We start from the raw sequence: 140,689 nt of genomic DNA, 5'->3' as shown, positions 1-140,689 counted from the left end.
TTGACTTACACATAACATTCAAATTCAAAACAGACGTGTGGCTGGTACTGATCTCTGAGGCATAATGCCTGACACTTCTTTATTCTCAATCTTATATTTGATTACATTCCTAATCTTAAAGACATCACAAAAATCACATTCTGATACCAATAGCAATTTACATAGTAACCTGAAAATTCAGATGAGAAAGATAAAATTTGCATGTGTAGTCCCATCTTATTAAACCACATTCTGACAGAAGGGATTCTAGTCTTTCCTCAAATACAAATGATTTCCAGAAAGGATGTTGAGGAAGGTCTAGACTGAATTCTTATCACTCACTGAAAGGGAGTGAGTAGGAGAGCTGTGAATAGGGCTCAAGGAAGCAGAAAGTCTGGAGTTAAGGATACTTGAAAAGTCACTTTTAAAAATGAAAGAAGAAATACCAACTCACTTGGGACATGGCTTAGAATTAGTCCTCTGGCTTCTTCCTGTTGAGAAGCGGAGTCCTAAGAAGACAGAGTCAGAGAAGAAAAAGGAAACTAGGAGAACAGGTATATTCATAGTTTAATAGTATTCAAGATCTTTTAAATGAAAATCAACATTGTTTCAGATGTGCATCATTGTAAGTCATCTGTATGTCTACAATAAGCATATCACATAAGCCCAACTCTATCATTCAATGTAACTGATACCGTTTCCTCATTTACCCACTCCTCTTCCAATAATGACTAAATTTGTCTTAGTCTACACCTATTTTTGTTTTATTTAGCCTACTCATTGTTTCTTTATATATAACTCATGTGTGAATTCATAAGGTATTAAGCTGTCTTTGTCTAATTCACTGGAGCAAAGACAGAATTTCATCTTTGTTTTTTTTTTTAAGGTCATACCCAGTGGTGCTCAGGGCTCACTCCTGGCATTGTTCAGGGGACAACAAGAGGTACCAGGGATTGAACACAGGTTGGCCACATATGAGGCAAGTGCCCTACCCACTGTACTATTGCTCCAGCCCCATGATTTTATCATTTTTTAATAGCTGAATAATATTTGCATTATTATACATCTATATCTAATCACCTGTGCTGGGGACTTGGGTTATTCCCAGCTCTTGACTGTTATAAATAATGTCGTAATGAACATGGATGTACATGTATCTCTCTGAAGTTATGTTTTTCTTCCTATTCTTTGGGTAAATATCCAGAATTTGAACAATGATCACATAAACTTTTTAGTTTTTGAAGATTTTCATACTGATTCCTACAATGTCTGCTGCATCATGTTACCTTCTCACTAACAACCTGGGTTCTCTTCCACAAACATCCCCCACAAAACTAGTTTTTTTCCTTTTATTCATTTAATAAGAGACTTTCTATTTTGATTCTGTTTTTCAATTACCTCAGTATTTTCACCCTTTTTACTGCACCTGATCAACTGAGAAGACCTGTAGATGTCTAAATAATTTCACTCTTGGATATAGTATAGTACAGTGAGTAAGGTGCTTGCCTTGCATGAGGTCAATACAGGTTCAATTCCTGACCTCCCAAATGGTTTCCCAAGCCTGCCAGGAGTAATTCCAGAGTGCAAAATTAGGAGTAATCCTTGAGCATCACAAAGTGTGGTCCCAAAACAGAAATTAAAAAAAAATCTAAAGAATTTCATCCCTTCCCTTCCTTACAAAACAGATACAGAAAAATTAATTTACACTAAAGCAGTATCCAATTTGCACACTGCTATAGGATTCTCTGACCTGTCCTGTCTGGTTCACCCTTTATAGTTTAGGGTGAAAGTTCTAAATTTAATAAAGGTAGGACCAGAGAGAGGGAGTACAGTGGGTATGGTGTTTGCCCCAGCATATCACTGGGTCCCCCATTTGTCTGGAGTGACCCCTGAGCACAAAGTCTAGAATAACCCTTGAGCACAGCGAGGTTTAAGCCCCCACCCTAACAGTAGTATCCACCATTTACAGCCTTATGATGAGGCTGTAAAATCTGGATACAGTCTGTTCCCTTATAGGCCAATACTTGTAACAAATACTTCCCAAGACTTCAAACTGTCTCTTTGCCCAAGATCCAATAAACTAAATAGTCAAGCTGCCTACCTGACTCATTATCATACTACAGATTCAAGAAACATTCTGGGGGCCAAAGAAGTATTTCAAAGATCTGGAACTCCAGGTATTAATGTGGAAGCTCCCGATTCAACCTGCGGTGCCACAAAGTTCCTCAAGGACCACCAAAACCCATTCTGAATCCAAAGTGTAGGCTGCAACCAGGCCACATGAAGTCACAGTACATGAGTATTGGGTAATTAAGAAACAAGACCAGGGCTGGAGCAATAGCACAGCGGGTAGGGCGTTTGTCTTGCACATGGTCGACCCGGGTTCCATTCCCAGCATCCCATATGGTCCTGTGAGCACCGCCAGGGGTAATCCTGAATGCAGAGCCAGGAGTAACCCCCGTGCATCGCCAGGTGTGACCAAAAAAAAAAAAAAAAAAAAAAACCCAAGACCAAAGCATCCTCAAAGTCACAGCTTCAGTTGAATTCAGGAACTCTGGATGCAGAATCATCCTAACAGGATTGTGCTTTAATTTAAAAGGAAGGTCAATGGTGACTTGAGAAAGTGGCTGTACATTAATTTCCATAGAGCCCACAGGTCAATGATGACTACAGTAGTTGAAAGTATGGAAAGAACAAGCCAAAGAAAAAGATTACTATAAGTGGACTATAAAATCATGTAAATAATTTATTTAATTATAGGATACATTTTAATCTTAAAGGAGCAATCTCTCAGAGATTAAATTTTTTTTTAAATGAATTTATGGGCTGGAGAGAGAAAATAGTGGATATGGCGCTTGTCTTGCACATGGCCAATCTGGGTTTGATCCCTGGGACCAGGAGTGATTCCTGAGCAAAGACCCCAGGATAAGAGTTGAGCACAGCTGGGTATGGCTCAAAAATAAAGAAAAATGATTTAAGGCAAGAAAAATCCCAAATCCACTATTCCAATTGGTGATATTACCAAACCTGCAAAATGGACTCCTCCACATAACTCTAAAATACAGTAATTTTATTATTATCCCTAATGAGATATGCCCTTGTGAATAAAAAATTATCAGCAGGCAGGCAAAGACTCTGTATAATTATATCATCAAATGTTGATATTCTAAGTGTCTTCATAAAGTGATCAGGATTTTTTATCCTGTTCCATGATCCCAGCTTGGATTACACATTACATTTTATTCTCACATGCTCCTTTTTTTTTTCCTTTTTGGGTCACACCCTGTGATGCTCAGGGGTTACTCCTGGCTCATGTACTCGGGAATTACTCCTGGCAGTGCTCAGGGGACCATATGGGATGCTGGGAATCGAACCCGGGTCGGCCATATTGGCTGCGTGTAAGGCAAACGCCCTACCCACTGTGCTATCGCTCCAGCCCCTCTTTGAGGCTTTTTAAAAAATATCTTTTACTGTTTTAAAAATTTTTTTTCTGGGTCCTTAGTGACAGTGATACTAAAGCAGCTAAGATGGCTTGCCTTGCACAAGGCCAACCAACCCAAGTTTGATCCCCAATGCCTTATAACAATCTCCAGAGCCCCATCAAGAGTGATCCCTGAGTTAAGCCAGAAATAAACCCTGAGTAACTCCAGGTTCGCCATCCCCCCCGCCCCCAGTTCTTTTTTCTTTTTAAAAACATCTATGGGTCGGAGTGATAGATAGTACAGCAGGTAGGGCATTTGCCCTGCCTGCAGCCGACTGGGGTTTGATCCCTGGCATCCTATATGGTTCCCCCAAGCACCACTAGGAGTGATTCCTGAGTATAGAGCCAAGAGCATCACTGGGCATGACCCAAAAAAGCCAACAGAAAACCAAAACACTGTTATCTATGATTTGGGGGACATGACTTAAGCGGAGACCACATGCCTTGTATGTGCAAGGCCCTAGATCCCATCCCAGTCACTACATGTTCTGGCAATATACCCAACCAGAAGTAGACTCAGGACTTCAAAACACAGCCAGGTATGACTTCCCCATATATCTAGTACAGTTACGCATTACTTTTGCCAAGTCACAGAATCATTAAGCAACCAGTAGCAATAGATATCAAAGCACCTATAGTCTTTTTGCTACTGTCTGTTCTGTTTTCGTGGCAATACTTAGGGTTTACTCTGGCTCTGCATTCAGGGTTACTCCTGATAGCTCTCCGGAATCACTATATTTGATGCTGAGGATCAAACAAGGGTGGGAGGTAAGGTGCAAAACAAGCACCTTACCTCCTGTCCTGTGTCTCTGGCTCCTTAGATTATAGTCTTAAAAATTACCATTTTCCTCATTATCGTGAAAGAGGTAAATGTGCAACAGTCTAGAACAGTGTATAATTATAGACCATTGGACAAATTCAGTGCACTGCTTTGGATTTCTTTTTTCTTTTTTGGTGGGGGTGGGGGGGTCACATTGGGCGATGATCAGGGGTTACTCTGGGCTCCGCACTTAGAAATTACTCCTGGTGGTGCTCAGTGGACCATATGGGATGCCAGGTCAGCTACATGCAAAACAACCACTCTACCCACTGTACTATTATTCTGGCCCCTTTATTTTCAATTTAACTCAATTCAACTTAATTCACTACAACCTAAGTATTCCAGATACCTCAATGAAGAGTCCTCCTAGGGACATTGTTTGGCTGAAGACCTCATAAAGGATACAAATACATAAAAATAAAATAAATGCATGAATGACTCTTTTGTTTCTAACATTCTTTCAAATTTAACTCCAAATAAATTTCATCTATACAGTTTTACTAGCACAGCGGTAGGGCGACTGCCTTGCACGCAGCCAACATGGCCGACCCGAGTTCGATTCCTGCACCCCTCTCGGAGAGCCTGGCAAGACGAGAGTATCTCGCCCGCACGGCAGGGCCTGGCAAGCTCCCCATGATGTATTCGATATGCCAAACACAGTAACAACAAAAGTCTCCAATGGAGATGTTACTGGGCCCGCTCGAGCAAATCGATAAACAACAGGAGGACAGTGACAGTGACAGTTTTACTAGTCAGTACCCAGACTAAGAACTCTGGTGTTTTCCAATGGACTCCAGCACATCTCACTCCCAGAACCTTGTTGCCTTACCCATCAGCCTTATCCTACTGATTATCTCCAAGGAGATGTACATCAAGCATTTAAGATTTATGGAAACACTGGTTTCCACAGCTAAAAACTCCCAGGGCACCCTCGAGAGGCAGATTCAACCACACCCCACCGTTAAACGGATATTCTCAGTAGCCCAGTACTTCACTACTCTACCTCTACAACTATCTTTTCTTTTTTGCTTTTTTGGTCACACCCGGAGATGCTCAGGGGTTACTCCTATCTCTGCACTCAGGAATTACTCCTGGCAGTGCTCAGGGGCACCATATGGGATGCTGGGAATCAAACCCGGGTTGGCCATGTGCAAGGCAAGCACCCTACCCGCTGTACTATTGCTCCAGCCCCATCATAGGTCTTGAAGTCTCTAGACACCTCCTAATTCCTCAGAACTGAAATCCCAGTAGGTGCACACCAAATTAGGTGGGAAAGTGACATAGAAGGCAACTAAACTCAACAAACAAAAGCAGTAACAAAGAAAGCTCAACTAGCAACACAGTGCTTAATAATTCCTTAGACAAGGACAATTCATTAAAAAATTTTTTATACTTATTGATTTTAATATTGGAGCATTGTTACCTAATCAATTTCAATTCTAGACTTGTTGAAAGTCACAAAAATTGTGGCTTTCGTCTACATTATGATAAAATTTAAAAAATTTTAAAAGTTCTAAGTAAGCAGAATAAAATTAAAAATCAGAGCAAAAATGAAATTGAAAGCAGAAAAATAAAAAAATCGAAAGTCAAAGCTGGTGTGTTTTTATTTTTAGACCTCCCATGTGGTGTCAGACAATTCTGATTAAACGAGTCACTGTTCACCATAAGAGAAATGATGCTCCTCCCTCCCTGGTGTGCTAGGGGCCTCCAGACGACACCTGGCAGTGCTCAGGTCCTTCAGAGCTGCACAGGGCAATGCTTGGGGAAATGTGTAGTGCTAGGAACTGAAACCAGGCTGGTTGCCTGCCTAACCACTGTAATAGCTCCTAATCCTCCAAAGCTGCTTCTTTTGTTTACCTTTTTGTCTTTTTGAGTCACACCCAGTGATGCTCAGGTGTTACTCCTGGTTCTGCACACAGAATTACTCCTGCGAGTGCTCAGGAAACCAGGAATCAAACCGAATGAAGCCGGGGATCAAACCTGGGTCAGCCGTGTACAAGGCAAATGCCCTCCCCACTATACTACTGCTCCAGCCCAAGCTGCTTTTTAAAAGGTAAAATCGTTAACAACTCCCTTCCCAGACTAAGAAGAAAGGAAAATCACTAATATCACAAATGAAAAATGGGCCAAAGTAATATATAATAAACTTGAAAAGTTAAACCATTTTTATATTAGCAGTCAATAAATTTTAAATACCAAATTTCATCTTTTTAAATTCTATTCTTAATAGGAGAGTCCACTTTCTATTTCTGTAAATAACAAGGTTTTTACAGTTGTCGTTCATTTTTTGTTTGGTGGTGACACTGGGCAAAGTTCAGGGTTTAGTCCTGGCTCTGCACTAAGGAATTACTTTTGGTAGTGCTCGTGGGACCGTAGAGGATGCCAGGGATCAAATCCTAGTTGGCACTGTGCAAGGCACAGGCTGTGCAAATATTTTTACTGGAGCTCAGTCATTTGCATTCTTTATTTATTACAAATGGCTACTCTTGACTCTACAACAATACTGCTTGTCACTGAGTATGAACAACAAGCATAAAATACTATGTGACCCTTTACAGAAAGTTTTGACTTACAAGATTTATTGAAAACCAGGAACAGGATCAAATACTACTAGAATCAGAGCAGTAGACATAGTACAAGGTCAGTCTCATCATTTTATGTGGCCAGCCCCTGGCACATCACCACCAGTACAGCCCTGGAGGCACTGAGCATTGTGTGGTGTGGTACTGAAGGCTTAAGAGCATGACCAGCCCTGGCTAGGTGATCCCTAGCACTGTAGGGCCCAAGCAGCACTGCATCTGAAGCTGGAGAGACAGCACAAAGGTAAGGGAAGGCTTGCCTTGCATGCAGCTGGCCCAAGTGTGATCCCCAGAACTCCATACAGTTCTTTGAGCCCTGCTATGAGCCGTTCCTGAGCACAGAACCAGGACTAGGCACTGAGCACCTGGTGTGCACCCTCCCCCCAAAAATCAAACAAAAACAATAAAGTATACTCCATACTGATACTCCTATTCAATTACCCAACTATCCAATAAACATCGCTTGGGACCACTTCACTCCAAAATACTAGAACAGAAGGACCTATAAGCCATCTAGAATAGGCCAAATATGAAACAATGGTAATTTAAATATAAACAATAAACGAAACTACTGTAACATATTGGGTAAAAGCATGTAAAATTCATGGTTACTGATTATTATTTCATTATGAAATTGTTAAAGAGAATGAGTCCAACCTGCTTCCCTTTACCAATCTTTAATTAAGGATAACCAATCGATTTTAGTTTCACTCTGCATAAATATTCCAGTTATAAAATAAAGACAGAAGTAGAACATAACTAGCAATCCCTAATGAAATAATAACAGCAAGTATCGCAAAGACCTGGACTAAATAGAAAGAGACGGTTAATTCAAGTTTTTATAACCATCAACAATCATTTTGCGTAAAACAAAACAAAAATCAAAAGGAGGACTAGGGTGTGTTCACAAATCCTCAAAAAGTAAGAAAGCACTTCAGAGCCCAAAATGAGAAAAACAATTTACCTTCAATAACTCTCTGGTGTGGAGCAGCTGATCGTTCCGTGCGCTGTGGTTACCTGTGGCATAAGAAGGAACAGAAGGGTGTTGAGTCCTTTCCTTTTTTCCACCCAAACGGACTTGAGAAACAGCACATCTTACACACAACCTCCAACCCAAGCCCTAAAGCGGATACTAAGGAAACCCCAGGGACACGCACACCCCCAACCCCTCGGCGTTCAAGCGTACAAGAGGAAGACCAGAGAGACGGTCAGTGGGAGGAGGGGAACCTCCTCTTCTAAGAGGGAGAGACACGAATCAGACGCCCTCGGGGTTTTCCTCCTCTCGCCTTGGCTCCCCAGACTTGGGTTGTTTTGTTTCTGGTTCTGCATTCTGACGTCACGTCGCGTCACGTCAATGTGACATCAGAAGGCTGGAACTCACCGTCCAGGCTTCCCAACGTTCCACGGAGCAGGAACCCTGGCCCCTGTGACTAACAAGAAAGGGGGCAGGGGAGCAGCAGCCAGACACAAAACCCCCAACCACGAGCGTCAGGAAACCTGAGAATGGCCAAACGGGGCGGGGGGTGGGGGGGTGGGGGGGAATTTCTGGCACCGACCACGGCCACCCGCACAGCCCCGTCAGCCCCTGCCTCCCGTTATTCGCTCCCGACAGACACAGTTCCGCCGAGGAGCAGCACAAAGACAGTCCATGACACAGTTAAACAGGGGGCTACTCGCTCGGCTTCAAAAACTACCTGCACCTCATCAAACAACACAATCGGGCGAACGCCGGACACGGCCCGTCCTTCACGCACCCGCGCACGGACGCCGCCTGTCTAGGTCCCCGGCTCACCTTCAGCTTGTCCTGCGTCCGGCCAGCGGCCGTCCCGGCCGCCTGGAGACGAAGCCCACAGGCCGCGCTGCCCAACTCGATGCCAGCACCGAAGCTTTGACAACCCGCGGGGCTGATTCAACCCCAGAAAGCTCTGGAACACGTTGGCCGGGGTGCAAAAGATCCGAGAGAGCCGGCACCCCACGCCTCCGGCTCGCTCTGCAGCGGTCACTCACTCTCCGGACACGTCAGTCCGAGACGCGCGGTCGACTGGCAGCCGCAGCGAATCGCGGCTACAGTCCGCTGCCCTGGACGCGCACAGCCGCGCGCCCACGCGCGTTCCGGCGGATGCGCGAGTTCCGGCGATGGGTCTTCTGGGACTTGTAGGCGCCAGGAAGCGGGGCGGGAGGAGACTTGTAGGCGCCGTGGAGACTTCTGGGACTTGTAGGCGCCTGAGAGCTGTGTGGGCTGGCTGCAATCTCAGCGCCAGCTTGAAGACTTGTGCGGTGGATGCAAGCATAGAGCTGCAGAGTCAGGGAAGGGGAACTGTTAGCGGAGAAGTCAGAATCTTGGCTAAGAAGCCCAGAGAAGAATTCCCAAACCTTACCCACCGCCAAGCCTAACAGGGAGGAGATGGGAGGGTGAGGGACATTTTACTGCTGTTGTTATTGATTGCTTTAGGTTCTGTTTTGTAAGTTCAGGGTGCATCAAGACTCCTGTCTGAGACCATTTTCACAAGAGTATTCTTAGCAGCAACAAAAACGCGGTAAGTTTGAAGTACAGTTTTTGAATGTAATATGTAACGTGCCCAAATCACTGGAGCTGAATATAAACTGCTTAACCCCATGTGATCAACATCCCTGAAGTTCCCTATGAGTCGCTTGGAAATCCATCATACAGCAAAACAGATTACTTCTGCAGGGTTTTGAACTTTACATAAAAGGCATCAGACGTGCATACAATTTCTATAAATCATAGTTACATAAATGGGATCATAAATCTGTGAGATTAATTTGTAAAGTTTGTTTATCCCCATGGTGGATTTGGCTTCTTTTCAGATTGGGGGAAGTGTTCTGTGAACTTTCTTGCTATCTTTTGCTGTGTGCATCTTTGGATTCCTGTTTACACACCCAAGAGGGGAATTTCAAAGTCATAGATTATATAAATTTCAGCTTTAGTAGATATTGCATATAGTTATATAGTTTTCTTTCTTTTTTTTTTTTTTTTTTTGCTTTTTGGGTTACACCCAATGAAGGTCAGGGGTTACTCCTGGTTCCCTGTTCAGGAATTATTCCTGGCAGTGCTTGGGGGACCAATGGGATGCCAGGGATCGAACCTGGGTTAGCCGAGTGCAAGGCAAATGCCCTAACCATTATAATATCTTTCTGGCTCAGCATACAGTTTTCTGAAATGGTTTTCAATCCTGAAATCCCATGTGATAGTTGCTCTCCACCCAGATACACACTTGGTATTTTATATTCTTTCCTTTTAAATTTTTGGTGGTTTTAACTTGAATTGTCCTAAGATGTCCATTCATATGTTTTCTATAACAGGGTTAACACCCAGTGAGATTTACCATTTATTATGAACAAACAGAAAAAAGATCTAGGTCTCCTGCAAGAGAAACTTAGATCCCCTTCTAAAGGTCTATTTGGAGTGATATTGATTCAGTATCTTCAGTATTGCTTCTAGTTCAGATCTTATATATCCCTATTAAAAACAGAACTGAAATAGAAGCAAAGGTCCATCTTTCCATAAAGGGAATGGATCACTGGATACATACTCTAGTCACTGTCACTGTCACTGTCCTCCCTTTGTTCATCAATTTGCTCAAGCAGGTCCAGTAACATTGTGAGAAGGCTTGTTAATGTGTTTGACATATCAAATACCTCACGGGTAGCTTGCCAGGCTTTGCCATGTGGGCGAAATACTCTCTATAGCTTGCTGGGCTCTCCAAGTGGGGCGGAGGAATCAAAGGCGGAGGAATCCAACTCGGATTGGCCCGTGCAAGGCAAACGCCCTATCCGCTGTGCTATAGCTCCAGCTCTGCTCTAGTCAAAGTGACCAAAGTTGCCAGATCTTTTAAACCTTCTGGATATTGGGACAAAAGTTACTGTAGTGCTAGGAAGCGCCCATGGACAAGGTTGAAATTGGGAACAGACTGATAGTACAGTGGGAAGTGGGCTTGCCTTGCACAAGGCTGACCCAGGAGTGATTCCTGATACCACATAGGGTCCCTTGACCATTTCTAAGAGTGATCCCTGAGCACAGCCCTGAGAACAGCCAGGTGTGGCCCAAAGGAAACAAAAAAATTAACTGGCTTGGAAATCATTCTCAAATTAGACAGTCTTTTCATTATTCAACAGCAAGGGTAACATTTTAAATGCATGAGTAGGAATTAAGATCCATTTTATGTTCGGTTTTTGTCAAAATAAAACATAATTATGACTTAAAAGTTCTTCCATAATTTTACCTATTCCAATAGTTACAGCTCAGGTCATATTTCAGATATAACCCCTTTCTTTCTGTTTAAGTCATACTGGTCAACTGACTATTTTTCAAATATAGTAATTTTGTATCAACTCTTGGTTTTTGTGTCCACTATGCCTTTTGCCAGACATTCCCTCTCTCCAAATAATTTCATGGATTAGTTTAACCTGTTTGCTTAAATACTTGCTCTCGAATATATCTCTCTAATTACATAGTGAAAGAATGTGACTGTTCTCATTCCCCCAGAGTTCTTCTTGCCTGTCACTTCTGCTTTCTGTTTCAAACATATTCCCTGTATTCCTATATACTCTCTGTGGAGATTAATGCAACCTGGTGTCTCAACTACTATATTCCCATGGAGTGGCAATGAACTGAATATTTATTTCATTCCAAATATGTTTATTTGCTGAAATTTGAGTACCTTAGTTTTAGATTTATTTTATTTTGTTTTGTTTTTTTGGGGGGGACCACATTTGGCTGTGCTCAGGGCTTACTCACTGCTCAGCATTCACATCACTTCTGGTAAACTCAGGAAAATATCTGGGATGCTGGGGATCAAACCTGGTCCACACCTAAGCAAGGCAAACACCCTATGCACTATACTATATCTCCAGCTTCTGAAATTTGGATACCTTAGGTGATAATTACAGGAGACAGAAAACAGTCATGGAAACAGAGGTGTCATAAATGGGATTAGCACCTGTATGAAAAACGAGTGTCTTTATTACAATACTCAGTTAATTTTTTCTGAGCAATAGTAGTATTGCTCAGAAATAGTACTATTGCTCAGAAATAGGGATATGGTGCTTGTAGCAATAGTACTATTGCTCAGAAAAAAATTAACTCAGTATTATTATAAGTTTCCTGACATCACATATAGTCCCCCAGGCCCTTCCAGAAGTAATTCCTAATCATTGTGTCAGGAGCAAACCCTAAGTACAGATGGATGTGGACCAAAAACCGAAATAATAACAACAGGAGGGGCGGAGCAATAGTACAGCAGGTAAGGCGTTTGCCTTGCAAACGGCTGACCCGAGTTCAATCCCCGGCATCCCATATGGTCCTCTAAGCACCATCAGGAGTAATTCCTGAGTGCAAAGCCAGGAGGAACCCCTGAGCATTGCTGGGTGTGACCAAAAAAGCAAGATAATAATAACAACAACAACATTTGGGGCTGGACTGATAGTTTAGTGGGTAGGGCACTTGCCTTGCACATGTTTGACCCAACTTTGGTCCCTGGCATGATTCCTAAGCACAGAGCCAGAAGTAAGCCAAAAGCACCACTGAATATGACCCAAAACCAAAAAAAAATTAAAGAAAATTTTAAAGATATTATTGACACATCATGCAATTAATTTATTTCAAGGAACTTTCGTTATCCGCTGTTCACTGTCCTCCCATTGTTCATTAATTTGCTCGAGTCGGCCCAGTAATGTCTCCATTGTGAAACTTGTTGTTACTGTGTTTGGCATGTTGAATATGTCACGGGTAGCTTGCCGGGCTCTCAGAGAGGGGCGGAGGAACTGAACCTGGGTCAGTCAGGTCAGTTGCGCGCAAGACAAACGCCCTACCGTTGTGCTGTCTCTCCAGCCCAACTTTTGTTATATCTAATATAAAAATTTATTTCAATTATGATACATTACATTACTTTTGCTCTGCCAGTGATTACACCTTAAAATAACATTTGGTAGAAGCAAAACAACTAATTGAGGGCTCTGATAACAAAATAATTAGTAGGTGGGGTAAGGAGATAAATAATTATTAAAAATGATTGATATGGTTTTAAGTTTTAAAAAAACATACCACCTGGGTGTGATAGTAACAGCAGGTAGGGCATTTGCCTTATATGTGGCTTACCCAGGTTCGAACCCCAGCATCCTACGTGGTCCCCCATCATGCCAGCACTAATTTCTGAGTGCAGAGCCAGGAGTAACCCCTAAGCATTGCCAGGTGTGACCCTCCAAAAAAAACCCAAAAATACCACCTGGGGCCGGAGAGATTGTACAGTTAATCAACCCTAGTAACTCCCTGGCACTGTATATGGTCCCCCAAGCCTCACCAGGAGTGTTCCCTGAAAGCAGAGCCAAAAGTAAGATCTGAGCCTGTAGTGTCACCCTCAAGCACTATATCCCTATTTGCTCTCTCCACTTCACTGGGGACCAGGTATGCTGTATAATTTCCAGTTCCTCTAAATCTCTATTTCTTCAAAAATTTTGGATGATTATTGCTGAAGAGCATTTTTCAGTTATAAGAACACTTAGCAATTATTGCAATTGAGATAACTGGCTTAATTGTTTGTCTTGCACGTCCCCAACCTGGGTTCAATCACCTGCATTTTACATCACCCCCAGAGCACTGCCAGGAGTAATTCCTGAGTGCAGAGCCAGGAGCAACCCTTGAGCATTGTTGGATGTGATCTCCCCACCAAAAAAAATAAAGAAAAGAAAATTTCACGGGGCTCAGATTGAGTGATCCCAGGTCATTTCTTGTCTTTTAGCATTACCAATAGACTAAGACCGACACAGAACTCTCATTTCTTCTTTACACTGCTAATAGTTGTAAAACTTTCAAATAAAACATAAAAATGTATAGTTCACATACACGTGGTCCCTATTTAGAGATGGCTTTTATAGGGACCACATCTGACATAACTAATGTGGAGCTGGGGCCACTCCTGCCGATGCTTAGCCTGAGGGTGTGTGATCCTAATACTTCAGTGTTGTAGTTCTCAGGACAAATGTTTAGAGGTCACTGGTGTCATAACCTGCAGTACTGAGTGGCCACGAAAGCTACATACAGCTGGGGTTAGGTGTCATTATATAGGGGATTGAATTCAGGGCTTCATATATGCTACTCTTAGACTTTACCACTTGAGCAATCTCCATGGTCCCATATATTCTAAATATAATAATAATAATAATAATAATAGCTGGAGAGATAGAATAGCGCTTATCTTTTATGTAGCCAACCCGATTCAATCCCCAGCACCAATACAGCAGGAGGTGAGGTATAGAATTCCATGTCACTTTACATCTCCACCTATAGAACAGGTAACCAATCAGAAGGTAGAATGGGATGGCTGGGGGTGGGATTTGACTACAGATAAAAGGAGGCCCTGAGAGCCAGCTCACCCTTTTCTCCCTTTCAGAACATGTATCCCCTCTCTCCCCGACCATCAGGTCAGGTAGGGCTGTGTGAACCTGGACAGTACCTAATATAGGTGGGCATCTCAGGGTCAGAGGCAGAACCCAGACAGGGCTTGGACCTCGGACGGGATAAGGCACTGAGCTCAGGACTCTTACCCACGCACACACAGCTTTGGCCGAGAGAGTAGGAAACCTGAGACTAGACAACAGGATCTATAGGGGTACAGCTGGGAGGCCCATAAACAGTATGGATCATAAGAATCCTGCCCACGCACACGGAGCTCTGACCTGGAGACTAGGGAATCACACACAGGATAGAGAGCAGCTCAGGGACAGGACCCGGCCATCATTCACAGGAGGCGAACAGACTATGTGAGACCAAACAGGGAAGTCATTTGCAGGTTCGGACAACGGGGTACAGGACCAGGGGCTACATTCATAGGAGGCAAGTATATTGTGTGGGACAGGACAGGGAAGTCGTTCACAGGACCAGGCAACATCAGGGACAGGACCGGTCACGGTTCACGGGAGAAGGAGAGGCCTAGATGACTGGGGAGGAGGGGCCTGTACGTCTTCTTTGTACAATAAACTTGCTTTCAATCTTTGAATTTTGTATGCAGATCTTGAATATAATTCTCAAGAACCCACCAGCACAGGAAAAATACACATTCACTTTTAGTTGGCGCCTAATGTAGGGAAATCAAGTGGAGTTGTAAAGAAACCATCAGCAGGATGTAGAACCTGAGAAAGCGGGGCAGGAATAAGCAAGGACTTAAAGGTAATTGTTTTCCTTACCCTCTCAATAGCTAGAGGAAGGAGAGAGAACTTGCACTTTGTAGCTAGTTAATTTCAGTTTGCAACCAGGGAAAGGGATGGAACCAGCAACATAAATGCTCCTCCAGTCAGTGGAAGGTTAGGACCTCTAGAGAGCTTGGAAATGGGGGGGGGGGGGGGGGAAACATATCATAAGCATATGAAAAACTTGAGGAGGCCAAAGACAATAGAAGCACATTTTACTCATGCAAAACTTGAACTTGAGACCAGTGGGTAGGGCAGAGTGCAGATCCCTAGATGGAGAATTGAAGAAGCAGATGGTACTCAGTCCCTGTGTTCCAGGCATGTTCAACTTTCTCAAGCAGGGAAATTTCATAGATCAACCCAAACTTACCCTCCATTGGAAAAGCCTCTTAAGATCGAGTCAGAAAGATCAGGAAAAAGGTTTGCTCTATGGACATTTTTCGTAACTCTGCTGCTCAGTTTTGCTCTATCCCTGGATTGGAAGAAAATGTATCTGACTCATATAACAAAGGATTTTGTTAGTAGTCAAGCCATTAGCCTGGGGAAATAACATCTGTGAGGTTTTAAGTCTGAAGAAGGAAGTTTTAGAGATGTTTTGGTGCATTTTGTCCTGGGCAAGAAGTTTTGCTACTTTGTTTCTAGGCCTTTCAAAATTTCCCTACCTTCAGGCAAAGGATGCAGCCATTTGGATAATTGAAATTACTTGCAACATGAAAAATGTTTGGGAACTTACCTCTGTGTTTTCTAATGAAAATTAAGACTAGGATGCGTTTTCCTACAAAAGATAGTAACTTCAGGTTATGTCCTTGGAAAGAAATTGAAGGATGATGATGTAAGTGTGTGCAAAGGTTTGTTGGTCTTTGACAAAGATTTGGTTAATTGATTAATTCAGGTTTCATCTCTTCAAGGGATGTGCTCCAGTCTGTGAGAAAAATTAGAAATATGGGATCTATATTTGAACAAAAGGCACTGATATGATCCTGTTCTGACAAAAGTTAACTTTAAAGGTGGGTTGTCTTTCTAGTAGCTGGTTAGCAGTTTCTGGCCATGCCTTATCTGGGAATTCAGATGTTGACAAGGTGGCCCCTGGCCCCACTGAGGATATGGTTACCAAGGGTGAGGATATCGGCAGTTTACAGGGTTTTGGCAGAATGGCTTCTAATGGAGACCCCAGGTACAGGGGTCAGTTCACTGTTAGTCACATAGGTCTCCTGACTTGGCTGAACTCATTTCTCACTAAAGAACATAAGAGCGTGGAACTTCAGGTCTAAGCTAGATGGTAGCTGTAGGCCCACCACACCACAGACAGGTTTTTGTACTATGATGGCTGGTCAAGTTAAATAAAAAGATTATGCTTTTAGCTACGGGTTAGTGGTGACTTCCAGACCCAGGATAGTTTCTGAACCACGCTAGAGAAATGGCTTCTAGGAGTGGAAGGAACATGCAGCTTTCAGGTTTCTAAGCTGGAAGTTCGACTGGCCCCGCCCCAGGATGTAGCTCTTGAGCTCTCTCCCAGGTGGTGACTACTAGCATCAAGTCCAAACCAGGTCAAGAGAAGCAGAAGCAGGGACTTCCTGATGAGATTCATGCATCTACAAGTGTGAGGCCGAGAAAGAACTTCACATGTGCCGTGACAGGCTGCACTTAAGTAAAACAAGCAGGCCTAAGTTTCTGTTCTCCCCCCCCCCCCAACCAAAGAATTCCCTGAAACTGTCCTTGGCTGAAGCTGGAAATCCCCTAGACACCTCTAGCCAGTCCTATGATAAGTAGGTTATCTCTGGGTACAGTAGGTGGTCATGACCAATTATCTTACAGACATGTGACTGCTTCTGTGAGGCTGTACTGGAGCCATGACAGGCTTTAAGACCGAAACTCAGCAGGACTAAGTCTTGGTTTCCCCCATCAGAAAGTCCGGACTTCTCAGAAAGCAGATAAACCGCCCCATGGCAACAGCCTCTTAGAATAAGGGGCATGGGCAGTGACACCCAGCCAAGTAGAGAGAGTCTAGGGAGTGGAGTAACAGGACCAATAGGGACCAGAATTGGAAGCATACTGCTTGTTTCTAGGGGAAAAAATGCTGTTATGTAACCAAACCCTATATAAACTGTTCATAATTTGGAGTTGGGGTCCTTGTCAAGACTCCACTGCATTGGATGAGACTCGGACCCTAGCTCGAGCTAGCAATAAAGAGTGCCTTGTATTTGCATCCTCACATCTGTTCTAGTCAATGCGTGAGCAAAACTCCCTTCCAGGGACATAACACTTCATAAAAATTCATAGGGAAAACCTCCAACTGTAATCAACAACTGTGCCAACTTTTCTTGTGTAACCATGTGCTATATTGTTATGTCCCCGGAATGGAGTTTCACTCGCACATTTGACCAGACCAGACGAGAGGATGCAAATGTAAGTCTCCTTTATTGTTAGGGACCAACATTATGTTTCCAATTCATGATCCCTATCTGGTGCTGCGACTCCACTCCCTAGGCCCTCTTTACTTGGCTGGGTGCCACTGCCCATCCCCCCTACCCTGATAGGCTGTTGCCAGTGGTTGGTTTATCTGCCCAGGATGATACTGTTTTCTGAGAAGTCAGGACTTCCTGATAGGGGAAACTGGAACTTAGGCCTGCTGAGTTTCGATCTCAAAGTAGAGTCTGTCATGGCTCCACTTCAGCCTCAAGATATAATGTTTCCTGGAACTAGAGTCAGGGTCCTTGTCAAGACTTCACTGCATTGGATGAGGCTTGGACCCTAGCTCAAACTAGAATAAAGGCTCCTTTGCTTTTGCATTCTCACTTGTGGAACTGGTCTCTCTGTGAACAAGAAATTTCAAACCCGAGTATAACACAGGTTACTAGAAAGAGGGTGCTTCCCCAACTCTTTGGAAGTTTTCAGAGCATGGTGTAGTCTTGTAAATGTGTTTTGAGCACCCAAGTTCAGTTCTGTTTTGTGCGTGGTCACACCCAACAGGCCTTTTCTATCATGGACTCAGGTTTCCAGACACAGGGAAACTCAGGCTTTGAGTATTTGGGGCAAAGGGCACCTCCCAGTGGCTGCAAGGCCCACCAATTTAGCTTTGGCCCAGGAGGGCAACCCTTAAGTGTCTCAGGATCGCAACATTCAGGAGAGATGCGGCATCACAGGCTTTGGTTTCAGAGCACCCAGGTGGAAAGGTGAGAAGACAGGTCTTTTGTTCAAGCCACAGAGAACTCCATGACAGATTGAGAATAAATAAAAATTTAAACCAGGCTCAGTTTCGGGTTCCAGGAACAGACAGTTTCCATTTCTCCAAAATGAGATAGAGATCTACAGACCACCCAGAGGCAGCCTGAAAAGCCCATAAGCTTCACAGGTGGGCCCACCTGTCACTAGGCGCTGGCTCAGCAACTTGTACAACAGCACAAAATATGCACTTCTTATGTAACTTTATGCTGTATAATGTCTGGAAAATCTAGAGTCGGGGTCCTTGTCCTAAGGCCACTGCGTTGGTGGGGACTTGTGTTGTACCTGGGTTCTGGGTTTCCCTTTCGCAGAGAGACCAGTTCCACAAGTGAGAATGCAAAAAGCAAAGGAACCTTTATTTATAGTTCAAGCTAGGGTCCAAGCCTCATCCAATGCAGTGAAGTCTTGACAAGAACCCCAACTCTAGTTCTGTTGTGGGACAGAAGAAACTCCAACACAGGCTCCTGTCAGGTTGCAAAACTAGCTAGGCCTAAGTTTCTTTTTCCCGGGGACCAAGTTTCTACTTCTCAGCAGCAGAAGGAGGATGTTTACCCAGACAGGGCCTCAGTTCTCAGAAAAGCCCCCAAAATGCCCCTTCAGTTGTTAGATGGCCCTGTCCAATCAAAAGAAGCCCTGTGCCCTTTTAACTGTCACAATTTCCTTATCTAGAATATAAAAAAGCATTTCCAGGAGAAACCAAGGCATGTGCTGCTTATGTAACCAAGACCTATAGAAACTGCTGGCATTTGTGAGTCAGGGTTGCTATCAAGAGACACTTGTGGATGAGATAGTTGACCCCAATTAACTGGAATAAAATGCCTTTGCACTTACATTGCTGTCTCTCTTAATCTGTGTCTGTTCATGCCAAGACCCGAAAGCCCGGGTACAACATTATTATGTCCTGTGAAGGGAGTTTTGCTTGCATATTGATCACGATAGCACAGCGGGTAGGGCGTTCGCCTTACAAGCAGCCAACATGGCCGACCCGAGTTCGATTCCTCCGCCCCTCTCGGAGAGCCCGGCAAGCTACCGAGAGTATTCGATATGCCAGACACAGTAACAACAAAGTCTCCAATGGAGACGTTACTGGGCCCGCTCGAGCAAATCGACGATTGATCAGACCAAATGTGAGGATGCAAATGCAAGGCACTCTTTATTGCTAGCTTGAGCTAGTGTCCAAGTCTCGATGCAGAAGACTCTCAACGAGAACCTCTACCCAAATTTCAGGAAACATTATATAGCATATGGTTACATACACAAAGTTGGCACAGTTTTCCCAAGAATTACGGTGAAGAAGTCAGAAGTCTGTGAGCTAATTGGTCATGCCCACCAGCTGTGCCCAGAGATATTCTACTTATCGTAAGAATGGCTAAACACCTAGGGGATTTCCAGCTTCAGCCAGGGACAGTCTCAGGGAATTCTTTGGGGAGTGGGAAGGGGAAACAGAAACTTAGACCTATTGCCTGTTTCAGCCCTAAAGTGAAGCCTGTTACAGCCCCGACCTTACCTCACAGGTAAACTCTCTTTGTTCTGCAGAATGGCTAGCCTTCAACATTAGCTGGCTAGTGGAAAGTACTTTTGATCTGGGGACCATTCTGAAAAGTTAAAGATAAATTTTTCTTTCCAGGACTGTTGGAGTACAAGGAGCTTAGGTTTATCAGGTTGCAACCATTACAGTGCTCCCGAGTCACTCCCATTACTTTGTTTGTCTGTAACTACTTCTTTGTGCTCTCTTCCCCAACCAATTTGTAAGGTCTCATCCTTCTTAGACACAGAAGCTGTACTGTAAGTTAATATTGCCTTTCTTCTCTCCTTGTGTCTTTTGAGCAGTTTAATGCAATATCCTTTTTGTATAGATAAAAGGAAGACAATATTATGCTTTATAACTTAGGACTTAATTGGCTTTGAATATTATTCACTCCCGGGCATCTGCTTTCTCAATTTAAGCCTCAGTTGCCCTCACTTCCTAGCACCCCAAGGGCAGGGTCCCGACGTGGACTGGATGGAACCAGGGCAAGCTGGTAAATTATGTGCTACCCTGGCATCATGATGGGCCAGGCCAAGGTGCCACGATTCTTAACTATAGGTTAAGAGTTTGATCATAGGCAAATGCTGTCACGATCCAAAAGTAACAACGAGACTAGGACCCTGCTGCTAGGAATAGGAAAGATATCTGGCCTGAGCACTGCAGTCTGAGATTGAGATGGCCCTGGGAGAGCAATTCTATAAGCTTAAAGTATTTCTTACTGTGTCCGTACAAAATGATTTATATTATGTATGCTTATATGTTAGTCAGACAAGGAGAGGAGAAACACATCCAGGGAAATCTGTTCTAGGGTGGGTTGATCTGCTAAATGAGAATCTGTCCTAGAAGTTTTCCTGGGTGTCCTGACAAGCTTGGATGAGACTGAACTTTTCTCCCCTTCAAACTGCTTCAGTAAATGATTTCAGTATATTGAGGCAGTTTCCCTTATCTCACAGGAACCTAGCTGGTCTTAGGTAAGCAGATCTCAGGTGCTAAGCCAGGCCTGATCCTGGGGATGTAGATGCCTGGCTCCAGGCAGGCTGATCTTTGAGATGTAGACTTCAAGCTCTAGCAGACTGGTCTTTGATGTGCTAATCCAAGTGCTTGTAGCTTGTAAAAACGTGAGGCCAAGATTACTGGCCAGTGGATGGTGGATGTAAAGAAACAATGTATGGATTGCTGCCTCAATGTTCTTTCTGTAACTCCTTTTGATGGCATCATTATATTGCGCCCTTTAGAGGTACTATGATCTATATAAGGGAGATTTCAGGGCTCTCTGGGGGGCCACATGCGTTAGAGAACCTGGGAAGATGGGGTTGAGGACAGAAGCTGAGAGAACAAAGGTGCACGTGCTTGAGAGATCCTGGGGCCTCTATGACATATACTTCTTCCATGTAATAAACTGCTGCTAAGACCAACCACCTTAGCCCTCATTTCCTTCCTTCGCCTGACCATCGCCATTGACCTCCGTGGAGTGGGGAAACGGCCTGAGACTACCGAATGCGGGCAGCGGGAGAGATAGGCCGCTGCCGCCCTGTTGCCCGTCCTTTCTTGTGTGATTACACACAGGACTGGGAGGACATCCAGACCAGTCCCCTTACATCCTGGTCTGGCAAGAACTGGTTGAGACCCCTTTGCCTGGTTTAAAACAGGAGTGTTGCAAAACAGTGCAGAGATGGGGTTTGTCTTGATGGCTTCTATACCTTTTAGTTCAATAACGGGGTAGAGGGTTGGAGAGATAGTACAGCGGGTAGGGTGCTTCCTTGCACACGGCCAACTAGGGTCCAATTCTCAGTGTCCCATATGGTCCCCTGAGCACCATCAGGAGTAATTCCTGAGTGAAGAATTAACCCCTGAGCATTGCCAAGTGTGACCCAAAAAGCAAAAATTTAAAAATTAATAAATAATTGGGTAGGTGGTCATCAGAAATAAGTCTTCTTATGCTTTCATAAACATTGACCATTCAGATGTTTTCTTATGCTATTTAAAATTTTGTACCAATGGCCTCTTTTTGTGTCTAAAAGCATGTTTGAATTGTGAAATTGTTAAAGTATCTGGTGTTAAAAAAAAAACTTATGATTTGAGATAATTAAGAACTTTAATATTAAGCCAAAGAATATTTTCCTATGTTTTATAAAAATTGATGGTTTGAGGGTTTTCTTTTTTTATTTCATGTTAGTTCACAATATTTGATTACATCTAATACTTCCACCACCAATCCCACACCAATCTCACCACCATTACACCTTCCCACCACCAAATTTGGGATGTTCCCATCCCAAACCTCAATCCCTGTCCCAAAACACAAATGAAAGAATATATTTTGTATTGTCTGTTATTAAGAACTGCTGAACATGCTTACAAAAAAGTGTTCATATAGGAAACAGTGTGAAGAGTGTTCTCTTTTGGCAGGGACCATTAAGACATTCTATAGGATATCACTAACTTGTTGTTAAAGTTTGGGTGATGTAAGCTTTGTTTTATATATCTGAAATATATATATATATATAATATATATCTGAAAACAGCAAGGCACGGGGGCAGGGGACTCTGCGCTGTTCTCTTCTGGGAGCTGGGTTTTATAGTCGCTGGGTCTTGGCCGTTGATGGGATTACCCTGCGCCTGGCTGTCCTCGCTGGGGCCCCTTGGAGGGGGGCGGGTTGAGTTTCCCTCTCCGCCCCAAGCAGAGCCTCAGCAGCCGAAGACCTCCAGAACCAGCCACAGCCATGCTGAGACCACTCTCCACATGCATGAAGAAACCGGCAGAGGAACACAGGCATACGGGTCCCGGGGCTGAGATCTCCAAGCCTGCTGGGATTGGGGCTGAGCATCCTCCACCCAGATCCTCCATCTTCCAGTAGGCAGGGGTCACATCCACCAACTGCCCCCCCTTTGCCCACAGCTACTCCTAAATACTTGGCACAAGTAAATCAAGTCAACTGGAGTCAAATTTCCTTCCCTCTTTCTTGGTCTCCAAGACAAAATCACCAAAGACCTACCTCAGTCTCTCCTGCATCTTGCATATCTGCTGGAACTGGGCACTTACCACTCTTTCCCTGTGAAGGAGTTGATTTTTGGCTAGTTCACCACAACACTGGGCTCTTTCAGGAGGCAGGGCTAGCATTTTTTTTTTTGTTATCCTTACAAGGAATTACCTAACTGTACTGGGGACAGAGAGATAGTACAACAGGTAGGGCATTTGCCTTGCATACAGCACAGCCTATCTGTGTTTTTTTTCTTGACATACTATATGGAACCCCAAACCTGCCCAGTGATTCTTGAGTGCAGAGCCAGGAGTAAGCCCTGAGCATAACCAGGAATGACAAAAAAAAAGTATACAATAATAGGGCTCTGGGCACCATATTAGGGGGCCAACTAGTAAGACTGGTATGGGAGGTAAAGGTAGGAAACAAGGTTGGAATTAAGCCATGGTGAGAAAAATGTTGAGAAACACTGTTCTGAATGACACTATGCCTGTCATTTTTTTTAATGTAGGAGTAGCACTGTAGCACTGTCCTCCTGTTGTTCATGGATTTGCTCAAGCGGGCACCAGTAAAGTCTCCATTGTGAGACTTGGTGTTACTGTTTTTGGCATATCAAATATGCCACGGGGAATTTGCCAGGCTCAGCCATATGGGCAGGATACTCTCAGTAGCTTGCCGGTCTCTCCAAGAGGGATGGAGAAATCAAACCTGGGTCGGTTGCATGCAAGGCAATTGCCCTACCGCTACGGACTGAAGCAGGCATGAACTCACTGTCACTGTCACTGTCCTCCCGTTTTTCATCGGTTTGCTTGAGCGGGCCCAGTAACGTCTCCATTGTGACGTTACTGTGTTTGGCATGTCAAATACACCACGGGGAGCTTGCCAGGCTTTACCATGCAGGCGAGATACTCTCAGTAGCTTGTCGGGCTCTCCAAGAGAGGTGGAGGAATCAAACTTGGGTTGGCCATGTTGGCCACTTGTAAGGCAAACGCTCTACCTGCTGTGCTATCGCTCCAGCTCAAGCACGAACTCATTACTTTTTTAAAAAAAATTCTGAGTATATATGAAATAGACCATTACAGAGCTGTTCATAATTGGATTTCAGTCATAAATTATTCAGCACCCATCCCTCCAACAGTGTACATTTCCACCAAAGTCCCGGTTCCCTACCACAATCCTTTAACACTTCACCTCCCACCCACAGCCTCCCTCTATGGGAGACACTTTCCTTTTTATTCTCTCTCTCTCCCCTTTTCCTTTTGCACACTATGGTTTGCAATACAGGTACTATAAGGTAATTGTGTAGGGGGCATTCAGTATTTTTATAGGGATAGTAAGGCTGGAGTAGCTTTTTTTCATTATTTAATTTTTATTAGTGAAACACCATGAGGTACAGTTGTAGACTTACAAACTTTTTTGCTTGGGTTTTAATTATAAAATGATCAAATACCCATCCCTCCACCAGTGCACATTTTCCACCACCACGGCTCCCAGTATCCCTCCCACTTCCCATCTCCCCCATTCCACCTTGCCTCTGTGGCAGGGCATTCCCTTTTGTTCTCTCTCCCCTTCTGGGTGTTGTGGTTTGCAAAAGAGGCATTGAGTGGCAATCATGTTTGGTCTATAGTCTTACTTTCAGCATGTTTCTCCCATCCTGGGAGGATCCTTCCAACACCCTTTATTTGGTGCTCCCTTCTCTTATCTGAGCTTCCTTTTCTCCTAGCATGTGTGGCTGGCCTCCAAGCCATGGAGCAAATCTCCTGTTATGAATCTCGGCCACTCTTGGGTGTTAGTCTCCTATTTTGTTACTTTGTTCCCCAGATGAATGCAATCTTTCTATGTCTATCTCTCTCTTTCTGACTCATTTCACTTAACATGATACTTTCCATTTAGTACCACTTGTATGTAAATTTCATGACTTCATCTTAAAATTATGGAACGCTTCACGAACTTGCATGTCTTCCTTGCGCAGGGTACATGCTAATCTTCTCTGTATCGTTCCAATTTTAGTATATGTGCTGTCAAAGCAAGCACTGGAGTAGCTTTTTAACTGAGAAGCAGTTTTGGAGTATGGATGTGACTGCCAAAGATTCCAGATGAACAGGGAGGTGGGAGCAGGTAGCCCATCCCAACCCCGAGAAAGTCTGGAGATTTCAGTCACAAAACCACATACCACAGGTCCATCCTCAGACAGTGGAGTCAGGCCAGGGGCATGGCAAACTATGCCTATTTTACTATATATGTTTTATATGTGTATATTAATGGAACTGAGAGACTCATTGTTTAATGTTTGAGATCAAGGATACTGGTCAAAGGCAAGCCCAGCTTTATCTATAGTGTACAAGTCTTTTGCAAGCAAAAGAAATCCTGAGATATTATCTCTGAAATGAATGACAAATCAATCACACAGGAAAAAGGAAACCTTCAAAGTCACTCCTTATAATATCAAATTTTTCTATGTTTAATAAAAGAGTAACAAAGTATTTACAAAGAATATTAAAGCTGACTATAGAGTAGCATAATCTCACTCCAACTAATGTATATGATCTTAAATGGCTTGTTCTCACAGTTTGACAGTGATTGCTAACAATTCAGATAACTATCTTGTTTTTGGTCCATATCTACATTTTTATAGAGGGCAGTTATTTTCCAAAAACACAAACATTACAAAATAGAAAATCTACCAGAACAAAGGTACAGATTCACAAGACATTACATATTTAAAAGTAACATTACTTAACAGTAACAACAGAGTAAGACAGAGAAATTAACATAAGCAAATTAAAAAAAACATTCCAAGCTTTATATTGTATAAAAATATAATTTACCACAAAACAGGCAAAAATATAAAAAATATTCAATAAATGTTAGGAGAATGGGAGAGTGGGAAAGGGCAAATTTAGTCTAAATAATTTTGACACAAATCAGTTATTCTGTATAATTCAGGTAAACTGAAAACATAAAAAATTAACAGGGTTAGGACCCCAAGTGAATTTTTGATGCTCAAGGGCAAAAATTATATGAAAAGGTTTTCAATTGTTTTTGACGTCATACCTGGCAATGCTCAGGGATTACTCCTAGCTCTACACTCAGGAATCATTCTAGTAGTGCTTCAGGGACAGTTAGTTTGAACCTGAATAAGCCACATAAAATAAACATCTTTTTTAAAGCATCTAACTCTTTTTCTTTTCAAGATTTAACTATTGAGTCACTGTGAGATAGATCTTTACCAAGCTGTTCATAATTTGGTTTCGGTCATACAGTGTTCCAACACCCATCCCTCCAGTCAGTGTATATTTCCCAGTACCAGTGTCCCCAGTTTCCCTTCCATTACCTCCCTTCTCTATGGCAGGCATTTTTCTTCTCCTTCATTTTCTCTTTCTTTCAGGGCATTGTGGTTTTCAGTACAGATAGTGAAAGGTTATCCGGTATATCCCTTTACCTACTTTTAACACTCAGTACTTGTCCAGCATGATCATTTCCAGCTATCATTGTCATCCTGCTCCCTTTTCTATGATGAATCCTACTTGATCATGGTGTGTGATCTTTTTGATGAGTTGTCACTGGACTCTATTTGCTAGTATTTTGTTGAGAATCTTTGTATCTGTATTCATCGGGGATATTGTCCTATAGTTTTGTTTTTTCATGGTGTCTCTGTCTGACTTTGATATGGGATGTGCGTGTCATAGAAACTGTTTGGAGGTGTTTCTATTTCTTCATTTTCCTGGAAATGCTTGAAAAGGGTTGGCAATAGGTTCTTCTTAAAGGTTTGGAAGAATTCACTAGTAAATCCTTCTGGATCTGGGCTTCTGCTTTTGGGAAGACTTCTGATTACCATTTCACTTTTCTTGTGATAGGTCTATTGAAGTATTCCAAATATTCTTGGCTCAGCCTTGGGAGGTTATAGGAATACAGAAATTTATTCATTTCTTCTAAGTTGTCTTGTTTCATAGTGTACAGCTTCTCAAAGTAATCTCTGATGATCTTTTGAATTTCTGTGTTTTCTGTTGTGATGTCCCACTTTTCATTTCTGATTCGGTTTATTAGGGTTTTTTTCTCTGAGTCTTGCTAGTGGTTTATTGATCTTGTTTATTTTTTCAGAGAAACAGCTCTTGGTTTCATTGATCTTTGGGATTTTTTTTTAATTCTAGCTTGTTGATTTCTCCTCTAAGTTTTATTATTTATTTCCTCTTGCCTGGTTTGGGTCCTTTTGTTAGTCATTTTCTACGATCTTAAGCTGTGAAGTCAAGCTATTTATGTGAAACCCTTTCTTCCTTCCTGATAAAATGCTTACAGAACTTTCCTTTTAATACTGCTTTACCTGTGGCCCACAAGTTCTAGTAGCTTGTGTATTCATTCTCATTTGTTTCCAGGAATCTTGATTTTTTTTCTTTGATTTCCTTTCTAACCCACTGGTTATTCAGCAATTATCTGTTTAATTTCCACATGTTTGATTTGATTCTCTATTTCTGCAATTAACTTATATTTTCAGCACATCATGGTCTGAAAATATAGCTGATACAATGCTTATCTTCCTGATTTTATTGAGGTATGTTTTGTGGCCCAGCATATGGTCTCTCTTGGAAAATGTTCCATGTGTACTGGAGAATAAAGTGTATCCAGAACTTGGGGGATGAAAAGTCCTATATCTACTAGCCCTCTCCCATTTCTTCCTTCAGGGCCAGAACTTCCTTGCTGAGTCTTAATCTTGTTGATCTATCAAGAGGTGATAAGGCGATGCTGAAATCTCCAACTATTATTGTGTTGCTATCAATGTCCTTCTTGAAGTTTTACTAGCAATTGTTTTCAATATTCTGCTGACCCCATTGGTTTGCATCCTTTGACTTTGAGTGTGTTTGCTCTGACTATTCAGATATGTTTCTTTCTTATAGGTATCAGAATGTTTGATTCAGTTTTTTAATCCATTTTGCCAGTGCCTCTTTATTGGCATGTTTAGATTATCAACATTGAAAGACATTATTGTCCATATGGGATTTAGTGCCATCTTTCTCTAAAAGTTTGCTTTGTGTGGTTTGTCTTGTCTTAGAGTAGCCCCCTCAGTCCTTTTTTTAAGGTTGGTTTTGAGTCTATGAAATTCCTGAGCTGTTGTTTATCTGCAAAGTACTGTATCATTCCCTCAAGTCTGAGCGAGTGTTGCTGGACAAAGTATTCTTGGTGAGGCATTCATTTTTCCCACTATATCCCACCACTGTCTTCACGCCCAGATGGTTTTATCTGAGAAGTCTCCTGTAAATCTAAGGGATCCTCCTTAGCATGATTTCTGTCTTTGACCTTGCTGCTCACAGTACTGTGTCTCTACCTATGGTATTGATCATTCTGATTAGGATATGTCTTGAAGCTGGTACTCACTGGACTTCTTAATCTGGATGCTTGCATTCTCCAGCTCAGGGAACTTCTCAGCAATGATGTCTTTAACTATTACTACCTGATTGGGGTTGCTTCCCTATTCTTCTGGTACCCCAATGATTCTTATGTTGTTCATTTTGAATTCATCACATACATTTCTTCCTCACCCTTGTACTATTTTGTCTTTTTTCCATCTTCCATTGTTGCCTGTGTGCTTTCTGCAGCTCATCTTCAAACTTACTGATTCTTTCTTCAGCTATTGTCATTCTACTGTTGAGGGCATCCACTGAATTATTAATTTCATCTACTGAATTTTTTATTAGTGATACTTTTGTTTGTAGTTTTCTTATTTCTGCTCTTATTTATTCCTGTAGACCGCTCCACTGTTTCTTTTATATTCTACTGTAATGTATTGGCTATCCATTCCACTGTTTTCTTTGAGCTCATTAAACATCCTCACCATTTCATCTCTAAATTCTTTATCAGAGAGATTATGTATGTCAGTATTCCCTGTTGGGGTTTTAGGGCTCTTTTCTTCATCCATACCTCATGGTGGGAAAATGTGCTGTTTCCCCATGATGCTGCAGTAGTATGGAGGTGGATTACCCCAGTTCACTATCAGTGTCCCCCCTTTCACTGCTGCGGGGGGGCTCTGGACAATCTTAGTCAATACTGATCTCCTCTTTCCCTTTCAAGGATATTACCTTACTCTTTGGTGCTTTTGTGTGGCTTATGTAGGGCCTCTAGTGCTGATTTGGGTGACATATTTTTTTAGATTGGGTTTGCAGAAATTCTTGTGCACACTGTTATCTTGCTGAGTTTTAGGGGTATTTTGATTGGAGTAGGCTAGTAGACTATTGACCTAATGTTGTTGGGGTAGCCAGGCTGCCCTTCTAAGACCAGTACAGGAAACTAAAATATGGCCCAATGCACTATGAAAGGGGAAATTAACTGGCAGCCACTGAGCAGCTGTCACCCTGAAGACATGCCCCACACTGATGGCGTACATGTCAGGGGAGAGGTCCTACATTGGCACAGATTCCGAGGCATAGTTATGAATCCTACTTCCGGCAATCTTCTAGACCCACCAGGGTCCCCTTTCGCCTAGGCGTCTGTTTGGACACCTGTGGCTAAACAAGGACCTTCCTGCTTGCTGTCGCTGTACAACATGCCACCTCCCAAGGCAAGCATCTTACCCACTGTACTATCTCGCCAGTCCCAAAGGTTTTTAATTTTTATGTTCACAGTAATAATTTTCCAAAAGAACAAAGGAATGTTGATAAAGATGTACAAATATTTAGTTTTTTGAGAGTTTTCCCTTATATAGTCTGTAAATAATGAGGTGGCAAAGTATACTATTTATACCTTAATTACATTTGTAGGCTCTAACTAGTATGAATTTTCCTATGTTGAAGTTCTTCATTTCCATCATCCCAATCTAGAGTTTCCAATTCAGAGATTCTGATGTGATTTTTCTTATATTGTTGCAATTCTGATCCCTTCCCAAATATATTACCACATTCCTTATAATTAAAGCCTTTTTCACGTGTATGTATTCTCTGGTGTCGATTGAGAGCTGAGCCACTATTAAAGGACTTTCCACATTCTTTACAATCATAGGGCTTTTCACCAGTGTGAATTAGCTGGTGTTGAATAAGTTTTGAGCCACTACCAAATGCCTTTCCACATTCCTTGCATTCATAGGGTTTCTCACCAGTATGAATTCTTTGATGTTGAGAAAGGTCTGAAGCACTACTAAAGGCCTTCCCACATTCCTTACACTCATAGGGTTTCTCACCAGTATGCGTTCTTTGATGCTGTATAAGTTTTGAACCACTTCTAAAGGCTTTTTCACATTCCTTACATTCATAGGGTTTCTCACCAGTGTGAATTCTTTGATGCTGAGTGAGATCTGAGCCACTATTAAAAGCCTTTCCACATTCCTTACATACATAAGGTTTCTCACCAGTGTGAATTCGTTGATGTCGAGTAAGGGCTGATCCAAAACTAAAAGCCTTTCCACATTCATTACACACATAGGGCTTCTCACCAGTGTGAATTCTCTGATGTCGAGTAAGGGCAGAACCACTACTAAAGGCCATTCCACATGCTTTACATTCATACGGTTTCTCACCAGTATGAATTCGCTGATGTTGAGTAAGGTTGGAACCACTGCCAAAAGTTTTCCCACAATCCTTACATTCATAAGGTTTTTCACCTGTATGAATTCTGTGATGCCTAGTAAGGGCAGATTCAAAACTAAAAGACTTCCCACATTCCTTACACTCATAAGGCTTTTCACCACTGTGAATTATCTGATGACGAATAAGGCCTGACCCAAAACTAAATGCTTTCCCACATTCCTTACATTCATAAGGCTTCTCACCAGTATGAATTCTTTGATGGTGGGTAAGATTTGAACCACTACCAAAGGCTTTCCCACATTCATGACATTCATAAGGTTTCTCACCAGTATGAATTCTTTGATGGTAAGCAAGGTTCGCACCACTACCAAAGGCCTTGCCACATTCTTTACACTCATAAGGTTTCTCACCAGTATGAATTCGCTGATGTCGAATAAGTACTGATACAAAACTAAAATCCTTCCCACATTCCTTACACTCAAGGAGTTTCTCATTAGCATGAATTCTCTGATGCTGGATATTGAAAGTGGGCATGTCTTTAGGAGTAAATATCATTTGACTGAAATGTCCTTCCTGAGTTTTCTGCTTTCTCTCAAACTGGCTTTTATATTCCCAGTCACCTCTGAAACTTGAACATTCAATGCTGTTTTTTATAATTCTTTCCATATCTCTCATGAGGATGATTCTATTCCATATAAATCCTTTTTCAGAAATAATTTCTTGGGCTTAACCTGGATTCATTGTCTGAAAGAAAATATAAAAGCAAATATTCACTTTTTTTAATGTTCGTGAAGAAGTGGAGCTATTATTCATAATATGAAAGATTTAATTAGAACATAATAAGTGAGTGATTTATACAGTTCTTATATAACTGGGGAACAGATAAAGATGGTAAAAATTGAAGTCAACTGTTCAATAATGGAGGTATTTAGGAAAAGAGTAATGTAGCAGTCAATCGATAAAAGATTAACTACTAAAAAAATCTGGAATGAAAAACAAAGAGAATTCTTTAGCGGTCATTTGCCAAAGAGAAATGATTACATAAGATGGTAATGAGATTAAACACTGAGTAAAGACTAGAGAGCAATTGAGAAAATAATTTTAAAGTCAGGAGTGAAGATAGGAGGTAATATAATACTAATGACAGAACACATGGGTAAAGGTAGATGAGTTTTTCTGAACCCCGGCTCTAATTACTAATTCTGTAATGTATTGTACTTATTTATTGTATTTATTGTATTCTGTAATGTAATGCATTCATTTAAAGGAACAACATTGGTTATTTTGTAAGACATATGCTATGACAGACCACTAAAGAACCTTATCTAAAGACATCAATTAGAATTCTTGAGCAAATTCCAAAGAGTAAAGTATTTTAGCTGAATTCTCCTCTTAAAGGGTTATGAACTCGGTGGTAGAGTGCATAATTTGCATATATGAGCCCTGAGTTCAGTTTTTATCACAAGAAGGAATGGAGGGAGGGACTGTAATATTTACATTACAGTCTTTATGGTCTCAGGAAAATCGCAGAGTACATGCTTTAGTAGTTTTGCCACTCGGATGAGAATACCCTGTATTAAAAGATTAGAAGCAACAAATATTGAAAACCATGTGGAGAAAAGGATATTCTGCTAAACTCTGGGTGGGAATGTAAATTGGTACCTATGAGGGCCAGAGGGATAATAGAGCGAGTAGGGCACTTGCTTTGCATGCAGTCAGCCTAGGTTTGATCCCCAAGCATCATATATGGCCCAGTGAGTGTAGAGACAGGAATAAGTCCTGAGTAAAGTCAGGTGTGACAAATACATAAATAAACAAACAAATAAGTAGATGCCTATGATAAACAGTAATGGAGATCCTTTTAAAAATCTGAAATAGAAATGCTATACGATCCAGCAATTTACTCAAGGGGCATGAATGCACTAACTGTATGAGAAAACTGCATTTCTATGTTCATATTTATTCACAATAGCCAAAACATGTAAACACTAAATACCCACTGAAAGATGGATAAAGAAGAACAGAATGAGCAGAATTCTACTCTGCCATTAATAAAGATGAAACTGTGCTCTTTGGATCAAACTCCAGCAAAATAAATAAGGAAATGAGAAACATATATCAGATTGTTTCACTCATTTTTGGGATATGAATAACTAAAGGAAATACATTGACCAAAAAATATCTAACTTCTAGACTGTGAAAACTATGGAGGTTATAAGAGGCATATAAGGGTGTTTAAGGGTATAGGTAGTGATAGGCCTGTCACCCTGGCAATCTGGTGGTGGGTGAGGTGAATATTACATACATGTGGAGATGTTAAGCTAAGCTATAAACTCAAAATTCTATTTTTAAAATATATGGAAAATCATAGCTTTCAAAGTAAAATAAAACCAAAAGTTCTCTAGCAATTTCTCTACACTTTCAGTTTAGACAAGTGGATCATATGCGTTCTCCTTGTCCTTGGAAACTCTGCTTTTTGTTAGATAAAGGGCTCGAGAGAATATAATGGTAAATTGCTTGTCTTGCACATGGTCAACCTGGAATCAATCCCTAGCATCCCATATAGTCCCCTGAGAACCGCCAGGAGTAATTCCTGGCTTCAAAGCTGGGGGTAAGCCCAAAGCATAGCCAAGTGTGACCCAATCCCCCCCCCAAAAAAAGAAGGAAAAAAATGTTAAACCTGTTTCTTAGAATACTCTAAATAGAAGTAAGGAAATATCAAGTATTTTAGGAAAGCCTATAACTTTTTTTTATTTTTTTGGCTTTTTTGGGTCACACCTGGAGATGCTCAGGAGTTATTCCTGGCTCTGCACTCAGGAATTACTCCTGGCAGTGCTCAGGGTACCATTTAAAATGCTGGGAATCGAACCTGGGTCAGCCACATGCAAAGCAAACATCCTACCCACTGAACTACTGCTCCAGCCCTATAACAGATATTTTCTAAAAGCCCAAAGGAACTTAGAATGACTACACAGAAAAAAACCATCAGTAAATAACAGTAGCTTTAAAAAGCAATTCATCTCTGAAGGATAAGAGAAACTATTTCACATAGTATGAGAATATGATAACATAAAACAAATATGTAAATACCTAGAAAATATGAAATGTGAATAAAAACCATTAGAAGGATTAAAAAGTGAAATGTAGATATGGAAAATAGAAAAGCAAACTGGATATCCTAGTAAGTTAAATAACTTATTAGATGAAATCATTTTGGTGAGTGTACTCCCCACCAGTGCTCAGAGAACGAGACCATGCTCAACCTGGTCAGTAGCTCTGTGCAAGAAAAGACCAAAGATATGATACTACCCAGAGCAGTGCCAGGGATCCAGCCACCCCCAGTGGTGCTGAGGGTCAAGGGTTGCACTTAATAATGCTTGGGGATCATATAGCACTGGGAATAAACTCAGGTCAGACACATGCTAGCCCTATGCGCTAACCCCTCACTATACTATCTCCCAGAAATGACAGTAATTTTTGAAGCATACTCAGCCATCTGCCAAGAGTTGGGCAAGGTGCTAAGAGCAGTAAGAAATCTGAAAAGTGCCATTTTGAAACCAACAATCTAATAATTCAAGCAAGGATTATCAGCAGGTTTTGTTTTGTTGGTTTTTGTGTGGTTTGTTTTAGCGTTTTGGGTCATACCTGGTGATACTCAGAGGTTATTCCTGGCTCTGCACTCAGGAATTACTCCTGGAGGTGCTCAGGGCACCATATGAAGAAAAGTTTAATGAATCAGTGGTAAGAGGAGTAAGAGCATCACAGGGATTCAAAAAGAGAAGAGAGAAAGGGAATAAAAGGGACTGGGCTACTCCCTGTGGTGCTCAGAGTTTACTCTTGGCTCTGCACTCAGAAATCATTCCTGAAGGGCTCATGGTACCATCTAGTGTGCCAGAGCTCAAACCCAGTGGCCATGTTCAAGGCAAACACCCTGATCTCTATACTATTAATTCAGCACCTCTCAGCAGGTTTTAAAGGCAGAAAGCTAAGGAAAACAGATTATTTACTTAAATCTCATAATGTCACTCCATGGGTAACTGGGAAAATATACCTTTATCTTGAAAAGATTTGGTACTTGCCTGTCTAATCTTGAGAAACTTTGCATCACAAGTAGGTGACTTGCCATGTATGTCACTTAGTATACTTTGCCAGCAATGTTTAACAATTTAAAACCAAATCAAAGCTTCCTATTTCCATGAGAAAGGCATCAGCAAAAGCCAACTGTAGGACATTCTGTAAGACAGTGATCTTAGGAGCCAGATATAGTTAAGGCGAAGGTCCTGCATGCAACTGTCTGAGGGTCAGTCCCTGGTACCACAGTGCCCTGAGCATTGCTGGATGCAACACTGAAGCACCCATCCCATGCCCCATTTCCTCAGATAATCCCTGGCAGTGTAGAGCCTCAAGAGCTCTACAAAGCCAGGGATTTAAACTTAATACTAGTAGTGCGTTCGCCTTACACGCGGCCAACATGGCCGACCCAAGTTCGATTCCTCCGCCCCTCTCGGAGAGCCCGGCAAGCTACCGAGAGTATTCGATATGCCAGACACAGTAACAACAAAAGTCTCCAATGGAGACGTTACTGGGCCCGCTCGAGCAAATCGACGATCAACGGGAGGGCCTTTACCTTTACCTTACTTAATGCTACAAGTATTAAGAGTAAAATAATCAGGGGCTGGAGCAATAGCACAGCGGGTCAGGCGTTTGCCTTGCACACGGCCGACCCAGGTTCGATTCCCAGCATCCCATATAGTCCCCCGAGCACTGCCAGGAGTGATTCCTGAGTGTATGAACCAGGAGTAACTCCTGTGCATTGCTGGGTATACCCCAAAAAAGCCAAAACAAATAAATAAAGTTTTTTAAAAAATTTAAAAAAAGAGTAAAATAATCAGATGTCTCCAACATATTCTCAAGTGATTCAGGGGGAAATATGCTTATGCAGGTAGATAAAGTAAATGTGGCAAACGTTAACATGTTAACAACTGTAGGTGATGGCTATATAGGATTCACTAGAATATTGTTTCAATTTTTTCTCTCTCATTATTTTTTTGTTTGTTTCACATTTGGGTCACACCCAGTGATGTTCAGGGTTTACTCCTTGTTCTTTGTTTTGGCCTTACTCCTGGATCTATGCTCAAGTATCATTCCTGGCAACACTCTAGGGACCATAATGTGGTGCTCAGGTAAGCCCACTCAGTTGCATGCAAGGCAAGCACCTGACCCCTGACCTGTTGTACTGTATACATAGTCTCAAATTTTTCTTAATGTAAGAAATTTGTCTTTTTTTTTTAATTTTCTTTTGTTTTGCTTCTGGGTCACACCAGCAATTCTCAGAACTTACTTCTGGCTCTGTGCTCAGGGATCACTCCTGGCGAGACTCCGGAAACAATAAATTAGATGTTGGAGACTCAACCCCCATGGGCCACATGCAAGACAAGTGCCATATTCGCTGTACTATCAGTCCAGCTCTGTTGGAAATTTTTCACCTTAATATATATATAAGGTAAAGGTAAAGGCCCTCCCGTTGATCGTCGATTTGCTCGAGCGGGCCCAGTAACGTCTCCATTGGAGACTTAAGTTGTTACTGTGTCTGGCATATCGAATACTCTCGGTAGCTTGCCGGGCTCTCCGAGAGGGGCGGAGGAATCGAACTCGGGTCGGCCATGTTGGCCGCTTGTAAGGTGAACGCCCTACCCGCTGTGCTATTGCTCCAGCAAAATATATATGTATATATACATATATATCTGTATATATATATATATTTGCTTTTTGGGTCACACCCGGAGATGCACAGGGGTTACTCCTGGCTCATGCACTCAGGAATTACTCCTGGCGGTGCTCAGGGGACCATATGAGATGCTGGGAATCGAACCCAGGTCGGCCACATGCGAGGCAAATGCCCTACTCGCTTTGTTATAGCTCCAGCCCCTCACCTTACACTATTTAAGAAAAATTTCTAGAACTGAAGGACATGAATCTCTAACATAATGCACATATTTGATACCTAGAATTAAGAATAAAAATTATTCAAACCAAAATATATTTTATTAGATTCTAAGACACTGATAAAGCGAAAAAGCTCTACGATTACTCCAAAGAGAAAAAGGAAAGCATAAATTAAAAGACAAAGAAAGGGCAGAGCACTTGCCTTGCACGAAGTCAACCTGAGTTTAATCCCAGACACACCTGAGCCCCACCAGGAGTAATCCCTGAGTGCAGAACCAAGAACAACCCTGATCATTGCAGAGTGTCACCCAAAAGCCCCCCCCAAAAAAATTAAAATTAAATAAGGATAAAGAATGAAATTGTTTTGGAGTTCTCATTAAAATTCTAAGCGAGAAGTAATAATTACTAAATTCAGAAGGTAAATATATATATTTTTTAATTTTATTGAATCACCGTGAGATAGTTACAAGCTTTCATATTTGGGTTACAATCACACAATGATCAAACACCCATCCCTCCACCAGTGCACATTCCCCAAAACCAATATCCCCAGTATACCCCCCCTTTCCCACCCTCCCCTGCCTCCATGGCAGACGTTATTCCCCATAATCTCTCTCTACTTTGGGGCATTATGGTTTGTAATAGAAACACTGAGAGGTTATCATGTTTGGTCCTTTATCTACATTCTGCACACAACTCCCATCTCGACCAATTCCTCCAGCCATCATTTTCTTAGTGATCCCTTCTCTATTCCAGCTGCCTTCTCCCTTTTGCTCATGAGGCAGGGTTCCAGCTATGGAGAAATCTAATCTGTCCCGTGTATCTACTATCCTTAGGTGTCAGCCTCATGTTATGTTGTTTTATACTCCACAAATGAGTGTAGTCCTTCTATGTCTGTCCCTCTCTTTCTGACTTATTTCACTTAGCATGATACTCTCCATGTCTATCCATTTATAAGCAAAGTTCATGACTTCATCTCTCCTGACAGCTGCATAGTATTCCATTGTGTAGATGTACCAAAGTTTCTTTAACCAGTCATCTGTTCTAGGGCACTTGGGTTGGCATTTTGTCTATTGTGAACCAGAAGGTAAATATTTTCAATGTATAATTCCATGACCCCTCAAAGAATCAATATGGTCACTGAAAAGTTCTTTTCAGATATACTAAAAATCAAATATTTAACTCATTTACCCATCCTTGCATGCCACTTTTATCAAAAAACAAATTTCGGTTTTGTTTTTTGGGCCATACTAACAATGTGGCCCAGTGACTTACTCCTGGCTCTGTGCTCATGAATCACTCCTGGCAGAGCTCCAGGGACTGTATGGGGTACCAGGGATTGAACTAGGTCAGCTGTGCGTACAAGGTAAGTAAGCATCTTACCCACTATATTCTCTCTCAGTCTCCCAAAGCTGATGTAGATATTTAGAGTTTTCTTAGACCAAGAAATAAGAATGTATATAATCTGAGAAATAAAGACTAAGCACTCTAAAAGAGTATAGAATTGGTAATATATAAAATATATCAAAATTATTTTACATTAATCAAAAAGAATAATAATGCAAAGAGATCATATAATGGGTAAGGTGTTTACTTTGCACACAGCTGACTCAAGTTTAAACCCTAAAACCATATATGGTCTCAAAAACTAGAAGAGATCAGAGGAGAGTCAGAAATAGCCTCTGAACACAGCTAGGTGTGGCCCAAAAGCACACACATAAAATATATTAAACAGAAATGAACAAAAACATATTATTACATTTACCTAAAGTTTAAAATTATTAAAAGTTCTGGGGTACCCTAAAATGTTGGCAAAACAACTTTTTATTATAGCAAAAGGATGATTTTTATACACATCAATTTAATGATCACTCGTCAGGGAAGTTTGTGCAGACTATCCGGTGGTTTTACTACTTAACCAAAACTATATTTTATATATCCTAAATACACAAATATATGTAAAATGTCCATTTGTTCTTAGCTTAATTTTTAGATACCACCTGGCAGTGTTTGAGGACAACTACTGATGCATAGCTTGGGAAGTTGCTTCCCACCACTTCCCACCTATTCAGGTGCTAACAGTACACACACTGGCTCTTTTGTTTGTTTGTTTGTTTTCTGGGTCACACCCAGCGATGCACAGGGGTTACTCCTGGTTCATGCGCTCAGGAATTACTCCTGGCGGTGCTCGGGGGATCATATGGGATGCTGGGCATCGAACCCAAGTTGGCTTCATGCAAGGCAAATGCCCTACCCACCGTGCTATCGCTCCAGCCCCCACACACTGGCTCTTAAAGCTATCTGCCCAATTCTAAAACTTCTAGTTTGAAAAGCAGAGTCTAGGCAGGGGTGATAATACAGGAGGTAGGGCATCTCCTGGCACACAGCCAATCCAGGTTCAATCTTCGACACCCATTATGGTCCCTAAGCTTGCCAGGAGTGCCCTGAGCACAGAACCAAAATTAGGCTCTAAGCACCACTGGGTCTGACCCAAAAACAAACAAAAATAAACGATAATAAAGAAAAATGAAATCTTTTTACTTTATCTGATTAAACTAGTATAGCCATGACACCAAAGAGGAAAACGGCTATATGAGAAATAACTTTAGGCTAATAGGAGAGAAATTTCAAAGTAATGAATAGCAATATAAAAACTGGGGAGAAAGGACATAGGGAACCAATGGCAGCTATGGCAGCTGTGTCAGCTTCCACGCACCTGCGGCACTGCTGGATGATCCTGTCTGGCAGACACGGCGCCTCACTCATCTTCCTGCACGACTCAAGTGATTCTGGACAAGGAATGAGAAGACAGATCTAGCAGGTTTTAACATTTCAACACATCAAAATTATTTATTGGGGGGCTAGAGTGATAGCACAGAAGGTAGGACGTTTGCCTTTCAAGCGTCCAATCCGGGTTCAAATCCCAGCCTCCCATATGGTCCCCTGAGCAGCACCAGGAGTGATTCCTGAGTGCAGAGTCAGGAGTAACCCCTGTGCATGGCTAGGTGTGACCCAAAACGCAAAAAAAATATTATTTATCAACAGTACCTCCCAGACCTTACACACCTATGAATGAGGGTATCTCCTATGTATAATTAGACAGGTTGAAAATACCTACTACCCACTGCCCTGAGCACCTTGAATCCATTGATGGACTGTGCCAGGTGTTTACAAATTTGATTGATGAGGAATTAAAAAGTGGCATCAAGAAGAGCAGGATAATTAGTAGGAGGATTTTCACTGAGGAGTGTATGGAAATGTATCTAGCCCATGAAGCAATCAAGATGTGGCAGGAGTCTCTGCTCTTTCTAGTTTTTCTTTTAATAAAGCACCTGCTACTTACCAGTATCTTCAGAGGACAGAATTATTGGACTATTGAATTCTTCTTATTCTCTTCCTGAATTGTTTCAGTATCATAGTACTGCAAATAAGCTAGTGCTTCATTCATGGGGAGAAGAGACAAACTCAACATTAAAATCTCTGGGGGTGAGCACCAAGTTTCATAGCTTTCCAGGGGCTTACCCTGAGCTGAACAGAGATGAAAGAGAAAAACTGAAGTCCTAGATTCTTACGAAGCTGCCAGGAGAAGTGTAAACCAAGAAGAATGAATTAGAATTGGTTGATAAATGTGTAATGTCTTTGTGGAAAGTGGTCTTTACTGCTAGATCAGATTATAATTTGATAGTAATAATAAAAATTTCAGGACATACAAAAATAAGGGGAAAATTCATAAACCAGACCTAAGTAACAAAAGAAAACATAGGTTGGTTTTATTCAACTAATTCAAGGTTGCTCATTAGAACGCCTTGCACTCAGCCGACCAGGGATTAATTCCCGGCATCCTATATGGTCCCCCCAAGCACTGCCTGGAGTAATTTCTGAGCGCAGAGCCAGGAGTAACCCCTGAGCATCACCAGGTGTGACCCAAAAATAAAAAGGATAAACATCTTTAGGGACTGGAGAGAGAGTAAGCAGGTAGGGCGCTAGCCTTGCATGCAGCCAATGGGTATTCAATCCCTGGCACCACTCATGTCCCTGGAGCACCACCAGAATGATCCCTGAGTGCAGAACCAGGAGTAAGCCATAAGCATCACAGGGTATCACCCAAAATTTAAAAAAATAAATTTTTTTAAAGGTAGCAAGTGAAATATAGAGTTCCTGGAGAAAAAGTAATAAAATTAATGACTGCAGATCTTTTGACTGCTTACAAGAAAATCCCAATAATCTAACAAATTGTTATGAGATTTCACAAAACTCTCAAAAATAAATCAAAAAACAAAAGTCAAAAGTATCTCTACATTTCAACTACAAAATTATGAGATTCATTAAAAATAGCATCAACGTAAAGTACACAAAAATGTCTATTTGAATAGAATTTTTAAAAACTGCGCTTAATCCCTAGAGATAAATGAAAATATATAAATTCTTATTAAAAGAATTCTGGAAAGATATAAATTTCTCAGATTGACACATGAATTTAGCCATTATAATCAAAATTGCAAGTTTTTTGAGGGCCTTGACAAGAGAATACCCTAGTGTCTCATAAGATAATTCTCCCATGTGAAAGATGTTCTTTGTTTTTTATGCCACACCTGGCATTGCTCAGTTTTTATGCCTGGCTCTGTGCTCAGGGATCTTTGCTCACTCCTAGTAGTTCGGGAGGACCATCTGTGGTACTGGGGATAGGGCCATGTAAGCCACCTGAAAGGCAAGAAGTGAAGAACCTTGGAAATAAAATTTCATTCATTCTCTACTTATGTGATTTTGCACATGAATGGCTACTTATGGAGATACAGTGCAATAGGTATGGAGCTTGCTTGCACTTAGCTGACCGAGGTTCAATCCCTGGGACCCCAAATGGTCCTCCAAACCCTAGCAGGAGTGATCCCTGAGCACAGAGCTAGAAGTAAGCCCTGAGCACTGCCAAGTGTGGCCCCAACACAAAAAAGAATGAGGCAATTATAGGGTCAGAGAGATAGTACAGAAAGTAAGGCACTTGCCTGTCATGTAGCTGACCCCTGGTTTACAATTTCTAGCACCAAATATGGTTCTCTGCACTGTGCCAGCAGTGATTAGTTAACAGAGAGCAGGAGTAAGTACTAAACACCACAGTATGTAACTCCAACCAAAATAAAACAAAGAACAAGGCCTCTAGGCTATAAAAGGTGACAAAGGCTATTTTTTTGGGACGTGCCTTGTCTTACTTCCAACCCTAAATCTTAGCAACTATCCCTTTCATCAAAAAGCCGTGTACAACCTGAATCTGAGGCCTGCGAGCACCTCCTTCTTGCATGTTTCTATCTGCCTTTAGGAATACTACTGCATTTCTGCTACTTTTAATGTTTTAGGATTGTAGCTGTGTGGCTGGAGTCCTGCAGTGCCAGGGTTACCAGGGCTACACTGGCCATGCTTGGGGGACAGACCTCCAGGCTGCACCCAGATGCTTAGGAGACCATGTAGTTCTGGGAGTCAAATACGTTCATTCGGCCCAACCATTGTACTAGCTCCCAACACTTCGCTTAACAGTCAATCTTTCAGTACACCAGTTCTTCTATAGTTGATAATCCTTAATACTGAATTTTCCCAGTTCCAATCATTATGTGCTTTTTGTCTTTTATTTAACTGCAACAAAATCCGTGCCAGCAGAAGCGCCAGGAGAACAGCCAGTAAAGACAGGTTTGGGGATTATTTTGGCTATGCCTTTAGTCTTGCTTTAAGCCATCCCTTATTGTTAAACTGCTGTTAGAATCTTTTTCAAATACTTACTATCCCTTTGAGCTTAACTATCGTGCAAATGCTGTTGTCAGTGGTAACTTGGAATGTTAAAAATCCATGGCATGTAGTGACATCACAATAAGTAAAGATGGGGTTGACTATGAAGCAATACAAACCCATTGTGCCTTAAACCTCCGAACTCTGCCTGGGAGCTCAGAAGTTGTTTCATCTGACCAACTTGGCAGTAACAATGCCTTACAACAACTACAGTGAGTTGTGATATCAGAGTCCATTTGAGCATACAGAAAATTCAGGCAGATGGGTTTGTTCATTTCACTTTAAGTCATAAGTTTGAAGAACCAGAGAGCTTCCATAAAATCCTAAAAGAATTTCCCTTTCCTTGAAATCAAAGGGCTGATATTAGTGAAAACCAAACCCCCATCTGCCCAATTTTGCAAGTTGCTGACATAACAGTTTAATCCAATCTAAGTGTGTTTTTGATGTAAAAATTAGAGTACTGAGGGACTGGAGAGAGTACAGTGCACTTGCTTTGTATGCAGTTGACCCAGGTTCAATCACTGGCACCCTAAATGGTCCCAAGAGCACTGCTAGGAGCAATCCTTGAGTATGGCTGGGTGTGACCCCAAAACAAAATGAAATAGAAAAAGAGAGAGTGAGAGAGAGAGAGAGAGACAGAACATTAATTCTTAGGGGGGGGGGAAGGGTCTTTAAATAAGGAACTGGGCTTCTGGTTGGACCCAGATGAAACCAAAAATCTCTTGTCAATGAAAGGAACTTGCAAACCATTATCCATGAGACTAGCTTTCCCTGACTAAAACCCAAGAATTACATTACCAGGAGTATCTTGACTTGCTCATGCTCAAGACCCACCCAAACTATTCAGTTTCTTAGCATGTTCCAAGGGGACAGGTAGAGAGTATAAGCTAGAAAGAAATAATTTACTTGCTGTTACTGGCCAGGAGGTGCCATAGCAAAATACCACAGAATGAGTGGTATAAATAACAGAAATTTTTTAAAAGGTTAGAAGTTCAAAACATAGATGCTGCCAGAAGATTCAGTTTATTCTGAGGTTTCAGACAGAGAGTTTGGCCTGCAGCTATTCACTTTCTTGCTATATCCTCACAGGGGTTTTCCTCTCTACATGTATATCCCTGTTGTCTAGCTCTATGTTCAAATTTCCTCTTCACATAAAGATACCAGTCAGACTGGCTAGCCCACCAGCTTCACTGTAACATAAAGCATCTGTCTACAGGCTCTAGCTACACAGGAGCAAGAGACCAGTTGGTAGGGCATTTGCCTTGCACACGGCCAATCCAGGTTCAATCCCCTGCATCCAATATGGTCCACCGAGCACCACAAGGAATAATTCTGGAGCAGAGAACCAGGAGTAACCCCTAAGCATCAGTAGGTGTGGCTAACACCCACCCTCCCCCAAATAAATAAAGGCTCTAACTATACAAATAGTGAGCCTGTTCAAACTTATCAGGATTAGGTTTAAACATTTTCACGAAGTAGTCACAATTCACAGCCTGAACCTTACCATATCAAGGCTGTTTGAGCAGCGCTGCTCTTCTATTGTACCTTTCACTTAAAGTTATCTTTCAAGCTATGTAATTTTTTTTTTTTTTGCTTTTTGGGTCACACCCGGTGATGCACAGGGGTTACTCCTGGCTCTGCACTCAGGAGTTACTCCTGATGGTGCTCAGGGGACCATATGGGATGCTGGGAATCGAACCCGGGTTGGCTGCATGCAAGGCAAACGCCCTACCCGCTGTGCTATCTCTCCAGCCCATAAACTATGTAATTTTTTGATGTACCTGTATCATCAAGTCAACAAAGATGAAGGAATTAAAAAAAAATCAAAATACCAGAAGAAGCAAATGGACCCATATATATTTCAAATGACTAGCAAAACCACACTGAAGGAGTCAATACAAAGAAATCCAAAGCCAGAGAAAAGGCTTAAGTGGGACTGCACAGGCCCCACAATGTTGGTTCAGTTCTGGTGGTCTCTGAGCGCTTGTCTTGCATGCAGCCAACCTTAATTCTATCCCCAGTGCCCTATATGGTCTCCTGATCCCTGAGCATAGAGCCAAGAATCAGCCTTGACTATAGCGGATATGGAAAAAATATTAATAAATATATAGAGATTCTATATATACAAAATACACACATATATACACACATAAATACATACATATACGTATGTATATATACAGAGAGAGATATTAAGTAACCAAGCCACAAATAACAAGTTTAGGGGTCTGAGTGATAGTACAGTGGGTAGGTAGTTTGCCTTGCTCATGGCCGGCCCAGGTTCACTATCCAGCACCCCATATGGTCCCTGACTCTGCAAGGAGTGATTCCTGAGTACAGAGTCAGAAATAAGCCCTGAGCACTGCTGGGTGTGGCCCAAATGCCAAAGAAAAAAATAAACAGATAAATAAATAACAACCTTAAAGACAGAGAGACAGTTCAAGGGGTAAGCACATGGGTTGCATACTAGAAGCCTGAATTTGGTCCCCAGCACTGTGCGATTCCTGGAACACCTCTAGGAGCAACTCTAGAGTGCTGAATCAGGAGTAGTCCTGAGTACTATGGCAGAAGCCCACAGGGGACACCAGGAATCAAAATTTGGGTCTCATACCTGCTCACCCATGGGCTCTACCACTTGAGCTTTCTTCCAAGGCCTTTCCTATCATTCATTTTTAATATATACCTTGTGTTTATATAATATACTTTATTAGATGCTTTGCATTGGGAGCCCTGAATCCAGTAGAGCACGAACAGGAAACGACCTCCAGCACTCAAACAGGAAGTCACCCCAAAACACATCTGGATATCCCAAAAAACAAAATAGGAAAGAAAATACTGTACAGAGTTTAAAGAATCCTTGAAATGCACCAATAAGCCTTTCATATACCAAAACTAACATGATTTTAGTATAATGCACTAGAAATTTAGTATAATACATATGGTCTCTCGACCCTTACCAGGATCCTTAAGTACAGAGGCAGAAATAAGCAAGCCCTGAGCAAAAAACAACAACCAAAAATGTATATGGAAAAATCAAAAGAATGAAAAAAGCCTAGACACTCCTGAGGAACAAAAAGGTAAGAAGAGGGGCCAGAGCAATAGTACAGTGGGTAGGGCATTTGCCTTGCACGTGGTCGGCCTCGGTTCAATCCCTGGCATCCAATATGGTTTCCCACACACCGCCAGGAGTAATTTCTGAGTGCAGAGCCTGGAGTAACCCCTGAGCATCACTGGGTGTGACCCAAAAAACAAAACAAAAAAGGTAAGAAGATTTGCTGCCAATATTCTAAAGTTATAGTAACTAAGAGAGTATTATGCTACAAACACCCAGAACAACACAAGAGAATACAGAAATATACACTGTCATGTACGTGGCATACACAGTCACTTGGTACCTTACTAAATTAGCACTGCAGATTGGTGTATAAAAGAAACTTTTTGTTAAGACACTGGAAACAACTGAATATGCACATGGGGAAAAAAACTAACTGAATTCCGGTTCTACAGAAATAAATTCCAAGTATCATAATAACCTAAATGTTAGAGCCAAATCCCAGAGACGACAACACAAGAAAATCTTCACTATTTCAGGGTAGCAGAATTTTGGGGGGGAGGGGGGATGCTTAGGGGCTACTCCTGGCTCTGCAGTCAGGAATTACTCCTGGCAGTGCTCAGGGGACCATATGGGGTGCCAGAGCATCTAACCCAGGTGGGCCTCATACAAGACAAGCACCCAACCTGCTGTACTATCGCTCTGACCCTAGAAATATCTTAAATGGTAATTAATGGGGAAAAGTTCAGAATAGTTTATTAACAGGAACTACAGGGTGAAAATGGAGAAAAGAAAAAAATCTGTCACACATACCACAGACAACAAATACACAGAGGGGTTAGAGCCATAGTTCAGAGGGTAGGGCCTTTGCCTTGTAGGTATCCATGCACCACCAGGAGTAATTTCTGAGTGCAGAGCCAAGAGTAACCTACTGAACATCTCCAGGTATGGCCCCAAACAAAAAACCAACAAAAAAAAAACCTCACACAAGTATAAATACACATACCTATCAATTAGAGAAAAAAATCCAGCTAAAATTTGCCAAAATAAGGACCAGAGGTACAGCAGGTAGGGTAATTTGCTTTGCACATGGCTTACCCTGGTTAGAGGAGAATGCTGTGTTCCCAGGACTATATGGGATACCCAAAAAGCCAAAAGCAAAAAAAAAAAAAAAAAGAATGTGGATTCAGCAAGAACAGATTAGAGGCTAATGTTGAATTGGTTTAATATTTACTTATTTTAGTTTTGGGGCCACACTCAGGGGTACTCCAGGGGTTACTCCCAGTTCACTACTCAGAAGTATCTCTCTAACACTGCTCAGAAGACCAAGTAGTGCTATGAATCAGATCCAGGTTTTTCCCATGCAAAGTATGCCCTCATCCCACTGAGCTATCACTCCAACACTGGTTTGGTTTTGGGGCCTCACCCAGTGATGCTCAGGGGTTACTCCTGGCTATGTACTCAGAAATAACTCCTGGTAGTATTCAGGAATATATGGAATACCAGGGATCAAACCTGTATGGGCTACACATAAGGTAGCCCATACAGCCCATACACCTTCCCCACTGTTTCTCCAACCCACCTAGCATTGGTTGTAACTGAGAAATCACATTTTCTTCATTGGGTACTCTTTCACTTTAATTTAAAATAATTCTGTTCTACTTTCAAATTACAAAAGAATGCTGCTGTTTCATAAAACTGTGCAAGAAATATTCAACCAGTTTTACAAGTTGGTAAGAAATCAGGTGAATGTGTGAGGTTTGTGGTCTGACACTAACCACATTTTCTCAAAGGAGAACTTTTAAAGATCAAGTCATCAAGAATTGGAAAAAAAAAAAAGACCATCGGGTTCTGGGGTGTGTGTGTGTGGAGGGGAGGAATAGAGATTTCAAGAAATAAAGGGAAAGGTCAAGCTACCTTGCAGTTGTCTTGTGGATGTTCACTAGCCATTCCTTATTCCACTCTAGAGGCCTCTGGGCACCTGGGAAAGGAGAGAGGAGTCAGGAAATGCCAGGCTTTCTGGGAGCCCAGGCCAACTTACCCCCTACAGACCTAGCGATGCCCACTTACAGATCCCCACCAGCTACAAATGCGGGAGAGACAAGCTCAGGACGTCCTGCTCCCTCCCAACATCACAGAGGGATGCGGGATCAAGGCAGTTTCGGGCAGAATCTGGTTCCTGAGCTCAGATTGTCCCGCGAGCACACAGCCTGGGATGACAAAGGCATACACAAAGGCGCCCCGCACCTGCAGAAACGGACTGGCACAACGCAAATCCGCGAGACGCAGACGCGCAAAGCGGTAAAGCAACTAGAGCTGCCTGCGGCCAAAGGATCACGCACAGCCCCGAGACAGACAGACAGACACCGACGCCGACCTCCGCGCCCAAAGCCCCGGCGGTCCCTGTGCCACAGGTCACGGAGACCAACAACAAATTCACAGGTACTCAACACCCGCATCACAATTAACACACCCCCGACTGGGAAGCAAGACAGAACCTTTCAGCTACGGCATTCCACAGTCACTGTTCACAGATAGTCGTCGAAACTCCCCACACACACCGAGGGCACACAGTTACAATGACTCAGGTCAGGGCATCCCAGGCTCCAAGTCGCACAATTAAAGCCGGATCCCGAGCACAACGCGCCGCCAACCCCTCCCCAAACCCCCGCCCGAGCTCCGTGTTCCATCCCGCAGAGATGCCGTCACAATCAGTCCCCGACGCCTCACCTCACCTCGCGCTCTCAACCGACTCCCCTACAGACCCCCGTGCAAGCCAGATCTCAGGGACCAGCCCCTCGGCCCCCAAACTGGGACACCCGGCCCCACACGCCTCACCTAGAGCTGCTCGGATCTTCTTAGCCGGGTTGCGCTCAGGTCCTGATCAGTCGAACCCAGCCTTCTCCCGCTGAGCTCAGAGGCCGTTTGTCCCAGCCAGCGAGCTGACCACGCCCATTTTAGGAGGTTCTCGCGGGAGGGGCCGTGGGCCGAGAGGCCTCTGGGAGGTGTAGTCCGGACAGCCGCCGCCAGGTACTCGCCGGGTCCCGACAGTCCCGCGACACCGAAGCCCCCGCGAGCCCCCAAACCGGTGTCTTACAGCTGAGCCGTGCACCGGAGTCCTGGACCAAACTTTTTGTCAAGCTTCTTTGAGCCCTCGACTTGACTAAGCGTCGTCCTTCACTTTCGGATCTTACTTCAGCAGGAATTCCCTCATTTGATACGGAATCAAATTTCGCTTAGTAAATTTCATTCATTTGACTCCCTTGTTCCGCTTATTAGCTGTAAAGTAAACCCCCAGCTACTACCCAGATCGAGTATCTGTTCTTCTGCAGTTGAAAAAAAAAAAAGGAGGGGTTAACTTGTTTACCTGTTTAACTTCTCCGTTGCAATTTTTCTTGGCGCCAACCGTGTCCAAAGTTTTCTGAGGCGTCCTGCACGCTGCAACAGACTGGGCCCCGCGGCCCCCTGGGAAATGTAGTTCCAGATCTCGCCAGGCATGTAGGGACCCGGCTCTGGTAAACCGAGCGGGGTTTGTCACAGAAATTCGCCGGAGTGGCTACTCTGATTTCGCTTTGAAGATGTTTCAGAAGTTGCCTTCTGTGTATCGCGTTTGAGAGCGGGAAGAACAGGGCAAAAAGTGAGACCTGAAAGTTTGACCAAATCTGCCAGTAAGTCTGACGGAGAGAAATAGGCAGACGCAAAAAGCTCGCTCCTCTCTCTAATAAGAGTGGGAAAGCTGGGGGCGGAATATGCAAAACGGTGACTTTGGGTTTGGGGATTGCTGGGAAGTTTAGTTAAGCAATAAAATAAACTTTGTGCAGGTCAGATTGATGTGTGGGAGACAGGGATGGGATCAAGTGTTAGTGTGACTATGTTAAGAGTATGATATGTGGCCATGTGTAGTTGAAGTCACTGTGTGCAGGATGCGAGTAGGTTCGTACATGGATCTAGCTGTATGAGTATTAGTAAGTGATCACCTGACTGTGAGTCGCTACTGGGTGGCTCTGACTGGAAGAATTTAAAAATCTCAGTACCTCGTTTACTTTTCAAATTGAGGAAAGTTTAAGTTTCTCTGACGCATCCAATTCAAGGGGGATTGGGGGGGGCACCAAAACTGATATAACTTAATTTTGAAGCACAAGGGCAGATTGTAGGTACCGTAAGGAGGGGAGGACTGGCGCCCAGTTCTTAGGTAGTAATGTGAATTAAAGAAATTACTGTCAACAACTCTAAAGTAGCCGCCAAAGCTTGAAAATCAAACTGCTTTGGGGGACATAGGAACTAGGACTATTGCAAGTAACTGGCTGGACTCCCTCTGAAGTGGAAATACTCCAGCAGAAACAAAAGGCTGGGGCTGGAGTGATAGCACAGCGGGTAGGGTGTTTGCCTTACACACAGCGGACCTCGATTCCCAGCATCCCATGTGGTCCCCAGAACACCGCCAGGAGTAATGCCTAAGTGCAGAGCCATGAGTACTCTGTGCATCACCGGGTGTGACCCAAAAAGAAAAAAAAAAAGGCTGTGATTAAAACATGAAAAAAAAAAACTATCAAAATTTCAATGCTCCTTCCCTGACAACAACCTAGCAACAGACTTCTACAGAAAAGTTAAGACCTGGTGGTTTGGAAAAATAAAAACTATGAAACCAACTTTTCAAAGGCAAGCCAAGTGCATCCTCATTCTGGGATTTGCTTTCATCTCAACTTGAAATTTGTACTCTCAGCACTCTCTACTTTGGTAAGTTTGTGTTCTCTCTTGAACTCATTTGTCTCTTTTTCTCGCCTCATAATTGATAAATAAAACTGTTTTACTTAAGGATTCATCTCTTCCTGAACTTCTTTTCTGGAAGGGTAAAACTAGGGATCGGGGACCCTAACTCAGCTTTCCCTGGGTGACTGAAGTGGGTGGAGCAGAAAGGCTGTAACATTCTCTGGAGGCTAGTACTTCCATCCTCCTATTCCTCCTTCTCCCACCAACATCATTGGGGTAATGTAAGAACCCTACATCTCTGGGGAAACACCCAAACCACCCACATCATTTGGGGAACCCCAAGAGATCTACAGCTTTTGGAAGAACAATCCAAATCATCTACAAGCAATTTAAAATACAAATCTGAAAGAGAACATAAAATCAGTATGACTTTTAAACAAAGTATATTTTGTTCTATTTTGGTTATGTCCACAACTTTCCTTCTTCATTTTTTTTTCATTTTTTCCTTGGGAGATGTCATTAGGATAAACATTCAGAGATATTTATCAATTAGTCAGTTGGACTAGGGCCATCAACCACAACCAAAAGATATTCCTAAGAAGTTCTAGTGGGTTATGAAATTGGAAACTAAAGCAGTAAGATATATTAGGTATGGACCACTTTTCTATAGTTTCTTTAACTTCTGAAGATAAAGTACAGTTATTTTTCCATTTATGCAATATTAAGAACCTTATAAACCTAATGAATCCAGCTCTGAGATGAAGGCTTTAGATATTTCCAAATCCTATACTGCATGATTATATGTACTCAACCTTTAAGGCAAAAAGATTTCCTATTTTGTTCCTCTTTATCTACTAATTTCCTTGAAAGCTCAGCCTGTAATATTATAATCATACTATTATATAGTATAATTATTTTATTATAATTACTTATATTATAATTACATACTATTATATATTACAATTATACTTCTATTATAATTATAATTATTTTATTATAATTACTTATATTATAATTACATACTATTATATATTACAATTATACTTCTATTATAATTATTTTAATTATAAAATAAATATTATAATTATTTTAATTACTTATATTATATTTTGTTGTTACTGTGTCTGGCATATCGAATACTCTCGGTAGCTTGCCGGGCTCTCCGAGAGGGGCGGAGGAATCGAACTCGGGTCGGCCATGTTGGCCGCTTGTAAGGCGAACGCCCTACCTGCTGTGCTATTATTATTATATATTAATATATAACATATTAATATATAATAACACACTCCAGGACGCTTTTTGGACCCGCGCGGCCGCAAGGTGTGACACATCATAAGATACTAAATACCCATCTTCCGGAATTGTCGTACCATATTTGATAGGGTTCAAATATGGTAACACCTACAAGGGTGATTAGAGGTCGCCCCAAAAGCCTCTATCCCTCTCGGAAAGACTGGCTAGCTACCGAGAGTATTCCGCCCGCACGGAAGAGCCTGGCAAGCTATCCGCTGTGTATTCGATATGCCAAAACCAGTAACTACAACTGGTCTCATTCACCTGACCCTGAAGGCTTCACCGACATGGCAGCACTGAAAAGGATGAGAAAGGACAGGCCGACAAAATCTCAAGGCCGACCTAGGCTGCCACAACGAAGGAAGACAAAAATGATCCTCTGTACTTTCAATGCACGTACGCTAGCTCAGATGCATCCATAGAGGACCTGATGGTACAAGCGTGAATGATCAAGTACGACATCATTGGTCTGACCGAGACAAGAAGGCACGAATCTCACCATGCCGTTTTCGACACTGGAGAAGAATTGTTCCTCTGAACATGCGATAAAAGAGGTGTTGGAGGCATCGGTGTCCTTGTCAACACAAACTTAGCCAAGAGCATTGATTCATTCGAATGCCTAACAACCTGAATCGGACGTTTACATTTGAATAGATGTGGCTCACTGCCTGCAGTTTCTATCTTCATTGTCTACGCACCAACATCTCATTATGATGAAAGAGAAATCGAGAAGTTCTACATGGAGCTAGAGAAGTTCTATAAAGAAGACCACACCTTCTACAAGATCATTGTGGGTGATTTTAATGCCAAGATAGGACCAAGAAGATCAGCTGAAGAACTTCACATTGGGACCCATGGCCTAGAATGGAACGAACAGGGTGAGAGACTGTCTGAGTTCATCATGTCGACCAAGACCATTCATGGTAACTCACAGTTCCAGAAGGCAGAATCTAAACGATGGACATGGGAGTCTCCCGGTGGACGATTCCACAACGAAACAGACCACATCATATTCAATCGACGGTTTTGCCTGACTGATGTCGCTGTTGTCCCAAAATTTCAAACGGGATCGGACCACCGTCTCCTTCGTGCAAAATTCTACTTCACAGAGCGGGGAGAAAGGGCTGCAAAGTTCAAAAAGAGAACTCCCAGAATGACCACCAACTGGGAACTCTTTGGTACTATTGCGGCAACATGGGAAGATGCCATTGTTGACAACATTGACGAGGAATAAGATCGACTGGTTCAGCACCTCCATGAATGTGCGAGGAACGCCAAGAGAGAGATAGCCACAAAAAATTGCCTATCTTCGAAAACTCTTGAGCTAATTCGCCAGCGTGGTTTGGCGCATGCCTCAGGCAACCGCAAGCTAACTTCCGAGCTCGCAAAGCAGTGCAGAGATGCGATCAAGGAAGACCTCAAAGAGAGAAGAGCAGAAGTACTGGTAGATGCGGCAGAAGCCGGGAAAAGTATTCGTAAAGCCCGCCTGTCCTTCGCCAACTATAAGACCAAGATGACTGCCCTCCGACGTCCTGATGGATCCATCACATCCTCCAGAACGGCAATGGAGAAGATTATCCATGACTTCTACTCAAATCTCTTCGATAGCCATGTCCACTTGCCGACATACCAAATTCCACAGGATGGATATGTCGTTCCCAACGTTCTCCCTTCCGAAATCCGACACGCCATTATATATTATAATTTTATTAAAATTATAATTATTTTTCTTATAATTATTTATATTATTTATATTATATCATGGGCTGGAGCGATAGCACAGTGGGTAGGACATTTGCCTTGCACACAGCCAACATGGCCAACCTGAGTTCGATTCCTCCGCCCCTCTCAGAGAGCCTGGCAAGCTACTGAGAGAATCTCGCCAACACGGCAAAGCCTGGCAAGCTACCCGTGACGTATTCAATATGCCAAACACAGTAACAGTTGTCACAATGGAGACGTTACTGGGCCCACTCGAGCAACTCGATGAACAACAGGAGGACAGTGCTACAATGCTATATTATATCATTTATTACTGCATTATATTATATATCATATTGTATATGATATATAATGTATGAGTCTCCTACCCCCGTACCTGGCTGTCCTCATCGGGGCCCCTTGGAGGGGGGCAGGTTGAGTCTACCTCCCCCCCCCAGCCCGCCGAGCAGAGCCCCAGCAGCTGAGAACGTCCAGAGCCTGCCACGGCCATGCTGGTACCACTCTCCACACGTCCAGACGGGCCTCATGCATGAAAGATTTGGCAGAGGAACCTAGGCATGCGGGTCCCAGGGCTGAGATCTCCAAGCCTGCTCGGATTGGGACTGGGCCTTCTCCACCCAGACCCCCATCTTCCAGTAGTTAGGCGTCACACCCACCAGCTGCTGCCAGCGCCAGGTTGGTCTAATCAACGGCCAAGACACAGAGACTGTAAAACCCAGCTCCCGGAAGCACATGGCCGCATTTGCAGCCACGCAACATCTTATTTTTTTCTTTTGGAGAACCTGGCAGGCTACCAAAAGTATCCTGCCCACACGGCAGAGTCTGGCAAACTTCCCGTGTCATACTCAATATGCCAAATACCAATAACAATGATGGGTCTCATTCTCCTAATCCTAAAGAGCATTGAAATGACTTTTAAAATCTCAGGGCTAGGAAGAAGGAGACGTTACAGGTGCCTGCTCAAGGAAATTGGCGAACAACAGGATGATCATGATCATATAATATATAATTATATTTATATTATTTTATTATAAATATAATTATTATGATTATATTAATATTATAGTTATATTATACTATTGTAATTATAATCACGGTCATAGTCCTCCTGTTGTGCATCGATTTGCTTGAGCGGGCACAGTAATGTCTCCATCGTGAGACTTGTTGTTACTGTGTTTGGCATATTGAATACGTCACGGGTAGCTTGCCAGGCTTTTCCATGTAGGCGAGATACTCTCGGTAGCTTGCCGAGCTAGTATAATTATATTATACTATTATACCTCAGCCTCATCTTTGAGATTGTGCTTGCATTAATTCAAATCTATGTCATTTTCTTATATGTAGGCTACCTAGTTGGCATGAGTGCTCATGAGTGGTGAATAAAATAAACCTAAAGAAGGTTCTGTCCAAGTGAATGGCTGATAACAAGGCAAATATGTCTGGGAGAGGGAAGACAAATGCTCAGTGAGAGAGTTAACACTGAAATGGGTTTTTTTTTTTTTCAGAATTTCCATATAGGCCTTATTCTCAGAGTTTTAGTTGACATGAATCAGTAATCATAATTATTTTACCTGCTCTCTTTTATTTAAATAAACCCATGTGGGCCATGCTATTTTAATTTCCCAAGCCAACACATAGGCAGTCAATCCCTCATACATCAAACTTTTTGAAAACTCCTGTTTCATTCTTTGGTTTTATTACATTGTTTTCTATTTTTCCATTAATAAAGACTCAGGATGACATTTACACCTGCCTGTCCCATTATAAATTACTTCTCACTGTTATATTTGAGCAACTTCCACCACCTTCTGAAAGAACAAGCAAAAATCTTTGCTTTCCTCCCAACTTTCTTTTTTGCCAATTAAAATAAAGCAATTTCTTTCATAATTGCTTTATTTTAATTGGCAAAATTAAAATATCCAATGACAGAAAATGTACTGTCAAGGTCCACTGAGATCATCAGATACTATCAACCACTTCCCTGAGACAATTTCTGTAGCTAATTTTCCATTTGTGAAATCACAAGCCCCAGCTCTGAAAGTATTAACTGAATAGGACCATTCATTATTATGGATAAAAATCTCAGGATTTCATCTGTTCCAACATTATTAGCTGTGAAGATCATCCTTTCTTCACTACAGTGCTTTATACTATTAACAATAGTTATATTCATGAGTTTACTTCTGGATTTTCTTCTGTTCTATTAATTTATTTCTCTATGCTTACCAGCATGATTACTAAAGATTACTCAACTGTGGCACTATTCATATTTTGGATTCAATAATTCTTGGTTGTGGAATCAAGTAATTCTTTGTCTTGTGCTTTTTTTTTTAATTTTGGCGGCCACACCAGCAATAGTCAGGGCCTACTCCTGACTCTGATTAAGGATTACTCCCGGCAGGGCTCAGGGGACCATATGAGGTGCAGGGGATGGAACTCAGGCCAGACACCTGCAAGTCAAGACCCTACCTGCTGTACAATGGCTCCAGTTCCATTTTTGTGCTTTTTAGATTATTTACTATCATGCCTGGCTCTTTACTTTAGCTGATAGGAGTCTCTCTCCATTTAGTTACAAAATTTTCTTCTGATAGTGCCAAATATCTCCCAGAGAACAAAATCCCTGCCTGAGAACCCATGCAGTATAGCTTTTATCATACTAGCCATGCGTACTTTAAGTTCCATGTTAGTTCTGATGTTTGCATCATATGAGCCTAATTCTTGATTGTTGTGTCTGAGGAGTGTTTTGATTTTTCTTGCCCTTTCATGTCTTGTGATTTTGCTTTTAAAAACGTTCCATTTTGTTTAGGACAATAGTTCCTTGGTGGGGGGGAGTTTATAATTGCAAACTTCTGATTGTTGGAATGACTTGTTTGCCAGAATGTGCCTTGATTGCATATAGGACTTAAGATATCAAGAAGAATCTCACAATCCTAAATCATAGGCATGGCTTACTATGCAAAAGTCATTTGTAAATGATAGATTTTTCACTAAAGACCAGTTTCCCTTATTTTTTGGGATGTGGGGTGTCTAATATTCCATATGTTCCAAGTAAAGGCTGCTTATGAGACCAATCTCCAATAAAAATTGTTGACACTGACTCTCTAATGGGCCTCTTATAAGAATATTTTGTGTTATCACAATTTATCAGGAGAGAAACAATGTTTTACATAACTTCACTGGAAATGGGTTCTTGGAAAAATATGTCTTTGTTTAGTTTTTGGTCTCCACATGGTGGTGCTTAGAACTTACTCCTGGCTCTGTGCTCAGGGATCACTCTTGTGGTCCATTTGGCAGGTCAAGGATAGAACTTGGATTGGCCAGGTGCAAAGCAAGTACTCTTTTATACTCCCTCTCCAGCCCCAAATATGCCTGTTTATTTTTTCCTGGATTTCAATCCAATATCAACATATCTTGTTGATTTTGCTTTGTAAAGTTTTGCTGTGAGATCTTTCAGTGAATAACTGAACCTTGGAGTGAAGGTTGATGTTGGGGTTCTGCAACACAATAATAAAAGAAAAAATGACTAAATTGGCATATATTTCTTTGGCAAAATCTTTACTGTGAAACTTTGAGTTAATCTAGTTAGGAGTTTTATCAACTGACGTAGTTCATTCAAGCTGATTGTGCTTTAGTAAATTTCAAAGATATAACAACAACTGGGGCTGGAGAGATAGTTTAGTGGGTAGGGAGCTTGCCTTCCACGTGGCTGACCTGGGCTAGATCCCTGCACCCATATGGTCCCCCAAGTACTGCCAGTAGTGATTCCTGAGAACAGTGCCAGAAGTGACCACTGAGCATTGCTGGAAGTGGACCAAACAAGATATAGTAACAACTGACATAACTTTGACTATTATTACTCTAACAGTTGGAATAGTGGTCAACTGAAATTAGGAATGAGAAGTGATCACATGGGTGGGGCATTTCTTGTTGATGTCAATAATGTGTATTTTTTTTCACTTGCATGAAAAATGTTTCAGTTTCAGCTTGTTGGGACTGGAGTGACAGTAGAGCGGGGAAGGTGCTTCCCTGGCACACTGCTGACCAGGTTCAGTCCCAGCCAGGAATAATTTCTGCGCTCTGCTGGGATGGGTCCCCATCAAGAAAAGTTTTTTTAAAAAATCAACTTGTATGAAGTTGCATTGAACTTAGACATTTTCTGCATTTTCTTTGGGTAGTTTCTACTTCACAATTTTGGAAAAAGTGAGCATTTTAAAGGTTACATAATTTTGAAATACTGAAAAAAATTATGTTCAGTGAGGAAATTTAGATATATATCTAAATGATAAGCATGAAAGAACTGGCAGAGGAAGCCAGGCATGCGGGTCCCGGGGCTGAGGTCTCCAAGCCTACTCAGATTGGGACTGGGCCTTCTCCACCCAGACCCCCATCTTCCAGTAGGTAGGCGTCACACCCACCAGCTGCCACCAGTGCCAGGTTTGTCCCATCAACGGCCAAGACGCAGAGACTATAAAACCCAGCTCCCGGAAGTGCACGGCCACATTTGCAGCCATGCAACATCTTATTTTTTTCCTTTGGAGAACCTGGCAGGCTATCAAAAGTATCCTGCCTGCATGGCAGAGTCTGGCAAACTTCCCGTGTCGTACTCAATATGCCAAATACCAGTAACAATGATGGGTCTCATTCTCCTAATCCTAAAGAGCATTGAAATGGCTCTTTTAAAATCTCAGGGCTAGGAAGAAGGAGACGTTACTGGTGCCTGCTCGAGGAAATTGACGGAACAACTGGATGATCGTGATCGTGATCTAAATGACAAGAGATAGGTGTGTTTTGGGCACACTCACTGCGTGCATTCGGTGGCCATGAGGCACCTACCCACCTCGGCTGACCTCTGCAGCCAACAGATGCATGAAGGAGGGAACAGTACCACCAAGCTGGTTGGTGATCAGTCGCCATTTATTCCAGTCTCCATCCCACTGTTCATTCCATTCTCCCCACACGCCTATTCCAGTCTCACCGGGTACCCCATTTTTCAGTTTCCCCTGCCCCTCATTCCCATCTCCTACTGTCCCTCATACTAGTCTCCCCGAGTCCAGTCTCACAGCCTTAGTTGTAGAGCACAATCACCAGGTTGGGGATAGCAATTACACATAGTGTATTTGTACAATCAATAGATGTAAAGTCCTTCCCTAGGGGGAACCTTCTAAGACAAATTCTCAGCCAGCAAGGTGGTCCGCCTAAGGGCGAAATACCATCTAGAGGTGTATTTCTCCTTTCTTCAGAGGTGTATTTCTCCTTTCTTCAGTCCATATCCATTTAAACAGTTATCTTACTTCTTTTTTTCGTATGGACATAGTAAGAGATATATTAAGCTTAAAGAGTGGATCTCTTGGGGATTTCTCACTATAGATCGCAGACTACAGACCTCAGGCCAAATTAGTCCTTCCTAACCCCAGCAGGGTCCTTATCCAGTTGTTTCTCTTTGGAATATGACAGAATTTGTCCATGACTGTGCTCTTAACTTACAAGTTTTATGGTGCTTGACCTGTCCTTTTTCAATGCCAGGGTAGCTTACAGCTTGCCCTGGGTCCATCTAAGTCCCTTCCACAGGATCCTCCTTTTGGGGTGCTAGGAACTAAGGGAAACTGAAGCTTAAGTCGAGTAAATATGACATTCCAGGGTGAATATTATTCAGAATCAGTTAATTCCTAAGTTACAAAAGCATAGCATTAACTGTCTTCCTGTGTCTATACAAAAAGAACATTTTCCTCTAAAGTAAACTATGCAAAGGACATAAGGGAAAGAGAAAAGCAATATTTCACTTGCATATACAAAATCCAGAGTCCTTACAAGGATTTAACATTACAAGTCACAGGGTCTGATTTGGGGATGTTATTAACAGATAGGGGAAGCAGAGCACAGAGGAGAGTTAAAGATAAACAGAGGAATGGGAGTACCTCAGGAGCACTATGATGTACATAACTCAATAAACCTAAACTCCCTGCAGTAAAGGAGAAAGGATGGAGGAGAAAGGACAAATCTATGTTATCCTGCAGTAGGAAATTTAAAACACACACAAAAACACACAAGCCCAAACCATCAAATACCAACTTCAGCAAAAAGAATGGCCCAGACAAATACTAAGTTAATTGCCAAATACTATTGTAACCATAAAGATTAATTTAAAACCAAATACTTTAGGGGAATGAGATGAGAATAAAGTTAAGTATCTGCAGGTGTCAAGGACAGTAGACTCAAGGGCCAGGAATATTGATCCATAATTGGAAGCCTGTCTCATGAGCTGGGGGAGAAGACAGCTGGGATAGAGAAAAGACCATCAAGTGACTGGTGTTTGGAGGGCTTGCTCGGGATGGGAGATGAGTGTTGAAAGTAGACTACAGACCAAACATGATGGCCATTTACTACCTGTACTGCAAACCATAACAGCCAAAAGGAGAGAGAGTATAAAAGGTAATGTGCCTGCCACAGAGCGGAGGGGATGGCGGGAGGGATACTGGGAACATTGGTGGTGGAGAATGGGAACTGGTAGAGGGATGGGTACTCGATCATTGTATGACTGAAAAGCAATCACAAAAGTTTGTAAGTCTGTAAATACTCATGGTGAGATATATATATATATACACACACACACACACACATAATATCTGCAGGTATGAGGGCTACTTCCCGGTTAGGAGGTGCTCTCCAGACTACTCAGGCAGGACAAACCTTTGGGATCTGGAACTGAAATATGTCTCACAGTTTACACCCGACTCTGCCCAATCAGCCCCACAATGATTCCCTGGCTGTTCACTCCAACGCTTAGGTAAAGAAGGAAGGAGTGACTGTGCGCAACAGCCCCTGCTCAGATGTGGTGACAAGGCAGTGAATTTGCCATCAAAGAATCCTAGGTTCATTCTGGGGCATGTTTCTGGCTAGGGACCAAATTTCCTTGGGCACATACCTTGGGTGAAACCCCGGGCTACTTGTAGTCCAAAAATGCCCAGAACTCGCTGATAGGCACTCAGCAGAGAGCTACGTGGGAGCATCCATAGACTTGAATTCAAAATGCGGCGTGGAACTCATTAATGCTCTGGTTCACTCTTATGAGAGGGGGTGAGGGGAATGACTTTTATAGAGGGTACGAAGTGCATGCTTTGTATGTAGGAGTCACGTTCAGTCCCCAGCACAGCACAGCAGCCCATCACTGACTGCAGGAAATCTGGTCATGAACCAATAGTAGCTTCTGGGCATTGCTGGGTGTGGCACAGGAGTCAAAAGCAAGTACATAAAAACAAAAGACTGAATTAAGAACCTTGAAATCACATGGGTCCTTAAAGTCAGGAATACTCGCCTATCTACCAAAGATGTAATCCAGATACAAAGCAGAATACTATATCTGAATATATATGTATATAACATATATAACTGTAACACTGCACTGTAGCACTGTCCTCCCGTTGTTCATTGATTTTGCTTGAGCAAGCCCAGTAAAGTCTCCATTGTGAGACTTGCTACTGTTTTTGGCGTATCGAATATGTCACGGGTAGCTTGCCAGGCTTTGCCATGCGGGTGAGATACTCTTGGTAGCTTGCTGGGCTCTCCAAGAGGGATGCAGGAATTGAACCCAGGTCGGCCGCACGCAAGGCAAATGCCCTACCCGCTGTGCTATCGCTCCAGCCCATGTGTGAAACTAAATATTAAAAAGTATTAGGAAACAGGGGCTGGAGCAATAGTACAGTGGTAGTGCACAAACAATAAACAATCCAGAAAATACTTACATGTAATAAATAGTAATACATCTAAAATGAAAATATAACAAAATTATTTTGGTCCTACTAATTTTGAAAATTTTCATTTAATAAAAGGTATTCTATGAGTTAAAAAGATAGCACAGTGGGTAAGTGCTTGCCTTGCACACAGTTGATCTCTGACAGCCCATATTGTCCCAATTCCCAGGGGTAATGATCCTTGAGCCACAGAGCCAGGAGTAAGCCCTGAATACTGCCAGGTCTGGCTGAAAAAAAGAAAAATTTAAATTTAAAAAGGTATTCTAGAGCTAATGAGATGGCTTAAGGGGCTTGAGCTTTGCATGCAGGAGATGCAGGTTTGCTCCCTGTGCTGTGAGTTCTCCTGAACATCATCCCTAGAAACCCTCATGCACCTAGCTGGAAGTAGACCTTGAACACTGTTAGGGGTAATACAAAGAGAAAAAACAAACAAACATGAAGGTGGGAGGGATATTATCCATGGTGGTGGAAAATGGGCACTGGTGGAGGGATGGGTATTTGATCATTGTATAATCGAAACCCAAGCACAAAAAATTGTAAATCTACAACTGTACCTCATGGTGTTTCACTAATAAAAACAAACAAAAAACCCATAGAAAACCCTCTCGATTCAGGATTGCTACACAAATACCTTTACGTGGAGAGGACGGTTTGTTTTTTGGGCCAAATGTTGCAGTATTCAGGGCTTCCTCCTTGTTACGCACTCAAGGATCACTCCTGGTGGGACTTGGGGGACCATATGGGAAGTCCAGGATTGAACCCAGGTTATCAGAGTCCAAGGGAAACACCCTACCTGCTTTATTATCGTTCTGGCCCCTAGGTTCTTGTATTAAGTTAAATAAATTGAAATGGGATGACAGGCTGTGATTGGTATGATTGATGTGTAGTGTCAGTTATAACATGGTCCCCTTAGGGGCCAGAAAAATAGTACAGCAGGTAATATTGCTTTGCACACAGCCAATCCAAGTTTGTTGTTGATGTGTGATACCCACTATGATTCCCTCAGCCCAACAAGGAATGAGCCCTGAGCACAGTTAAGTGTGACCCAAACAAATGGCCCCATCACCTTTGCCCGGAGATGTCATTCTCAAAATCATCTGATCTTATCTCTTTGCCTATTGCTATGTAATAAATTAATCCAAAATTTAATGGCTTAAAATAAAACAGTTCTACTAAGAAACTTTCTTGCTTCTCTTACTTAGTCCTCTCTTTCAAGGTCTCTAAACATTTAATTCAAGGGTTTCAGCTGGGCTCAAGGCTTAGTCACCTCAAGTCAACTGGAAAACGGACTACTTCAAAGATCAGAATAGTAGACTGGATTTAAACTGCATGGGATATTGGCTTGCAGGTCTCATTGAATACTGAATGCTGCCTAGAGATTGTCAGCTCACAATAAGGCAGTTTGCTTCTCAGAATGAGCATGCAAGAAAAAGTGTGAACAAGACAAAAGCCACTTTTGAGTTTTATAATTCAAACTCAAAAGTGAAATCCTATCACTTTTCCATATTCTATATATGAAAAGCAAGTCATAATAGAGTGGTTGTTTTCCACTGACCTTAAAAAGTGAGAGTAATAGTAAAATACACCCTAAGGGATTTGTTTTTAGAACCACACCAGGCAGGCTGTGCTCATGGCTTACTCCTCACACACTTTGAAGCTCTGTACTCAAGGAATCACTCCTGGCAGGCTCAGGGAGCCATATGCAGTACTGGGGATTGAGTCTTGGTCGGCTGCATTTAAGGGAAGTGCCTTGCCACCCCAGATGTAAGGTTTCGTAACTACACTGGAGACAGTTCATTTTCTTCATGGTAATCGGGATCAGTGGCTAATCCTAGCAAAGATCACACTAGTTAGCATCGTTAAGTCCACTCTGCTCGTTGATTTAAAGCATGAAGAGGCCAAAATGCTTTAACTGATGCTTCATTAAAATCACAGAGCTGTAAAGATAGCAGGTAGGATTGTTGTCCTGCATGCAGTCAACCCAAGTTCAATTCCCAGTACCCCAAGCATGGCCTTGAGTGATCCCTGAGCACAGAGCCATGAATAAACCCTGACCATAGGTAGATGAGTACCAAAACAGACCAAAAACTGGCAAATAATAGAAATCAGAACTTAGTCATATACTAAATTTCTTCCCAATTGGGAATTTTCCAACCCTTTCCCTTCTACTTTCCAATAAACCTTTCTGTTTCCAACTCTTAAAAAAATCATAGAAATCATAGTAAATCTAGGGGCTGGAGCAATAGTATAGCCGGTGGCCTTGCACCACAGCCAACCTGGGTTCACCCCCTGAGTCTGCCATGGGAGATTTGTGAGCACAGAGCCAGGAGTAAGCCCTGAATGTTGACTCAAGTGCCTCCCCCGCCAAAAAAGAAATCATAGCAATCTGGATATATTTACAAACAACTAGAATTTATTCTAGTAGTAGAAAACAAAAACAGGTACCTGAAGAATCCATTTAGGTATTCCATGAGTAAAAAAGAAAGAGAAACAGGACATTATTTTATCAACTGATGCATACTTCAGCTACAATTTCAAGGAACTACAGAGAAATATACAACAGTGTTTCCAGGTAGCACAGTTTTCAGGCTGTAAAGAGAGTGGGGGACCAAATATCTGCTGCTGTTATGAAAATGCAGCTTTCAGGTAAAAATAAACCCAACGTTTTTCTTTTATCAGGGTTTCACGTACTTTTGCAAATTCATAGGGAAGTCAATATACAAAGTTAGCTGACCTTCCTGATTGAGTGAAACCTAATTACTTTAAATAGAAAACACTTTTTTAAAAAAGGAAACATTATCCATTGATCGCTAAAATCTTGAATTATAGAAACAATACAAAGTCAAAATGTTTTGGATCCCAAAATATCTGTGGACTAGAAAAAGAAAACCACTCTGCTATGAACATGGACTATCTTTAGCACATTACCTGACTCAGTTAAAAACCAAGAGTTCAATATTCAAATATGCTATTTACTTTGAAGCAGAAACACACTTAAACTGTGTTTTAATATTACACAATAATGCAATCCTGCACATCACAGCTTCCCAATTATAGGAGACAAATACTGAGAAATTGAAACAATTACATACTTTTTATAGAATTAAATCTTCATACTTGTATTTTACACTAATTATCATTTTATTCTGAACTAGTCACATTTCAAGTTCTCAACAGTTCAAACTATCAGACAGTAGAGGTTTATTTCATTAATTTTCATTCTCCGGTGAAAGTTTATTTTCCTGATGCCAAACATCAAACTCAGGGCCTCATACATACAAGGCAAGTGCTCTACATATTGCCAATCCCTGTGGTAACTGTATTTTAATTCATTCTTTAAATGGTACTTTGAGACAGGTACTTTGGTACAGAAATTAGGTAAGAATCTCAAGCCTCAATCTTAGTTTTCAAATTATATTATAGCATATTTGATTATTTGTGTACAGTTCTGGAAATATAAATTTCAACACGTGATCATTTAAAAATTCATCACATAAAAATGGCTATAATTTCAGTAAATTTTAGCTTTAAAAAACTGGGTGCTAAGAAGATACTGTAGCATGGAGTTTGCCTTGCAGCCAACCCGAGTTCAATTCCTATCATCCCACTGTGGTTCCCCAAGCCTGCCAGGGGTAATCACTGAGTGCAGAGCCAGGAGTAAGCCCTGAGCACCACTGGGTGTGTCTCTCTCCCCAAATTAAAAGATTAGGAAGAGGTGGGAGAGATAGTACAAAAGTAAGGCATTTGCCTTACACATGGCTGACCTGGATTCCATCCCTGGCATCCCATATGGTCCCCCGAGCACTATAAGGAGTAATTCCTGAGTGCAGAGCCAGGACTAACCTCTAGAGGCATCTCCAGGTATAGCCCCAAAACAACAACAAAAAAATATGAAAATTTTCCAATAGAAAAATTAATGGAAACAAACAAATGTATGTAAGATTTATCTTACTATCATTTTGACAATCTTAAGCTATAGATCCTCACTTTTCTTTGTTTAAGCACTTAAAGGAAATTTCAGATATTATCTCTTAATACATAAACTTCATAGTTCATCTCTAACAAATATTTTTACATAACTGCAATATCACAGCTAACAAAAACAGCTATTATCTAATCCTGTCAATATAGATTTCTCTGCCTGTCCAAATGGTAGGTCATTTGGTATGATTTAGTAAATTATTTAGGAATACTTTTGAAAAATAACATTATGGTAACAGTGTTCCCATTCACTCCTTTAAGTGAATTTCCTAAAGTTTAACCAGGCTCAAATGGGAGTTAGACATTTACATTATTCATGAACATATTCTTTTTAAATAAAATCTCAGTGCTAAGTTACTAGTAATTATGACGACGGGTTTCTTACATTCAAAACATTACCTCCAGAATTTTCTTTTTAGTGCTTCTTAACACAAAACTCATAAAGAGGGAGATGAGAGATGGCTCAAAGTGTTGGAGCATATGCTCTGCATGGGCGTGGCCACACACATACACAAAAAGAATTATTTAGTTACACTGTGAACTCGCTGATGGTAAGTAAGGTGGGAATGTTGTCTAAAAGCCTTCTTACATTCCTTACATTCATATGGCTTTTCACCAGAATGGATTCTCTGGTGCTGAATAAGAGAGGAATGAAGTCGAAAGGCCTTTCCACATTCTTTGCAGTCATAGGGTTTCTCCCCAGTGTGAATACTCTGATGCTGAGTAAGTTGTGAGAGTAGTCTAAACGTCTTCTCACATTCCTTACATTTATAAGGTTTTTCGCCAAAGTGAATACTCTGGTGTTGAGTAAGTTGTGAAAACAGTCTAAAGGCCTTCCCACATTCCTTACAATCATAGGGTTTCTCTCCAATGTGAATGCCCTGATGTGAAATAAGTTCGGAGTAACGCCGGAAGAACTTCTGACACTCCTTACACTCATAAGGTTTCTCACCTGTATGAATTCTCTGATGAAGAGTTAGATGATATGCACGACTAAAGGTTTTCCCACACTCCTTACAATCATAGGGCTTCTCCCCAGTATGAATTCTCTGATGGAGAGTAAGTTGTTGCCGCACTCTAAAGGCCTTCCCACATTCTTTACACTCGTAGGGTTTTTCACCAGTATGAAGTTTGTGATGTAGCCGAAGGCCTGTGCTACACAGAAAAGCTTGTCCACACTCCTTACATTCATAGCACTTTTCAGCAATATTAAGTCTTTGATGTCGAGTGAGGTGTGCATATTGTCTAAAGGTCTTCCCACATTCCTTACATTCATAGGGTTTCTCACCAGTATGAATTCTTTGATGGAGATTAAGTTGTCCTCGTACCCTGAAGGCCTTTCCACATTCTTTACACTCATAGGGCTTCTCACCAATATGAATTCTCTGATGAACTCGAAGATCTGAGCCGCATGTGAAGATCTTTCCACATTTCTTACATTCACAGAGTTTGTCAGAAGTATGAATCCTCTGATGTCGACTAAGGTGGGCACTCTGTCTAAAGGCTTTTCCACATTCTTTACATTCGTAGGGCTTTTCACCAGTATGAATTCTTTGATGAAAAGTAAGTTGCTGACGGACCCTAAAAGCTTTCCCACATTCCCCACATTCATAGGGTTTCTCTCTACTATGAATTTTTTGATAAAGAGTAATAGGTGTGAGTTTTCTGTAAGCAGGCATTTTTTCAGAAGTACTTCTTTCCATTTGCTTGAAATATTCCTTCTGAGGGCCTGCTTCTTCCATAAACCTTTTATATTCATAATTTTTCCTCAAAAACGAATCCTCAATGGCACAACTTCTAATTTTTTCCACTATTTCCCACTGGGATAAATTCATTTCACAAATATTCTTTTCTTGAAATGCTTTTTTGTCATATCTGGGTTCCAAATCTGAAAAAAACATGATCAATAAATACTATTTTCTTATTTTAGAGAAAGCAAATAAAAATTTTATAATAAGTTGCCACCCACAAACAAGCCCTCTGGCTGCTGATCGAGCTGCTTATCAGCCATGATCCCAGAGACTCAGAGACAAAGCTCAGAACTCAGTGGCTTTTGGCAGAAATCCCTCCAGATTTAATTATTAAAACTTCAGAATTCCAAAATCGTGTGGCTGCTATAGCAGCTGTGCATTATCATATATCATATGCAATTCATAATCAGCAATAGAAAACAAATTGTCTAATGTTGCCTTTTTGGCAGATCTAAGTGTTGGGGTAAAATCCCAAATAATAATGGTGGGTTTGGTGTCAAAATACTGAATGTAATCAAGGTAGAGAGAGAGTAACATGGAAATTGTCTGCCATGCAGATGGGGAGAGGTGTAGGATGGGGTGGATACTGGGGGTTTTGGTGGTAGAAAATGTGCACTGGTAAAGGGTCAGGTGTTTCATCATTGTATGACTGAGACTTAAACAGAAAGCTTTGTAACTGCTCTCATGTTTTTTTAAAAAAAATTAAAATTAAAAAAAAATAAGAGGCCAAAGAGATAATATAGCAGATAACGTTCTTGCCTTACATGCAGCCTACCCACACCTGATCGCTGGCACCCATATGGTCACAAGAGCCTCACCAAGAGTAATTTCTAAGCAAAAGCCGAAAATAACCATCGATATAGTTGGGCATGCCACAACCTGGCCCCATCCTAACCCTCCAAAAAACACACACAATAAAGCAAAATTGAAATAAATGGGCTAAAATACTAAAATATTATGTACTTTGAAAAAAAGTTAGGAAACTATAAAAATGATAAAATGCAGATCAAAATCTGAGAATCCCTATATAATATTTTGTATTTTTTTTATTGCAATTAGGTATAAGTTAAAGTCTTGCTCCATTCAATTTTCTGGGAATTGGGGGCTGGAGCAATAGCACAGCGGATAAGGCATTTGCCTTGCATGCGGCCAACCTGGGTTTGATTCCCAGCATCCCATATGGTCTCCCAAGCTCCGCCAGGAGTGATTCCTGAGTACATGAGCCAGGAGTAACCCCTGTGCATCGCCGGGTGTGACCCAAAAAGCAAAAAAATAAATTAATTTTTTTTTTAAATTCTGGGAATGCTGATTTTTGGGTCCCTGCAGCATTGAGTACTATTCATCCTGAAGGTATTATGTTAAGAATCAGAAAAACTATCCCTGGTGACTATTAAATTTGTATTTTTAATTTGTTCCTTCTTTAACACTTAAGTTTCAATTTTCTTTTTACAAATTGATTTCCTCAATTTTTACTTATCTTGTTATACAAACATCCCCAAGGATAAGAACCTTTTACTTATCACTGAATAATAAAATCACAGTGCACACTAACTGTTAATTACTAAGTTCACATAATTAAATCATTAGATATGTTGCTTCCTTATACCTCAGTAGTCTGATTAAATATCCTCCCCCCTTTTTTGTTTTTGGCCTATACCCACTTACTCCAATATGTGCTCAGGTATCACTCTTGGCAGTACTCAGGGACCTTTTGTGGTACTGGGGATTGAAATCATGTCAGCTTCATGCAAGGCAAATACCTGCTTTACATAGTATCTCCCTAGCCCTAAAAATTTCCTTTTAAATAACTTTGTCTTATTTTAGGGCCCTACCTGGTAATGCTCAGGAGTTACTTCTGCCTCTGCACTCAGGAATCATACTTGGAGATGATATAAGGGACCATATGGGATGCCAAGGATCAAACTCAGTTCTTCTGTATGCAAGGTAAGGGACTTGCCTGCTCTCCTATCTCTTCATTCCTTTATTTTCTCTTTTTTTTTTTGCTTTTGGGTCACACCCGGCAATGTACAGGGGTTACTCCTGGCTCTGCACTCAGGAATTACTCCTGGCGGTGCTCAGGGGACCAAACTGGGATTCAAACCCAGGTCGGCCACGTGCAAGGCAAATGCCCTACCTGCTGTGCTACTGCTCCAGCCCCTCATTCCCTCTCTCTTTAACTCTCCCTATCAGGCTGTCAATCTCTCTCAACCAAAAAGGCAGTATAAAACTAGGGCAATCTCATATTTTTTGGAAAAAGTTAAAGGCCCCAGTTAGAAAAAGTAGATATAAATAAGGCAGTAATTAGCTCAAATGTCAAAACCACAAGAAGTATTCAGCTATAAAGTATGATAAATATTCTAATATTGGATTCCAAAGGATTCAAAAATTAAAAACAGTTCACTAGGATAAAAGAAATTACTCAATATGCTAGTGCACATATTTTGTATGTAGGAGGGCTGAGTTGAATCCCTGGCCACATTGTCCCCTGAAAAACCTTCAGAAGTGACCCATGGAGCCAGAGTCCCTCCAGGTATAGTCCCAAACTACTCCCTCTCCAACCCAAATAAATACTACTCTAAAAAGAAGATATCTGGGACTAGAGCGATAGCACAGCGGGTAAGGCGTTTGCCTTGCACGCAGCCAACATGCCGACACAGGTTCGATTCCCAACATCCCATATGGTTCCCTGAAAACCGCCAGGAGCAATTCCTGAGTGCATGAGCCAGGAGTAACCCCTGAGCATCGCCGGGTGTGACCCAAAAAGCAAGAAGAAAAAGAAAAAGAAAAGAAGATATCATCAAATTCCCAAGGTGCATATAATAGATTAATATTGGTTTGCATGCAACCAACCTGTGTTCAATCCTTGACACCCCGTATGGTCCCCCAAACCCTGCCAGTACTGACTGCTGAGCAGAGCCAGGAGTAAACCTTGAGCACAGCTGGATATATCCCCAAAATAAATCAAAAAACATCCAAATAGTTGTAAGAAAAATGAGAACATGATTACCACATAAACACCTACATTAACTGGAACAAATGTTAAACAATGGAAAAATGAATAAAAGGAAGTGATCAGAACATGTGCGAAATAAGTTAAACTTGGAGCAGAAATTATTTTCATTTACAGGTATCAGTTTTTTTAAATTTTTGTTTTTGGCCACATCTAGCAATGCTCAGAGGTTACTCCTGGCTACAGACTCAGGAAATACTCTGGGCACTCAGGGATCCTTATAGGCAGTGCTCAGGAAACCATATGAGGTGGACAGCAGAAATTGAACTCTCAGGTCAGCTGTATGCAAGACAAGTGCCCTACCTGCTCAGTCCCCTTGGATATTTTCTTTAAATCAATGTGTTCTCTTCCTAGCCAAGTTTAACAGCATAAGTTTGCCTTATTAGCATTACTCACCTAGACTCCATCTTCTTTTCTCATTCCTCACAATCATCCAGGGTTCTTTCCCTTGCTCTAAAAGGGTAATTACATCTGGCTTAGAAAAGGAATACCCTGCTTGAAAAGAAAAGGAACAAAAGAAATTACTTGATCAGGCCTAAAAGATCAATTTAAAGAAATGGAGCACATATCTTACAGGTTAAGGAGTCCAAATTTGATCCTCTGCACTGCATCTCCTCCCACCACCCACCCAGCACCAGTGGTGTGACCCTGAAAGACCCAGAATGGCCCTTATGTCCTTTAGATATATTTTGGAGCTTAAAAAGAAAGGAATGAATTTACCTTAACAAAGAAATGTAATGAGATTGAAAATACATTACGATAGTACAGTGAGTAGGGTGTTTGCCTTGCATGTGGCCAACCCATATGGCTGACTCAAAATCCAATAAGGTTCCCTGAGCACCACAAGTAATTCCTATGTGCACAGCCAGAGGAGTAACCCCTGAGAGTAACACCAGGTGTGGGTCTGCCACATACACACTGTTCATTAATTTGCTCGAGCGGGCACCAGTAACATCTCACAACAAATTGTGAGCCTTGTTGTTACTGTTTTTGGCATATCGAATACGTCTGGGGAAGCTTGCCAGACTTTGCTGTGCAGGCGAGATACTCTTGGTAGCTTGCTGGGTTCTCCGAGAGGGGAGGAGGAATCAAACCCAGGTCGGCCGTGTGCAAGGCAAATGCTCTACCTGCTGTGCTATTGCTCCAGCACTACATACACACACAAAAAGAAAAACATAGTTACTCCAGGACCATAAATCATTATGAAAACAGAACTGGAACAACAGTATAGCGGGTAGAGTGCTTGCTTGCCTTGTGTGCCAGTGACCAGGGTTCAATTCCTGGCATCCCATATTATCCCCCAGGTCCACCAAGAGTGATCCCTAAGCACCACTAGGTATGGCCAAAAAACAAAAATGAAAAGGGAAGAATGATGATGGTGGTTATGATGTCTTCCCACAATTATTGTGAAGTTTAACTTCAAAAGTTCTTTGACCAAAGAGATAGTACAGAAGTTAAGGCACTTGTGCAGTATGCAGTCAACCTCAGCTGGATTCTGAGCCCCATGTATGGCCCCAAGCAGCATCAGGTATGGCCCAAATTCCACCCTCAATAAAATAAAAACAGACGTAAAGTTCTTAGAGTAGGGTTTATTACATAATAAGCATTATCTATGCTTAATTTGAACTATTTTTGTGTTTTTAAAAAACATTTTATTAAGTAAAAAACAACTAACTCACTGCCAGGATATTAGATGCACATTAAATGCACAGTTGATATACTTTAAACTTTTATTCCTGTTTTGTTGTTATCACATCTGTCTATGCTCAGGACTCCTCCTTACTGTGCCCAGGATCATACTGGTGAGGTTTAGAAAGCCATATATATGGGGTGCCAGAGATAAAAGTATGGGTTAGCCATATGCAATTCAAGCCCCTCACCCACTGTACAATCTCTTCAGCCAGTTTTAAACTTTTAATTATGAACCAATGAAAAAAATAAAATGAAAGGACAATAAGCTGTAGTAAACTAGAACATGTTCACTTGATTAATTATTGATTCCACCTGGTATCATACATTGTAAGAGCTTTTCCCATAAGTATGCAGAGCCAGGCATCTGTTTTCACACTTAAATAGCACTTAAGGAGGCTGGAATGATAGTATAGCGGGTAGGGTGCTCACCTTGCACACAGCACACCTAACTTCTATTCCAGTACCCCATATAGTCTCCCAGGCCTGCAAGGAGTGATCCCTGAATGCAGATCAAGGAGTTAGTCATGAGTACTGCTGGATATGGTTCCCAAAACAAAAACAAGACAAAAAATCAAATAGCTGTAAAATTAGTAAATGTCAAACCATCTATTACAGTATAAAACTCTATTTCTCTAAAAGCAGCTTTGCTAAGAATTCACAGGTATCTTGAAAAAGATACACTGATAGGAAAGGTAGAAAAAGCGGGAGCAATAGTACAGCAGGTAAAGTGCTTCCCTTGCATGTAGCTCATCCTGATTCGATGCCTGGTACCCCATACGATACCCTGATCATTGCCAGGAGTGACCCCTGAGAATTGCCGGGGGTGGCTCAAAAAAACAAAAACAAAAACAAAAAGGTATAGGAAGATATAAAGGTGAATGAAGCCTGAAGAAGCTATTTAATTGCTTAATAACTACCAGAACCAACTGCCAAACTACAAAGCATATATTTACTTTTTTGTCTAGAAAGTTAGCTCTAAAATTCAGTCCTATAAATTTATTTGACAGATAAACTTACCCACGGACACCAAGTTGCTGTAGTTCTCTAATGTCACATCTCTGTACAAATTCCGCTGATGGGAATTCAAATATTTCCACTCTTCCTGGGAGAAATCTATAGCCACATCTCTGAATACCACCATATTCTGAAATAATAAAATTATGTATCATTTGTAAGATGATTCACTTCTTTGAAGAACCGTACTCTAATGTTGCATGCTATGCATGTAGTCTCTGTTGCATATACTACTCCCCTTACCCTTCTTAAAAGAAAAAAATCAGAGCTGGGGAGATGGGTCAATAGGCTGAGCACATCCTTAGCCTCTAGCAGGCCTGTGTTCAATTCCTGAACACCACCAAGAGCAAAGCACAGGACTGGAAGCAGCTCTGAGCATTACTAGGTATGGCCCCAAAAAAACAAAACAGAACAAAATTTTAAGTACAGCTTAACTAAAATCAAAGAATTTCTTCCAGACGTAACTTCATTATTAATTGTATCATAAGCATGTTTCTTTCAGATTATAAATCCTTATTTAATATTTTAAATTTATTGAACAACTGTTCATTTCACAGATGCTAGATATAATAAGTATATTCAGATACTCTTGGGGGGGGAGGCGGATGCAGGTCACATCTAGTGGTGCTCAGGAACCATATAGGGTCAAATTTGGTTTGGTCATATGCAAGGCAAGAGCCCTACTCCTTGTACTATTTCTCCAACCCATTATTTCTATACTTTTGATTCTATTATTGGGGCAAGAAAGAGAGTGTAGGGGTTCTATCTTATGTTATCGACCCAGTTTACTCTCCAGCACTACATGGTCCCCTGACACTTCAGGGTGCAATCATGGAGGCCCCAAACACCACAGGTGTGGCCAAGATTACCCCAGCACCAGCAGTACTGGGCCTGAGCAGCACCTTGCATTCTCGTACTCACCCACCAGCCCAGCTAGCCAAGAACTCCCAGAGTTGACTCCCATGCTCTCTGAATTCTTCTTGGTAACTCCCCCCAATAATTAAACACATTAAATCATATTTAGAATTTAGGTTACACAAACTCTCTAAAGCTGTAATATGCTTGCTTAGACATGTGGTTACTGAATTTTGCTTCCCAAATTAAAAAGTGCTATCATTTAAAATACACAGCAAGCACCAAAGAGATTGTTCAGCAGGGTAGGGCACTTGCCTTGCATGTGGCCAGCTTGAATTTTATCCCCAGTACCCCATATGGTCCCTTGAACCCCATCAGGAGTGGTTCCTGAGTGTAGAGCCAGGAGTAACCCATGAGCATTGCAAGATGCAGCCCCCAAAACAAAAACAAACATAAAAGATATAGCAGACATTTAAGACTTAGAAACAATATGAAGTATCTCAACAATTTTTATATTGATTATACTTTGTTGGTATTTTTGTTTCTGGGTCATAAGTAGTATTGCTCAGTTGCTTCTGGCAGTGCTTTGGGGACCATCTGGTGATGTAATTAGGAAGCTCATTAGGAAGCCCATTGACTCTGGCTCCTAAATACAGAGCACACACTCCAGTCCTTTGAGCTATCGCTTCAGCTCCTATACTGACTATACTTTGATATCTTCATTTTAGCAATACTGGATTTAAAAAATTAAAATTGCATATGTTTTTAAAACAGTGATGCCTACTCATCCTCAGGGAAATGTAAATCAGAACAATGAGACATTATCTCACATTTGTGAGACTAGCACACACAAAAAAGGGTTACAAATACCAATTGTTTATTGATGAGGATGTTGGGAGAAAGGAACCCTCACTCACTGATTCAATCTCTTTGAAAAACAATATGGACACCTCAAAGAAGTAATATGACTCTGCAATTCCACTTCTTGGAACCTACCCCAAAGGTCCAAAAATACTATTGTGAAAAGACATTTGTGCTCCTATGTTCATTGCAGCACTACTTATAGCCAAAATCTGGAAAATTGTACAAATGTTTAAGAACATATAATGGATAAAGAAACAATGGTATCCCATCCAGTTAAAAATTTAACTCCAGGGGCTAAAGTGATAATATGGTAGGGAGGGGTTTGCCTTGCACACGTCCAACCCAGGTTCAATTCCCAGCATTCCGTATGGTCCCCCTGAGCTCCCCCAGGAGTAATTCCTGAGTGCAGAACCAGGAGTAATAACCCCTGAGCATCACCGGGTGTGACCCAAAATGCAAAAAAAAATTTACCCCAGCTGTATCACCCCACCAAAATTTTAGAATTCCTGGAGCAATATCTCATATTCTACACCACTGATATACCAGGAGTAGCATACCACATTGGATGGGATGTAAAGTAGAAGGCAACCAATCTCTATCAAGAAAATATTAACACATGTCTTAACCTGTACAACATGTTAGTTGTTGGATATTAACCCTAAGTGTTTTAGGCTTCATCAGTGAATTTCCCCTTTTCCTCCTCCCACAGAACCTTACAGTCTTGTGAGCACCTCTTATCCCCCGAGTTTATCTTTAACCTCCTTTGTTTAAAATGAGATGTTTTACATCTCATTGTCACAATTCCCCAAGTCAATCTTGGTTACTTCTAAGCCAAAACTTTCTGGTAACTCTGGATTTTGTATTTGTAGTGCATTACTTGCTTTTATATTTCCCCTACAGCCTTTTTATATTTTACTATAGAACAATGTTCTTCACTTAAATAAAGACAGTTAATGCTGTGCTCCTAATATTTGGGAGTTGAGTGACTGTGAAATATATCTACTCCTGGGTATCTGTCATAATTACTTGACTCAGGCTTCAGCTGCAATTTTTCCTAACACCCCAAAAGGGAAGTCCCGCCATGGGACTGGGATGGACCTGGGGCAAGTGACAAAGCTACCCTGGCATCGAAATGGGACAGTCTAGAAAGCATAAATGTATGGTTTTGATGTAAGCTTGTTATAACTTAAGAGACAGGATCCCCATGGGGAAGGACAAGCTGAACTGGCCTGAGGACTTAGTCTGGTATTTATGGTAAAAGCCTTGCTTGTGGGGCTGGAGCAATAGCACAGCAGATAGGGCGTTTGCCTTGCACACAGCCGACCTAGGTTCGATTCCCAGCATCCCATATGGTCCCCTGAGCACCGCCAGGAGTAATTCCTGAGTGCATGAACCAGGAGTAACTCCTGTGCATCACCGGGTGTGACCCAAAAAGCAAAAAAAAAAAAAAAAAAAAAAAAAGCCTTGCTTGTTCTCAGAGCCCACAGAAATAAGTCTTGGAATCTATATCTCTTACTGTGTTTATACAAATAACTGCAAGTATTACTAAGAAGTAAACTAAATTCTTTAATATGTACAACTTAAGGGAAAGATAAAAGCAATACAGATGTCCCGGGGAGACAGAGTGTCTATTGCCTCTGCTGAAATGTTTAAATGCTTAAATTAATCACACCTACATGCAGTCCTATACCTCAAACCCCTTCAGATATTCTGTAAGTATGTGAGCAGCTCTGCATTAAATGGGCCAATTTCACCATCAGTGTGTGGTCCTCCCACTCTTTGTTTCTCTGCTAAGAGGCCTGGGGAAGATAAGGGAGACGGCTCTCAACCACCAAATGCATGCATCACAGCACCCTCACACTTTGTCAACTCAAAGATAGTAATCTCTTATACAAGGGCTTTATGGCTCCAGGGTGAGATACAAAAACCTTCACATACTTTCTTCTAAGGAAATAATTTTTGATTATTTTTAGCAAATTAATCATAACAAGCAATACAAAATAAATCATTTAGGGCCTGATATTGGGGGTGGTTTGGGTGGTGGGAAGGTATAATGGTGATTGGACTGGTATTGGAAAATTGAATTTAATATATTATCGCAAAAAACTTTATAAAATTTACAAAAAATTTTATAAAAAAAGAAACAATGGTATATATCCACATTGGAATACTACTCAGCTATAAGAAAAATGAGGACTAGAGAGATAGTGGGTAAGGTGCTTGCTTGCATGCAGCTAATCCAGGTTCAATCCCCCACACTGCATATGGTCCAAGCTCTGCCTGCAGTAATTCCTGAAGACAGAGCCAGGAATAAACCCTAAAGACCACTGCTGTGGCTCAAAGCCACAAAAAAAAGAAAGAACAGAGTCATGAAATTTGCCATGCCACTTTGAGGATGGAACTAGGGGTCAGAGGTGGTTGGGAGGAAACCATGAGACAATGATGAAGGGTAGCAGTAGAAGATATGGTGTTAGAATATTGTATGCAGGAAAACCTATTGTTAACAGTATTGTAAATCCCAGTGCTTCAATCAAAAAAGTTTTTAATTTTTAATTAAAAACAAAATAAAATGGGATAGATAAAAAGTGTTAACAACTTGATGTCAGAGTGATTGTACAGCAGGTAGGAAACCTGCCTTGCATGCAGTCGACACCCTGACACCCCATATGGTTCTCCAAGCCTGCCAGGAGTGATCCCTGAGCACAAAGACAGGAGTAAGCCCTGAACACCACACAGGTGGACCTGCCCCCCTCCAAAAACAAGTGTAACAACTACGTATGTGTCTTGTTTATTATTGAATGCTTTTTCTTTGGTACGGAGTAGCATCTGCGTCACACCTGGCAGTGTTCAGGACTTACTACTAGTCTGTGCTCAGGGATCAGTGCTGGTGGGACTTGGGAGACCATATGGTGTGAGGATCAAACCTGGGTCCACAGTGTTCCAGGCAAGTGCCAGACCCCTTGTACAATCACTTGAGCCCCTTGAACACTTTTTTGGGGGGCAGGGGGGCTCTGGGCCACACCTAGTGGTGCTCAGGGGTTACTCCTGGCTCTGCATACAGGAATCACTCCTGGTAATGCTCAGGGAACCATATGGGATGCAAGATATTTTTATATGGATGACCTGGTAGTGTTTGGAGGGCATATGGTCACAGGGAATGAATTCACAGGGAATGACCTCAGAGCTTTTCATGTGCTTGGTATGTGCTTGCTGTACCAGTTGATCATATTTTTAACCCCCTGTTCCATAATTTTTGTGGGGATAGGAGTTGGGCCACACCATGCAGAGTTAAGGCCTTACTCCTGCCTCAATGTTCAGGGAACTCTCTAGGTGGAGTTCAGGGGAACAAATGTGATGCTCAGGATTGAATCTGGATTTGCCACATGCATGATGAGAACCTTACCTTCTGTACTATCTCTCTATATTCTATCATTTTTCTCTTCTCTCTTGTTTTGGGAGGTGGGGAAGGAGGGGTGGGTCCACATCCAGCAATGCTCAGGGTTACTCCGGGTTCTGCACCCAGAAATCAACTCCTGATGATGCTCAGGGGACCATAAGGGATGCGGGGATTGAACCTCAGTCAGCCGCATGCAAGTTAAGTGCTTTATCCACTGTACTATCTCTCCAGCCCCAATATTCTATCTTTGTTGTCAGCCCCAATATTCTATCTTTGTTGTTAGTGTTCTGGGGTTTGCTTTTTTGTTTTTGTTGGTTTCTGAATCATACCCAGCAATGCTCAGGGTTTCTCCTGGTTCTATATTTGGTGGGTCTCAGGGGACTGTATAGACGCTGTGGGAATCATGGATCAAACACAGGTCAGCTGGAGGCTGGAGCAATAGCACAGCGGATAGGGCGTTTGCCTTGCACACAGCTGACCTGGGTTCGATTCCCAGCATCCCATATGGTCCCCGGAATACCGCCAGGGGTAATTCCTGAGTGCATGAGCCAGGAGTAACCCCTGTGCATCCCCGGATGTGACCCAAAAAGAAAAAAAAACACACAGGTCAGCTGCATGCAAGGAAAACACCTTATCCACTCTACTATCTCTCCGGCCCCAAGATTTTAAATTATGTATGTAGCTCATGTTATAATTCTTTTGTTTTCTTTAATTTTGTTTTTGCTTTTTGGATTGGTCCAGAGCAATAGCACAGCGAGTAAGGCATTTGCCATGCATACGGCCAACCCAGGTTCAATTCTTCCTTCCCTCTCAGAGAGTCCGGCAAGCTACTGAGAGTATCCCACCCACACGGCAGAGCCTGGCAAGCTACCCATGGCATATTCAATACGCCAACAACAGTAACAAGTCTCACAATGGAGATGTTACTGTTGTCCGCTCAAGCAAATCGATGAACAATGGGAGGACAGTGTTACAGTGTTTTTGGGTCATACCCAGAAATGCTCAGGAATTACTCCTGGCAGTACTAAGGTTCCATATGAGATGCCAGGGATCAAACCTGAGTCAGTCACCCTCCCTGGTGTACTATCACTCCAGCCCCTTTTAATTCTTTTGGACAGTATCCAATAAAGAGTTCCCAGTTCTGACCATCTCTGTTCAAATATCTCCCTATAGGGAATTCATTTATGTGGGTATTTCATTTCTGCTTTATCAATGCTCAAGACCCAGAGCAAACAGAAAGGAGAAACAGAATGATTTGGCAAATTCACAAGTGTATGAGGAGGAGAGGGGGGAACCACAGGAAGGATGTGGGCTGCTCTCTTGAGAATGGGAGAGAGAGGGGCTAGAGAGATAGCACAGTGGGTAGGGCCTTTGCCTGGCACGTGGCCGACCCAGGTTTAATTCCCAGCATCCCACATGGTCCCCTGAGCACCACCAAGAGTAATTCCTGAGTGCAGAGCCAGCAGTAACCCCTGAGCATTGCCAAGTGTGACCCAAAAAGAAAAAAAAGAGAGAGAGAGAGAGGGTCACAGAGATAATACAATGGTTAAGGAACTTGCCCTGCACACAGCTGGCCCCGGTTCAATCCCCAATACAACATATGGTCCCAGGAGCACCACCAGGAGTGATTCCTGAACACAGTGCCAGGAAGAGTAAGCCCTGAGTAGTGCTGAGTGTGGTCCCAAAATGAAAACAAAATGAAACAAAAAACTGGGGAGGAGCTGTCAAGTTGGGCTCTGTCAGGAAGTTCCAGGGTAAGTAACGAGAATATTCACATATCCTGGAAAAAATCCTGCAGTACTTCATATAGAAACACCAACTTACATGAGCCATGGTTTTAGAGTTCCAAGAAATAGTCCGTTTTTCTCAAGGATCATTTACCGGTGAAGCAGAGTCCATTGAAGTCAGAGCTAAGGGAACAACATGAAACAATGAAAACAACTGCCTCAGAGTGCCCATACTTTAATATATTCACCCTGCATCTCAATTTCTGGAGATGTTATCCCCCCAAACTGGAGAAAATCACTTGCACATGGACACTCTTCTGCAGAACGCACATGTCCGGACTCTCTATTAAGAGTTTCCTGTTAGTCCCCTACATAAACAGGTTTTCAAGTTCTTGGGACCATACCTGATGATGCTCAAGGCTTATTCCTTGCTCTATGCTCAGGTGACCAAAGTAGTAACAGGGATTGGACCCAGCTCGATCATCTGCAAGGCAAATGCCTTAATCCCTATATTGTCTCTTGGTATATTCTGCCTTCCTTGAATAAGTTGTCTTCCTTGAGATTTAAAAAATTGGGGGGAGTTTTGTTTGCTTGGTTTGATTTTTTGCTTTTAGGGCCTCATTTGGTGATGTTCAGGGCTTACTCCTGGCTCTATACTCAGGAATTACACCTGGTGGTACTCAGGGGACCACATGGGATGCCAGGGACTAAATCTGGGTCAGCAATGTGCAAGGCAAGTGCCCTACCCACTGTACTATCTCTCCAGCCCCAAAATAATTTTGTTTTTCTCAGCTTCATTTTCTTTTATTTTTTGGCTTTTTGGGTCAAACCTGGCAATGCACAGGGGTTATTCCTAGCTCTGCACTCAAGAATTACCCCTGGTGGTGCTCAGGGGACCATATGGGATGCTGGGAATTGAACCCAGGTTGGCTGCGTCCAAGGCAAACACCCTACCCACTGTGCTATTGCTCCAGCCCCTCAGCTTCATTTTTTAAGAAATTATCACTAATTTTATTTTTCAACCACTCACATAACTAAAAGATCAGGAGGATAAAGTTTTTTGCATAAAACACCAGAGCTGTCTACTTCATACCATACAAGTAAGACACCAGGGAAGACTGAACCCTTAGTAAGAATCTTTCTTTCAATAAACATTGGTTATAACTCAGAGAATCAGTTCCCCAGGGAATTTATTGAAGACCCTGATACCCACCCGGCTGCCTGCAATCTGCCCTTTCAGAAAATACAATTCCCAGTTATTTTCCTATAAAACTGCTTCTTGTGAACATATACATAAGACATTTTTAAAACACAGTCTGCCATCTTCCAATCTGCTAGCTTGCTGCCAAATAAAGTTCCTTCTCTGCCCTTGATACGCTTTGGTTTTTCTGCCACACCCAGTGTAGGGTAACATTGGTATGTCCTTTCTCCCTTGCCACAGGGAGCTTAGGTTTACTGACTAAACCCACCACAATGCTCCTGAGGCACTACCATTCCTCTGTTTATTGGAATATAGCTCTAAATATTTTAGGATAACACTGGTATGTTCTTTCTCCCTTGCCAGAGAGCATAGGTTTATTGGATTACACCCATTGCAGTGCTTCTGAGGCACTCTCATTTCCTCTGTGTTTATCTGTAACCCCTTCTCTGTGCTTTGCTTTCCCAAGGGTCAATCACCTTTATCCCCTAATCAGACTCTGTTAACCTTAAAGTCAGATCCTTCAAGGACACTGGATTTGTATTTGTAAGTGAGATTTTGCTTTTCTCTTCTCCTTATGTCCTTTGCATAGTTACTTCAGAGCAATGTCCTTTTTGTATAGACACAGGAAGACAGTTAATATTATGCTTTTGTAACTTGGGAGTTAATTGACTCCAAATAATAATTCACTCCTGGGCATCTGTTTCTCAAATTAAGCCTCAGTTGCCCTTAGTTCCTAGTACCCCAAAAGCAGGGTCCCAACTGGATGGGCCCAGGACAAGGTGTGAGTTACCCTGGCATCAAAATGGGCCAGGCCTGGGGGTATAGTGCTGCCAGCAGGTCAATCTGTACCTGTGAGGTGAGTGCATCAGCAGCCCCATGGCGTCTTCAGACTTCCAGATACCCCAAAATTGCTGCTGTGCCTTTGGCCAGACCCCAAAAACTTGAGGCAAAGTTTACCAAGAAAGTAAACGGCCAAAACTTAGGTATGTGGGAAACACACCCACAAACCACCTCCGGCTCAGCTATATAATTGGAGGCAAGGCCTCTTTGGTTCCTGATTGAACTACTTAATGGACATGATCCCAGAGACTCAGAAACAAATCTCAGAACCCAGTGGCTTTAGGTAGAAATGCATCTGGTCTCTGCAGTAGGCTACCGGTGCTGGGCCAACCCAGGTGGGAATAGGTTTCGTGCTTTGGCCTGTTCCCCCTGGCGGCCCAGTGACCGCCATCCGTCTGAGGCCACTGGATAGTCACATTTGGGCCCCCAGTGACGAGACACACAGGGCCTCATGGGATGGGGGTGGAGCCGGGCTTATCCTCCCCACCCCAACTAGACCCCAAGTCATCGCCCATGAATGGCCTCTCTGGCTCCTGATCAAGCTGCTTAACGGCCATGATCCCAGAGACTCAGAAACAAATCTCAAAACCCAGTGGCTTTTGGCAGAAATGTATCCGGACTCCACAGTACGTTACTGTCACCGGGCCACCCCAGGGAGGAAAGGGTATTGTCCCTCCGCCTGCTCCCTCTTGGCGACTTGGTGGCTGTCATCCTCCAGAGGCCATTAGACAGTCAGGCTTGGGCCCACAGTGACGAAACTTGTTGGGCCTCACGGGATTGGGGAGGTGGTGGAGCCGGGCCTGTCCTCCCCACCCCAACGAGACCCCAAGTCATCGCCCATGAACAGCCTCTCTGGCTCCTCATCAAGCTGCTCTACAGCCATGATCCCAGAGACTCAGGAGCAGATCTCTAAACCCAGTGGCTTTTGGCAGAAATCCCTCCAGATTTAAGTGTTAAAATTTCGGAATTTCAAAACCACATGGCCCTACTGCAGCCACACGACATCATATGTTATTCATAACCAGCAATAGAACACAAATTGTCTATTGTTGGTTGCCTTTTCAGCAGATCTGAGTGTTAGGGAAAATCTCAAATAATGTGGGTCTGGTGTCGAAATAGTGAATGTGATCAAAGTAGAGAGAGAGTAATGCGGAAATCATCTGCCCCAAGGCAGGGGGAGGGTGTGGGATGGGGGTATACTGGGATTTTTGGTGGTGGAGAATGGGCACTGGTGAAGGTACGGGTGTTTCATTGTATGACTGAGACTTAGACCCAAAAGCTTTGTAACTGCTCTCACGGTGATTCAATAAATAAAATTATAAAAAAAAAAAAGTAAGGTGGAGTTCATGCACAATTCAATCAGCTAAACAATGGCTGAATAAATAGCAGTACTCCTACAAAAAAAAAAATGGGCCAGGCCAAGAGCCATAATACTTAACTATAAGTTGAGAGCATGGTCATGGACAAATTCTGTCATGATACCAAAAGTAACAACTGAATTAGGACCCTGCTAGGATCAGGAAAGACTAATCTGTCCTGAGCACTGTAGTCTGAGATCTATAATGAGATGTCCCAGGAGAGCCATCCTCCTATAAGCTTAATGTATCTCTTATTGTATCCATACAAAATGACTAATATTATTAAGAAGAAGAATTAAGATGAGTGTTTAAATGCTTGTTGGACTAAGGAAGGAGATGGTATTTTGCCCTTAGGTGGGTCTTCTTACTGAATGAGAGTTTGTCCTGGAAGAAGCTTTCCCTGAGGGAGAGACCTTGCTCCTGTTGATTTTATGACCACACTTATGTGTAATTGCCACCTCAACCCCCTCATGATTTGGGATAACTAAGGCTGTAAGAGTGGGTAAGGGGAGAATCAAGAGTAGGGATGAAGGGAATCCGGGGAAGGAAATTCAGGAGAAAATGGAGATGAGATTGGAATAAACTGCAATTAATACCCACCAGTCTGGCCCTCGTTTCCTCCTTCATCCACCCGCTGCCATAGGCTGCCCCAGGGTGGGGGAAGCAATCTGAGACCACCAAACGCAGGCAAGGAGAGCGGCCACGGATTTCATGTTCATTTTTTGAATACACACCCAGTGATGCCCAGGAGTTACTCCTGGCTCTGTGCTCTGGAATCACTACTGGTGGTACTCAGGGAATTATATGGGATACTAAGGACTGAACCCAGATTGGCCATGTACAAGGTAGATGACCTACCTGCTATACTATTGCTCCAACCCCAGGATGGGGTACTTTATAGTCATCACGGTCCTCCCGCTGTTCATCGATTTGCTCGAGCGAGCCCAGTAACGTCTGCATCATGAGACTTCTTGTTACTGTGTTTGGCATATCAAATACGTCATGGGTAGCTTGCCAGGCTCTGCCATGCAGGCGAGATACTCTCGGTAGCTTGCCGGGCTCTCCGAGAGGGGCGGAGGAATCGAACTCGGGTCGGCCATGTTGGCCGTTTATAAGGCAAACGCCCTACCGCTGTGCTATCTCTCCAGCCCCCGGGGTACTTTATAATCATTAGGAAAACTTTAATTAATTAGGCCTTATTACTAGTAACAAAAAGGAGAAAGTCAGTGTAACTGACAATATAATTCCTACCAATCTTTAACTATTGTTTCTCATCAGCACCCTGGCTTGTGGTATTACCAAAATATTAAGAGACCATCAAACAAACACACACACACACACACACACACACACACACACACACACACAGCTTATTTCACAGCTTCTGCTTAATAATCTTGAGTTTAGCCGCAACCTGGGTCTCAATATTGATGGAGAAGAGTAAATTTAAGGGAAAAACGCAAAGACAACCCAGTGAACTGGGGAGTACATGGTCCCACGGAAAATATCCCACCAGTATTTTTGATAGGGGCCACTCCAGCAGTACTCAGCCCTCAGGGCTTCAGACATGCCGGGCATAAGCTATACCATTTAAGCCACTTTCCCAGACAGTATAAAGCCAATTACTAAATCCCTGAAAAATAGCTTCTAAATCCTGATCTCAGTGTTCAAGACACACACAGAAGTTAACACATTATTAAAGACTAATTATGCATAATATATACTGGGCCCACTTAAGCAAATCGATGAACAACGGGAGGACAGTGACAGTGAAAAAAAAATCAAAACATTAAAACCCCTCAATATTACAGTACTTTTTTCCCTTACATTTGTTTTAGGGCCATACCAAGCTTGCTTGTTCAGGGATTGATTACTCCTGGATGGCAAGGGTGACCCTATCTACAAATGCTGGGGATCAAACCCAGGTTAGGTGCTTGCAAGTCAAGTGTTCGACCTGCTACATTGTTTTTCAGACCCCACAAAATAACTTTTAATATTAGTTTTGGGTTTTTTTTTTTGCTTTCTGGGTTACACCCGGCGATGCACAGGAGTTACTCCTGATTCATGCACTCAGGAATTACTCCTGGCAGTGGTGCCCGGGGTACCATATGGGATGCTGGGAATCAAACCTAGGTTGGCTGCGTGCAAGGCAAACGCCCTACCTGCTGTGCTATTGCTCCAGCCCCTAGGTTTTTTTTTTTTGGCTTTTTGGGTCACACCCAGCGATGTTCAGGGGTTACTCCTGCCTCTGCACTCAGGAATCACTCCTGATGGTGATCAGGGGATCATATGGAAAGCTGAGGATTGAAGCCGGGTCGGCTGTGTGCAATGCAAACGCCCTACCTGCTGTACTATCACTCAAGACCCCAACCTTTATGCACAGTTTTTATTATGCCATCATGTGGATGGGGCATAATTTACTTAACCACTTCCATATTGTTGTATACTATTTTTCTAAGAAGACTATCTCAAAAATCCTTTCTGCTGGGGCTGGATTACCCAGGAGCGATAGCACAGCGGTAGGGCGTTTGCCTTGCACGCAGCCAACATGGCCGACCCGAGTTCGATTCCTCCGCCCCTCTCGGAGGGCCTGGCAAGCTACCGAGAGTATCTCGCCCGCACGGCAGAGCCTGGCAAGCTCCCCGTGACGTATTCAATATGCCAGACACAGTAACAACAAAGTCTCCAATGGAGACGTTACTGGGCCCGCTCGAGCAAATCAATGATCAACGGGAGGGCTTTTACTTTTACTTTATAGTGGGTAAGGTATTTGCCTTCCATTGCGGCCAACTCAGATTCAATTCCCAGAATCATTTATGGTCCACCAAGCACCATCAGACGTGATTCCTGAGTGCAAGCTAGGAGTAACCCCTGAGCATCACCAGCATGCCTCCTATTCTTCCTGCATATTTCCTGCATTTTAATTCTAGATGGAGATCAATTTTGTTCAGCCTTCAATAACTTTGATATCATGAAATATATATACGCAGACACACACACTTCTATGTATAACCTTAAAAGAATTTGTTGCTACCATAAAAATCCACAAAGAGGTGCTGGAGTGATAAAACAGTGGGTAATGCTTGTGTCACATGTAGTGGACTCAGGGGTTTTTTTCTTTGGATTTAATAATCTTTTTAATTTAATTTTTGGTTTTGGTTCACACCCAGTGGTGCCCAAAGCTTACATTTTTTAATTGAATTACTGTGAGATACATTACAAAGCTTTCATGTTTGAGTTTCAGTCTTACAATGATCGAACACCCATCCCTCCACCAATGTACATTTTCCACCACCAATATCCCCAGGATTCCTTTCTCCACCATCCCATCCCTCCCCCTTCCTCAGATAATTTCCTTCTTACTCTCTCTATACTTTTGGGCATTATGGTTTACTATGCTGATACTGAGAGGCTATCATGCTTGGTCCTTTATCTACTTTTAGCACACATCTCCCATCCCAAACAATCCCTCCAACCATCACTGACTTAGTGATCACTTCTCTATCCCAGCTGCCTTCTCCCCCAGCTCATCAGGCAGGCTTCCAACCATGGAGCAATCTTCCTGGCCCTTGTCTCTACTGATGGACTCAGATTTGATCCTCAGCATCACAGATGGTCCACCCCTGAGTACAAAGCCAAGAATAACAAGAATAAGCCTGAGCACTACGGGGTGTAGCCAACCAAAAAGAGAGGGGGGAGGAAGGGAGGAGAGAGAGGGGGAGAGGGAGAGAGAGAGAGAGAGAGAGAGAGAGAGAGAGAGAGAGAGTATCCACAAGAAAAAGTCCAAAGTTGATTTTTCACATGGTATAGCAGGTAGGGCACTTGCCTTGCACGTGGCTGACCAGGGTTCAATCCCTGGCAGAGCACATGATAGTCCTGAGCTCCACCAAGAGTGATCCCTGAATGCAAAGGAGCCAGGAGTAATCCCTAAGTATCTCTAGCTGTGCCACCCCCAAAAAACAAAAAGAAAACAACAATAATTCCTGTTCTGGTCCACTTGATTCATTTTCCTGCTTGCAAACATCCATCATAATGAACTTCACACTTTCATTAACTACAGAAAGTTTATAGGGAATAAGACTCACTCAACAGCAGTAGCTAATGAAGCTCACTTCCAATGTGTCACACACTCTCTAGAATGACCTACCCTCGGGCCCCTAAAAAGATGCTTAGTTTAATTCCCTTCTTTATAATGTCTGACAAAGGGCCAGAGCAATAGTATGACTGGTACGCAGCTGACCCAGGTTCAATCTCTTATACCGCATATGATCCCCTGAGCCCAGCTAGGAGTAAGCAGAGCCCAGTGTAGGCCAAAATCAAGACAAATAGCCTGAGCGTCTAAAGAATAACTGTGAAGAGTAACAGTCACTGATTCCTCTAGAAACTGTTGAAAATATAGCTTAGAACTTCATTTCCTACTTGGTTTGAGTACTCCTGGTTTTCAAGCTGCCTTTTGGGCGTGTGTACAATGAACTTTTGATAACTACTTCAGTAACTCACTAGTTTTATCTTAGTTATTTCTGAAATTGACAGCAGAGAAGAAACAGTACAAGAGAAAAGTCTCCCAAGGTTTAATTGCCCCAACACCCTATAATGGCCCCCTATCACCACCAAGAGTGATCCCTGAACACCTGCCATCTGTGGCCAAAAAACGAAAAAGTTCAGAACCAACGTTCGGCGTGTGTGTGTGTGTGTGTGTGTGTGTGTGTATATACCACACACATCAGACTGTATTCTTTTAATACCTAAACAATGGTTTTCTTCGCTGCTATTTTAAAAATGGGGAGCCCTCCAATCTCATTCTCTGGTACCAAAATTTCCATTTATGGAATTCTCTTGGGGATAAAATAGTCCCATTAAACCTAAGAGCCAGAGAGAAAATACAGGGTGGGTTACCGTGCAGTTCCATCCCTGGCATTATCCAGTCCCCCACCAAAGCCCGATGCAACTTCCCAGCCACAGAGGGGGGTGTGGCCCAAAAAGCCCCTGAATAAACTTAAACATATCTAAAATTAAACATCCCGGTGGAAAACAAAAGCATGAACGATGAACCAGCAGGGGCTGTTCTTCCATCATCAGTTCTCACAAGAGCACGGAACCAACACCGCGCGCTCCATTCATCATGGAACCCCCATCACGGGGTTCCAGAAGAGGGGGAATCTACTCATTAGGTCCGATGCCATCGACTCCGAGGAAAATCCCCAGTTCCAAATCAAGAGGTGGGAGGATTCGTAAGCAAGCCGGTGCCAGAGAACGAAATCTGAAACTCCCGGGTCCCGAAAACCAAACGGCAGGGAAACAAAGGAAACGGTGCAAACTCACCTAGAACCTGGCTGCCGGCGGCGCCGCGGCGGCTCCGTCCCCCCTTCACTGGTCTTCTAGGAAGACGCGCAGGACTGGGGGAGCAAACAGGTCTGGTTACAGCCCAGGCTTTCTTGGACTCAAAAGAAAATCCAGGCCCCCTGGATCTTGGGTACACCCCCGCCCCCCACCTGCACACACAAACGAAAAGCCGAGAGAAAGTCCGCCGCGCCCACGTTCGGGCTGGCAGCTCGGGCACCGCCGCCGCCCACCGCGTCTTCTGTGTCCAGCGGGTCCTTCCCTGACCCTAGGGGCGCGCCTTGATCTGGGGGTGCGGCACTGTGCAGCTGCCCTTACCGAGAAGAAAGAGGCCCTTCTCTCCCCCGCCCGGCCTACGAGGCTGAGGGGAAGGCGTGGGGCAGGACCTTAGGATGTCGCCCGGCAGAACAGGCCGCACCCACAAACCCGGTCCGGCCCCCGCTTTCTGCCACACCCACGCCGACCGGGTCTGAGGGCCGCAAGCCCTCTCTCACCGGGAAACGGGCCGCCCCCTCAGCCTCCGAACCGGATCGCCTCGTCGAGCGCCCGTTTCCTCACGGCGGAGCGAGGCTCGCGGAGCCCGGGCCACTCCAGGCAACGGGGCAACGGGCAGCGTCCAGCCCCGCGGGTCCCAGCTGTGGGGATCCACGGCTAGCCGTGCTCGGGCCCGAATGCGCACGCGCACGGAGGTGGGCGCGGGGTGGGGGACGTGAGCGCCGGGCGCCGGGTCCAGCTGGGGTGAGCGGGGGGGCGCGGGTCAGTTCCTCACGGGACTGCTGAGAGGGGAATCGTGCCCATGAATCGTGCTTCTTAGCTCTTTAAAGATGACCCTGTGAATGTTTGGTGCTGCCAAAAATGATCAGGGCCTGGGTGCCGGGAGGGAGCTGTCGTCCCAAAAGGGGGAGTGGGCCAACTCCGCTTTTCGTCTGGGCTTCTCCGAGCCGGCCCCGCCCCGCCCCGCGCGCTGGAGCCGGGAACAGGCGCTCCGCGGAGCGAGCGCTTCTAGCTGTGGTGCGCAGGCGCAATTGGAGGGGGTGTGGCCGGACGTTCTGGAGGCTCGTGGGGCCCCGCAGCTGGATGACCGTTAGTGCGGAGCTAGAGCGGGGACTTGCAGTCCCGAGCCGGGATTGCACGCGGGAGTCCGCTTCTGTATGTTGTGTTAAGGGCGGTGACCCCACAATGATGCCCCAGAGCCAATAGCGTTTGCTGAGGGACTCGGCGTAGTGCCACGTGCGCGCCCTGGTCACACTGTTTCAGGACCCGGAGCTTGGGATGCGGGACTGGAACTCCACAACAAGACAGTGCTTGGGGGAGCCAGAATGATAGTACAGCGCGTAGAGCACCTATCTTGCACGCGGTGGACCCGGGTTCGATTTCTGATATTGCTCCTAGGGAGCACCGCAAGGAATAAATAACCCAATGAGCTGATTGTGTCCCCCCCATTCTTTTTTTTTTTTTAAAGACAGTACCAGGAATAAATGAGACTGTCATCCCCAACTCTGCCTTTTTTTAACTGAAAGTTATTTTTGATCTGAAGGCAGTTAAGGTTCATTTAAGGAGGGAAAAGCTGTCTCTATCCTCACCCGTTTATTTTTATCCTTAAAATGTTCCTGATCTGCCTACCCCAATTTCTGCCTAAAAGCAGGATATGTTCTTTAGTGTAGACTACTCTAGACTCATGCCAACAGAACACCAGAGGAATCAGCTAAAACCTTAAATATAACTATTCTCAATTTTTCATCCTTGGAAATCTAAAGCTGCTTTTGTACGTGTGTCCTTTCATTTCTCTACAGAATGTTTGTTCTTTGTTGATGATGGTTTAGAAGTGAGAGATCTAAGTTTTTGAGATTTTGAGTTTATTTCTTTTATTTGTTTTGTCTTGTTTGGGGTCCACACCTGCTTTGCTTACTCCTATCTGCACGCAGAAATCATTCCTTGGCAGATTTAGGGGGACCATATGTGGTGCCAGGGATTGAACCTGGGTCAGCTGTATACAAGGCAATTTCCCTACCCACTGTATTATCTCTCTAGCCTTAGAGGATCAATTTCAAGTGGGAGATCAGATGGCAGAATTCAGAAAAGATAGTTTTGTTGTTTTTGGACAGCTACAGGGGACCATAAGAGGTACCAGGGACTAAACCCCAGCCAACCAGATACTGAACAAGGATAACTCTTTTCCTTAGGGGCATATTTCTAATCTTGCCCTACCTATATTCTTTCCCCGTGGCAGTCCTCTTCATAGAATTGTGACCCCCTCTCTTTAGGGTGGTCACTTTACCTGAATAGTTCTTTTTTCAGCTAGATGAGATCATAAAGGATGAGGTCATAAAGTCAGATAAATAAGATCATGAACGATTAAATCTATGGGACCGGAATTCTTGAATTCAGTTCTATGCTTTGTGACATTTTAAATGTTGTGTGTAGTAATCACCCAGTGCGAAAAAAAATTATGCCATGTTCCTCTGGATTCTTCAGGGTTGTCAAGTAAAAAAGCAACAAGCGGATTGATAAGAGTAAAAAAGCAGACTAGTCATTTAATAAAAGAAATCAAACATGGAGGCTGAGCAATCACCAACTTGAGTTGTTTTCTCTTTTGCATTTCCTGTGAACAGAGCTATAAAAGGAATCCCTTGAAGATCAACTTCTGGTTACCATCCAGAAAACGTTTAATTACACCAAGACACAGTTGCACCAGCTGTTCACCATTATACTGGCGTGCATGAAAAAGAATTGAACACTGTGTTCAGGATGGACTCTGGGGGGCAGGCAGACATGGAGACAGCCATTTTCATTGCCCTGCTCCAAGGAACAAACACATGTGCTCGAGACCAGCTGTGCCTGGCATTGGCTTGGAACCATGTGACATAGAATCAGATCTTCGTTTTCGGGCTGATGTAGACAGGCAGGCAGATAGGGAAGGCCCCTCCCAAGGCAATGGCAGTAATTTTCCTGGGAAGTAATAGCCCTGATCTCATGGGGGACTGGTGCCAGTCTGTAGCAGACCCTGAGGAGGCTGGACCAACCCCTACAACAGAAGCTCCTGCAGAAACAAAAGGCCAGGAAAGGAATTTCAAAGAAGACCATCACCAGTCCCAACCCCCTTGGTAACCTCCCTAGCAATGACTTTGACCTAGGTAGAAGCCCTACATGGGGGCAGGTTGGAGAAATCCTATAAAGGCCACCTTGAACAAAGGAAGTGCGCACTTATGCTCCCTGAGCCCATGTGCTGCCTGTGCCCATGTAGCCAGAGCACATGTGTTACCCACATCTCCTCTCTTGAGATGTGTACTTTCATGCTTTCATGTCTAATGCTAGAATGTCTAAAGCTGGGATGTGTGTAAGGGCTCTCTCCACCCTTGGAGGAGCCCCTGTTCTCAGCTTGAGAGTTACTCTTGTGAGTTACTCTTGTGAGTTACTCTCCACTCTCCCACTTTCTCTCCCTCCTTCCCTTCAAAACCTCCAGATAAAAACTGTAATTTCACTGCTTGTCTGCTCCTGAAATTCCTTTCTGCAAAGCGAGACAAGAACCCAATAACCTTGGGTCCCGGGTGGCAGAGGCAGATCAGGAGAAAGTAACTGCCTTTCTCCTCCCCACTTCACATGAGCCACTCGTGGGGCCTACCAACATCAGGGCCACACTGACCGAATATGGGGTCTGCCCTTCAGCTTTGCAACTGAGAAGTGTCGCGTGCACACTTTGTCTTGCAAAACTTGAACAGCAGAAAGAGGCCTGGAGAGAATCCAGCTCCCTATGTGCATCCATTCCTGTGCTCGGTCTGATCATCCTTTGTGCTGATGGTCTTCCTCTGTGGGAAATCTTGCATTCCTTTGAGTACCGCAGCCTTCATTTTCTCTCTCTCTCCGTCTGGAATTGCTTCTAGCCCAGCAAATATTAGTTCCCTGAGGTTCATCCTCCATTTTCTCATTTCCAGATCCTGTCATTTTGCTCTTTGTTTCAGAAATCAGTTTCTCTTTATCTTTTATCTCATTTTTTTCTGTCTTCTTTGATTTTCAGCAGTCATATTCATATATATGTTGTTTTGGGGCCACACCCTGTGCTGCTCAGAGATGCTCACAGCTCAGTGCTCAGGGGTCAAATGCAAGTTTTCCACGTGTTCCCCATACTCTCCAGTGCTTTGAGCTAGTTTCCCAGAAATCACAGTGTTTTGTTTTGTTTTTTATAAGGGCACACCTGGTAATTCTTGGGAGCTATTCCTGACTGTGCTTAGGGATCACTCCTGACTGTGCTCAGGGGACCATGTGGGGTACTAGGAATGGGACAAGGATCAAGGGCTCATAGTAAACAAACCAAGTGCTTTTGATGTCGGTGGACCCCAGGGGTGACTCACGTGAGTCGGGAAGAGAGAAAGACCATCACTTTCTCCCACTCTGCCTCTGCCACCTGTGACCCACTGGGAAGACTAGGATTGGTAAAGTCTGTGATAAACCCCTACTCAGCACTTGCCTCAGCCCTGCCAGCCCCGCCAGGTGGCAGTCAAGCCACACCTGAGGTCCACTTGGTCTGCCAGGCACAGGAGTTGATCCCCACCACCCAATTTCTCAGGCAGCCACAGACTCAGGCTGGAGAGAAGATTATGCTCTTTGCAGAGAAGGAGAAACCAGTCCCAGACCTTACCCAGGGCTCTCAGGGCTCTTGTCTCGCTTGCAGACAAGAATTTCAGGAGTAGAAAAGCAGTGAAGCAAAACAGATTTTATTTGGAGGTTTTAAGGTGTGGAGGGAGAGAGAGTGAGAGAAAGTACCGAGCTCAAGAGAGAATAGGGGGGGGGGCTGGAGCAATAGTAGGGTGTTTGCCTTGCACGCAGCTGACCCAGGTTTGATTCCCAGAATCTCATATGGTCCCCTAATTACTGCCAGGAATAATTCCTGAGTGCAGAACCAGGAGTAACCCCATGCATTGCCAGGTGTGACCCAAAAAGAAAAGAGAGAGAGAGAGAGAGAGAACGCGGGCTTCTACGAGGGCAGACAGAGCTTTGAATAGGCTTTTGGGCTGACTTTTATAAGGCTCTTCTCGGGTTGTCTTGGTCTGGAACATTTTGGAGTTTTCTCTGGGCTGAATCACTAAAGTTAGAATATTCGAGGAATTTTCTTCATGGGGAAGGGTCCAATCTCCTCAGGGTCTGCTGCACAAGATCTTATCTGTATCCACAAGGTGGATCAGCTTTAGAATTTTCCTCTCAGAAGTTTTGTTGACCTGAGTCTCATTGCTGAGGGCCTTTCCTTATCTACCTGCCTACATCACTTTAACCCTCCCCCCCATTCTATCTCTCTGGCCTTTAGAATTTTTATTTTAAATGAATACATTTTTATTTCTTTGTTCAGGGTGGCCATGTTGGCTGCGTGCAAGGCAAACGCCCTACCCGCTGTGCTATCGCTCCAGGGTGGGGTCAGGGGGCCTTCCTGGTGATTTTCTGCCAATTGAACTAGAGTTCAATACAGAAGACCGAGGATGCAGAGGTTACCTTAGCCACCTCAGCCATGTTCATGTGGCCACTAGGACTCACCTGGTAGTGCTCAAGGAACCAAGTAGTACAAGGGATAAAACCAGGGTTTGCTGCATGCATAGTAAGTCCCCTAACCATTGAATTATTCCCATGGTCCTGAATAAATTTTAATTTGGCTTCCTCCCTCCCCCAAAAAGTAGTTCAATAATAGCAGACCTCAAGAGGCCGGAGTGATAGTAAAGCAGGTAGGGCATTTGCCTTCATGAAGCCAATCCAGGTTCGATCCCCAGCATCTCATATAGTCCCCCGAGCATCGCCAGAAGTAATTCCTGAATTAAGAGCCAGGAGTAACCCCTGAGCATTGCCTGATATGACCCCCATCACCACCAAAAAAAAAAAAAAGCAAAGAAAAAAATAGCAGACCTGGTAAGACAGGATAGCCAACTCATCCACAATTTCAGACACTGTTTTAACCTCAACTAAAATAAAGAACTATGTAGCGTTGCAGGGAGGAGATGATGCAGGAAATGTTAGTTATGAGAAATTACTAGGGATTCCCTTAGTACTGAGCCTGGAGGAAGCCCTGAGCACTGCAGGTGTGGCCCATAAATCCAAAATGAAAGCGATTAGCAGGGAAGGAACAGTAAACAAACTATTATGCATATTTTAATTATCTTCTTCATTGAACAGAGTTAAGGAGATTAGCTCTTCCGGCACTTGAGGAAAAGGCATTTACAAAGATCTTTCCCTTTGTACATGCAAATGTGTTGAAAAAGAATTTACACCTAGTCTTCAGAGCTCCTTCTGTTAAAACCTTTGACATAAAGAGACATATTTGGGGTGCAGATTTTTGCTCCCTTAAATAAGTTATTTTAGTTGTGTTCTTTTCTCTTTAAAGTTTTATTAACCTGGGTCAGCCTTGATCAAGTTCAGCCTGTCTGCTCTACTCTCTCCATGACCCAATTTTATTGTTCTTGTAGGCTTTTTGGGGGGGCGAGGGGGGCTACACTGGTTGTACTCTGTGCGCAGGGAATATTCCTGAAAGTGCTCAGGGCCCCTTATGCAGTGAGGGAATCCAGCCCTATTGGCTGCATGCAAGGCAAGCACCTTAACCTCTGGCAGTCTGTCCCCTTTGATACCCATTGTATTTTTTATAATCTGAGTAACTTTGTTGTGATGTACTATTCATTTGCTTATTTTAATTACATTCCTCTGTCTGACATTTTTTTTAACACAATCACCTTAAGATCCAATGCACATATGCACATTTGCACATTGATGCAAAGAACAAGATTTCATCTTTTTTTTTTTTTTCATTTTGGATCATACCCAGCAATGCTCAGGGGTTACTCTTGGCTCTGCATTCAGGAATTATTTCTGGCAGTACTTGGAAGACCATATGGGATGCTGGGGATCGAACCCGGGTCGGCCGTGTGCAAGGCAAACACCCTACCTGCTGTGCTATCGCTCCAGCCCCGATTTCATCTTTTTTTATGATAGTCTAGAGCCCAGAGCGATATTTCAGCAGACAGACCACACTTGCCTTGCACACAGCAAACCTGGATTCAATCCCCGGCACTCCATATAGTCCCTGAGCACTACCAGAGTGAACACTAAATGTAGAACTAGGAGTAAACCCTGAGCAATGCTGAATGTGGCCCAAGCACACACACACACACACACACACACAAAATCTGTTGTGTCTGTGTCACAACATATGTGCCAGTCACCTTAGGATTTTATGTTGATTCCTTCTCTTGACTATTTTGAATGATGCTGCTTTGAATTAAGGGTTGAATTATTATTTTTTTATAAATCCCCAGGTAAGGTAATACTGGATCATGTGTACTTCTATTTTCAATTAAAAAAAATTTCCCCATCATTTTTCATAGTGGTGCGCCTAGTGTTCTATATTTAAATTTTTTCGAGCAATGATCAATGAATCTTCTTTGATGTGTCACCCTGCTGTGTTACTTTTTTTAAATTGTTTTTTGGTATGGGGGGGGTAGTCCGGGGCAAACTTAGTGGTGCTCAGGGATCACTCCTAGAGTTGTTCTGAGGACTATATGTGGTATCCAGGATCGGAACCGTGTAAGCTGCATGCAAGGCAAGAGCCCTTGTGCGGAACTATCTCTCTTACCCCTCTTTCTAGTGTTAATCTTTAACTTGGTAGTATTTTCATTGGGGCCAGTGCAGCGGGTAGGGCACTTGCCTTGATCTGGTTCACCCAGGTTCGATCCCCAGCACCCCATATGGTCCCCGAGCACCATCCCCAGGAGTAATTCCTAAGTATGAGTCAGTAGTAACCCCGAGCATCGCTGGGTGTGACTCCAAAACAAACAAACAACAGGATAGTATTTTCCTTGGTTTTCTGCAATGAGATCCCAAGTGTCGGCTCCCGTAGCTTTCTGATGAAGCAGAGCCAATCAGAAGGCTTTATCTTGACCTTATGAAGGGCCAAGGGGAGGAGCCTTCCTGGGAGGCTCCCAGTCCCGCTCACCTTTCCTGCCTAACTCCAGACGATTCCTTTGTCTACAGCCTCTTAGGTAAGTTGTAAGCCTGGTATTTTTTGTTTTTGTTTTGTTTGGGGGTAGGGGGGCACACCACCGGTGCTCAGGGTTTACTCCTGGCCCTACGCTCAGGGATCATTCCTGGCCGACTCTGGGGACCATAGTGGGTTCCAGGGATTAAACCCGGATCAGCCCGATGCAAGGCAAGCGCCTTGACCCCTGTGCTGTAGATCCGACCCCAGCCTAATGATTTAACTCTTCTTTCCGCTTCTCCCCAAGCACGCCAGGAACTTGCTTTAGTGTTTGTAGGTTCCCAGTAAGCTCCAGGAGTGGCCAGAGAGATAGCACAGTGAATAAGGCACTTGCATTGCACATGACTGAATCCAGTTGGATCCCCGACATTCCCAGAGCCCTCTTAGAAGTAATCTCCGAGAGTTTAGAGACAGGAGTAAATCCTGAGCACTGCCTGGTGTGGCCCCCAAACAGAAAACCTAAAATTCAGGAGCCAATCTGACACTTTCCAAGGATTATCAGTATATTTTGTTTCTTTTTGCTTTTTGGGTCACACCCAGCATTGCTCAGGGCTTACTTCTGGCTATGTCCTCAGGAATCATTCCTGGCAGATTGCGAGAACATAGGGATTCCAGAAATCAAATCCTGTCAGCCAAAGGCAAGGCAAGTACCCTACCCATGATACCATTTTTTGTTTTTTTGGGTCACACCCAGAGATGCTCAGGGGTTACTCCTGGCTCTGCCTCTCAGGAATTACTCCTGGCAGTGCTCAGGGGACCAAATGGGATGCTGGAAATTGAACGCGGGTCAGCTGCGTGCAAGGCAAACGCCCTACCGGCTGTGCTATCACTCCAGCCCCCATTTTTGTGCCCACCCACTTCCCTTTGTTTTAAGTTTAATGGCTTTATAATACTTTGTAACCTGATGGAATAGTCCTGTTTCCAGCCCATTCTCTTTTTCCCTCATTCTTTATTTTTTTATTTTTTTTGTTTTGTTTTGGGAACACAGCAATGCTCAGGGGTTACTCCTGGCTTTATTCTCTGGAATCACTCCTAGCAATGCTTGGGGGACCATATGGGATGCAGGAGATCAAACCTGGGTCAGTCCCTCTTTTTCCGTCATTCTATCTAATCTTAGCTCTCAATCCCCAACAGTAAAATTATTTTAAGAAATACTAGGGGGTGGAACAATAGCACAGCTGGTGGGGCTCTTACCTTGCATGTGGCATTCCCTTTTCAGTCCTTGGTATGCCACCTGGTCCTGAGACAGCCAGAAATGATCCCCAAGCACAGAGTCAGGAGTAAATCCTGAGTCAAGTATGTGACCCCCGCTTTAAAACAAAAGTATGATAAGAGACTCCTATAAAGGAAAATGATGCACTTCAAGTTCATAAATGTGTGTGCCATTTACATAAAGGGAAAGAGCCCCTTTATGTGGATTTTTTTTTTTTTTGGAATTCAGGTAACATGGTTTTTTTTTTTTTCCCCCAAGGGGAGGGCACACCCAGCAGTGTTTACAGTCTACTTCTTGCTCTCTGCTCTGGGATTACTCCTGGCAGTGCTTGGGGTACCCTGTGATATCAGGGATCAATGCAAGTACTTTACCTTCTGTACTACTTCTTTGGCCCCAGTTACAATAATGTTGATGCTCATGTTTTATTTTTATCTATTTTGGTTTTGGGACCACACCTGACTTTTCTCTGAGCTTGGTCCTGCCCCTGTGCTCAGGGAACATTCCTGGCAGAGCTTGGGGACCATGTGGGGTGCAGAAATTGATCGTGGGTTGCCCTTCCCGCTGTACTATTTCTCAGGTCCATAATGAGCTTTTAAGAGCTCTTTACGCATCTTGGACATGAGCCCATTATCTGATGTTTGCTGTCTATGTTTCTCTCATTCATTCAGATATCTTCATTTTAACTGATCTTAGCCATTGCAGAAACTTTTTACTTTAGGGTAGTGACACTTGCCTTGCACATGACTGACCAAGGTTTGACCCTCTGCACCTCATATGGTCCTCCAAACCCTGCCAGGAGTAAAACCTGAGCACCACTGGGTATGGTCCCCATCCTTCAAAAAATTATTTTGATGTAGTTCCATATGTTTAGTTTTGTTTTCTTTTGCCAGTGGTGTCTAGTCATTAAAGACATCTTTCAAGTCTGTATCTTGGAGAGTTCAACATACGTTTTCACTAAATGGATTTTATGGATTCTCATCTATTCTTTTTTTAATATTATTAGTGAATCACTGTGGAATACAGTTACAAACTTATGAACTTTTTTTTTTTTTTGGTTTTTGGGTCACACCCGGCGATGCTCAGGGGTTACTCCTGGCTCATGCACTCAGGAATTGCTCCTGGCGGTGCTCGGGGGACCATATGGGGTGCTGGGAATCGAACCTGTGTCGGTCATGTTGGCTGCGTGCAAGGCAAACGCCCTACCCGCTGTGCTATCGGTCCAGCCCCACAAACTTATGAACTTTTATGTTTGCATTATTGTCATAAAATGATCATTTACCCATCCCTCCACCAGTGCCCATTCTCCCCCACAGTGTTCCCAGCATCCTTCCCACCACCCCACCCTTCCTCACCTCACCATTCCACCCTGCCTCAGTGGCAGGGCATTCCCTTTTATTCTCTCTCCTTTTGGGTGTTGTGGTTTGCAATAGAGGTATTGAGCGGCCATCGTGTTCAGTCTATAGTCTACTTTTGGCACACATCTTTCAACCCAAATGGGTCATCCCAACATCCTTTACTTGGTGTTCCCTTCTCTATCTGAGCTGCCTTTTCCCCAGCTTGTGAGGATTCTGGTCTATTCTTGAGACATTTAGTCCACGTTTTTTGTATAGTGTGAGACGCTGATCCAGTTTCTTTCTTTTATTTTTTGTTTTGGGCCCCACTCAGTGGTGCTTAGAGATCACTCCTGACAGTGCTTGGACTATATGCGGTGCTGGAGATCTACCTGGGATTCACTGTATGCGAGGTAAGCGTCTTAACCCCTGTGCTGTCTTTCTGGCCCCATTTTTTTTTTTTTTTTGCTTTTTGGGTCACACCCTGCGATGCTCAGGGGTTACTCCTGGCTCTGCACTCAGAAATTACTCCTGGTGGTGTTTGGTGAACCATATGGGATGCTGGGAATTGAACCCAGGTTGGCCGTGTGCAAGGCAAACACCCTACCCACTGTGCTATCACTCCAGCCCATTTTTTGGTTCATTTTTACACATAGAAATGTTTTAAGAGTATTTTTAATGGAATCCGTAGGGTCTTCTGTATATTTTATATATACAGAAGTGTATATAAATCACGCAAATAGTGACAATTGAACCCACTGAATTATTTCTCTGGCTTGACCATAAGACATTTTATCTTTCCTTTAGTTGATCTGCTGTATCACATTAATTGTTTGGTTTTTGTTTTTTGTATTGGGGCCACACCCAGCAGTATTACAGGGTTTTTCCTGTCTTTGCACTCAGGAATTACTCCTGGCAGTGCTGGTACCATTTGGGATGCCAGAGATCAAATCTGGGTTGTCCCTATGCGCGGCAAATGCCCTACCTGCTGTAGTACCTCTCCAGCCCCTATATCACATTGGTTTGTGTATATTGAACCATGCTAACTTCCCTGGTAAATCAAACTTGTTTGCTTTGTATGAACCTTTAGATATATTATTGGATTTGGTTCACTAAAATTTTGTTGAGGACCTTTCAATCAGTGTTCATCAAAGCAGTCTATTTTTTTTTTTAGTAATATCTTCATCTGATTTCACTAATAGGGTAATAATGGCTTCACAGAAACTGTTCCAAAGAAATTCTATTTTGGAAAAGTTATACTCAAGCATGGGTAGTAAATCTTGTAGGGTGCTGAAGAACTCTGTAATAAACCTGTCTGGACCTGGGTTTTTATTCTTAGGGGGACTTAAAATTACTGTTGGTCTTTAATCCCAAGTTTTTCCAATCCAGTTCTTCCAATTCCTTATTTAGGATCCTTTTTTCTTTCTTATATTGCCTGGTTGATCTGCCCAATGATGAGAGGCGTGTTAAAATTACCCACTACTATTGTGTTTGCCTCAATGTATCTCTTGCCATCTGTTGACAGTGGTTTTATAAGCTTGACTACCCCTTCATTTGGGGTTACATATGTTGATAATAGTACTTTTGGGAGGCTGGAGATAGTACAGGAGGGTAGGGTGTTTGCCTTGTGTGCGCCCAACTCTGGTTCAAATCTCGGCATCCGATATGGTCCCCTGAGCAGCACCAGGAGTGATACCTGAGCACAGAGCTAGGAATAAACCATGTGCTCTGCAGTGTGACCCTAAAATCAAACAAACAAAAAACCCAACCACTCCAATCGTCCATTTACCTTTTTTTTTCTTTTTTGGGTCACACCCAGCAATGCACAGGGGTTACTTCTGGCTGTGCATTCAGGCACTCAGGAATTACTCTTGCCGGTGCTTGGGGGAACCATATGGGATGCTGGGAATTGAACCCGGGTCAGCCGTGTCAAAACAAACACCCTACCTGCTGTGCTATGGCTCCAGTTCCCCTCCGTTTACTTTTTAAGGAGGCTATTCAGTTATCCCTGTTGAACTGGTTTAGATGAAACAAATGCTCTCAGCTTTTTTGTTTTTATTTATTTAATTTGCTTTTGGGATTATACCCAGCAATGCTCAGGGGTTACTCCTGAATCTGTGCTCATTAATTACTCCTGGTAGTGCTCGGGAGACCATATAGGATGCCAGGGATTGAACCTGGGTCAGGAATCACACCTGAGTCTGCTCATACAAGGCAAGATATGTCCTATCTGCCTATCTGCTATACTATTGCTCCAGCCCCAAGAGAGTCTTTTATTATCCCCTCAAATCCGAGTGATTATGTTACACAGGATTCTTGGTTGGTCATTTCTTTTCATTCAGTTTTTGAATTCATCAATTTTCTATTTATTAAAATTTTATCATTTCATTCCTACTTTGGACAAACTGGCAGGCTACCGAATGTAACCTACCCACATGGCAGAGTCTGGCAAACTCCCTGTGGCGTACCCAATATGCCAAATACCAGAAACAATGAAGGGTCTCATTCTCCTACCTCTGAAAGAGCCTTGAATGTGGCACTTTTTAAAAAAAATCTCCGGGTAGGCGAAGGAGACGTTACTGGGGCCTGCTCGAGGCAATCGACGAATAACAGGATGGTTGTGATTGTGAAAATTTTTGTGTACCTTATCTACAAGGTCATTGATTCGATTTTAAGCTTCTCTTCTGCTGCTGAATCCTGCTACTGCATTTTTCTATTCCTTTGCTTTTTGAGTTCTTTCATTTTGTTCCTTAGTCACTGAATTTATTGATTCTTTTTCAATGATTTCCTCTATTTAGACAGCTCTGGGACCAGAGAAATAGTACAGCTACAGTGGGGAACTTGTCTTGCACATAGCTGACCCAGATTTGATCCCTTGCATCCCATGTGCACTCCCACCCCCCATCCCCCCAGAAATCATTGAGCAAAGAGTCAGGAGTAATGCCTGAGCATAACTGGGTGTGGCCCCAAAACAAAAGGAATAAAACTAGATAGTTATGATATAAATGGATTTTCCTATCTCCTATCCTGAGAGTATCCTGCCCGCACAGCAGAGTCTGGCAAGCTCCCTGTGGTTATTTGATATGCCAAAACCCAGTAACAATGATGGGTCTCATTCCCCTGACCCTGAAAGAGCCTCCAATGTGGCACTTGCTAAAATCTCAGGGCTAGGACGAATGGAGACATTACTGGTGCCTGCTCAAGGAAATCGATGAACAATGGGATGACAGTGATACAGTGATGCATCCAATAACACTATTCAGCAAGGTGATCTTTGTAGCTACAAGTGATGTTTCCATTTGCCATTCACCAGTTTAGGCTTGACATCTCTGAATAGGAAGGATTCCTTGCTGTGAGGTCAGCTGTTGTGGCCCCAGCACAGCTGTTCCCAGCTGCTTTACCCACAGTATTGCCAGTCCCAGCCTCTGACTCAGAGGTGTCTTTGTGCTGTGTGTAAAATGACAAAAGATGACTAAAACTTTATTTTCGAGGTGCTCAGGGATAACTCCTGACTCTGTGCTCAGGGATCACTGCTGCCAGTGCTTGGGAAACCATCTGGGATGCTGGGAATTGAGCTGAGTAGGCCCTATGTAAGGCAGATGCTCTACTGAAGCAGATGCTCTACCGGATGTACTATCTCTCCAGTTCCATCTATAAGCTGGTTATAGCTTGCAACTATGGCTTATAACTCTGGCTGCAGAGTTCTGTGAGAATCTAGAAGTCATGCTGGCAGGGACCAGGATTGGTAAAGGCTCCAGTGCTTCCTCTCAAGTGCTGGACTGCAGGGCTTGGGAGGGCTCAAGGCCAGAAGTGGATCTCAGTATTTTCTCTTTACCCTGCAGCAAGGCCGAGGAGATGGAGAAGTTCCCAGTCCAGCTCCAAGACCTGGCCATTCACCAGCTGTTGAGAGATAAAACTTCTATCAGACAGACCCTGAATGAGCTTCCAATCACCTTCTTCCCGATTTTGTTGGATGAGGCCATCAAAGGGAAACACAAAAAGTACCTCAGGGCCTTGGTGCAAGTCTGGCCCTTTACCTGTCTCAGTCTAGGTTCTTTCAACTGGGGCAATCCTGAAAATCAAGATTGCCTCCGTGCTATACTAGAAGGCCTGGATACCCCACTGACACTTCATGCTGGTACCAGGTATGGAGACCTAGATACATGCAGACATCATAGAGGGGTGTTTGTGTGTGTGTGTGTGTGTGTGTGAGAGAGAGAGAGAGAGAGAGAGAGAGAGAGAGAAAGGGAGAGAGTGAGCATTGAACGGAATAAACACAATGAAGATCTACCACCAGTGACTGACTGCGCAGATGGAATGCATCAGATCAGTCATCTTTTTTTTTTTTTTTTTGGCTTTTTGAGTCACACCCGGTGATGTACAAGGGTTATTCCTGGCCTTGCACTGAGGAATTATTCCTGGCAGGGCCCAGGGGACCATATGGGATGCTGGAATCAAACCCCAGTCGGCCGTGTGCAAGGCAAATGCCCTATCTGCTGTGCTATCATTCCAGCCCCAGGTCAGGTTTCTTGGAAGCAGATATTGAGCCAGAGAAAGGCTCTGGGGAAGGAGGGAACAGCACAGGGCAGAGGAAGCAGTTGAGCAAACCTGTGGTCTCCACTAGGACTGACTTCCGCCTGATCCCACACAGGGCTTTGGAGTGGTTTGCACACCAGGCCGGAGGGTCAGACTCAGTATACTCCTCCCCAGGGCCACTAGTCATTGGTTACTTCCAGCATCACCTCTGCCCCAGGGGCCTGATCAGCTGAGGGTGATGCTCTGAGAAGGGGCAACCAGGATTCCTCCTCGGTAGATGACAGGGAACTGGTTGAGGAAGGCACCAGGCAGGATACAGCAAGCCCCGCTCCAAGGAAACTTGGTGAAGTCACCTAAGGACGGACTCGGGAACAATGGCTGAGCTGTGGTGTTTGAGGAGGAGTACATGAGCTGTTGATGTGGAAGCAGGTTATTTGAAAATTACAGAAGGGAAGAAGGGGGAGAGTTGCTGGGATGGAGCCAGTGTTGGCCTCATGTGGAGTTTCCCTCTCTTCCCGCAGGAGGCCAAAATTGAGGATAGTGGATTTCCGACCAGACTCTGAGCGAATTCTGGCCAATGATGGCTCTCAGGATGCAGCTGGATGCCTGGCATCATCAGCCACATGGAGGAACACCAAAGCCACCTTTACTGAGAGCAAACCCAGGCAGAGGCGCACACATTGGCTGCCCTGGGAGTGTGTGGATCTATATATGAACCTCTCTACATGCGATCAATATTCTCAGATCATCTTTTCTTCTATTCAGAGGAGGTTGAAGATTAGCTGCCGTCCTATGCGTCTGTTTGTTAGGAAATTGTGCATCAGGGATAAGTCGTGTGAGTGGCTTGAGAACGCCCTGATCTTCATGCAGCTGGAATTCATTGAGGAGCTGGAGCTAGATATTCCCCCAGGTTTCCACTCAGAGGGGATCAATGTTACAAGAAAAGTGAAAGAGATGACAAATTTACGGAGCATGTCCCTGTCTGTTCTCAGAATCCAAAGTCATGGCCAATGGGACCAGGTGTTATCTAGTTTATTTTCCTTCCTCTTCTACGCCAAGGGACTGAGCCACCTTCGGGCATTCCACTTGTCCACTTACTACATTTCAGGCCATGTGTACTACCTCTTCCGGTGAGCACAGGGAGAGCACTCCCTATTTGTTTTTTCCCTTAGAGGGAGGTGGTTTGAGCCATACCCAGCGTTGTTGAGCGTTTACTCCTGGCTTTGTGTTCAGGGGATCATATGGGTGTTGGGGATCAAACCCAGATTCAGCTGTTGTGGACTTTCCCTTTCTTTAATGGTGATCTTTAAGTCCGGAATGGAGGAAAAGGAAGAGAGGGGACAGTGGGGTCACATCCAGTACTCAGAAACCTTGGCCCCCTGATGAACGGTAACTTTTTGAGAGACAAGTTCCTTATCTGGAGAGACTTAGTTCACACTCAGAGTCATCAGGAAACTTCCATCAGCTCTGTTCTCCCTACATCCCTCATCTTTTTTGTGCCACATCCTGTGGTGCTCAGCACTTACTCTTAGCTCTGTGCTCAGGAATCACTCCTTGTGATGCTCACGGTTTACTCCCAGCTCTGTGCTCAGGGATCACTCTGGGCAGGAGACCATAATAGAGGTCCAGTCTTCGAAACCAGGTTAGACATGTGCGAGGCAAGCACTCTATCAACTGTGCCGACTCTCTGCCACTACACTATGTTGAAAAAAGTTTTTTTATAGTTCTTGGGCCATAGCCAGTGATGCTCAAGGCTTACTCTTGGCTCTGCATTCAGGAATCTGTCTGTCAGTGCGTGGAGGACCATATAGGATGCCAGGGATCAAACCTGGGTTGGATACTTCCAAGGCAAGCACCTTCATGTATCTCTGGCCCCCCATGTAAAGGTAAAGGTAAAGGCCCTCCCGTTGATCGTCGATTTGCTCGAGCAGGCCCAGTAACGTCTCCATTGGAGACTTTGTTGTTACTATGTCTGGCATATCGAATACTCTCGGTAGCTTGCCGGGCTCTTCAAGAGGGGCGGAGGAATCGAACTCGGGTCGGCCATGTTGGCCTCATGTAAAAATTTTGTTTATTTTTTGCGGGAGGGGGGGTCACATCCGGTGTTGCTCAGGGGTTACTTCTGCTTTGCATTCAGAAATTAGTCCTTGCGGTGCTCGGGGAACCATATGGGATGCTGGGAATTAAACCCGGGTCGGTTGTGTGCAAGGCAAATGCCCTACCCATTGTACTATCACTCCGGACCTCCCATGTAAAATTTTTTAGAAAGCAGTCTTTACTTATTACCTCACACAGTTTCTGAAAGATAGGAATCTGGGGGCAGCTTAACACTTTGGGTTGGAGTTTCATGAGATGGCCATCAAACTGTTCGCCGGATCCCTTTTAGAAATACCTTGGGCCACAGAGGTTGTTCAAAGGACTGAACTTGTATATAATATGTGAGAGGGGTGCGGTGAATCCCCAGGACCACATGGTCGCCTGACCATCACCTGATTGATCCCTTGAAGAACAGGTCAGGAATAGCCCTTATCCCCACTGGGTGTGGTCCCCAAAATAAGCCTCTCTACATCCCTGATGGACTTAAAGATTAACCAACAAATGTTCATCTTCCAGGTTTGAACACTGAGGTCATGAAGTGCTGGGTCAATAACCACTGCCCCACATATCACGGCTACTCTATCCTTGAGGGGTCTCAGGGCTGATCTCTTGTTGCTTCTAGAAGGTCCTCTCCTTGCCCGTTTCCCTGGAGTGACTGTCTCCATTTCTCCTCAGCTACCTGCCTGCTACCCTGGAGATCTTAGAGCTCCCCTTCTGCAACCTGGAACCCCAGGACATCTGCTGCCTGTCCCAGAGCCCGCAGGCCTGGAGTCTGAAAAAGCTCAATCTGAGGAACACTTGTCTTTCCCGTGTGGCTCCCAATGTGTTAAAGGCGCTGCTTCAGGCATCCATGGCTACCCTGCAGGAACTAGACCTTGGTGGCTGCAGGTTAGAGGATGTCACATTCATGGCATTGCTGCCCCTCTTAGGTCAGTGTGTCCTCCTCCAGGAGCTCAGCCTCTTCGACAGTGTCATCACCATGGCTACCCTGCGGAGCCTGCTCCAGTACCTGGCAGGGCTGTCCAAGCTGCAGCACGTGGTGCTACCTGTCCCTGTGGAGTGCTTTGAACACCACCCCATTCATGGACATACCCGGGACTTGCGACCACAGCTGCTCCAGAGCGTGAAAGCCATGGCCGAGGAGATGCTGTGTGTCCCGGGACGGAAGGACTTGCGTTTTACCTACTGTCTCTCTGAAGTCACTCTTTGGAACTTGACTTCTGAGTCTCGGATATATTTTCAGTCTTTGTTTCCTCATCCAGAACCCTAATAAGTCTGTAGCCTATATAATTTCTTTTCCTTTATTTTTTTTAAATTTTTCTTCCAGTTTTTGGGAGACACTCATTGAAGGTGCTCAGGGCTCGCTGCTGCCTAGGCTCAGAGGACCATATAGGATGCTAGGGATTGAACCCAAGTTGACCTAGCAAGGCAAGCACCCTATCCACTGTACATCTCTTCAGACCCAATATCTCCTTTTCTTTTATTATTGTTGGGCCACACCTGGTGGTTCTCAGAGCTTACTCCTGGCTCTACACTCAGGGATCTTTCCTGGTGGTACTGGGGGATCACAGAGGGCTCCATGGATTGAATCTGGGTTGACTGCATGAAATGCAAGTCCCTTACTCTCTGTACTACCCCTCTGGCCCCGTTGTTGTTTTTTTAATGAATAAGTTTGGGCTTTACTGGCAGTGCTCGGTGGCTATTCCTGTCTCTGCGCTCAAGTATCACTCCTGGTGGTGCTCTGAGATTACCTGCAGTTATAAAGTGTTGAGGATGCACATGGGCTGAACCACATTCAAGGCAAATGCCTTAATCTCTGTACTATCTATGCCCAAAAAAGCTAAAGGAGCTCTGAAGAGACAGTGCAGTGAGTAGGAAGTTTGCCTTGCATGCAGTTAACCCGGATTAGATTCACTGTACCCCATATTGTCCCCTGAGCACAGACAGGTGTGCCCCCCCCAAACAAAACAGAAAAGTAAGGAGTGGGGAGATGAGTGAAGGGCTTGGAGAAGCAGTTAATGACACATCAACTAAAGTTATGAATTTAGGCTGACAACTACCCTGCATTTTTCAGGGGATTCCTAGTTTCAGCACCGATAGTTATGCATTTGACTCCCCCTAACCACCACTTTTTTTGAGACACACCAAGCAGTGCTCAGGACTTACTCCTGGATGTTCACTCAGGTATTACTCCTGGCAGTGCTCAAGAGACCATATGGGATTAAACTTGGGTTGGCCACATGCACACAAAATGTCCTACCTACTGTACTATTTCTCTGGCCACAGATTAAACTTATGTACTCCAGGTCAAGGTCATTGAAGAATATTCACGTTTTACCTTTCCCAAGAGCTATTCAAAACTTATAAATGTCTCTCCTCATCTGTCTCTAAATTTAATTATTTTACTACTTGTCTTTTGATATTTTTTTCCATGAGAACTCCAGGAAGCGCGCAGCCGCATTTGCGGCCGTGCAACATCTTATTATCTTATTCTTACTTTGGACAACCTGGCAGGCTACCAAATGTAACCTGGCCCCATGACAGAGTCTGGAAAACTCCCCATGGTGTGCCCAGTATACCAAATACCAGTAACAATGATGGGTCTCATTCTCCTAACCCTGAAAGAGCCTTGAATATGGTACTTTTTAAAATTTCAAGGCTAGGGTGAAGGAGACGTTACCGGTACCTGCTCAAGGCAATTGACAAACAACAGGATGATCGCGATCATGATCCATAAGGGCAAACAGTGGACCTGGAAATTTGAAGGAGGTGATGTCTGATCTTCCTTTTCCTGCAAAGAGAAATACCTCACTCTAGGCTGTGGTCTGAGCTTCCCAAGTCATATGGGTGCTTAGGACCAGTTTCTACATGATGAAGATTGAGTGGACCTCAGGGTCACCCAGTGGGGTGGGTGGATACTGGCAGTGCAGGTACTCAGGGCAACTGTGACCCAGTTGGATCAAACAAGAAGATAATAGCACTGGCCAGGCAAATACCTTTCTTACACCCGGGTTTAGGGTTTCCTGTTCACAGAGAGACCAGTTCCACAAGTGAGAATGCAAAAGCAAAGGAACCTTTATTGCTAGTTCGAGCTAGGGGTCCAGTGTCATCCAATGCAGCGGAGTCTTGACAAGGACCCTGACCCTAGTTCCAGGGAACATTATATAGTATTTGGCACAGTTGTTGGTTACAGTTGGTGGTTTTCCCAAGAATTTTGACGAAGCAGTCACAAATCTGTAAGCTAAATGGTCATGCCCACCTGTTGTGCCCAGAGATATCCTACTTATCATGTGACTGGCTAGGGGTGTCTAGGGGATTTCTATCTTTGGCCAAGGAGAGTTTCAGGGAATTAGAAATCTATGCTTTAGGGGGAAAGAGGCATACTGCTTGTTTTGCTGAAGTGCAGCCTGTCATGGCGCACATGAGGTTCTTTCTCGGCCTCACACCTTCTTTGCTATGCATTTTTCCCATTAATATCATTTGCCAAACCCTCAAATACAGTAAAAAGGAATGAAATATTATATAAACAGAAGGGCGTTTGCCTTGCACGCAGCCAACATGGCCGACCCGAGTTCGATTCCTCCGCCTGGCAAGCTACCAAGAGTATCTCGCCCGCACGGCAGAGCCTGGCAAGCTCCCCGTGACGTATTCGATATGCCAAACACAGTAACAACAAAGTCTCCAATGGAGACGTTACTGGGCCCGCTTGAGCAAATCGATGATCATCGGGAGGGTCTTTACTTTACTAGGCTTGATCTTGGGCTAAACTTCAGAGCAAGAGCAACTGACTCTTGCTATGGGGAAAGTTTTGGGATATGTGGGGGTGCTTTTTTGGTCACACTGGTGATGCTCAGGGTTATTCCTGGCTCTGCACTCAGAAATCACTCCTGGCGGTTCTCGGGGGACCATATGGGATGCTGGGGACCAAACCTGGGTCGGCTGCATCTAAGACAAACACCTTACACACTGTACTACCACTCTGGTCCATGCCCTGGGGAATTTTTTCTTTTTGGGTCACACCCGAAGATAAACGGGTTATTCCTGGCTCTGCACTCAGGACTTACTCCTGGCAGTGCTCGAGGGACCATATGGGATGCTGGGAATCAAACTCAGGTTGGCCATGTGCAAGGCAAATGCCCTACTGTTTATATAATATTTTGTTCCTTTTTACTGTATTTTTTTTACTGTGCTATTGCTCCAGCCCCTGCCCTGGGGAATTTTGACTGACTTAAAAGGAAGAACTTCTTACTCCTCCAAGCCTGATAACTGAATCCTATTGTGCACCATTACCAAAGGCAGATAGGCAGCATGGGGGTAAATTCGTAAATTCTATCCCTAAGTGTGCCTGGTACTTATATTATTAGTCACATAGATGCAAAGGATACGGTGGGTCTAATATCTGGAAAGAGAAACCTTTTTGGGGGGTGGGCAGCACACCCAGCTGTGCTCAGGAATCATTTTTGGCAGGACTCAGGGCACATGGGAGAAAATCTAGGCCAGTTGCATGCGAGGAAAGCATCTTGTCCACTGTACTATCAAACCAGCCTCCTATTCTGATTAAATATGAATAAATTCTTTTTCCTTTCTCATTTACTTTATGGCTTAATTTTTTTAATCTCTTAGACTTCCTCACTTCTCTTTCTGTTCCTAACAAGTGCTCTAACACTGAACCGTATGCCTGATCCCTGCCCCAATTTGTTTTATTTTTCATTGTGTTTTTTTTCTTTTTGGGTCACACCTGGTGATGCCCAAGGGTTTCTCCTGACTCTGCACTCAGGAATTACCCTTGGCAGTGTTCAGGGGACCATATGGGACGCTGGGAATTGAACCCAGGATGGCAGTGTGCAAGGCAAACGCCCTACCCGCTGTGCTATTGCTCCAGCCCCTAGGTTGTTGTTATTACTTTTTGCCTCATTCACCGGTGCTTAGTACTAAGCTTGGGTGTTACTCTTGGTGATATTCAGAGGACCAAACAGTGCCAGAGATTGAAGTTGGTCTCCCACATACAAATCATGTGGTCAACAATTTAAATTCTCTTTCTGGCTCACGTTTGCATCTTCTAACCATATTTTAATTGAATTGTGACTTTTACAGGTTTGTAATAATTATATGTTCTAGACTCACATCCTTTAGATAGTTTACAAGGTTTCTTCTATTTGATTAATTATCTTACTTTCAAGAGAGCGTCTTTTGCAGGGGAGAATATTTCATAATGTTCAGCTTATAATTTTGTTTGTATTTTATTTTTGTGGGTATGCTTTGTAGCAGTGTTCGGGGCAACTCCCAGCAACACTTGTGAACCTTTTTCTTTTGTGGGGAGGCCACACCCGGCGATGCTTAGAATCACTTCTGGTGGTGCTCGGTTGACCATGTAAACTCGAACCTGTGTCATCCGTGTGCAAGCTAGTGTCCTACCCTCAGTATCCTCTTGCACCACCCCTTCAAAAGCCTACTCGTGCACTCTTCAAGACAAAACATTGTCTTCCTTCTTTATGGCCGAATTTAAAACTTGAAGTTTTAGAAAAGTAGATCTCTACAGCTCCTTTTCCAAAATTCTTGACTCCGGTCCTAGGGATTCTCCTGGATGAACCCACAAACAACCTTAAATCTGAGCGGATGCGGGGGGGGGGGGGGGGGGGCACTTCAAATCTGCGCGCAGCCTCGCCCCTCCCAGAAGTCTCCGCGCTCGGCGTGGGGCGGGGCCTCCCTGACTTCCGGACAGGGCTCGGCCTCGTGCGGTGGAGTTTCCTGAGCGGTTGCAGCACGTCCGTCCCGGCACGGGAGAGGCCGCAGTCCTCACACCGAAATTGGTGCCGCAAGCAGAGAGGCGGTGAGTGGGGTTGCGGGAGGCGCTGGCAGGTGGTAGCCCAAGCTTGGGCAGAGCGGGTGGGCTGCAGCCCAGACCTCGGGGTACTTAGGTCCTTAGAAGGAGGAAGGGGAGAGGCCGCGCTGCCTCGTGGCTCTAGGTTCACCTCAGCTTCCTCACTTCAGCGCTGCGTGAGGCTTCCGCTAAGTGACTCCCTAGGGGTAGGATTGCGGTGGAAACCGAAGAGAGTCCAGAGAGAGGGGACAGCAGGTAGGGCGGTTGCCCTGTACATCAGCCTACCCAGCATCCCATTTGGTCCCCCGAACCCCGCCGGAAATAAGCCCTGAGCAGCACCCGGCATGGCCCCAAAATCAAAAGAAAATCGAACAGAAACCAGATCAAGCCAAAGCGACAGGAAGGGATAGGAATTTTAAATTGGAAATTGCCTTGGAGAGCAGCTCAGGGTGCAGTGAGAGGCCGAACTTTTGGGCTCCGTGGACCCGCAGCTGTCTTGTGTGTATGGTGACGTAGCATTGGGCTGCCGTTCTGAGCTGCAGTAGAAAGGGGTCGGCTTGCATGGCACGTGTTCGGAGTTTTGGACTTGTTTTGGGGCTGGAGCAATAGCACAGCGGTAGGGCGTTTGCCTTGCACGCCGCCAACATGACCGACCCGAGTTCGATTCTTCCGCCCCTCTTGGAGAGCTCGGCAAACTACCGAGAGTATCTCACCCACATGGCAAAGCCTGGCAAGCTACCCGTTATGTATTTGATATGCCAAACACAGTAACAAGTCTCAAAAAATGGAGATATTACTGGGCCCGCTCGAGCAAATCGATGAACAACGGGAGGACAGTGTTCTGGACAATCGGGCGGCAGCTGGTGCTACACCTGGTTCAGTGCTCAGGATTTTGTCCTGGCAGTTCTGGGGCTGGAATAATCCAGGCATGTCTTATAGCCTGTTGAACAATCTAGCAGCCCTGGCAGATTATTTTACTCAAAAAATTTTTTTAATTGAATATCCGTGAGAGAGACCATTACAAAGCGATACATGATTAAGTTTCAATTATACAATGATCTAACACCCATCCCTCCACTACTCTACCTTTCCCACCACCAATGCCCCCCCCCCCCACTTTTCTTTCACTCTCTCCTTTTGAACATTATGGTTTGCAAGACAGGTACTAAGAGGTTATCGGTTTGTTCAGGGCCTTCGGTATTGTTATCAGGAAGGTAAGGCTGCAGTAGCTTTTTAACTGGGTGGCAACTTTGGGGTATGAACGTGACTGCCTACGCTTCTTAAAGTACAGGGAGGTGGGGAGAGGTAGCCATCCCAACCGAGACAGCCTGGAGATTGCAGTCACAAAAATCACATAAATGATTTTTAAGCAAATGAAATCTTGGTGAGGTCCATCCCAAGACAGCCAAAGTCATGGCAGCAATTTGGATTGTATAAGCAAGAGACTGCTGCTCTGTTTGAGAAGGCACTAGAGTAACCTGCCCTCCACCTCTTTACCTTTGTCTGTTGAATTTACCCCACCTGGTCTCTTTGTAGGTTTATTTTTGGGTCTCTGAAGCAAGGCAGATAAATGAGCTGTATAGTTGAGCCCCAGGTGATTTGTGGGCGTGGCTTCCACATACCTAACTTGGCGTTTTAATTTCAGGGGAAACTTGGTTCCAAATTGTTGGGGTCTTGCCAGAGGCATAGCAGCAGTTTGAGGGTAGCAGGAAGCCTGAAGACACCATTAGGCTGCTGATGCATTCAATGGTACAGGGTACAGGTTGACCTGCTGGTGGTACAGCAATCCCTCTACCTTCCCCCTACCTTCCCCCAATTTTCAGCTTGTTTTTCCACCAGCTGTAGAACTCTGGTTGTGTGCTAAGCTAATAGCAGACATTCTGTTCTAGACACTTTGAAACTTTGTGTTAAGGTACGTTTTAAACTTCTGCTTTTCAGCAGCTGCGGAACTGTAACTGTATCAAAGAGCTATTGTAACAGAGTCCGGAACCTTCTCTGCTAAGGAATTCACAACAACATTATTATCATATGTATCTAAAATGGAGGAACTATTTTTGAAGTCAGTACTTTGGGTGGGCGGGGCTGGCCAGACACACCAGGTGTTGATCAGGGCTTACTCCTGGCTCTGCATTAAGGAATCACTCCTGGTGGTGCTCTGTGTGCAAGGCAGCTGCCTTCTCAGCTGTATTCTTGCCCCAACTAGCTACATTTTTTTTTTTTTTTGCTTTTTGGGTCACACCCGGCAATGCTCAGGGGTTACTCCTGGCTCATGCACTCAGGAATTGCTCCTGGCGGTGCTGGGGGGGGACCATATGGGATGCTGGGAATGAACCTGTGTTGGCCGGGTTGGCTGCGTGCAAGGCAAATGCCCTACCAGCTGTGCTATCGCTCCAGCCCCCAACTTGCTACATTTTTCAAGCTATTCACATACAACAGCCTGCATTTCTGACCCCCAGCAGACTTTTCAGGGGAATAAAACCTCCCTTGTTTTGTATGCCACCAGCTTCCTGGGAAAAGCAATCAGCCAGGCCAGTTTACCTTGACTTGGTGAGCTTCTTGGAGATGGAAGGCTTCTTGGAGCTAATGTAGAAATTTGTCTTTCTTTAACAAAACTCATATTTAGGTAAAAATAAACTACAGGATTTACTTTCTTAAAAAAATGCAGCAATATCTTTATATTCCTGGAAAGACCATGGTGCATTTATTTTTGTAGGTTTTTCAGAGTTTGCATACAAATGAAGCCGACCAAATTAGTCAGAAAAGACAAGAAAATAGACATTCAGTTGTTACTATCTGTGATTTCTGATCTTACCTTGACCTTGAAACAGAAGTATTTAATGTTTACCTGCTAAAACCTTTGGCAGGCTCTCAAACGAATGGCAACAGCCACCAGATGGGGGAACGATGCATATTCCTCTGCATACTCCTGTTCAAACTGATTTGTTCCTTAAATTCATCTGATAAAGATATTCTACACTGAAACCCTGGTTTGGTAAGCCACACATTTCTCTTACTGAGTAAATTGTTACTGAATTTAATAATTTCAATTCTTTTTTTTTTTTTTTTGGGTCACACCCGGCAATGCACAGGGGTTACTCCTGGCTCTGCACTCAGAAATTATTCCTAGCGGTGCTCAGGGGACCAAATGGGATGCTGGGAATCGAACCCGGGACGGCCGCATGCAAGGTAAACGCCCTACTCGCTGTGCTATCACTCTAGCCCCAATAATTTCAATTCTTAACAGTTCAAGACGGGCTTGAGCTTTATTGTAACATTTTATTTTAAAAAAGCATTTTTTCTCATACGTGCTCAAAATTCCAGAGAACTGATAACATATATAATTAATATCTGTAGTGATGATTATGTCTAAAGTGACTTAACTAAACAACTCCAAAGTTCCAAGGTTCCAAGAGCAAGCGTGGTGTGGCTCTTCAAGTATTCTCTTCTGGAAGAACAGCAGGTCTCCAAACAGTTCATATGGGGCCATTTAAGTGAGCACATTGTGAATGGCTAACATACTCGGTTGGAGGCCTATTGGCGAGCTACTCATTGATTTAAGTTTTTATACACATACGGGGTGTGTGTGTGTGTGTGTGTGTGTGTGTGAGATACACCTTAAAGCTTCTCTGTAAGATTTTCAAATTTCTTAGTTTTTTTTCCAAATTAAGAGAAAGCCTATTTTTACAGCCTCAGGTATTTTCAGTGGTTTCTGTTTGGGGGGGAGGGGGGTTGGACACCTAATTTAGTGATGCACAAGGATTACTCCTGGTTCTGAACTCGTGCATCACTCCTGGTGGTGTTGTGGGGGGAATCTTATGGGAGGCTTGCGATCCATATTGGCTACATCATGGCAAGAGCCCTACCCACTGTACTATGTCTCTAACCCCTTTTCAGGGGTTTCTGAGATGGAGTTTGCTACATGTGTCCACCATTAAATCCAAATAATACGGGTTTTTTTTTCTTTTTTGGGGGGTTCTGGAATCATAGGTGACAGTGCTCAGGGCTTTCTCAAGGTTCTGATAGAGATCATTACTTGCTATGTTTAGGGACTATACGTGGTGCCAGAAATTAAATTGGGGTAGGCTGTGTGCTAGGTACTCTCCTTAACCTCTATACTGTCTATCCAGCCCCTGAATCATGTTTTATATTGAAATTGGTTCAGTAAAGCCAAGTTACTTGACCTTTGATATCAAAATATTCCTCAAGTAAGTAGTAAGATATTGTTTGTCCATTTTCAAATGATTCATTCTTACTAACTTAGGTCACAGGAAGAATTTATAGAATCTTTAGCCATATATAAACATGAAAAAATGGATGTTTAGCAAATGGAGGCTTTCCTAAATGCTGGATGGAATTTTTTTTCTTTTTTGTGTTTATACTTAATTTTCCACAGTGTAGTTTAGCTGAGCGATTATCAGGATTTCATAAGTTGCTTCCATACTTGTTGGCATAGTTTTCTTCTGATGTAGGACTTTTGTTTCTGGTCCTAGAAAGTGGTTTTATATTCTTAGATTTGGAGTCAAGTTTTGGGGGAAGAAGTAGTGGGAAGGGTTCATTTCTAAAAAGCATTCATTTCTTATTTTACATCAGAAAATTCATAGCAGTGAGATAACAGTCAACCTGAAGCGACAAACCTTTTGGTCATCTTATGCCACAATATATGCCTGAAAATTCCTGCTGTTGAGACAATCTGTGAATGTGAAGACTGGGGAAAGCCTTTTGTCACTCTTAGACCTTGCTCAATATGGAAGAGTTCACATGGGAAGAAACTGACATATAAGAAACTGGAAGACATTTTTAGTGATGCTACAATTCATTTTGGTAAGAAACCCTGTAAGTGTAAGAAATGTGGGAGGGTCTTTAGTGTGTGGATGTCTTTAACTTTTATATTGATGAGAAATCTTTTGAATGTAACAAGTGTGGGTAGTTTTTAGGCATAATTCAATCCTTAACATACACTAAGAGTATGTTGGTCAGAAGTTATATGTAAAGAATATGGAATGTTTTATCTACCTACTACATCTTTTATATGATAACAGTTCATTTTGGTGAAAAGCCTTTCAAATTTTAGGAGTATGGGAATGTCTGTAAAACTAGTTTGAAGTTAATACATCTGCAAATTCATATTACAAGTAGAAAGAGTCTGAGGAGGATTGTAGTAGTAGCCTTCAGTTCCTTTTGGGAAATCTTATGAATATATGGAATGCAGGAAGATCTTTAGTGCATAAAGACAAATAACTAAATATTGCAGCATTCATATTGGTAAAAACTCTTGAGAGTAACGGGAATAGGCACAATATGATCCTTAAGGACGTTAGACTGGTCATACAGGTGAGGAATACTGTGCATGCAAAAAATGTGAGGTCTTAAATCAGTCTGGATGACATCAGTACTGAGGATATATGTCAAGAGTAGGAAAACTTTTAGTTTAAACATTTTCCTTAATAAAATTTATAATGGTGAGAAAATTGTGTGTAACACGATGATTTCTACCCTTAAAGGACATTGGAATGTTCATACTGTGCAGGAGGTAAGGGACGTGGGAATGAAGGAATGTGGAAAATATTTTTATTTGAACTTAAGCTAAGCTTATACTATATTATGGAATTAAAAGGTAAAGGTAAAGGTAAAGGCCCTCCCGTTGATCGTCGATTTGCTCGAGCGGGCCCAGTAACGTCTCCATTGGAGATTTTGTTGTTACTGTGTCTGGCATATCGAATACTCTCGGTAGCTTGCCGGGCTCTCCGAGAGGGGCGGAGGAATCGAACTCGGGTTGGCCATGTTGGCCACTTGTAAGGCGAACGCCCTACCCGCTGTGCTATCGCTCCAGCCCATGGAATTAAAATTGACTTAAAAATTTCTATTAATTTCAAGACAGTGGAAAGTCCTAAGTCATATTTGTGTATCATGAGAGAATTCATACCCATGAGAAATCCTGTAGATACAAAGCATGTAGGGGCCGGAATAATAACACAGCAGATAAGATGCTTGCCTTGCACATGGCTGACCTGTATTTGATCTCTGACTCCCCATATTGTCCTCTGAGTTAGCCACGAGTGACCTCTGAGCACAGAAGCAGGAGTAAGCCCTGAGCACTGCTGGGTGTGACCCCCCCCCGAAAAGAACCTTTTTTTTTTTTTTTTTTTTTTTTTTTTTTTTTTTGCTTTTTGGGTCACACCTGGCGATGCACAGGGGTTACTCCTAGCTCATACACTCAAATTACTCCTGGCTGTGATCAGGGAACCATATGAAATGCTGGGAATTGAACCCAGTTTGGCGCGGCATGAAAGGCAAACACCCTACTCACTGTTCTTTCACTCCAGCTCCCCCTATTTTCTTAGACACGAAAAAAGTGCATTACCGAGATTAACTTGCAAAGAAACAGAAATTCTGATTTTAAAAAATAACAATAACCTTCTGACAAATGCAGTTTTAAGTTTGAATGCTTTATTGGCAAATTCTACAAATTAAATAAATTAATACCAGTCAGTGTTTTCCCACTAACTGAGGAGCATGGAATATACCCAAATTTATTCTGTTTGGACAACATGACTTTGTGAAGAACACAGGGAAATTCTTAGGGAATGCCCTTATATTTTCACATTAAAAAAATTAAATACTGGAGCTTGCATTTTAGAAGTGCCTCAGAAGAGGTAATATAAAAAACGTACACTACAAAGGTTAATTTCTGTTGTAGCTTCTCCTCATTTTGCCTGTCTATGGGGGGGTGGATCTTTTCTGCCTCTTTTTCTCCTAGAGAATACTAGTGTTTTTATTTTCTCCAATAAGATTACCAGTGTTTTTTAGATTTGTACTCTACCCTTTTGATCATTTAACCTTAATTACCCCATTAAAAAATTCCCTATATTTGAGTATAGTCGTCATGGGCATTAGGGCTTTAGTGTAAGAGTATGAGGGACATAGTTTAGCCCCTAATAGTTATAAAACAGTATTTTGTTATGTTTCACATTGTTTGGAAATTTAACATTCTTTGGTGCATTCAGGATACCATGAATAGGTAATAGAACTTTGTTCTGACAGTATGTTTCATAAAGCAAGGCAGGTACTTAACCACTGAGTTACGTCCCCTGCCCTTCCCAGCCCTTAGTCAATATGTTAATTAGCTGCCATTGGTAAAATTGGAGGAAAAAAAGTATAAATGTATCCAGTACAAGCAAAATAATGAAAAGCTGGTGTAACAATAAACCCTAGCGTATAGAATAAGTAATAGACCTGTGTAATTTAGATAATTTGTCTGGGAATCAAAATACTACTACAATAATAGCTCATTATGTTCTGCTTAGGAATCACTCCTGGCAGTGCTTGGGGGACCATTATGGGATGCTGGGTATCGAACCTGCATTGGCCACCTGCAAGGCAAACGCCCTACCTGCTGTGCTATCACCCCAGCCCCTAGTTTTTCTTTCTACTCATTCTACCCTCCACTCCCCCCCCACCCCCCCCCCCCCCACACACACAGTTTTTCTAATCTTATATTTTCTGTTTTCCAACTGTTTGGACTTTGATCCTCAGCTCATTTTTTTTGTTTTGTTTTGTTTTAGGTTATACTCCCACAGAGCTGAGGGCTTGCCTCTGGTTCTGTTCAGGGATTATGTCTGGTGGTGCCTGTGGGCATCGTGTTTTGGCAATTAAACTGTGTCAGCTTCATGCAAGGTAAGTGCCTAATCCCTTGTATTATTTCTCTGGCCCTCAGCTCACTTTGAAAAAAAAACACCCACCACTTTTTGTTCTTTTTCTTTTTACCAGAAATGTCTCTTGAGACTTATAAAACTTTCCTCAAAATTTCTTTCCTCAAAATTTGTTTCATGGGAAATCAAATTTTTTTAAATCTTTTGTTTTTTAATGAATCACCATGAGATACAGTTAACAGACTTAGAGACTTTCGTGCTTACGTTTCAGTCATACAGTGATTGAGTACCCATCCCTCCACCAGTGCCCATTTTCCACCACCAATGTTTCCAGTATCCCTCCCCCCCCCACCACCACCACCCTGCCTCTGTGGCAGGTGGATTCCCTTTTACTCTCTCCTTTAGAGTATTGAGGTCTGCAATGCAGGTATTAAGTGGCCATCATGTTCGGTCTATAGTCTGCTTTTGGCACGCATCTCCCATCCCAAGCATTTTTTACTTGGTGGTCCTTTCTCTATCTGAGCTGCCTTTCCCCCCCAGCATATGAGGCAGGCTTCCAAGCTGTGGAGCAATCCTGGACCTTATCTCTACTATCCTTGTTTGTTAGTCTCCCATTTTGTTACTTTGTATTCCACAAATGTCCACTTTCTATTCTTGAGATAATATAGTGACTTATGTTTTAAATTCTCTGACTGCACAATATTATCATGTGTTTCTCTATAGTTATTTTCTAGTTTTTTAATTTCAGCTCTTTAAAAAAAAACTGAGTCACTGACAAAAAACACAGTTATTCATGATTGAGTTTCTGCCCTACCATGTTTGAGGACCCATTCCTTCACCACTGTCCACTTCCCCAGTTACTGCCACCCAGTCTTCCTCTAAGGCAGATAACTTTTTTATCGTTTTTCCTTGTAGGCACCATGATTTCAGTACTGTTACTGATAGGATATCATGTGATTTACTTTTCCTCCTTTTAGCACCCAGTTCTTGTCCAGAGTCACTACTTCCTATTATTTTCTGGTGATCCCTTCCCTGCACTTACCTTCACTCACTGTGGCAAACCTAATAAGGTCATTGTTTCCTGTGTTTCTTTATATTCCTCAAGCGAATGCCATCATTCTATCTGTTCCTCTTCCTCTGATTTCCACATTTAGTATTTATGGAGAAGGTCACAATGATAGATTATCCAGTCTTATTTTTTGTTACTAATTTTTGTTGTAAATCTCTTTTGAAGATAGTGTCTCAGTTTATTGAAGTTACTATCCTGATTTTTTATATGCATACTATCCTTTTTCAATTACAGGAAGGTATTTCCCCCACCACCCCATGTCATAACCTACTGTTGATTCCTATACTTCAGCCTACTATGATTCTTTTAAAAGTTTTTGTTTGGGGACCACAATCAACAGTGCTCAGGGTTTATTCCTGACTCTTCATTCAGGAATCAGTTTTTGCAGACTAGGGGATCATATGGGATGAAGGGAATTGAACTCTGATCAGTTGCCTGCAAAGCAGGGCTATCTACTGTGCTGTTACTCCAGCCAATATGACTTTTGTTACAGAATTAAAGTTCTCTCTTTGATCCAAAGTTTTTAAATCTTCAGAATGTTATAAAGCTGGGGTGCCAGAGACATAGTTTAGGCAGGTAGGCACTTGCTTTGCACTTGGTCAACCTGGTTTGATCCCTGGCACCCATATGTTCTCCTAAGTCCACCATTCTCCCTGAGTGCAGAACCAGAAGTAAGCTCCAAGCATAGTTATGTGTGGCCACAAGAAAAATCACAAGGTATGTATACTGGGTCACTATCAAAAAGTGGATTGATGGGGCTGGAGCACAGCGGGTAGGGTGTTTGCCTTGCACATAGTCGACCTGGGTTCAGTTTCCAGCATCCCATATGGTTCCCCGAGCACCACCAGGAGTAATTCCTGAGTGCATGAGCCAGGAATAACCCCGTGCATCGCCGGGTGTGACCCAAAAAAAAAAGTAAGTGGATTGAGATATGCTTAGTGGCTTTAACGATATGGTTGACTTTGATGAAAAGAGAAAGTAAAATCTAATTGAACTGTTGGGATGATTGAATAAATAGTAAAATCTTAGGGAATAGCAATTCTGTAAAGAATTACAATTCTTTGTTTTACAATGCTGTGTTTTATAATTGTGGAAAGTAGTGCTCATGGCGATACATTGGAGGGCATAAGTCATAGTGGTAGGAATGTGTATTTTTAGGGAGATTATAGCTGAAGTATAAGGCATAAAGAGTGGCCTTGTAAAATTTTGAATATGAAAAAAGTGAAAATTTAATTGCCATTTATATTCACAGGATTCAGTTACAGAGTAAAAACTAGCATTGTAGCACTGTCCTCCCGTTGTTCATTGATTTGCTCGAGCGGGCACCAGTAACGTCTCCATTATATGAGACTTGTTACTGTTTTTGGCATATCGAATATGCCATGGGGAGCTTGCTAGGCTCTGCCGTGCAGGCGGGAGAGTCTTGGTAGCTTGCCAGGCTCTCCAAGATGGGTGGAGGAATTGAACCTGGGCCGGCCGCATGCAAGACAAACGCCCGACCCACTGTGCTATCGCTTCAGCCGAGTAAAAACGTAATTACAGATATATGCTTTGGTTAAAGTAGTGTATTAGACATTAATTCTGGTTCCCTAGGAATAATATTTTGTATATCACCTAAGTCTGGGGCTAATTACATTGATCAGCTAAAGTTGACCAGTGGGTTTGCAAAAACATAAGCTAGGATTAGATGGGTATTGTGTATATATATGTGTGTGTGTGTGTGTATCTGCAGAACTGGTTGTTCAGTATTTAGCAACACTGCTGCACAAATTTTTATTTTACAAGCGCTGTTTTATTAATATTAATATTTTCATTTATTTTGGTTTGATTTTGGGCTACAAGGTGATGCTCTGGGGTAACTCCTGACTCTGCACTCAGAACTCCTGGCAATGTTTGGAGGACCATATGGGATGGTGGGGTTTCAACCAGTGTGCAAGGCAAGCACCTTACTTGCTATACTTTGTCTCTGGCCCCAATTTGTAAAATTTTTGAATTCTAATGGGCAGTTCTCAGCTGCTCTTAATTCTACTATAGAACAATTCCTATTCAGAAAAAGCCTTTTTTTTTTTTCTCGTTTTAGATTGTGTCAAGACCTGAAATAATTGACTCTGGAAAAGTTGCTTTTCTACAAACATTTTTCTCATCTGTTACATCACAGGATTGACTGTACCAAAACAGAAAAGTAAGGAGTGTGTGGAGTCCTTTGTTTTACAAACCTTTAGAACCAATTCAAACTTATAAATAGGAAGAATGAAACAAAGTCCCAGTTATACCTCAGAACTTGCTCAATTTGGAAGAGTTTGTAATGGTGAGGAATTTTGAGTATTTATGAGGTATAAGAAGGGCTTTAGTGGTCTTAGTACACTTAGAATGCTTCAGAGACTTAGTAATGATGAGAAACTGTTAGGAATATAATTAGGCCTTTATTCTTTTTTTTTATTTTTTTAGGCCTTTATTCTTAAGCCTGTACACAGTGACTGATTTCATGCTAGTCTCTAAATGTGAGAAGTCATAGGAATATAAAAAATACAGAAGTTATTAGTCATGCTTCACAACTTATATGAAAGAATTCATATTATTGGAGAAACACTGAATATATGTAAATGGGGAAATCCCATATAAAAGTTATTTTAGAAAACTTCAGGTGAATTATAGAATTTACACTGGTGATCAGCCCCATGAATATATATTAAAGTGAAAAAGTTTTTGTTATTATTACTATTTTTCTTTTTGGGTCATTCCCAGAGATGCAAAGGGGTTACTCCTGGCTCATGCACTCAGGAATTACTCCTGGCGGTGCTTCGGGGACCATATGGGATACTGGGAATAAAACCCGGGTAGGCCATGTGCAAGGCAAATGCCCTACCCACTGTGCTATCACTCCAATCCCTAAAATCAAAAGGTTTTTGAGGAGTCACCACCATCATATACATCATGATCCATAATGTTGAAAAATCCTGTGAATGCAAAGAATGTGAGAAGTTCTCGCTATATGGGCAACTTGACAAACAGAATTCATACTGGTGAGAACTCTGTCTTTTAGGGTTCATTTAGTTCTAAAGTACTTTGCAGAATTTTTAGGACAGAGGGGGCTGGTACTCCATATGGTTCCCTGAGCCCCTCCAGAGCTTCTTGAGTTCTGAGAGTGCCTTGAGTCCCCGAGCACAGATCAAGGGGTAAGCCCTTAATCACTCTGGGTATGGCAGATAGACTGGAACATGTGTAGTAGAAAATGAAATTATCATTCTTAAAATAACTATAATCATCAAAATGTGAGACGATATGTAAGTTGAACATATGTGAGGCCAAAGAGATAGTATGATAGTACAGTAGGTAGGGCGTTAGCATGTGGCAGACCCCTAGTATCACATTTGGTCCCCTGGCCTACCAGGAGTGATCTCTGAAACTAGAGCTAAGAATAAGCACTGACACCACTGGATGTGGCCCCAAACCAAACAAAATAAATCAACAAATGATTAGTGATTTACCACAATAAAGTCAGTCTGATGGCACCTTCACAAACTGCAGCAGTTTGGTTCCAAAGAATGAAGTAGATGCTATGACTTGTTCAGGAAACAGGCTAGCTTTAATAGCCCCAAACAGAACAAAGGGATCCGCAGTCTTTCATTTAGCATCAGCTCTGTTTCCTTCCTAATTCTCGTTATGTGCATTACTCATTGTGAATTAGTGCATAGAGCAAAGGACAGAGTGCTAGCACAGTTGTGTTAGTGCAGTTGTGGGAATGGCTAGGTAAACAATGCTTTATTTACCATGGGTAGATAAACAGTGCAGGGTAGATAAACACTAAACTCAAGACTGGGACTGCGGTCTTCTTGGTAGACCTCTTCCCTGCTTCGAAAATTAAATTACTAAGGAGTTAACCAAGGATAATCAAAGTTGGCAGGAAGTAAACAATTTGAAAGAAAGGTGACATAAAACAGTGGAACACATCCCATGTTCATGGATTAGAAAGCTAAATTTATATATATATTTATTTTTTAATTTTTTTTTATTAGTGAAACACCATGAGGTACAGTTATAGGCTTACAAATTTTGTGCTTGGGTTTCAGTTATACAATGATCAAGTGCCCATCCCTCCACCAGTGCCCGTCATCCATCACCACGGGTCCCAGCATCCCCCCCACCCCCCATCCCCCCTGCTAAATTTATATTTTAACATAAAAGCAATTGATATGCAGACTCCATTCCGTTTCTATTAAAAACTCAATTATATTTTTGCAGAAACCAGAAAATCCACCCTGTAATTAATAAGGAATCTCAAAGGTTCTGGAGTGGTTCATTTAATCTCGGAAAAAGAAGTACCTGGAAAACTGAACTTGCTGATTTCCAAACTGACTACATAGCTACAGTAATCAAAAACAGTGATGTTGGAATAATGGAAGGTATATTGCCGACAGAAGTGGATCTTTTGGGGTGCGTAGGGGGGTTCTCTTGCAGTCGTGCTGAGGAAGACCGGAACTGCCAGACAGATCCAGCAGTGCTCAGGTGCCATCAGGGCTCCTCCTGGTGGTGCTGAGGATTAATTCCAGGGCCTCACTCGTGTATTTTATCACTTAAATCACACCCTTAGCTCTCTAAAACTTTACACTGACCTGTCACTGTCCTCCCGTTGTTCATCGATTTGCTCGAGCGGGCCCAGTAATGTCTCCATTGTGAGACTTCTTGTTACTGTGTTTGGCATATTGAATACTCTCGGTAGCTTGCCAGGCTCTCCGAGAGGGGTGGAGGAATCGAACCCTGCTCGGCCAGGCTGGCTGCGCGCAAGGCAAATGCCCTACCGCTGTGCTATCACTCCAGCCAAGCTCATGAAAAGATGATCAAAGTCACTTAGGAAAAAGCAGATGAAATTTCAATGAAACAGACCACATTGCAGCCGTGAGGTGCCATCAGGTACTGGAAAAAAGGTGTTGGAGAGGATGTGGAGTGATAAGAACAATTTTGCAGTGTCTGGGAATGTAGGGATGGTCCAGTGAAAGATAGTACAGAGGTTCCTCAGTACGTATTTTTTTGTACACACTATGTATTTTTTTTTATTTGTTTACTATTCCACTCTCCATAGATAAATGCATAAGACCCCTGGGTGGGGAGAAAACCAGCTCAGCTTGGGGGACAAGAAGGAAGAGCTCCTCTGTACATATTTAAAAGAGTTAAAAGTAAGATCAGTTTCACATCTGGGTAAATGTAAAAAGCTCTGAACAAAAAAGCATGGGAACAAGAGGTTGCTCAAAGGGTTGGAATGCATGCTCTTCATTCAAGAGCCCCAGGTTTGATCCCTGGTATCCTGAACATCTTTAGGTTTGTTTCCCTCCTATTTTTTTAAAAAAGTCTATAGTTTAAAGTAGTGTGGTCTAAAAGAGATCCTTGTTTTGGGGTCCCACTTAGCTATACTCAGAACTCCTAGCTCCGCTTGGGAGACCATGTGGAATTCTGGGGATCAAATTTTGGTCAGCCATATGCAAGGCAAGTGCCCTCTCTGCTGTTTATCTCTGCAGCCTCTCCAAGAGGTATTTGTACACTTTACCCATATTCATAGTCAAAACATGGAAGAAACTTGAGTGTCAATTTTTTGGGGTAAGCAAAAGGAGAGGTGTTTTGTACATATATACACAATGGACATTATTCGAAAGGAAAGGTGATACTACAATAGGCTCTAACATGGGTATAACTTAGAGATCATTATGTTAAATTAGGCATTAAAGAAGGCTTATCCAAGTTCTCTTACATGAGATACTTAGAGTAGTCAGAGTCCTAGGGGCTTTTGTTTCTGGTAATGCTCAGAACTGACTCCTGAATGCTCTTAAAGATCACTCCTGCAGGATTTGGGGCACTACATGGGATGTTAGTGTTTGGACGTGGTTTCAAACAGACCTTGCCAGTGTAATTTCTCGGCATCAGTGTCCCCAATTTCCCTCCTACCCCCTCCTGCCTCTATGGCAGGCACCTCTCCTCTCTCCCTTTCTCTTTCTCTTTCTCATTTTAATCATGGTTTGCAATACAGATTCTGAAAGGTATATCCTGAAAGGTATATATCTATTTTAGCAGATAAGTAGATATACCAAAGTTTCTTTAACCAGTCATCTCTTCTCGGGCACACGGGTTTTTTCCAGATTTTGGCTATTGTGAACTGTGTATCAATGAACATAGAAGTGCAGATGTCATTTCAACTATACTTTTTAAAAAATTTTTATTAGTGAAACACCATGAGGTTCAGTTGTAGACTTATAAATTTTTGTGCTTGGGTTTCAGTTGTACAATGATCGAGTACCCATCCCTCCACTGGTGCCCATTTTCCACCACCACTGATCCCAGTATCCCTCCCACCTCCCATCCCCCCATCCCACCCTACCTCTGTGGCAGGGCATTTACTTTTGTTCTCTCTCTCCTTTTGGGTTCTGTGGTTTGCAAGAGACATTGGCAGTCATGTTTGGTCTATAGTCTACTTGCAGCATGCATCTCCCATCTTGGAAGGATCCTCCCAACACTTTTATTTGATGCTCCCTTCTCTATCTGAGCTGCCTTTTCCCCTATCATATGCGACTGGCCTCCAAGCCATGGAGTAAACCTGGTACTTATCTCGGCTATTCTTGGGTCTTAGTCTCCTAATTTGTTACTTTATGTTCCCCAAATGAATGCAGTCTTTCTATGTCTGTCCCTCTCTTGCTGACTCATTTCACTTAGCATGATACTTTCCATGTAGAACCACTTGTATGTAAATTTCATGACTTCATCTTTTCTAACAGCTACATAGTATTCCATTGTGTAGATGTACCAAAGTTTCTTTAACCAGTCGGGTTTTATCCAGATTCTGGCTATTGTAAAGAGTGCTGCAATGAACTAACAAGTGCAGATGTCACTTCGACTATACTTTTTTGCCTCTCCAGGATATATTCCCAGGAGTGGTATTGCTGGGTCAAATGGGAGCTCAATTACTAATTTTTTAAGAATAGTCTATACTGTTTTCCAAAGGACTAAACTAGTCGGCATTCCCACCAGCCGTGAAGGAGAGTCCCTTTCTCCCCACATCCACGCCAGCACCGGTTGCTTTTCTTTTTTTGGATGTGTGCCCGTCTCTATGGTGTGAGATGATACCTCATTGTTGTTTTGATCTGCATCTCCCTGATGATTAATGATGTAGATTATTTTCTCATGTGCCTTCTAGCCATTCCAGTTTCTTCTTTGAGAAAGTTTCTCTTCATTTCATCACTCCATTTTTTTGATGGGGTTGGATGTTTTCTTCTTGTGGAGTTCAGCCAGTGCTTTGTATATCCTTGATATCAGCCCCTTATCAGATGGGTATTGGGTGAATATCCTTTCCCATTCTGTAGATTGTCTTTGTATTCTGGTCACTGTATCTTTTGAAGTGCAGAAGCTTCTTAATTTAAGGTAGTCCCATTTGTTTATCTCTGTTTCCACTTGGTTGGTCAGTGGAGTGTCATCTTTGAAGATACTATTAGCCTCAATATCGTGGAAGATTTTGCCGACCTTGTCTACAGTGTACCTTATGGATTTTGGCCTGATGTTGAGATCCTTAATCCATTTTGATCTGATTTTGTGCAAAGTGTTAGGTCGAGGTCTAAGCCCATTTTTTACATGTGGTTGTCCAGTTATGCCAGCAACATTTCTTGAAGAGGTTTTCCTTGCTCCACTTCACATTTCTTGCTCCCTTATTATAGATTAGATACTCATACATTTGGGGAAGTGTGTACGGATATTCCACCCTCTTCCATTGGTCTGCGGCCTTGCCTTTGTTGCAGTGCCATGCTGTTTTAATTATTACCACTTTGTAGTAGAATTTGAGGTTGGGGAGAGTAATGCCTCCCCGTGTCTTTTTCCCAAGAATTGCTTTAGCTATTCATGGGCATTTGTTGTTCCATATAAATTTCAGGAGTGCTTGATCTATTTCTTTGAAGAATTTCATGGGTATTCTTTTAGGGACCACATTGAATCTGTATAACGCTTTGGGAAGTATTGTCATTTTGATAATGTTAATTCTTCCTATCCGTAAACAGGGGATATGTTTCCATTTCCTCATGTCCTCTTTTATTTCATGGAGTATTATTTTGTAGTTTTCATTGTAGAGGACCTTTACCTCTTTAGTTAGGCTGATTCTGAGGTATTTGATTTTCTGGGGCACAATTTTGAACGGGATTTTTTTTTCATGTCACTTTCCTCTGTTTCATTATTTGCGTATAGGAAGGCCATGGATTTGGGGGCATTAATTTTATAGCCTGCGACTTTACTGCACAAGTCTATTGTTTCTAGGAGTTTCTTGGTAGAGGGTTTAGGATTCTTGAGATATAGTATCATTCATTCATTCATTCATCATCCTGTTAATCGTCGATTGCCTCGAGCAGGCCCCAGTAACGTCTCTTTCATCCTAGCCCTGAGATTATATTCTAGGCTTTTTAGGAGAATGAGACCCATCATTGTTACTGGTATTTGGCATATTTGGTGCGCCACGGGGAGTTTGCCAGACTCTGCCCTGTGGGCAGGCTATATTCGATAGCCTGCAAGTTTGTCCAGAGTAGGAATGAGATATAGTATCATATCATCTGCAAATAGAGCTTGGTTTCTTCCTTTCCTATCTGGATGCCTTTTGCAAGTACTTCCAGTACTGTATTGAACAGAAGTGGTAGTGGGCATCCTTGTCTTATTCCTGATCTTAGAGGAAAGGCCCTTAGTTTTTCCCCATTGAGGATAATGTTTGCCATGGGTTTGTCGTAGATGGTTTTGACTATCTTGAGGTAAGTCCCTTCAAAACCCATTTTGGTGAGCGTTTTCATCATAAACAGGTGCTGGATCTTGTAAGAAGCTTTGTCTGCGTCTATTGATATGATCATATGGTTTGTATCTTTACTTTTGTTGATATGATGGATTATTTTTGATTCATTTCCGAATATTAAACCATCTTTGCATCCTGGGGATGAATCCCACTTGGTTGTGGTGTATGATCTTTTTTATGAATTGTTGGATTCTGTTTGCTAGTATTTTGTTGAGGATCTTCACATCCGTGTTCATCAGGGATATTGACCTAAAGTTTTCTTTGTTGGTGGTGTCTTTGTTTGCTTTTTTGTATTAGGGAGATATGTGCCTCATAGTGATATCATTATGATATATTACATATCACCAGTGATAGTGATAGTGCCTCGTAGAAGCTGTTTGTGAGAGTTCCTGTTTTTTCAATTTCCTGGAAAAGCTTGAGGAGAACTGGCAACAGGTCTTATTTAAATGTTTGGAAGAATTCACCAGTGAATCCATCTGGGACTGGGCTTTTGTTTTCGGGAAGACTTTTGATTACAGTTTCAATTTCCTTGATATAAATGGGTCTATTCAGGTACTCCAAGTCTTCTTGGTTCAATCTTGGGAGATTATAGGAATCCAGGAATTTATCCATTTCTTCTAGGTTTTCTTGTTTTGTGGCATACAGACTCTCAAAGTAGTCTCTGATGATCTTTTGAATTTCATTGGTTTCTGTTGTGATGGCCCCATTTTCATTTCTGATTTGGTTTATTAGGGTTCCCTCTCTCTTTGTGAGTCTTGCTAGTGGTTTATCAATCTTGTTTATTTTCTCAAAGAACCAGATCTTGGGTTCATTGATCTTTTGCATTGTTATTTGGGTTTCCATGTTGTTAATTTCTGCTCTGAGTTTTGTTACTTCTTTTCTTTGGTGGGTTTGTGTTCCTTTTGTTGGTCTTTTTCTAAGATCTTGAGCTGTAAGGTCAGGTTATCTATGTAGGCCCTTTCTTCCTTCCTTAGGAATGCTTGCAAAGTTATACATTTTCCTCTTTAACACAGCTCTAGCTGCGCCCCATAGGTTCTGGTAGCTCGTGTCTTCATTCTCATTTGTTTCCAGGTATCTTTTGATTTCGTCCTTGACTTCCTTCCTGACCCACTCCTTGTTCAACATTGAGTTGTTTGATTTCCAGGTGTTTGATTTGTTTCTCCGTGTCTTTGTGTGATTCACTTCTGTATTCAGTGCATCGTGGTCTAAAAAGATTGTTGATACTATTTCTATCTTCCTGATTCTATTGAGGTATGTTTTGTGTCCTAGCACATGGTCTGTTTTGGAAAATGTTCCATGTGCACTGGAAAAGAATGTCTGTTTTTTCTTTTTGGGGTGTAAAGCCCTGTGTAGGTCTATTAGCCCTCTCTCATCTATTTCTTCCTTCAAAGCCAATGTTTTCTTGCTGAGTTTTGTTCTTGTTAATCTTTCCAGAGGTGATAAGACGATGTTGAAGTCTCTTTTGTATTGCTAACAATGTCTGTGCCTGCCACACAGAAGGCCACACCTACTTTTGAGGAGGCCACACCCTCTACAGTGGAGGCTACACCCCCAGTCAATCCCAGGGACACTGACCTAGGAACCTGCAGAGGAGGGTGGCTCCCTGATGAGTTGGGTGGGTGGGTGGCCTGGTGGAACTCGGACAGGTGTTCCCCAAAGTCTTCAGCTGCCCGGTGGTGGGTGCCCGGAGCAGCAAAGGGGCCTGCGTGGGGCATAGGACAGGGACGCTCTCCCCTACGAACTTGCAGAGGAGGGCAGCTCCGTGATGAGGTGGGCGGGAAGTCTAGGCGGAACTCGGGAAGGTGTTCCCCAAGTCTTCTCCGGCTTCTCAGTAGTGGGAGCGTGGTGCAGAGAAGGGGCGTGGGACAGGGGCATGCTCCCTGAAAACCTGCAGAGGAGGACAGCCCCATGATGAGGTGGGCGGGTGGTCCGGCGGAACTCGGGATGGTGTTCCCCAAAGTCACCTCTGGCTGCCCAGCAGTGGGGGCGCAGTGCAAGGAAGGAGCGCCCACGGGGCGCGGAACAGGGACACGCTCTGCTTCTGTTGATCTTTTCTCCCCAGTTTTTGATGGGTTTTGATATTTTTTTCTTGTAAAGTTCTACCAGTGCTATTCACCTTGGAGTATTCCTCATTGGATGAGTGAATAATTTCTCCCACTCTGTGGGCTGTATTCACATTTTGCTAATCATTTTCTTTGAGGTGCAGATTAATGCAGCTTCTATTTTATTGCTGGTATTGCATACTTCCGGTTGTTTGCTAACCCCAGCAATGCTCAGGGGTTACTCCTGGCATTTCAGTCAGAATTGCTCCTGGTGGAGCTCTGGGAATCATATAAGATGCCAGCAGTCAAACCTGGGTTAGCTGAGTGCAAGGTAAGCATCCAACCCATCATACTATCTTTCCAGCTATGGTGTTGCATCCTGAAAGATTCCTCTAGCTTCAGTGTAATGGAAATTTTACCTGTTTCCTCTCTGAACCAGGGATACCAAGGTCTGACTCTTTAAAAAAAATTTTTTTTATTTGAATCACTGTGAAATTCAAACCCTTAGAAAGCTTGTTCATGATCAGGTTTCTGTTGTATAGTGTTAACCCATCCCTCCACCACTGTATATTTCCCAGCACCAGTTTCCCGAGGTTCCCTCCCATCATTTCTCACCTCCCCCCACCACCAGCCTGCCTCTATGTCAGGTTCTTTTCTTCCCTCTTCTCTCCCTCCCTCCTTCCTTTCCTCCCTCTCTCCGTTGCAGTAACTACTGTTAATTAGTAATCACTGATTTGATCAGTCAGGGAGTGCAGAGGCAAGTCAAAAAAGAGGAATCCTGAAGCACCTAGGACTGCAGCTCTCTAGGCTTGTTGGCCAAGAGCAGCTTTATTTGCTTTCCTATCACATACACCTCCAAAGGATTCAGCACAGCAGAAAGAATCATATTTTTATTTGTTTTTTTATTTTTTAATGAATCATCATGAGATACAGTTACAGACTTTTAAACTTTCGTGCTTACATTTCAGTCATACAATGATGGAGTACCCATCCATCCACCACCAATGTTCCCAGTATCCCTCCCACATCCCCCCATCCCCTCCCCTCGCCTCTGTATCAAGAGGATTTTTTTTTTTGCTTTTTGGGTTACACCCAGCGATGCACAGGGGTTACTCCTGGCTCTGCACTCAGGAATTACTCCTGGCGGTGCTTGGGGGACCATATGGGATGCTGGGAATCAAACCTGAGTTGGCTGCATGCAAGGCAAATGCCCTACCTGCTGTACTATCTTTCCAGCCCCGGTTTCCCTTCTCTCTCTCTCTCTCTCTCTCTCTCTCTCTCTCTCTCTCTCTCTCTCTCTCTCTCTCTTCCTCTTCCTCCCTCCCTCCCCTTTAGGGTGTTGTGGTCTGCATTGCAGGTGTTAAGTGGTCATCGTGTTCGATCTGTAGTCTACTTTCAATACACAACTTCCATCCCGAGTGGGTCTTCCAAGCTTCCTTTACTTGGTGATCCCTTCTCTATCTGAACTGCCTTTTCGCCCAGCATGTGAGGCTGGTTTCCAAGCCATGGAGCAATCCTCCTGGTCCTTGTCTCTACTATCTTTGGGTGTTAGTTTCCAATTTTGTTTCTTTATATTCCATAAATGAGTGCAATCTTCCTGTGTCTGTCCCTCTCTTTCTGACTCATTTCATTTAGCATGATGCTTTCCATGTTGATCCACTTATATGCAGATTTCATGACTTCATTTTTTCTAACAGTTGCATAGTACTCCATTCTGTAGACGTACCGAAATTTCTTTAACCAGTCATCTGTTCTCGGGCACCCAGGTTTTTTCCAGATTCTGGCTATTGTAAACAGTGCTGGCAGTGAAGATACAAGTGCAGATGTCATTTCTACTATACTTTTTTTGCATCTCCAGGGTATATTCCCAGAAGTGGTATGGTGGGGTCAAATGGGAGCTCAATTTCTAATTTTTTCTAATTGTCCATACTGTTTTCCAAAAGGGCTGAACCAGTCGACATTACCACCAGCCATGAAGGAGAGTCCATTTCTCCCCACATCCGCGCCAGCACTGGTTGCTTTTGTATTTTTGGATGTGTGCCCGTGTCTATGGTGTGAGATGATACCTTATTGTTGTTTTGATCTGCATCTCCCTGATGATTAATGATGTAGAGCATTTTCTCATGTGCCTTTTAGCCATTCGGATTTCTTCTTTGAGAAAGTTTCTGTTAATTTCACCACCCCTCTCGGAGAACCCGGCAAGCTACCAAGAGTATTTCGCCCGCACGGCAAAGCCTGGCAAGCTACCCATGACTGACCTATTTGATATGCCAAATACAGTAACAATTCTCACAATGGAGATGTTACTGGGCCCGCTCGAGCAAATCGTTGAACAACGGGAGGTTAGTGCTAGGGTAGTGCTGTTCATTTCAATTCCCCGATTTCTTATATGATTGGATGTTTTCTTCTTGTGGAGTTCAACCAGTGCCTTATATATCCTTTATATCAACCTTTTATCAGATGGATATTGGGTGAATATCTTTTCCCATTCTGTAGATTGTCTTTGTATTCTGGTCACTGTTTCTTTTGAGGTATAGAAGCTTCTTAATTTAAGATTTGTTTATCTGTTTCCACTTGCCTGGTCAGTGGAAAGTCATCTTTGAAGATATCTTTAGCTTCAATGTCATGGAGGGTTTTGCTGACCTTGTCTTCAATGTACCTTATGGATTCCGGTCTGATGTTGAGAGGTCTTTAATCCATTTTGATCTGACTTTTGTGCATGGTATTAGGTAGAGATCTGAGCCCATTTTTTTGCACGTAGCTGTCCAGTTTTTCCAGCACCATTTGTTAAAGAGGCTTTCCTTGCTCCACTTCACATTTCTTGCTCCCTTATCAAAGATTAGATGATCGTATATTTGGGGGGGAGTGTAAGGATATTCAACCCTATTCCATTGGTCTGCTGCTCTGCCTTTGTTAAAGTCCCATGCTATTTTAATTATTTCTGCTTTGAGGTAGAGTTTGAGGTTGGGGTAGGTGATGCCTCTCCTTTTTCCCCAGAATTGTTTTAGCTATTCGTGGGGGTTTGTTGTTACATATGAATTTCAGGAGTGTTTGATCCACTTCTTTGAATAATTTTATGCATATCCTTATAGGGATCGCATCGAATCTGTATAATGCTTTGGGGAGTATTGCCATTTTGACAATGTTGATTCTCCCAATCCTTGAGCAGGGCATATGTTTCCATTTCCTCTGTCCTCTTTATTTCATGAAGTAACTTTTTGTAGTTTTCTTTGTACAGGTCCTTTGCTTTCTTAGGTAAACTGATTCTTAGGTACTTGATTTTCTGTGGCATGATTTTGAACGGGATTGCTTTTTTCATGCTTCTTTCTTCTCTCATTATTTGTGTATAGGAAAGCCATGGACTTTGGGGCACTGATTTTGTAGCCTGCGACTTTACTATAGAGGGCTATTGTTTCTAGCAGTTTCTTGCTAGAGGCTTTGACGTTCTCTAAATATAGTATCATATCATCTGTGAATAGCGAAAGCTTGATTTCTTCCTTTTCTATCTGGATTCCCTTAATTTTTTTTTCTTGCCTGACTGCTATTGCAAGTACTTTCAGTACTATATTGAACAGAAGTGGTGATAGTGGGCATCCTTGTCTTGTCCCTGATCTTAGAGGGAAGGCTCTTGGTTTTTTCCCCATTGAGGATAATGTTTGCCATAGGCTTGTGGTAGATGGCTTTGACGATATTGAGGAACATCCCTTCTATACCCGTTTTGGTGAGAGTTTTCATCATAAACGGGTGTTGGATCTTGTCAAATGCTTTCCCTGCATCTATTGATATGATCATATTGCTTTTATCTTTTCTTTTGTTGATATGATGAATTATGTTGATTGATTTCGAATGTTAAACTATCCTTTCATCCCCAGGATGAATCCCACTGGGTTGTGTTGTATGATCTTTTTGATGATTTGTTGGATTCTATTTGCTGATACTTTATTGAGGATCTTCGCATTCATGTTCATCAGAGATATCGGCCTGTAATCTTTTTTTTTTTTGTGCTGTCTCTGTTTGCTTTTGGTATTAAGGTAATACGTGCCTCATAGAAACTGTTTTGGATTGTTTCTGTTTCCTTGATTTCCTGGAAAAGCTTGAAAAGAACTGGCAATAGGTCTCTTTAAATGTTTGGAAGAATTTGGTAGTGATTTCATCTGGACCTGGGCATTTGTTTTGGGGGAAACTTTTGATTATAGTTTCAATTTTCTTGATAGTAATAGGTCTATTCAGGTATTCCAGGTCGTCTTGGTTCAGCCTTGGGAGGTTACAGGAATCCAGGAATTTGTCCATTTCTTCTAGGTTCTGTTTTGTGGCATATAGACTTTCAAAGTAGTCTCCGATGATCTTTTGAATTCCTTTGATTTCTGTTGGTTTCTGTCCCCATCTTCATTTCTGATTCGGTTTATTAGGGTTCTCTCTCTTTGTGAGTCCTGTAGTAGTGGTTTGTCAATCTTGTTTATTTTCTCAAAGAACCAGCTCTTGGTTTCATTGATCTTTGGGATTATTTTTTGGGTTTCCATGTCATTAATTTCTGCTCTAAGTTTTGTTATTTCTTTCCTTCTGCCTGATTTGGGCTCCCTTTTTTGGTCCTTTTCCAAGATCTTGAGCTGTAAAGTCATGTTATTTATGTAGACCCTTTCTTCCTTCCTGAGAAATGCTTGCAGTGCTATAAATTTTTCCCTTAATATGGCTTTAAGTGCATCCCACAGGTTCTGGTAACTTGTGTCTTCATTCTCATTTGTTTCCAGGTATCTTTTGATTTCTTCCTTGATTTCCTTCCTGACTTGCTGATTGTTCAACATTGAGTTGTTTAATTTCCAGGTGTTTGATTTGGTTCTAAATAATAAGGTTTGTGGCCGTGCGCTTCTGGGAGCAGGGTTTTATAAAGTTTCTGGGTCTTGGCCTCTGATGGGATTACATGGCGCCGGGGGCAGTTGGTGGGTGTAACGCCTACATACTGGAAGATGGGGGATCTGGGTGGAGGAGGTCCCAGTCCCAATTCGAGCAGGCTTGGAGATCTACGCCCTGGGTCCTTCACACCTGGGTTCCTCTGCTGGTTTCTTCATGTGTGAGGCTCATCCGAACGTGTGGAGAGTGGTCTTAAGCATGGCTGTGGCTGGAACAGGAGGTCTTCAGCTGCTGGGGCTCTGCTCAGGGTGGGGAGGGAAACTCAACCCACCCTCCTCTAAGGGGCCCCGGTGAGGACAGCCAAGCACAGAGGCAGGAGACTCTGAACTGTTCTCTTCTAGAAGCAGGGTTTTATAGTCTCTTGAGTCTTGGCTGTTGATGGGATTATGCGGGGGGGGGGGGGCGGCAGACCACTCCTCCGGCCCGCGGAGGTGGCCCTCGGGTCCGTAGGTGCAAGGAGAGACCAACCAAATGAACACAAAACACAAGAGACAGAGTGCAGTTTAGAAGCAGAGAGAAAAAGGGAAAGGACAGGACAGACCTTTATTAGGGGCAGTCAGGGTATATATATATATACCTATTAGTACAAAGCGTAAGGCAGTTACACAAAAGGTCATGTCCATATATGGTTAGGAAAGTTACAAAGTCTATAGGTTTCACATACCAGGCATGAGGTAGTTGCACAAAAGGGTCATGTCCATATATGGTTTACAAAGTCTATACGTTTCACATACCAGGCATGAGATAGTTACACAAAAGGGTCATGTCCATATTTGGTTTACAAAGTCTATACGTTTCACATACCATGCATGAGGTATTTACACAAAAGGGCCATGTCCATATATGGTTACAGATGTCACAGTATCTTTACATTGTTGAATACCTTCAGTCACAAGGAGAAGCAGTAGCAGATGTTTCCTGGAGATATCTATACATAGCTCCGGATTTGCACAAGAGGGGCCAAGATGGTTACAGTACCGGACATGCATCTGCCAGGGTCGGAAAGTCATGGAGTCAGCTTCCCACAGGATTGCACAGCGCCAGAGGCAGTTGGTGGGTGTAACTTACGCCTACATACTGGAAAATGGGGGATCTGGGTGGAGGAGGCCCCAGTTCCAATCCGAGCAGTCTTGGAGATCTACGCCCTGGGTCCTGCACACCTTGGTTCCTCTGCTGGTTCCTTCATGTGTGAGGCTCATCCGAACGTGTGGAGAGTGGTCTTAAGCATGCCTGTGGCTGGAACTGGAGGTCTTCAGCTGCTGGGGCTCTGCTCGAGGTGGGGAGGGAAACTCAACCCACCCTCCTCCAAGGGGCTCCGGTGAGGACAGCCAGGCACGGAGGCAGGAGACTCTGCGCTGTTCTCTTCCGGGAGTAGGGTTTTATAGTCTCTGGGTCTTGGCCGTTGATGGGATTACACGGCACCAGGGGCAGTTGGTGGGTGTAATGCCTACATACTGGAAGATGGGGGATCTGGGTGGAGGAGGCCCCAATCCCAATTCGAGCAGGCTTGGAGATCTACGCAACATCTTATTATCTAGTTCTTACTCTGGAGAACCTGGCAGGCTATCAAAAGTATCCTCCCCACATGGCAGAGTCTGGCAAACTCCCCGTGGCGTATTCAGTATGCCAAAAACCAGTAGCAATGATGGGTCTCATCCTCCTGACCCTGACAGAACCTCGAATGTGGCAGTTTTTAAAATCTCAGGGCTAGGACAAAGGAGACGTTACTGGAGCCTGCTTGAGGCAATCGATGAACAACAGGATGACAGTGATACAGTGATTTGGTTCACTTTGTGTGATTAACTTCTGTCTTCAGTGCATCGTGGTCTGAAAAGATAGTTGATACAATTTCTATCTTCCTGATTCTGTTGCAGTATGTTTTGTGAGCCGGCAAGTGGTCTATTTTGGAGAATGTTCTGTGTGCATTGGAAAAGAATGTCTATTCTTTCTTATTGGGATGTAAAGCCCTGTATAGATCTATTAGTCTTCTATCTTCTGTAGAAGCCAGTGTTTCCTTGCTGAGTTTTAATCTTGTTGATCTATCTAGAGGAGATAAGATGGTATTGAAGTCTCCAACTACTATTGTATTGCTAGCAATGTCCTACTTAAAATCTCTTAGCAGTTTTAAGTATTGAGCTGGTCCCTCATTAGGTTTGTATATGTTTAGGAATGTGATTTCTTCCTGTTGTACATATCCCTTGATTAATAAAAAAATGGCCTTCGCTGTCCTTCTAATGTTTTTCAACCTGAAATTTATGTTGTTGGATACTAGTATGGCCATTCTGGCCTTTTTGAAGAAGTTGTTTGCTTGTAGGATTGTTTTCCATCCTTTGTGTGTATTCACTAAAGGGTCACGGCACTCTGTCTCTCCTGCCGCTTGCGTTTGATGGTCTCTGCTTCCGCTACCCTGGGTAGGCGAAGGAATGAGGGCCTGGCTGATCGGTATCAATTGCAGTTTATTCCAGTCTCCCCTTCATTCTCCTCTGATTCCCCGTCTGCTTCTCTCTCTCTGGATCCTCCTTCATTCTCCTTCTTGCTTCCCCCTCATTCTCATTCTGGCCTCCCAGCACGCTTAAGCTAGCTTATATAGAAATCACGTAGGGTGGGGATACAAAGGTGGGGTTGAACATTAACAAATTAACAAAGAGAGGTAAGGCCACTCCTCCAGGAAATTAATTCAAGGACTACTGGTCCAGACCAGCCGACAGTCAAATGCAGTCAAACGGGGACCAGCGGACAGTCGAACGGGTCGAGAGGGAAGGTGAGGATCAAAGAAATTATATACAAGTGGTTGAGAGGGCTGAGTACTCATGGAACAGCAGCTTGATCTTTATTTCAGACAGCCTCTTATACATCTCTATCAGGAACATGGCAGGTAAAATCATCCATTGTAATTTAAAAAACATATTCCCAAGATCATACATTTCTTTGATCATAACAAGCATAGGAAGCATAATATAATGAAAACAATGTTACTTAGATCAGTAACAGGAAATAAGAACAAGGTAGAAATAATAGCAAAGTATACTGAAGAACACTCTGACCCTTCCTGTATACTTTTCATGATTTAACAAAGGTGTAATTTCCTGCATATGCCACAAAATCACAATGCATCCATTTCTTATTAACTTCTCTTGCAAACTGAGGATGATGAAGTATTAACTTCTCTGTAGGCTTGAGTTGGTGACATAATGACTACTCCACGTATTAGAGTTGGTGGGACAGAGAACTATGCCAGGTACACTTGGCCCTCTGAGTGAGGCAGCTCCCAGAGCTAGGTTCACTTAAGGACTCTGCATAAGCAGGCAGCTCCCTGCAAAGGACAAAATCTCATCTAAGGAGATTATTCCAGATTACTAGGATATTCCCTCAAGGGTGGGATTCTACTTAGGGTATGTTGCTTCCTTCTTTCCTCAACTAGTAATCCACTTAAATAGTTGTTGTAAATCTACTTCTAATATTTCTAGCAATGTCATTCTGTATGAGCACAGTAAGAGATATGTCAAACTTAAAGTTTGGTTCTTCCTGAGGACATCTCACTATATTTTCCAGACCACAGTCCTCAGGCCAGGTTAGTCTTCCTAACCCCAGCTGGGTCCTTACTCAGTTACCTCTTTTGGGTCATGACAGAGTTTGTCCATGATCATGCTCTTTACTTATGGCTAAGTATTGTGGTGATTTGACCTGGCCCATTTTGATGCCAGGGTAGCTCACAGCTTGCCCTGGGTCCATTCAGTCCCTCATCGGGCCCCTGCTTTGGGGGTGCTAGGAACTCAGTTGCTGTTAGTTCCCAATAAACCTAAGCTCCCTGTGGCAAGGAAGAAAGGACAAACCAATGTTATCCTATACTTTGACTTTGAGTCTGTTTACTCTGACCAGATGTGTTTCTTGTAGGCAACAGAATGTTGGGTTCAGTTTCTGAATTCATTTTGCCACTCTGTGTCTCTTAATTGGTGTATTTAGACCATTGACATTGAGAGAGATTGTTGTTATAGGGTTTTGTGCTATCTTTATTATGTAGAGGTTTGTTGTGCTTGTAGGGGTTTTTCTTGTCTTACAGTAGCCCCTTTTGTCCTTTTTTTAGGTTTGGTTTTGAGTCTGTGAAGTTATTGAGCTGTTATCCATAAAGTCGTGTGTTGTTCCTTCAAGTTTGAGTGAGAGTTTAGTCAGATAGAGAATTCTTGGTGAGGTGTTGATTTCATTGGTCTCTTTCAAGATGTATTTATGAGTCTCTGGAGCCAGGCTGATAAATGAGCTCATATGGTGGAGCTGGACATGGTTTGTGGGCATGGCTCCCGCAAACCTAAATTTTGATGATTTGGTTTAATTTTTTTGAAAACTTGGTCCTGAGTTGTTGGCAGTCCAGGTGGAAGCATAGTGGCAACTTTGGTGTCTCTTGAAGCCCAAGGACACCATCAGGCGCTGATGCTCTTGCCCAGTGGGTCCAGGTTGCCCTGCTGACTGTACGGCACCCTCCAGGCCCTAGCAGTGAGGGAAGCAGCAGCCCTAGCAGAGATCAGGATAAGGGCTAGGGTGGCTTGGACGCTTTGAACTGTCCCCAGCCATAAGTCCAGCAGAACCTGACTAGGGCACACATCCTGGTTCTCAGGTCTGGTCTCTAGCCCATTGGCATTCAGATTTTCCTTAATAATATGCTGCGGATGGCACTTTTTGAGATGTACTTGGGGCACCACAAGTGCTCTGAGTTGTGGAAGCGGCAGCATAGGCTTTAGTTTTGGCACACCTTTGGGGCCAGTGCGGGCACCTGCAGGTACTTGGGGCACGGCAGCAGCTCCACAGCCCACACTCTTATTCACAGGAATGACAGTGTAGTTTTCTTGGTCTTGGTGGACCTTCTGGACCCAAAGTGGGTGCTTGGTTGGCCATGAGTTTCTGGAGCCACTCATGGAAGGTACTTGGGGCCCATCTGCAGCCTGTGACCTGAGCCATGGGAGCAGTGGTGGCCTTTGGAGTGACTTTTGGGCCCAGAGCGATTGCTCAGCCAGCGACAAGTTTGTGGGGCATCCCAGCTGCTCAGTTTGGTCTCTCATGGCAGAAACCTGGGGTGCCAGCAATTCCAGGTGCTAAGCTGGCCTTGAAAAGTGCCTCTTTAAAGAATTTATACTTACATTTATTCCTGTGAAATTATGGAGAGTTTCTGTGCTTGGCACCCCTGCAGTTCAGAGTTGTAAGTTACCAACAATCTTACCTGTCCCCATACCTGCGTCCACACCACCAACTAATAATTTGTATGTTCTTAAATTCATCTTAAAACTCTCTCTGCTGTTTCTCTTTAACATTTTCTGCTGTTGAGAGGTTTTCTTCATCTCCTCTTAAAGTTCACTGATTGTGTCTTCAGCTGCTGTTACTCTTGCTGAAAGCTTCTGTTGAGTTTTTCATTTCACCTACCAAATTCTTTAGTTTGGTCATTTCTGATTTTATTTTTCTCACACTTCATTGTGTTTTCTTAGATGTCTGTATTACTTGTTTTAGGTTAATGCACAGCCTTAACATTTCTAAGATCTTTACCAGATCTCATGTGAGGTATATAAATGAACATATTCAGGCAATAATGCCCAAAGACAATGGAAGTGAAGAGCAGGAGAATGGGTCCTTAATAGGAAACTTATCACTAG

The 140,689-nt window shown here is 43.0% G+C and overlaps 4 protein-coding genes, 1 non-coding gene and 1 pseudogene across 6 annotated transcripts in view; 2 read left to right on the top strand and 4 right to left on the bottom strand.

Moving 5' to 3' along the window:
- Window positions 1–481, bottom strand: part of LOC130044021 (zinc finger protein 420-like) — a 6,918-nt gene extending 6,437 nt beyond the window's left edge. Inside the window, exon 1 of the mRNA XM_056136582.1 lies at window positions 434–481. Within this exon, the coding sequence (XP_055992557.1) occupies window positions 434–442 (9 nt within the window). The 5' untranslated portion in view covers window positions 443–481. The remainder of the gene's footprint in view (window positions 1–433) is intronic.
- Window positions 482–24,722: 24,241 nt separating this feature from the next.
- Window positions 24,723–24,829, bottom strand: LOC130044644 (U6 spliceosomal RNA). Its single transcript, XR_008795479.1, has one exon. It is a non-coding gene; the product is annotated as a U6 spliceosomal RNA (small nuclear RNA).
- A 4,646-nt stretch (window positions 24,830–29,475) lies between these two features.
- LOC130043971 (zinc finger protein 345) lies at window positions 29,476–48,007 on the bottom strand. 2 transcript variants are annotated; one of them, XM_056136513.1, is made up of 4 exons: window positions 47,915–48,007; window positions 46,994–47,057; window positions 38,969–39,041; window positions 29,476–31,050 (listed from the first exon to the last, which is right to left on the bottom strand). In XM_056136513.1, exon 4 carries the CDS (start codon window positions 30,979–30,981, stop codon window positions 29,548–29,550), a length of 1,434 nt encoding a protein of 477 aa, XP_055992488.1. In that variant the 5' UTR covers window positions 30,982–31,050; window positions 38,969–39,041; window positions 46,994–47,057; window positions 47,915–48,007; the 3' UTR covers window positions 29,476–29,547. The 2 variants fall into 2 exon arrangements, with proteins under 2 accessions (XP_055992488.1, XP_055992489.1); XM_056136514.1 differs by lacking the exons at window positions 38,969–39,041; window positions 46,994–47,057 and having other exon boundaries at window positions 47,915–47,987.
- Window positions 38,942–39,846, top strand: LOC130043998 (lysophospholipase-like protein 1; annotated as a pseudogene).
- Window positions 48,008–65,040: 17,033 nt separating the features above from the next.
- Window positions 65,041–87,685, bottom strand: LOC130043966 (zinc finger protein 30 homolog). The gene is made up of 5 exons (XM_056136507.1): window positions 87,562–87,685; window positions 78,938–79,023; window positions 72,001–72,127; window positions 69,688–69,786; window positions 65,041–66,418 (listed from the first exon to the last, which is right to left on the bottom strand). The coding sequence occupies exons 2-5, from the start codon at window positions 78,944–78,946 to the stop codon at window positions 65,052–65,054; spliced, it is 1,602 nt and encodes a 533-aa protein (XP_055992482.1). The 5' UTR covers window positions 78,947–79,023; window positions 87,562–87,685; the 3' UTR covers window positions 65,041–65,051.
- LOC130043651 (melanoma antigen preferentially expressed in tumors-like) lies at window positions 87,286–106,031 on the top strand. The gene is made up of 4 exons (XM_056136084.1): window positions 87,286–87,470; window positions 101,971–102,129; window positions 103,186–103,794; window positions 105,437–106,031. Exons 1-4 carry the CDS (start codon window positions 87,286–87,288, stop codon window positions 106,029–106,031), a joined length of 1,548 nt encoding a protein of 515 aa, XP_055992059.1.
- The last annotated feature ends 34,658 nt before the right edge of the window (window positions 106,032–140,689 follow it).

This window comes from Sorex fumeus, unplaced genomic scaffold (assembly GCF_029834395.1).
Source record: "Sorex fumeus unplaced genomic scaffold, SorFum_2.1 ptg000122l, whole genome shotgun sequence".
Taxonomy (NCBI): domain Eukaryota; kingdom Metazoa; phylum Chordata; class Mammalia; order Eulipotyphla; family Soricidae; genus Sorex; species Sorex fumeus.
This window is presented reverse-complemented; position numbering and strand designations above follow the sequence as displayed.

Bases quoted from the DNA above. Each gene is read 5' to 3' on its own strand.
- LOC130043971 (XM_056136513.1), bottom strand. From the start codon at position 30,981: ATGAGAGATATGGAAAGAATTATAAAAAACAGCATTGAATGTTCAAGT.
- LOC130043966 (XM_056136507.1), bottom strand. The intron at 69,787-72,000 runs GTAAGTTTATCT...TTTCTTTTCAAG, and splicing joins CAGCAACTTGGTGTCCGTGG to CAGGGTATTCCTTTTCTAAG. The intron at 66,419-69,687 runs GTGAGTAATGCT...TGTTTTTTTCAG, and splicing joins GAAAAGAAGATGGAGTCTAG to ATTTGGAACCCAGATATGAC.
- LOC130043651 (XM_056136084.1), top strand. From the start codon at position 87,286: ATGAACCAGCAGGGGCTGTTCTTCCATCATCAGTTCTCACAAGAGCAC. The intron at 87,471-101,970 runs GTAAGCAAGCCG...TTTACCCTGCAG, and splicing joins ATCAAGAGGTGGGAGGATTC to CAAGGCCGAGGAGATGGAGA. The intron at 103,795-105,436 runs GTGAGCACAGGG...ATTTCTCCTCAG, and splicing joins CATGTGTACTACCTCTTCCG to CTACCTGCCTGCTACCCTGG.